This window comes from Hemiscyllium ocellatum, chromosome 42 (genome assembly GCF_020745735.1).
Source record: "Hemiscyllium ocellatum isolate sHemOce1 chromosome 42, sHemOce1.pat.X.cur, whole genome shotgun sequence".
NCBI classification, from domain to species: domain Eukaryota; kingdom Metazoa; phylum Chordata; class Chondrichthyes; order Orectolobiformes; family Hemiscylliidae; genus Hemiscyllium; species Hemiscyllium ocellatum.
In genome coordinates, this window is record NC_083442.1 from 12,934,113 (window position 1) to 13,078,291 (window position 144,179).

At 47.8% G+C, this 144,179-nt stretch overlaps 1 protein-coding gene across 1 annotated transcript; it reads right to left on the reverse strand.

Moving 5' to 3' along the window:
- Window positions 1-6,214: 6,214 nt before the first annotated feature.
- Window positions 6,215-68,292, reverse strand: gramd2aa (GRAM domain containing 2Aa). The gene is made up of 12 exons (XM_060853717.1): window positions 67,992-68,292; window positions 41,261-41,377; window positions 39,581-39,641; window positions 36,818-36,890; window positions 31,524-31,627; window positions 29,744-29,842; window positions 27,220-27,291; window positions 19,060-19,122; window positions 18,647-18,806; window positions 17,612-17,705; window positions 14,736-14,843; window positions 6,215-7,492 (listed from the first exon to the last, which is right to left on the reverse strand). Exons 1-12 carry the CDS (start codon window positions 68,024-68,026, stop codon window positions 7,489-7,491), a joined length of 990 nt encoding a protein of 329 aa, XP_060709700.1. The 5' UTR covers window positions 68,027-68,292; the 3' UTR covers window positions 6,215-7,488.
- Window positions 68,293-144,179: the final 75,887 nt, after the last annotated feature.

A 144,179-nucleotide genomic window follows, 5' to 3' on the forward strand; every position in this document is an offset into this window, starting at 1 on the left:
ACCATAACCTCTTAAAGTGCTCTACCTGGTGGGAATGGAGAATGTAGTCTGAGACCAGCCCGGCGTGGGGCAGGGAGCAGAGTGAGGCCTGGCCTGGCTGGGGACAGAGGACAGCGTGGGAAGGGAGCACAGGCTCATGATCTGACACCCAATGGGCACGGACTCTTTGTAAAAGGACTATCACTTGAGGACTTTAAAGATACTTTTCAATTCCCATTCTGGACTTATTAAGCTCTGTATTCCCATGCTAGCCTGTTTTCTTTTACTACTTCAATTCTGTAACACTACTTAAGGTACTCTGTACCTAGGTACCCTGTACCTAAGATGGTGCTGAGAGGCACTCATTCCTGTGCATGTGACATTAAAGGCTGTTCTAAATTCTATCTGTTGCCCTTGTCTTTCTATATGGTCCATTACGATTAGCTCCCCCTCTATTCATGAACTTAATCTGTAATATGATGAGTTATTTCTTGATAAAGTTGTCAGGTGAGTTAATAATTAATTCCTTTGGAATTCTCATTGATAACGTATAAGCTTAGTGACAAAGTGTGAATGGGATTTATTTAATAATTGACTGGAGCTAATAACATGTGAATTAATAATTTAGGTATGAACTTCTTACTAGAGAGCTGACAGTAATAGAAATCCTTTATTTACTATAGTACTCGTTTGCAGTAAATTAGAAATGTTTTGAGGGAAGGTTGTCCTCTCACCTCTGAATTGGAAGGTCAAGGTGTCAAGAGTTTATTTCAATCCATGTTGACACTCCCAGAGTCATACTGAGGAAATGCCGTTCTGTCAGAGATGCCATCTGCCAGGTGAGATGTTAAATCAATGCTTCCTCTCATCCCCAATGAGTATAAAAGAACGCAAGGCACAGTTCAAAGACAATTAGGGAACTTTTCCTGGTCTCCTGCCTGTTAGAAGAATCCCAGTTGTTACAAGGGACTCCAGATTGAAATCTGCCTTGATCAACACTGACTTAGTTTTCTTTTAAACCACATCCCTGAATACAGGTGACTCAGTGGTTAGCACTGCTACCTCATAGTGCCAGGGACCTGGGTTCGATTCCAGCCTCGGGCAACTGTCTGTGTGGAGTTTACACATTGTCTGCGTGGGTTTCCTCCCACAGTCTAAAGATGTGCAGGTCAGCTAAATTGCCCATTGTGTTAGGTGCATTAGTCAGAGGGAAATGGGTCAGGGTGGACTTAATGGACAGAAAGGCCTGTTTCCATACTGTAGGTGATCTAATACTCTCTCAGTATTGAGTTCATTCACAAGAATCTGCCATAGGAAAGATGTTGTTAAACTTGTAAGAATTCAGAAAAGTTTTGCCAGCATTGAGCTATAGGGAAAGGGCTGAATAGGCTGGGGCTGTTTTCCCTGGAACGTCGAGGGCTGAGGGGTGAACTTACAGAGGTTTATAAAATCATTCGGGACATGGATAGGATGAATAGGCAAGGTGCTTTCCTCCAAAATATTGAAATCCAAGATTAGAGGGCATAGGTTTAGGGTGAGAGGGAAAAGATTTATAGAACATAGAACATAGAAAAATACAGCGCAGTACAGGCCCTTCGGCCCTCGATGTTGCACCGACCGAATCCTACCTAACCTACACTAGCCCAATAACTTCCATATGCCTATCCAATGCCTGCTTAAATGACCATAAAGAGGGAGAGTTCACCACAGCTACTGGCAGGGCATTCCATGAACTCACAACCCGCTGCGTAAAGAATCTACCCCTAACATCTGTCCTATACCTACCACCCCTTAATTTAAAGCGGTGTCACCTAGTAACAGCTGACTCCAATAGCAGTAAAAGGTTCTCAGTGTCTACCCTATCTAAACCCCTAATCATCTTATACACCTCTATCAAATCTCCCCTAAACCTTCTTTTCTCCAATGAGAACAGCCCCAAGTGCCTCAGCCTTTCCTCATATGATCTTCCTACCATTCCAGGCAACATCCTGGTAAACCTCCTCTGCACTCGTTCCAATGCCTCCACATCCTTCCTATAGTATGGTGACCAAAACTGCACACAATACTCCAGATGAGGCCGCACCAGAGTCTTCTACAACTGCAACATGACCTCAGGACTCCGGAACTCAATTCCTCTACCAATAAAGCCCAGTACGCCATATGCCTTCCTCACAGCACTATTTACCTGGGTGGCAACTTTCAGAGATCTGTGTACATGGACACCAAGATCCCTCTGCTCATCCACACTACCAAGTAGCCTACCATTAGCCCAGTAATCCATCTTCTTGTTACTCCTACCAAAGTGAATGACTTCACACTTAGCTACATTGAATTCCATCTGCCACCTTTCTACAACTTATCTATATCCCGCTGTAACCTGCCACATCCTTCTTCACTGTCCACCACTCCACCGACCTTTGTGTCATCCGCAAACTTGCTCACCCAGCTTTCAAGCCCCTCCTCTAGATCATTTATAAAGATAACAAAAAGCAATGGTCCCAAAACAGATCCTTGTGGTACACCGCTAGTAACTGCACTCCAAGATGAACCTAGTACATCAACTACTACCCTCTGTCTCCTTCCAGCCAGCCAATTCCTAATCCAAACCTCTAATGCACCCTCAATGCCATACCTCCGTAGCTTTTGCATTAGCCTACCATGGGGTACCTTATCGAACGCCTTGCTAAAATCCATATACACCACATCTACTGCTTTACCCTCATCCACCTCCTTAGTCACCTTCTCAAAGAACTCAATAAGGTTTGTGAGGCACGACCTGCCCTTCACAAAACCATGCTGACTATCCTTGATCACATTATTCCTATCCAGATGTTCATAAATCTCATCCCTTACAATTCTCGCTAAGACTTTGCCCACAACAGAAGTGAGACTCACTGGCCTATAGTTACTCGGGCTGTCCCTACTCTCCTTCTTGAACAAGGGGACCACGTTTGCTATCCTCCAGTCTTCTGGTACTATTCCCGTTGACAATGACGACATAAAAATCAAGGCCAATGGCTCTGCTATCTCCTCCCTAGCTTCCCAGAGGATCCTAGGATAAATGCCATCAGACCCAGGGGACTTATCTATTTTCATCCTTTCCAGTATTCCCAAAACCTCCTCCCTACATACTTCAAGGCCATCCATTCTAATCACTTGTGACTCAATATTCACACCAGCAATAGAGTCCCGTTCCTGAGTGAATACTGACGAAAAGTATTGATTTAGTGTCTCACCAATCTCCTCCGCCTCCACGCACAACTTCCCACTACTATCCTTGATTGGACCGATACCTGCCCTAGTCATCCTTTTATTCCTGACATACCTATAGAAAGCCTTTGGGTTTTCCCTAATCCTACCAGCTAAAGACTTTTCATGTCCCCTTCTCGCTGCTCTTAGCTCTCTCTTTAGATCCTTCCTGGCTACCTTATAACTCTCAATCGCCCCAACTGAACCTTCACGCCTCATCTTTACATAGGCCGCCCTCTTCCCTTTCACAAGGGATTGCAATTCCTTATTAAACCACGGCTCCCTCACAAGACCCTTTACTCCCTGCCTGACTGGTACATACTTATCAAGGACACCCATTAGCTGTTCCTTGAACAATCTCCACATATCATTAGTGTTCTTCTCCTGAAGCCTGTTTTTCCAATCCACACATCCTAAGTCATGCCTCACCGCATCATAATTCCCCTGCCCCCAGCTATAACTCTTGCCCTGCAGTGCACACTTATCCCTCTCCATCACTAAAGTAAAAGTCACCAAGTTGTGGTCACTGTCCCCGAAGTGCTCACCTACCTCCAAGTCTAACACCTGGCCTGGTTCATTACCTAGAACCAAATCCAGTATAGCCTCACCTCTTGTTGGCCTGCCTACATATTGTGTCAGGAAACCCTCCTGCACACATTGGACAAACACCAACCCATCTAACGAACTCGAGCTATAGCTTTCCCAGTCAATATCTGGGAAGTTAAAGTCTCCCATGACAACCACCCTGCTACTTTCACTCTTCTCCTGAATCATCCTCGCAATACTATCTTCTACTTCTCTCGGATTATTGGGAGGCCTGTAGAAAACACCTAACAGGGTGACCTCACCTTTCCTATTTCTAACCTCAGCTCAAACTACCTCATATGGCAAATCTTCCTCCATCGTCCTTTCCACCGCTGTAATGCTATCCTTGACAAGCAATGCCACACCTCCCCCTCTTTTACCCCCATGTCTGACCCTACTAAAACATTTAAACCCTGGAACCTGCAACAGCCATTCCTGCCCCTGTTCTACCCACGTCTCTGTAATGGCCACAACGTCGAAGTCCCAGGTACAAACCCACGCTGCAAGTTCACCTACCTTATTTCTTATACTTCTGGCATTGAAGTATACACACTTCAGGGACTTTCAAAGGGACTTCAGGGGCAACTTTTTCACACAGAGGGTGGTACATGTATGGAATGAGCTGCCAGAGGAAATGGTGGTGGTTGGTACAATTACAGCATTTAAAAGGCATCTGGATGGGTATATGAATAGGAAGGGTATAGAGGGATATGGGACAAGTGCTGGCAAGTGGGACTAGATACCTGGTTGGCATGGACGAGTTGGATAGAAGGGTCTGTTTCTGTGCTCTGCAGCTCTGTGACTGTACATAGGTCTTTTTCTGGTTGGCAAGATGGAGGGTGCCTGAGGGTTCAGCCGCAGGGTCCCAAGTATTTATAATTAATATTAATGACTTGGAAGCAGGGCTAGAAGGTACACGAACCAAACTTGAGGCTGACACTAAAGCAAGTAGAAAAGTAAGCTGCAGTAACGAAATAAGAAATTTACAAATGTATATAGATTGTTTAGGTGAATGGGCCAAAATTTGGGAGATGAAGTTTAAAAATAGATAAATGTGAGGTTGTCTATTTTCCTAATCCTTTGACTAAAATGAATACAAATGGAGATAATAAAAGCCCATTCTAATAAGAGAGTCAAGCTCAAAAAATGGGAGATGGAGGCCTGAGCTAGGCCGAGGGAGGTATCTCTGCTTGAACCTCAGGGTAAACCAGGGCAGCACTGACCGGTGGACCCTATGTGCTGGCTTCCTCAGAAGGCCCAGTCTGGGGCCTAGCTCCATCACGGTGTAGGGATTATTCTGGGACACTTCAGACATATGGGCGGCACGGTGGCACAGCGGTTAGCACTGCTGCCTCACAGCGCCAGAGACCCGGGTTCAATTCCCGCCTCAGGCGACTGACTGTGTGAAGGTTATACATTCTCCCCATGTCTGTGTGGGTTTTCTCCGGGTGCTCCGGTTTCCTCACGCAGTCCAAAGATGTGCAGGTCAGGTGAATTGCCCGTGATGTTAGGTAAGGGGTAAATGTAGGGGTATGAGTGGGTCGCGCTTCGGTGGGTCAGTGTGGACATGTTGGACCGAAGGGTCTGCTTCCACACTGTAAGTAATCTAATCTATGGTAAACCTGCCTTTATAAGAGTTTGAGATCGAGAGGCCATGCTGGAACTACATGAAGTGATTGTTAGGCCACAGCTGGAGTATTGTGTACAGTTCTGGAATCCACATTGTAGGCGGGACGTCATAATACTGGAGAGGGTGCAGAGGTGACAGATCAGGAGGTTTTGGCTGGAGAGATTAAGTTCTGGACAGAGATTGGACTGACTGGAGTTGCTTTCCTCAGAGCAGAGGGGATTGAGAGGGAACATGATTGAGTGTATAAATGATAAGGAGCAAAGACAGGAAGAGACATTTCCCCTTCATGGATGGATCAATGACCTGGGGCATAGATTTAAGGCCAGGGGCACAAGGTTTGCAGGGGGATGTGAGGAACAGCTGTTCCCCAAGAGGCTGGTGGGTCCTCAAGGCAGAAGGCCTCATAACATCTAAAAAGTACTCCGATGTGTACTTGCAATACCAAGGCACACAAGGTCTTAGGCCACGTGCTGGAAAATGGGATTAGAATAGTTAGGTGGTTGTTTTTGACTGGCACAGATGTGATGGGCCGAAGAGCTTTTTCCTGTGATGCAGATCTGTAGCGTTCTCTGTGCAGCCCATATCAGGCAGAGGGGTTCAAACTTTCAAAGGAGATGGGAGAAGCGAGGACTGGGAGGTGAAGAAAGCCCGTTTGGGGTGTAATTTCTTACAGGGTTTACTGCGGAGCAGTTCTTCACCAACATCCCAAACCAAACCTTACCCAGGGAAAAGAAAAATACATAAATAAAGTGAAACATTGTGAAAATCACCTGAACAAATACATTATCTTTATTGCAATAATTACACAGAACCTTTTCCTGTTGAGAAATGACAAATAAAATGTGAAACATTTATGGTGATCAGATTTGGCCATCTTCCTGTTTCAAGTGTCCAGCTTCTAACTGTCTCCCCATTTACACTGTGGCTCGCAAAATATAATCATCAGAAATGTGTGTAACATAAATCTCGTCACCTTCTACTGTAAGATTGCGCAGCCGCACAGACCAGTCCACATCACCCCTCACTTCATCCCACATTCACCCTCCTCACCATCCAGTCAATGAACTTTGCCCATTATTCCCAGTGAAAGGTTATCGTGCGCAGACTCCCTGTCTCCCAGCAAGCTTTGCCTTACCCAGCCCACGCCCTGCTGCTGTGCCACTCTGCTTTCTGATGCTCCCTGGCAAACATCCCTCCGCTCAATCCATCTGGTTCTAACATTCTCTTCACGTCACGTCGCCAGCACTCACACTGTGGAGATATTTTGTATCTCTTTTTCACCGCTGTATAGTTTATATTCAATTCCCAAAGGCACATTGTTTCCTTGTTGATGCTGTCACAAAGATTTCTTCTAAAGAAAACTCGACTGGACAATATTATTCGATCAATATCTGATGTGTGACGATTATAAATAAGTTGAGGCAGTTTCTAGGCTGTGCAAACAGATGTATCAGTGACTTAAACGCAGCTTTTAAAGTGCAGACCAGGCCCTATGGAGAATGGCTGGCGTTGGTGACAGTGTCTCTCTCTGAAGAGATGGCCTTTTCCACCACCTCAGATACCTTCAGAGTCCCTGCCATTCAAAAAAGGTATTCAATCAGTGAGACTAGAATCATCTTCACATCAGTAGCTGATTTTAGCCTTCTCAATGCTGCCTTCCAATTTCCAATCGATTTCAAATCAGGACCATGTCTATGTCTCTGTCCCAGCTCGAGTACTGGGTTTCGACAATAGTATGACAGAGGTGAGCTCTGACAAATCTCAATCATTTGAAAGTAGCAAAATCCCAGACTGAAATCCCTTTGCAAAGACATTCAATCAGATAAGATCAAGCTGATTTTGTGTAGCTGCTGTGACATGTTGAAGGCTTCACATTGTTCATGAGGTTGTATCACACAGTGCCGTGGGAAAGCTGCCAGTCCAAGTCTCGGTGCGAATAGAGATGCAGGAGACGGAAGCCCCTCCCGTGCAGCCAGCCTGAGCAAGATATCCAATCCACAGCCACGCTGAGCAAACAGCTTCGCCCTGTCTCTAACCGATGTGCTTTACCTGCGACATGGTGAGATGGGAGAGTGAGTACACTCGGTGGTGGGGCAGCTGAGATTCAGAAGGTCAATTTCAGTAAATTATTGCAATGCATTAGTAAGGAAGTAATGACAGGTGAACACGGAGCAGCACGGTGGCTCAGTGGTTAGCACTGCTGCCTCATAGCACCAGGCTATTCCAGCCTCGGGTGACTGTCTGTGTGTGGAGTTTGCATGTTCTCCCTGTGTCTGCGTGGGTTTCCTCCGGGTGCTCCGGTTTCCTCTCTCAGTCCAAAGATGTGCAGGTTAGGTGGATTGGCCATGCTAAATTGCCCATAGTGTTAGGTGCATTAGTCAGAGGGAAATGGGTCTGGGTGGGTTACTCTTTGGAGGGTCGGTGTGGACTGGTTGGGCCAAAGAATCTAATCTAATCCAAACAGAGAATGGGACTAGTTACACAGAATCAAACACCCAGATTCTGAAACGTTACTGCATCAAGTGACACATTTGCCCGTGGATTATCAGCCTCAGGGGATTGGCACATACCCTGTGTCAATGCCAATGATGCCAGCATTCCCTCTCACTCTGATGGGATGAGCTGTCTTCATGATAACCATTCACTGTGGGAGCTCAAATCAGTTACTGATTTACAGAGGATGGTGATCCTGAGTGGGTGTGGCTCATTGGAATGCCATTGAAATGACTCCCCTTCGGTTCAATGGCCGTGCTTCCCCTCCATTCTGTCCCAATGGCTGGGAGAGCAAAGGGATGGTAGAGAAAGGCTTCAGGGATAAACTTAACTAACGGCGGGAAAATCAGTGGAGTCTCAGGGACACAAAATTAATTTTCACTTGGAGAACAGAAATGTGCCAATGTCATTGGGCCAGTAATCTAGAGGGCGGCACAGTGGTTAGCACTGCTGCCTCACAGCGCCAGGGACCTGGGTTCAATTCCCGCCTCGGGCGACTGACTGTGTGAAGTTTGCACATTCTCCCCGTGTCTGTGTGGGTTTCCTCCCACAGTCCAAAGATGTGCAGGTTAGGGTGAATTGGCCATGCTAAATTGCCCGTAGTGTTCAGGGATGTGTAGGTTAGGTGCATTAGTCAGGGGTAAATGTAAAGTTATCGGGTAGGGGAATGGGCCTGGCTGGGTTACGTTTTGGAGGGTTAGTGTGGACTTGTGGGGCCGAAGGCCTGTTTCCACACTGTAGGGATTCTATGAATGTCCTAGTGAAATGTCTTCTCCGGCCACCACGCAGCTGGTGGAACACAAACCTAATTAATAATTAACTTGGAATTGACGTCTAGATTCAATTTTAGTGACCATGAAACTTTAGCAACATTCCTTTCAGGGATAGAAATCTACCATCTCTACCTGATCTGGCCTAGCAGTGACTCCAGACCTACAGGAATGTGGTTGATTCTTAACTGAAATGGCCAAGCAAGCCATTTGGTGAAAGACTAATTAGGACCAGGCAAAAAGTGCTGACCCTGCCAGTGATGTCCACACCCCATGAAAGGAGAAAGAAAAAAAAGCCTAGCTTCTGAAGGGAGAGGCAGCATGTCTGCTAAAGGCCAGCTATTGGTGACTCACCTATCTGAGCAAGTCTCAAACACACCCACACACACTCACACACACACACACACAGCTGAGAAAGCTACAGTAGCTGATGCTGGCTATGTGAATTTCTACATTATGAAATAACAGACATATTCATGATTTGATCATGAATCTAGGAAGTTTGTAGATAACACAAAAATAGGTGGTGATGGTAGTGGACAGGGATGAAGATTATCTCATAGTACAACAGGACCGTGGCTTGATGGGTCAACGGGCTGAGGAGTAGCAGGTGGAGTTTAATTTAGGTAAATGTGAGGTGTTGCATTTTGGTAAGACAGGACATATATTTAATGGTACGGCCCTGGGAAGTGTTGCTGAATAAAGAGATCTGTGTATGCAAGTTCATAGTTCCTTGAAAATGGAGTCCCAAGTAGACAGTTTGGCACGCTTACCTTCATTGGTCAAAACATGCCGAGTGTAGGACATTGGTGAGGCCACTTTTAGAATACCGCATACAATTCTGGTTTCCATTTTATAAGGATATGGTTAAACTTGAGAGGGTGCAGAAAAGATTTACAAGGACATTGCCAAGGATGAAGGGTTTGAGATATAGTGAGAGGACCTGAAAAGTGAATATAGGGAGTTAGGTTGGAAGCTAAAAGGCAGGACAAGCAGAGTAGTAATCTCAGGACTGCTACCGGTGTCCCAGTCTAGTGAGGTCAGGAACAGAGAGCAAGTGCAGACGAACATGTGGCTGCAGGGCTGGTTTAGGAGGGAGGGCTTTAGATATATGGATCATTGGGGTACCTTCTGGGGAAGGTGGGACCTGTACAAGGAGGACAGGCTGCACCTGAACTGGAGGGGCACCAATATCCTGGGCAGCAGGCTTGCTAGATCTCTTCTGGAGGGTTTAAACCAGTTTGGCAGGGGAATGGGAACAGGAGCTACAGATCAGAGGATGGAGTAACTGCTGTACAGGTAGACACAGCGTGTAGAGAGTCTGTGAGGAAGGATAGACAGCTGATAGGGCAAAGTTACGGTCAGTGTGATGGGTTGAAATGGGTCTATTTTAGAGAAAGGAGTGTCAGGAATAAAGGCGATGAATTTCGAGCATGGATTAGTACTTGGAGCTACGATGTTGTGGCCATTAGGAGACAGATTTTGGAAAGGTGCAGAAGTAACAGAGTTGTCGTCATGGGTGACTTTAACTACCCTAATATTGATTAGAAACGCCTTAATTCAAATAGTTTGGATAGAGCAGATTTTGCAAGGTGTGTCCAGGAACAATATGTAGATAGGCTGACTAGAGGGGAGGCCATATTGGCCAGGTGTCAGATCTCTCACTGGGAGAGCATTTTGATGATAGTGATCACAATTCCCTGCCCTTTACTGTAGTCATGGAGAGGGATAGGGGCAGATGGCATGGGAAAGTATTTAATTGGGGGAAGGGGGGATTACAATGCTATTAGGCAGGAACTGAGGTGCCTAAATTAGGAACAGATGTTCTCCGGGAAATACACAACAGAAATTTGGAAGTTGTTTAGGGAGCACTTGCTGCGAGTGCTGAATAGGTTTATCCCACTGCGTTAAGGAAGGGATGATAGGGTGAAGGAACCTTGGGTGACAAAGGATCAGGAACATCAAGATCAGGAACATCTTCAAGAGGAAAAAGGAAGCTTACTAAAGGTTGAGGAGGTGAAGATCAGACAGGACTCCAGAGGGTTACAGGGTAGCCAGGAAAGAACTGAAGAATGGACCTAAAAGAGCTAGAAGGGGGCATGAAAAAGCTTTAGCAGGTAGGACGAAGGAAGAGTCAAGATTAGATTGGTGCTGGAAAAGCACAGCAGGTCAGGAAGCATCGGAGGAGCAGGAAAATCGACATTTCGGGCAAAAGCCCTTCATCAGGACAGGATGAGGAAGTGGAAGGGTGGGTTAATAAGTTTGTCAATGACATGAAGGTTAGTGGAGTGGTGGATAAGTGTGGAGGGCTGTAGTCGGTTGTAATGGGACACTGACAGGATGCAGAACTGAGCTGATAAGCAGCAGATAGAGTTCAACCTGGAAAAGTGTGAAGTGATTCATTTTAGAAGGTCAAACCTGATTGCAGATTTTTGCCCAAAACATCAAATGTTCCTGCTCCTCAGATGATGCCTGGCCTGCTGTGCTTTTCCAGCACCACTCTAATCTTGACTCTAATCTCCAGAATCAAACTCTACACTGACATGAGGAACAAGAGGATGGCCAGAGTGAGGGTTGGGCTGATCAGGGAGAGTGGAGGGAACTTGTGCCTGGAGTCAGTGGAGGTAGGGGAGGTCCTTAATGAATACTTTGCTTCAGTATTCACAACTGAGAGGGCCCTTGACGCTTGTGAGGACAGTGTGAAACAGGCTGATATGCTCAACCAGGTTGATGTTAAGAAGGGGATGTGCTGGAAATTTTGACAAACAGGATAGTCTCATGGGTCAGACGGGAGGTTATTACAGGACGCAAGGGAAGGGATTGCTGCGCCTTTGGCAATCCTCCTCACTGTCCACTGGAGTAGTGCCACATGATTGGAGGGTGGCAAACGTTATTGCCTTGTTCAAGAAAAGGAATAGTGATAAGCTTGGGAATTGTACACCCGTCAATCTAACATCAGTGGTGGGCAAATTATTGGACAGGATTTTGAGAGACAGGATTTATGATTACTTGGAAAAGCACAGTTTGATTAGAGATAGTCAGCATGGCTTTGTGAGGGGCAGGTTAAACCTTACTGAAGACTTCGAGGATGTGACAAAACACATTGATGAAGGATGTGGCGTAAATGGATTTTAGCAAAGCATTTGATAACAGTCCCAATGGTAGGTCATTCAGCAGGTAAGGAGGCATGGGATACAGGCAACCCTGGTTGTCTGGATACAGCACTAGCTGACCCATAGAAGACAGAGGGTGGTAGCAGATGGTAGGTATTCAGCCTGGAGCTCAGTGACCAGTGGTGTTCTGCAGTGATCTGTTCTGGGACCTCAGCTCTTTGTGATCTTTATAAATGACTTGGATGAGGAAGTGGGTTAAGATTTAAACAGGACTGGAGGGGTAAAGTTTTCAAGAAGAGGGTGGTGTGTGTATGGAATGAGCTGCTAGAGGAAGTGGTGGAGGCTGGTACAATTACACCATCTAAAAGGCATCCGGAAAGGTTCAGAGGAATGTGGGCCAAGTGCTGGCAAATGGGACCATCAGATTAGGACGTGATTCTGGTCAGCACGGACGAGTTGGACCGAAGGGTCTGTTTCCGTGCTGTACATCTCTATGGCTCTATAAATTAAAGCACGTATTGTGAAGGGATAGTGGTAACACTAGTACATGACTGACCATGGATGGGAGGAAAGGATTAGTGACAAAGGACACATAATGGTTGGACAGAAGGGGGCAGTCTGAGATTTTCACCAATTAGAATTAGGTCCGTCCTGTTTGTTGTTGTACCAGAACGGCTTGGATTATCAAGGCTGCAATTTCAAAATTTGTGCATGGAATATTGGCGTCATTGTAAAATAGGAAATATCAATAGTATCCTGGAACAATATGATTTAATACATGGAATAATTCACATTGCGCTTTTGGCAATAAACTCTCCTAAAGGGACATACAGCAGAGGCTGTGTACATTCACTGAACCTTGAAGGGAAATAGGAATACTTTGCTTTATAAATGGGAGATTGTGTTCAAAAAACAAGGAGGCTAATCTCTGGTGAAGCCTCAGCCGGAATATTCTGGAATGGTCCGAAGCACCACACTTAAAGAATGTCAAGGTCTGGGGAGGACTCAGAGGCAGTAACCCAGAATGGTTACAGGGGGATTGGACCAGTTTGAAAGGACTTTTTTCAGAGAAGGGGGAAGGAACTAATGGAAATATTCAAAATACAATGGGGTTCAATAGAGCAAGCAAGGAGAAATTCTTTTCTCTCAAATGCAGGTCAGTAACGAGGACTCAGCTGCTAAAAACTTGATAAAACAACAGAAAGGAAATGAACAGTGAGTTGCTTCGCACAGGATCTGGAATGTATTGCCTGAGTGAGTAGGGGAATTAGATTGTTCATCGATTAATGATTGTGTATTTTAATTCATTGATGGAATGAGTGCATCACTGACTGGGTCAGCATTGATTGCCCAGTTAAGAGTGAACCACATTGCTGTGGGTCGGGAGCCATATGTCGGCAGGAACAGGTAGGGATGGCAGCTCCTTCCCGAAAGGACATTTATGAACCAGATGGGTTTTTTCCTGACAATCAGAAATAGGTTCACGATCATCATAAAACACTTCATTCAATTTCCACCGTCTGCCATTTGGACCTGGGTCCCCAGCACATTCTTGAGCCTCGAGATTAACAGCAGCCAAGGAACAGGAGATTCGACGTTTCGGGCAGAAGCCCTTCTTATGCCCGAAACGTCGAATCTCCTGCTCCTTGGATGCTGCCTGACCTGCTGCTCTTTTCCAGCAACATATTTTTAGCTCTGATCTCCAGCATCTGCAGTCCTCACTTTCTCCTCTACATTAACACTCCAGCTATAACGCCAACACCTCCCCAGCAGGTTCGGATTGAAACTTCGAATGGACAGATGGAGATGAAGTTAAGGAAAAATTTGCAGGGTTTTGAAAAATCTGGGATCATGTAGGGCTTGAAAGGGCTTGCCCAGGCTGACTGATCTCCTCCTGTCTCTAGATGAGAGTGGTGCTGGAAAAGCACAGCAGGTCAGGCAGCATCCGAGGAGCAGCAAAATCGACGTTTCAGGCAAAAGCCCTTCGACAGGAGTAAAGGCAGGGAGCCTCCAGGGTAGAGAGACAAATGAGGATCTCCTCTGTCCTCCAATGATTCAAACCTCTCCGCCTCACAGACAACGTTTCACAACTCATGTTCCCACGGAGACACCATCTCAAGGCTTGAAAACTGTCATAATCCCGGTGTGAGCATTGAGGGAATGGGATGGGGTCCAAGAGAGAGTTGGGGGAGGGGTGGGGGCTGAGAGAGGGGGTGGGATCAGGGCCGAGGGAGGGGGTGTGGTGTGGGGCTGAGCGAGGGGGTATGGTGTGGGACTGAGGGAGCGGATGGGGTGTGGGGCTGAGGGACGGGGAGGATGTGGGGCTGGGGCTGAGGGATAGGTTGGGGTGTGGGGCTGAGGGAGGGGGTGGCGTGTGGGGCTGAGGGAGGGGGTGGCGTGTGGGGCTGAGGGAGGGGAGGGGTGGGGGCAGAGGGAGGAGGTGGGTGGGGAGAGCAGTGAGTAGTGAGTAAGGGGCTCCTGGTAAACCCGGTTATTGCTGTGATGGCTCAGTCAGAGCTGTGACCCACACTTCATTCAGGGCCCTGGAGCCCCAGTGTCTGCACTAAACTCTCTAGAAACATCTGCTTTCAATACCAGGCAAACAGCTTCCTTAACTAGTCTGGGCATCAATCCCACATCCCAGATAGGAATCTGAGCATCAAAGGTGGCACAGCTAGACTATGGAAACCTATGGCACCATTACCCGGTCACAGGACTCTAGTATACCAGCTCCCTGTGTCTGGCTATGGTCAGGCACTGGCCCAATGAGTGAGTAGGAAGGTAGTCACCGGGGCAATATTCAGGCAATGCCTCAAACAGTTGGCAAGTGAGAGGAGTTTAGTTTGGGATTAGGGTCAGCATGGGACTGGTCAGGCTGAAGGGTCTTGTTTCCGTGCTGTCTGAATCCGAGCTTACCTGTTCTGGGCCAGGGTTTGGGAAGCTGCGCCCAGTAGTCCCAGCTGCTGTTCCAGGGAGTAAACGCGGAATGTCATGTAAATCGACGATGCCAGTAGAATAATGACTCTAGGAAAACAGACAAGTGACACAAATTGACATATAACACAACATTCCACACACAAGTCTGAAAACTTCTTTTCCTTTATAATAAAAAGCAACCTTTCAGAGCTTTTGACCTTGCCCTCATCAGAACTACGGCCAAGTAACCAACCTTTGAAGGGATAAACCTAATTGTTCAGGTAGGATGAGAAGGTGCTGTATGGTTTGACCACGGTTAGCATGGAGATGGAAAAGGAACTGTTAACTCTCGATCTTAGTTAGCTGGAAATAAATCAGGCAGATTGATTCTGATTAGTCAGAACTGGTGATGACAGTCTCCATAACCTTTTTCCTCAATGATAAAGGTGCAATGTTTGGTTAGATTCCCGTGGACTATGTTCAACAGGGTCCTGTGTGCTAATTTCAAAATCGACAGTTTTGAAACGGTTTCTACCCTACTTTTATTAGAATACTGAGTGGACTCTCAAACTCTTACCATTCACTTGTACCTGTGTTTTTGTTTTTGCCGCTGTTTACCTATTATTTACTTATTTATGCTGTGATCTGCCTGGATTGCTCGCAAGACAAAGCTTTTCACTGACCCTCCGAACAGTAACCCACCTCCCTCTGACTAATGCACCTAACACTATGGGCAATTTACCAATTCACCTAACCTGCACATCTTTGTGAGTGTGGGAGGAAACTGGAGCACCCAGAGGAAACCCACGCAGACACGGGGAGAATGTGCAAACTCCACACAGTCAGTCGCCTGAGGCGGGAATTGAACCCAGCTCCCTGGTGCTGTGAGGCAGCAGTGCTAACCACTGAGCCACCGTGCTGCCCATAGTGAATGACGGTTTGATCAGGGTAGCCATGATCTCACAGGCCTGTGCTGCTAACTCTCTCTTCACATTAAGCCTACATGAGGAGCCCACGCGGTTAATATTGTAGGCTGTAGAAATCTCAATGTTTACTTCGACCAGTGACAGCGGCAGAATTCTCAATTCATACATCAAAGAAAGGGAACTCGTCTAATTGCTCAATTTGGATGGCAAATTTGAGCTCAGAATGAGCTTACTTCAATAGTGTAAAGACATTCATTGATGCAGTTCCAGAGTCAAATATGACAGCTCCATATCAGAAGTATACAAGGGGCAGGATGGTATGGCCATTCCATTCAGGATGTGCTCCTCAAGGTAATTAATGGAGCTGTTAGTAAGAGCCGGGCTGAGAGGGTATCCCATGGCAACACTATTTAATTGGGTGAACATGGTACCCTTGTCCTTTTACATGGTAGGGGTTGTAGGTTCTGAAGGAATAGACAATAGGTGCAGGAGTAGGCCATTCAGCCCTTCAGGCCTGCACCGCCATTCAATATGATCATAGCTGATCATTCCTAATTAGTATCCTCTTCCTGCCTTATCTCCAGAACCCTTGATTCCACTATCTTTGAGAGCTCTATCCAACTCTTTCTTAAATGAATCCAGAGACTAGACCTCCACTGCCCTCTGGGGCAGAACATTCCACACAGCCACCACTCTCTGGGTGAAGAAGTTTCTCCTCATCTAGGTCTTAAATGGTCTACCCCATATTTTTAAGCTGTGTCCTCTGGTTCGGCACTCACCCATCAGCGGAAACATGTTTCCTGCTGCCAGAGTGTCCAATCCTTTCATAATCTTATATGTCTCAATCAGATCCCCTCTCAGTCTTCTAAACTCAAGGGTATACAAGCCCAGTCGCTTCAGTCTTTCAATGTAAGGTAATCCCTCCATTCCAGAAAGCTTGTGGGCTTATGGGTAGGCTCCTTGTTGGGCCTTCCCTAAAGCACACCTAGAGTAACCTGATCTAAGAAATGATGTCCTTGCTGTAGAGAGATTGCAGCAAAGATTTCCCAGACTGATTCCTGAGACAGTAGGACTGGTGTATGTGGAGAGCTTGAATCAATTAGGATTATATTCACCGAAGTTCAGATGAATGAAGTGGGGAGGGGGTGGTATCCTGTAGAAACCTGCAAACTCAAACACGGCTATGCAGAGTAGATGGAGGCAGGAGGTTTCTGATCACAGAAGCAGGGGGAACAATCTAAGGATAAACTATTTTGGACTGAAATGAGCAGATATGTCTTCACCCAGAGAGTGGTGAGATGTGGAATTCACCACCACCAAAAGCAGATTAGGCCAAAACATGGTGTCAATTCAAGAAGGAGTTTGTTACAGCACCACAGCACTAAAGGGATCAAAGGATGTAGAGAAAATGTAGGTACAGGCTATTGAGTTGAATGATCAGCCATGTCATAATGGAGCAGGCTGGAAGGGCTGAATGGCCTCCTCCTGCTCCTATTTTCCACGCTTTTGTGTTGTTTAATGCCTGATCAAGGGGCCAGGCATCACAAAGGGTGAGGGGTAGAGGGTGGGGGTGGGGCTTTAAGCCAAAGCCCTGCCCTTCCTGTCAATCACATGCAGTGATCCCCATCGCACTATCACACCCCAGAGGCCTGCACCCCTGGCTGATCCTGGGCCTCCATTGGGCAGGTCCTCAGAATTAGCTACTGCCGGGAGGTGATGAGCTGCCGAGCTCTGATTGGCTAGCAACTGTTGTGGGTGGTTGGTGGTGGTGGGGGGGTGGGGATACTCTATGTCCTCGATCTGGGAGACCATCTAGTTGAGTGCCCGATTGCTTCGGAAAAGAGGCAATCTATGGGTCCAGCGAGAGTGGGAGGGGGGAGGTGGTGATTTTAAATACTGCCCATAACAAATGAAGGTGTCATTTACCAGGAGATACTGTCCAATACTTACATAACAATTAATATCCTGAGAATCCCATATTCCATTTTCCCAATCCCCTCGGCAACGCCCAGTTTCGATAGTTTTTCTTTCTTCACCACTCTTTCTGAAGAAATGAAAAGCAGAGAATTAAAGAGCGATTTGGATTAAGGAGAGGGAGAGTCAGGGGAAGCCCAGTTAATGCTATTGTTCAGTTTAAAAATCTCAAAGCTCCTCAATCACCGACTGCTTGTATATGATCAGTCAACCCAATTCGCCAAAACAGTCTCCATTTGTTGCTGAGTACACAGTAAAACACGACATTAACACTAACCAACTCTCAGAATGATCCTCTCCCACCTCCACTATTAATTATTCATTCTCAATTCGTGTTTATTTGTTCATCGGATGACCGTGTCACTCGGTAGCTATTGGCAACAAATCCGAGAAATGACTAGCAGAAGCCAACTGGAGGAAAGAATAATCGGTTCAGTGAAAGTTATTAAAGCTGCAGCTGGCCATGAAGTCCAACCCCAGTCCCAAAAGACAACGGGTAATGACACAGTTGGGACGGCAACCCCGTATAAAAGGGGAAAAGACTGACAGATAAGAAGGATTCAAGTTTAAAGTTGAATAAGGAAACATAAACACCCCTTACAAACCCAAAGTTAATGTTCTCAAGAACGTCTCACACTGAAATGTTGGCAATGATGCATCATAACTTCATTTTTATTCATTCACAGTATGTGGGCACCATTGGCAGTGCCAACACTTGTTCATTCCTTGAACTGAGTGGCACTCTAGGCCATTTAAGAGCTGGCCAGGTCTGGAGTCATATCTAGGCCATGCCAAGTAAGGATCACAGATTTCCTCTCCTGAGTGGCGATAATGAAGTAGATTGTTCTTTTTTTAAAGTGAGAATCGTCATGTTTAAACTTCGGAGTTTTAATTGAATTCAAATGTCAGCAGCTGCCATGGTTGGATTTGAACCCATGCCTTCCACTGGGCCTGTGGATTGTTAGACCAGTGACATTCCCCACCACACCACCATCAACATGGAGCACTAACCGTGAAAGGTCTGGCTGTGGTAACTGGAGCTCTCGGCCTCTGGTGAACTTAAGCTGCTGGTGGAGTTCCCCAGCATAGACTGATACTCAATTTCTGGCAGTGAAGATGAGGAGCCATTGGTCACTTTCCTCTTCAAATCCAAGTGAAACCTATAGTCGTCCTGTGATAGGGCAGATAAAGCAGTGTCACACGTGCAGTCACTCACAGGCTCAGGGGAGGTGCAGGCTTCGGGTTAACACACCATCGTTACTTACATACCCCACCCCTCCCCAACCCCTCTGATGGAGAAGGAAGCCATTGCTGTTGGATCAGTAGTAAATCTCTAGTTTGTTGGGATAGTCGGGGAAATGGAGGGTTAAGGCATGACGGAGGGAAGTTAGTTAAGAATGATGAACATCCAAACCACGACTTACCAAGGGTAGAGAATCACACGTGTCCGGAGACAGACCCACTATCAAACTCTTCTTACTGTCATGCTGAGGAGAGGGAATGACACAGTGAACCACGTCGCAGGAAGAGGAAAGAGCTGTCACATTAACAATCCAGGCTGTGCACCAGCTAATGCTACTTTCCAAAATGGAGTATTGAGATTTTGCAGCCTCTTTGGGCAAGAATTTAACACTTGCCAGGAATTCTCATGTTTGCCTTTCTTGAGATTTGGCTAACCCCCCCCCCCCTCACCGACGCCACTCACCTCCCCAACCAGACCGGAGATGTTAGCCGTGGTGCAGTTGGCAGCATTCTGACCTCCAGGCCTAAAGGTTCTGGGTCTCACCCTCTCACTTCCGTTGGCCCATGGTTGACACATACTCACCAGAAAGAAAGCACCACCAACAGAGCTCGATATTGTGCGATAGGTACTCTGAGAGTTATAAATGTGTTGCTGGAAAAGCACAGTAGGTCAGGCAGCATCCAAGGAACAGGGGAATCGACGTTTCGGGCATAAGCTCTTCTTCAGGAATTGCTAAAAATGTGTTGCTGGAAAAGCACAGCAGCATCCAAGGAACAGAAGGGCTTATGCCCGAAACGTCGATTCCCCTGCTCCTTGGATGTTGCTTGACCTGCTGCGCTTTTCCAGCAACACATTTTCAGCTGATCTCCAGCATCTGCAGTCCTCACTTTCTCCTACTCTGAGTTATGTACAGTTCCTACACTGTGTACATGTAACTGTGAGAGCTGTATGCAGTTCCTACACTGTGTACATGTAACTGTGAGAGCTGTGTGCAGTTCCTACACTGCGTACATGTCACTGTGAGAGCTGTGTGCAGTTCCTACACTGCGTACGTGTAACTGTGAGAGGAATGTGCAGCTCCTACACTGTGTACATGTAACTGTGAGAGCTGTGTGCAGTTCCTACACTGCGTACATGTAACTGTGAGAGGAATGTGCTGTTCCTACACTGTGTACATGTAACTGTGAGAGCTTTGTGCACTTCCTACACTGCGTACATGTCACTGTGAGAGCTGTGTGCAGTTCCTACACTGCGTACATGTAACTGTGAGAGCTGTGTGCAGTTCCTACACTGCGTACATGTAACTGAGAGCTGTGTGTGCAGTTCCTACACTGGGTACATGTAACTGTGAGAGCTGTGTGCAGTTCCTACACTGTGTACATGTAACTGTGAGAGCTGTGTGCAGTTCCTACACTGCGTACATGTAACTGTGAGAGGAATGTGCTGTTCCTACACTGTGTACATGTAACTGTGAGAGCTGTGTGCAGTTCGTACACTGGGTACATGTAACTGTGAGAGAAATGTGCTGTTCCTACACTGCGTACATGTAACTGTGAGAGGAATGTGCTGTTCCTACACTGCGTACATGTAACTGTGAGAGGAATGTGCTGTTCCTACACTGCGTACATGTAACTGTGAGAGCTGTGTGCAGTTCCTACACTGTGTACATGTAACTGTGAGAGATGTGTGCAGTTCCTACACTGTGTACATGTAACTGTGAGAGATGTGTGCAGTTCCTACACTGCGTACATGTAACTGTGAGAACCAAATGCAGTTCCTACACTATGTACATGTAACTGTGAGAGCGATGTGCAGTTCCAGAACTGTGTACACATTACTGACTGAGCTGTACGCAGTTCCAATATTGTGTGCATGTTAGTGATTGTGCCATATGTAGTTCCTATTATGTTTACCTGTAAATTTGTGCGCTATATGCAGTTGCTACTGTGTGAGCTGTATGCAGATCCTCTAATGTGCACATATTACTGTGTCAGCTTCATTCAGATACTATATTATGTACACATTACTGAGAGAGCAATGTGCAGTTTCTAAACTGTGTACATGTTACTGCGTAAGCTATGTGCAGTTCCTTTACTGTATGCACATTACCCAGAGCTGTATTCAGTTCGTATCCTGTGTACATGTAACTCAGTCAGCTAATATGCACTTCCTATACTGTGTACATGTTACTGGGTGAGCTTTATATAGTTTGTATACTGCGTACATGTTCCTCCATGAGCTATATGCACTTTCTACACTGTGTACATGTTACTGGGTGAGATCATGGTATGTGATGTTGTAACAGTTGTCAGTACAACACCAGGGGGAGCACTGCCTTAAGTCGACAGAATACCTCAGGACATACACAATTGGGAATGAATCGTTCAGCTCCGAGAAACAAATGATTTTTGAAGCAATGAAGATGAAAACTAAACTGTTGTGATTGGAACAAGTGCCAGGAGCACCTCATTAAGTGTGAGCTCCTTGATTGGGGGGTTGTTAACCTGGGCCAATCAGGGAGCCCTGGCTGACAGAGATAACCAGGAGATTCAGACAGACTCCTCAGTCGAGGGAGTGGCTCGGAGTGGGTTGGTCAGAGTCTACGTACTGTGCACGTGTAAATAAAGGGTGACTTGGTGATGGGTGCTATTACTTCAGAAACCTAGAAGATCCCTTCCATAAAAATATGTATATTTGACCAGTACATATTTACACTTTTCATGGATAATTTATTCTCAGATGTACCATGTTGCTTTCTTCTCTCAAACCTTGTTAACCTCAGAGTCAAAGTTACTGATAAACTGACAGATAGGAACATAAATTCTTCTGACAGTGTGATGCATGACAGATCACTCAGGACTCAAGAGTTGCTGAGGGAACACCTACTCTTTTCCCAACGGTGATGGTGGAAAGTCCAATACCTTTCCATTGTGTGGCTGATCAGAAACCTCTCTTGAGAGAGACCTTACTGCCTGCGTGTAACGGGAATTAGAAAGATGAACAAATGAACACTTGGCCTTTTTGACCTTATTAGAGTGGTGCTGGAAAAGCACAGCAGGTCAGGCAGCATCTGAGGAGCAAGGGAATCAAGGTTTCGGGCAGGAGCCCTTCATCAGGAATGAGGCTGGGACCTCGGGAGTGGAGAGATAAATGGGAGGGGGGTGGGGCTGGGGAGAAGGTGGTTGAGAGTTCAATATGGAGGTGGGGGCAAAGGTGATAGGTCGGAGAGGAGGGTGGAGTGGATAGGTGGGAAGGGAGAGTGGCAGGTAGGACAGGTCATGAGGTTGGAACTGGGGTAAGGTGGGGGGGAGGGGAAATGAGGAAACTGGTGAAGATCACATTGATGCCCTGGGTCCCGATTCTGAACACACTTTCCCAGGGCATCACGTCCCTGGGGTGCAACTTAAATCTGGAGCTTCTGGCTCAGAGGAAGGGACACTACCAATGCACCTTTCCTGATGATGTATACATTTACAAACATGCTTTTCAATCAGTGTTATATGAGCATTCAAAAGGATGGGATGTGCTTCAGAGGGTCAGTGTGGACACGATGGGCCAAATGGCCTCTTTTTGCACTGTATGGATTCGATAATTCTAAGTGGGTCATTCGGCTCTTGAGCTTGCTCTGGTATTCAATAAAGGTCATGGCTGATCTGTTTGGGTTTCGAATTCCATGCTCCCATCTACCCCAGATGACCCTCGATTTGCTGACTTACAAGAATCTAACTGCCTCTGCCAGAGTAATATTCAATTACCAAACCTCCCCTTCCTGAGGCAGGGAATTCCAAAGTTACCCAACCCTCAGAGAAAGGGAAAGCTCTCTCACTCCCCTCCTGACAGGGCACTCCCATTTTTAACATGATACCCCTCATTCTGGACTTGGCACAAAAAGAAACATAATTTCCAAATCAAAAAAAAAGAACTGTCGATGTTGGAAATTTGAGAAAAAAACCCCAGAAATTGCTGGAGCAACACGACAGGTCTGAGAGAAAGCAGAGTGAAAGGTTCGAGCCCAGTGACCCTTCTTCAGAATTTGGCAGTAGCTAGGAAAATGTTTTTCTCTCTCCCTGGCTCACCGTTATCCAACCCATTGCTCCCAATGGGGGTCTCCCTCACATTGTGGAGACTGGATGCCCCCCCCCACCTCGCAGAGCACTTTAGGGAGCATTTCAACTCCCCCTCCCACTCTGTCGAGAATATGCAGATCCTGGGTCTCCTCCCTCGTTGCTCCCTCATCACCCGACGTCTAGAGGAAGAACGCCTCATCTTCCCCCTCGGAACACTTCAACCCCAGAGCATTAATGAGGACTTCAACAGTTTCCTCATTTTCCCTCCCCCCTCCCTCCCCCCACCTTACCCCAGTTCCAACCTTCCAGCTCAGCACCATCCTCACCTGTCCTACCTGTCCATCTTCCTTCCCACCTATCTGCTGCACCCTCCTCTCTGACCTACTGGGATCGGGGAGTCCAGAACTAGAAGGCATAGGTTTAGGGTGAGAGGGGAAAAATATAAAAGAGACCCAAGGGGCAAGGTTTTCACGCAGAGGGTGGCACGTGTATGGACTACACTGCCAAATGAAGTGATGGAGGCTGGTACAACATTTAAGAGGCATTTGGATGGGTATATGAATAGGAAGGGTTTGGAGGGATATGGGCCAGGTGCTGGCAGGTGGGTGTAGATTGGGTTGGGATATCTGGTCGGCATGGACAGGTTGGACCGAAGGGTCTGTTTCTGTGTTCTATGACTCTATGACCTTCATCCCCACCTCAATCCACCTACTGGCTCCCTTCTCCCCAGCCCCACCCCCCCCCCCTCCCCCCCTCCCAATTATCTCTCCATCCCGGAGGCTCCCTGCCTCATTCCTGATGAAGGGCTTTTGCCCGAAATGTCGATTTTCCTGCTCCTCGGATGCTGCCTGAACTGCTGTGCTTTTCCAGCGCCACTCTCATCTATTATCCAACACTTTGTCTGCCCGGCTGCTGGTTTCTCTCTCTGGTCTCCATTTCTCTTCCTCCCCCAACCTTCAGTCTGAATACCAACTTTTCCTAGCTGCTGGACCTGAAACATTCACTCTGATTTCTCTTCACAGATGCTGCCAGACCTGCTGAGCTTCTCCAGCAAGTTCTGTTTCACAGTTTCCAAATCAACTTGGCTGAGATCCTCAAGGGTCTCATACACTCGGATCAAGTCACCCCTTGCTATTTTAAACTCCAGTCGCAGCCTGTCCAACCTTCCCTCATAAATAACTTACTCATTCCACATATCAGTCTGATAAATCTCCTGCGATCCACCTACAGCACATTTACACCCTTGAATAAGGAGACCATAACTCTATGGAGTTCTCTCCGCCTGGTGGCCTCAGGGTGGACTTCCAGCCTTGAGATGATTCCAGAGCGGTCACCTGACCTCGGCGAGAACCACAAGGAGAAGGCCAGCGCCATCTGGAGTCAAGGCCTGGCGTTGCCTGGAGCTAGGTGCCAGTGTCAACTGAGTTGGTCAGACTGTTGTTCTAAACCTTTTCTTTCTTTATCACCTCAACCTTCACAAACCTTTTTCTTTATTTATTTTTCTCATTTACTACTAGGATCTGTAATACTGGAATTTTCATTTCTTTATTTTTCTAATTCTTTTCCCCTAAGAATTTGAACTTATGGATCTGTAGCGAGGTCCCTCTGTACCTAACATACTGCAGTAAGTGGCTACTTGTAAACTTTTCACTGTCCTCATTTGAGTACATGGGAAAATAAAGCTAATTCTAATTTAAATACAGTAATTGATATCTGGTCTCACCAGTGCCTTGTTTATCTAAAGCATTACATTCATTTATAGTCAATTCCCACATAATAAAGGACAGTATCCCATGAGCCTTCCTGGTTACACACTGATGTTTTGGGTCTCCTTTTGAACCTTAGAATTTCACAATTATTGATGTTTAAGTAATACACTGATGTTTTTCATTCTTCCAGCCAAAGGGAACAACTTCATATTTCCTAGTTTAAAAAATCACACAACACCAGGTTATAGTCCAACAGGTTTATTTGGAAGCACTAGCTTTCGGAGCGACGCTCCTTCATCAGGTGGTTGTGGAGTATAAGATTGTGAGACACCACATTTATGGCAAAAGTTTACAGTGTGATGTAACTGCAATTTTTTTAAAAAAAGACCAGAATGGTTTGTTAAGTCTCTCATCTTTTAGAATGACCATGTTGGTTTCAGTTCTTCCATATGGAAATCAGGGCGGCACGGTGGCACAGTGGTTAGCACTGCTGTCTCACAGCGCCTGAGACCCGGGTTCAATTCCCGTCTCAGGCGACTGACTGTGTGGAGTTTGCACATTCTCCCCGTGTCTGCGTGGGTTTCCTCCGGGTGCTCCGGTTTCCTCCCACAATCCAAAGATGTGCGGGGTCAGATGAATTGGCCATGCTAAATTGCCCGTGGTGTTAGGTAAGGGGTAAATGTAGGGGTATGGGTGGGTTGCGCTTCGGTGGGTCGGTGTGGACTTGTTGGGCCAAAGGGCCTGTTTCCACACTGTAAGTAATCTAATCTAATCTAAAAAAACTTTTTTTTTGAAGTAACATTCTCAACTGAACTTTAACAATTGTGTCATATCTGCCTAGAGGTGTGTGTGTGTGTGTGTACTTTTGCAGACCCATACACTCACAAAGACCCTCTCTCATACGTTCACACATACACTCCCATATTCACATGCACCCTCTCACAGACTTAGATTAGATTCCCTACAGTGTGGACACAGGCCCTTTGGGCCAAACAATCCACACCGACCCACCAAAGAGAAACTGACCCAGACCCATTTCCCTCTGACTGATGCACCTAACACTACGGGCAATTTAGCATGGCCAATTCACCTGCCCTGCACATCTTTGGACTGTGGGAGGAAACCAGAGCACCCGGAGGAAACCCACGCAGACACAGGGAGAATGTACCAACTCCACACAGACAGTCACCAAGGCTGAGCCACCGTGCCACCCACTTATACCCTTTTACACTCACACACGTATATATATACACACACACACACACACACACACACACACACACACACACACACACACACACACACACACACACACACGTTTGTGGGGTGAATTTGTACTTGCAGAATTACATTTTATTTTGCTCGAAAATGACATGAATCCATGTAAGATTGTGTCAATCCCCTTTTTTAGATTAGAATCAGTCTGAACATTGTGACACAGACAGCCTCACACAGGGCACCTCACACCTTCAATTGTTAAAATTTGGAGATGCCGGTGTTGGACTGGGGTGTACACAGTTAAAAATCACCCAACCCCAGGTTATAGTCCCACAGGTTTAATTGGAAGCTCACTAGCTTTCGGAGCGACGCTCCTTCATCAGGTGATAGGCCTGAGAAGAAGCATCGCTCCGAAAGCTAGTGAGCTTCCAATTAAACCTGTGGGACTATAACCTGGTGTTGTGTGATTTCCAATTGTTAAAGTTCACTTCAGCATGTAACTTTAAAAAAGTTCTGCGATTTACGTATGAAAGAACTGAAACCAACACAGTCATTCTAAAAAATAAGAGGCTTAACAAAAGAACCCAAGTCTTTTATACACAGTTACATTCACACTGTAAACTTTTGCTATAAATTCTGTGTCTTACGGTCTTATACTCCACAAACATCTGACGAAGGAGCAGCGCCCCGAAAGCTAATGCTTCCAAATAAACCTGTTGCGACTACACCCTGGGGTTGAGATTTTTAACTTTGTACAGCCCAGTCCAACACCGTCATCTCCACATATTTCCTACGCTGCCTTCCATCTGCTATCTAGATTTAGTTGCAAACTCTTGTTGTCTTCACAACACATTTTCCAGCCTGTATGTACCCCTTGTATGTACCCCTTGTATGTACCCCCTGTATGTACCCCCTGTATGTACCCTCCGTGAATGCCTTCACTAAAGTCATTTGTGTAAATTGTTAAACGCTGAGGCCCCAGCACAGAACCCTGTAGGACTCTGACCATCACATGCTGCCCGACAAATAAAGACCCATTTATACAGACTCGTGATCTCTGCCAGTCAGAAAGCTGGCCAATCTTCTACCCGTGCCAATTTGTTACCCCTCCCCACCCCCCCACACAAACAATAAGCTTCTATTTTCCACAATAATCTTTGTTGTGTCAGGATAATGTGTGCTGAGAGACGCAGAGAGCACTGAAGGAGTTCGAATGGGAGGTTTTTTGAGTTTTGTCACCTCTTCCCCTTGTTCAGTGGCAGAACTCAGTGACCGGTCACTCTCACATTCCAAACAGGAGGGTGTGGGTGTGGGGCTGGCATGGGAAGGCTAGGAATCTGACCCTACCTGTAAGTGTGAGCAGACTTTTCTCAATTCATCATAGACATTGTCTCTGGAGATGAAGGACACAAAGATGTACTGCAGCAAAACAAAGCAGAGAACCTTGTTAAATGGAGCACAAATTGAAACAACAACTTGCATTTATTTAGCAACCCCAAGATCATCCAACACCCCCAAAAGACGCTTCACAGGACTATTACCTGACAAAACTTCACACCGGGCTACATGTGAAGATATGAGTTCAGATGACCATGTGTTTGGTCAAATGTGTAAGCTTAAAGGCGTGCCTTAAGAAAGAAAAGGGAGTTGGAGAGGTGTAGGGCTGGAACTCCACAGCTTAGACTCATTGACACTGAATTCAAGGTCATCCCTAGTGACGGAGTGACTAAAATGGGTATGGGCAGGAGACTAGAAACATAGGAGCACAGAGATCGCACAGTACTGCAGCACAGAGATCGCACAGTACTGCAGCAGCTGCAGGAGAGGACCGAGATTGGGAGGGGAGAGATTTAAAAACACAGCTGAGAGGTTTGACACTGGGGTCTTGTAGAAGCAGGTACCAATGTCAGCACTGGCTAACAGGAGGAACACGGTGTGGTGTTAGCAGAGTGTGAGAAGAGCTCAGGTTTATGGAGGATGGGACTTGGGAACTGAGCAAAACAATTCTCAAGTCTAAGAGTCGACAAAGTGATGGAGGGCGGTTCCAGTAACTAAAGAGCTGGGTAGAGGTTGGACAGAGTTACAGAGGTGGAAACAGACGGTGTTCACAATGGTGTAGACACATAGCCAGAATCCTGTCTCTAGCTCAAATATAAACACTCTCCTTCAGTCACACGATTCACCTCCTTGAATATCTCCACCACAATCTTGATACAGAAACAGGCCATCTGACCTGACAATACCAGGACAGCCCTTATCCCCAACATGTTCCTCTTCCCACTCACCCTCATCATTGGTGTACTGAGGGCAGCCAGCTGGACATTATAGAATCAGAGTTCCCTGATTGAGGCTGTTAACCTGGTCCAAATCAGGGAGCCCTAGCTGACAGATAGGAACAGCAGTGTCGTCTCATACCTGCACACACACACACCGTGGGTGCTGGGGACAGTATAAGCACTACCGCAGTTAGGCGGTAGTGTGGGGGATTTAAAAAACAACAGGAGTGTCAGGCTCTGCTCACGCAGTGCTGGCTCTGAGGAAACTGGACCATTATCAAGTATCACAGATGTGTAAATAAAGGGTGACTTGGTGACGGGATACTGGCCTCTGTGGTGTTATTGCAATCTCGACCTACTAATCCTTCCCCCTTCTGTTTATTCAGCTGCCTCCCTTCTCTCCCCTTCGTGCTCACTCGCAAATGGGTCAATTGTGGTATTCAACATCTAAAATAAACCCCATCTCATTAAATGTTCTCATCCTTGACTGTAATTATTATTTTTTCTTCCCTTTTCCCTTCTGTTTCGACTTTTCCCTTTGGGATTCTGGTTTCTCTCATATCAAGCTGATGAAAGTATTGAGCACAAATATTTCTGTTGGACTCTCACTGAGCTGTTTGCTGCTTCAGGTCCCAGGCTCCTAACTGTTGCTAAAGGTCAGCACTTCATATTTTGGCAGGACCGTAATGTGCCTGTGATTTGGTCTCGAGCAGTCAACGTGTGCTGAGCCAACTCAGCGTCTGGAAGCACAATGCTAAGACTCCATGATACCACTGCATTGAGCCCAAGTGCTGCCACTAAGTTGCAACTTTCAACAGGCACTTAAGGAGACGTCTATGGAGACAGGCTCTGCCTGTCCCTCTCCCTGACAAGGGACTTTCCTTTCAGGTTCCTGCTCTCTTTTAACCTCCTGACGCCTCCAGGAGGCTGAACTCCTCAGGGGTGCAGGCCACTAAAGCTCAAAGTTTCCTCAACAGACAATATCGCTGCAGATTTGTTGGCAAGATGGCCGACAGCTGCACTGAGTTAATGTTACTGCACTCCAGAGACAAGAGTTTACACCCCAGAATGTCAGTCAGCAGTGATTCAAATGTCATGAACGAACCTGGAATAAAATGCTAGTCTCGTTACTAATGATCAGGAAGCTACCAGACTGTCATCAAAGCCCATCTGCTTCACTCATCCCCTTCAATGAAGGGATCCTGCCATCCTTACCTGGTCTGACCTACATGTGGTCAACTCTTCACTGCCCTCTGGAATGGCTGAGCAAGCCACTGTTGTATCAAATCGCGACAAAAATAAGTAGCTTTGTCACAGACTGCAGTAGGTCAAGAAGGTACGTGACTGACAATTTATTCAGGGCAATTTAGGATGGGCATTAAACACTAGCTTTGCCAGGGTTGCCCACATCCCAAGAATCGATAGAAAGAAAGTCGCAAGGAAACTACCAGCCACTTGTACTTAGCCACTGATTTCACCCCCACCCCTCAGGTCAGCCTAGTGGAGTTTCTCTGAACTGGGGTGTGACCACCTCCTGCCCCTGTTCGTTCCAGGCAAAGGTGGAGATGTGGGTGGAGTTTGTGTGAGGGCCTCACCTTCTCATTGGACTTTGTCCTGATGACGAGGCCATTCGGGAGCAGCCCTGCTGTTCGGTGCTTCTTGACCAGCACGACGGACGTGACCGAAACTGAGACCTGAAAGGATCAAAACCAGCAACTGGTCAGAATTTCCTGTTTGTTTTACTGGGCAGCACAGTGGCACAGTGGTCAGCACTGCTGCCTCACAGCGCCAGGGACCTGGGTTCAATTCCTGCCTCAGGTAACTGACTGTGTGGAGTCTGCACGTTCTCCCTGTGTCTGCGTGGGTTTCCTCCGGGTGCTCCGGTTTCCTCCCACAGTCCAAAGATGTGCGGGTCAGGTGAATTGGCCATGCTAAATTGCCCAAGGGGTAAAGGGGTAAATGTAGGGGTATGGGTGGGTTACACTTCGGCGGGTCGGTGTGGACTTGTTGGGCCGAATGGCCTGTTTCCACACTGTAAGTAATCTAATCTAATCTGTCAGCTTTGTGGGCTGGGGGGAGGAGGTGGTTTGGGCAGGACATAAAATTTATTTTAAAAGTTTTTGCTCCCCAATATACCCCACCGACAACGTTCCCCTTGTCTGAAACAAACAGTGCTCTGTCAGTAGCTGGCCTAGTCCGCAAGGTGTCCTTATACTCATTCCAGGAGAAAGTGAGGTCTGCAGATGCTGGAGATCAGAGCTGAAAAATGTGCTGCTGGAAAAGCGCAGCAGGTGAGGCAGCATCCAAGGAGCAGGAGAATCGACGTTTCAGGCATTCCTGATGAAGGGCTCATGTCTGAAACGTCGATTCTCCTGCTCCATGGATGCTGCCTCACCTGCTGCGCTTTTCCAGCAACACATTTTTCAGCTTATGCTCATTCCAGTCTCCTTCAGGGTCCCGGTCATGTGATCAGCACTCATTTAGACAAAAATATACACTTTCAATAAGAAGAAAGTGACAAAATTAATGGTAATTTGTCCCAATTACTGAGCTGCTTACAGAGACCCTTTGATGTTTTTGGTTTTGTGATTTATTGATCAGATTTACAATTAGCAGTGCACTTCAAGACAAAGACAGGACACATCGAGAGCAAGTGGAAAAGTATTCGGGATTTGAAGGTCAATAAACAGAAGCATCGTGTACTTGGACAGTTCACGGAACCTTAACAAAGCTCTGGTTAGACCACAACCGGGGGATCGCGTCTGGTTGGAGAAATGGGATTCTGGAGAGAACACACAGCAGCATTACCAGGAAAGTTTCTGGGATTTTAGCTAAACAGTCGAGTTGGAGAAGCATGCTGTCCATGGGCACAAAGAGGTTGTACACTATTGTAATGGATTTGGATCAGGTATGTAACAAAAGCTGACGGTATAATGATTAGGAGAACACAGTTTAACAGTCTGGATGGCAGAGGTGGGGAGGGGCATAGATTTGAGGAGAACTTTGTCATGTGGTCATGGGTTGGAAGTGGAAATGATGAATTATTTTAAAATAGAACTGGACAGACAAATGAGGGAACTAAACTGACCAGAAGGAAGTGAGGTCTGCAGATGCTGGAGATCAGAGTTGGGAGTGTGCTGCTGGAAAAGCACAGCAGGTCAGGCAGCATCTGAGAAGCAGGAGAATCGACGTTTCGGGCTGGGCCAGATTCCTGATGACGGGCTGCAGCCTGAAACGTCAATTAAACTGGCTATGGGGATAGAGTGAGGAAATAAGGCTGATTACATTGTTCTGCAGAGCGCTGGCATAGTCTCAATGGTCTCCTCCTGTGCCACAATGACTATAAATGTGGAATGAGGTGAATGTCACACTCACCTTAATGTCCTTTCCAAAGAAGTTAGCGTAGAAACACAGCCAGTTGCTGGAGATGTAGAGACGGCCCTGGATCAGGATGTCTTTCTGCAGAGCACACGAGTAAACTGTACAGGAAGCCAAAAATAACGGAGAAAGAAAAATCAAATTACTTTCACATGTTTCCTGTGAATACACCGCACTGAGAGGCGAGACAGTTTGATGCTGGGCACTGAAACACTGGTCCCATTTGTCCACAGTGTGTTCAATTCTGGTCGCCCCATTACAAGGAGGATGTAGAGGCTTTGGAGAGGATGCTGCCTGGATTAGAGAGTACAGGCTATAAAGGAGAGGCCAGAAACACTTTGGGTTGTTTTCTCTGGAGTGGCAGAGGCTGAGGGGAGTCTTGATAGAGGTCTGTAAAATTATGAGATGCATAGATAGGGTTAATGGTCCAAGTCTTTCTCCCAGAGTTGAAATGTCTCATACGAGGGGGCATGCATTTAAGGTGAGAGGGAGAAAGTTCAAAAGGAGCTGTGAGGAGCAAGTGTTTCTTTGTTTGACACAGAATAGTGGGAGTCGGAATACACTGCCAGTGGTGGTGTTGGATGTAGATACGGTAGGGATGGTTAAGGGGCTTTTACATAAGCACATGAAATATGCAAGAAATGGAGGAATATGGACTGAGGGCAGGAGGAAGGAATCAATTTGATTTGGTGTCATGTTCAGCACAACATCATGGGCCAAGGGGTGTGTTCCTGCGCTGTACACTTTTATGTGTGTATAAGCCATCTCTTCCCTCCAAGTCTGTGGGTTCTCTAGAGTCCTTCATGGCGTAATGTGCACGAGGGCCCCGGTCTAATGAAAAGTCTTGTCAACTAAACAACATGCAGTTTACAAGTTATGAGAATAGGATCTACATTACTACAGAGACTTTTGAGAACGAAGCCTTAGGCCGGTCTCCTGAGAGATTCTCCTTGACTATCCCAATGTCATGATGGGTGGGGCTGATTGCACTGAGTCCCAGGTATTAACTCTGTTAGACCCATACACAGGGGCTCCATGAGGTTGTTACATGGACAGTAACGTCCTACACCAGAACTTCACATGCGAGAATTAACATCCGACCTCTCGGTAACTGTGACAGTAGATATAAAAGACACAAATGCAGAAAAAGCTGGAGAAACTTAAGTCTGGTAGCATTTGTAAAGAGAGAAACATACTTAACTGTGGGAACTCACCAGCTGCAACTTCCTGGGTTAACCCTGTGTAAGTTCTGGAATCCACAGGCTCGGAGGGATGGGATAGCACCAGAGAGGGTGCAGAGGCGATTTACCAGGGTGCTTTAACTGGAGTCGCTTTCCTTAGAGCAGAGGAAGCTGGGGGGGGGGGGGGGGGGGGGGGGGGGGGTGTATGACTGAGATGTTTAAGATTATGAGGAGCATGGACAGGGTAGACAGGAAGAAATATTTCATCTTGATGGAGGGGGCAATGACTGTGTGTGTGTGTGTGCGCGCGCGCACGTGAGTGTGTGTGTGTGTGTGTGGGGGGGAATGTGCATAGGGTGTGTGTGTGTGGCGGGGGTGTGGGTGTGTGTGTGTGCGTGTGTGTGTGTGTGTGTGTGGCGAGGGGGAAAGATGTGTGTGCGGGTGGTGTGTGGGGGTGGGTGGGTGTAGGTGCCTCAGATTTACGGTAAGGGACAGAGGTTTAGAGGACATGTGAGGGAAAAAAAACCCTTTTTACTCAGAAGGTGGTGGGAATCTAGAACTTACTGCCCATACAAACAGTGGGAGAGGCAGAAACCCTCATAGCACTGAAGTCTTATCTAGATGTACACTTGTGGTGCCAAGACACACAAGGCTAAGTAAAAAGTGAGGTCTGCAGATGCTGGAGATCAGAGCTGAAAATGTGTTGCTGGTTAAAGCACAGCGGGTTAGGCAGCATCTTCCGCCTGGGAACCCTCCAGCCACAAGGGATGAACTCGGATTTCTCCAGTTTCCTCATTTCCCCTCAGTCGATTCCCTTGTACTCAGCACCGCCCTCCTAACCTGCAATCCTCTTCCTGACCTCTCCGTCCCCACCCCACTCCGGCCTATCACCTTCACCTTGACCTCCTTCCACCTATCACATCTCCATCGCCCCTCCCCCAAGTCCCTCCTCCCTACCTTTTATCTTAGCCTGCCTGGCACCCTCTCCTCATTCCTGATGAAGGGCTCTGGCCCGAAATGTCGAATTTCCTGTTCCTTGGATGCTGCCTAACCTGCTGTGCTTACACAAGGCTAAGTGCCAGAAAGTGGGGTCAGAATATTGAGGTGGGTGTTTTTGAGCAGCCCAGCTGTGGATCCAGATGACCCTTTAATTCCATATAAATTATCACTCAATCCTAAACTTTCTTTGGCTATGATGGAGAAAGTGGGAAATGTCACTCAGCAATACATGGTGTCCTGATGTTAGTTATAATGGCACTTTGAGTGAAGGCTACGTTTGGACTCTTGTAGGGCAACGCACGCAGCCCTCCTTCTGGGAGAAAGGAGTCTCGGTTCAATTCCCACTCCCTCCGGAGGGCTGTATTAACATCTCTGTACAGATTGATGAGGAAATGATCTACAATTAGTCGCTACATGTAGTAGTGCTGTAAATGTGTTTAAACTGTCCTCTGCTTGTCACTTGATGGTCAGTCTGTGTGAAAGATGTTCTCCACGTCGTACCCAATCACGGCTGTTCTCACTACGGGCAGCAGGTTCCTCCCTGCCGATGGAAACCACATGGGACAGAAATTCCTACCGGCCCCTCCCCAGTCCGTTTACCTGCTACGCTTTTCCAACTCAGCTTTCCCTGCAGGAAACATTCGAATGGCGTTACTATTGTAAAGGCACTTGCAACTTGGTCCAACTCTACAACCTTCCGAGAACTCAGGAATCCTTCAAATCCGACCTCGACTACATCCCTACTTTCCTCCTGTTCACTTCCATCCTCTCGAGTTCCTTCTCGAATCCCTCTGCCTCGCCACTGATAATGATGCTCCTTCGATCTTCACCTGAGCCAGTAAATCGGTGAACTCTCTGCTAATAACTCCATCATGTCTTGTAACCAATTATTATCTGATAACATTCCTGTGAAATGGCTTTTAGCTTTGAATCACGGGGTGTGGACATTGCTGGCTGGGCTGGCATTTATTACCTATCCCTAGTTCCCCTCCAGCCGGTGATGTGGAGCTACCCTCTTGAACCGCTGCTGGTGGGACACCCAGGTGTCCTTAGGGAGGGAATTTTAGGATTTTGACTCAGTGACAATGGGTGGCAAGAAAGTTCCAAGTCAGGTTGGGGAGTGGCTTGGAAGGGAACAGGAGGGTGGTGGCTTCCCATGGATCTCCTACCTTATACTTTGGAGTTCACGGGTTTGGAAGCTGCTAGGGACATTTTTACTGTTATAAGAACAACACAAATGTGAACAATTGTTTGCAACCTTACTGGATGGCCCAGTAAGGAGCTCTCACCCCACTGCTTGAAGCAGAATGCATGGAATTTTGCTCTCCTGCATAGATTTTGCAAATATTCTCTGCACCCACTAGGAGTGTCCTTCAGGAAAACCTCATTTCGGGAGGTGCACACCTCCCATGCCACACCCAAAGTTAGACCATGAACCCTACAATTTCCAAGCATCCAAACATAAACAGAGCAGACTTAACGTCAAAATAACCAGTGGATTGTGACTTTCATGTCTCTCATTGAGTCAGTCAGTCAGAAGGATAAAGCTGCGATGCCAACACGGAGACATCATCACAAAAACATGCAGCTAGCTAAAGATAGCCAGACAGGACTCAGTTTATCCAAGGAGATGAGTTTTAACAAGAGGCTTAAAGTGGGCAGTGGAGAGGGAACATCCTTCATAATGTGAAAGAGAGAGGCGACTGGAATCTAAAAGTAGGCAAAAGAGTCAGACTTTGTGGGATTGATCAGGGACTTCCTTCTCCCGAAACTTCCTGTGTTTCAAGGGATTATTTACACAGCAACAGCTCTTTGTCTGGGTGTTACGTGAATGTTTTGCTGTCAACACCCCTTTGCGTGCAGTTAACCACATGTACTGTCACTGCCAGCCTCCTGGTGAGGACAAAGAAACAGAAACATTTACTTCGCATTGTCTTCACCCTTCCCCAAGGTAGCAAACAGCAAGCAACAACACTGTGTGGAGTTGGAATAATATTAGACCAGGTTATGGGAGCAGGAGTAGGCCATTTGGCCCATCAATAGGATGACGGCTGATCATCCAACTTAGTCTCCCATTCCCACTTTGTACTCATACTTTGATTCCTTTAGTTCTAAGAAATACATCCACCTCCTTCTTGAATATCTTCAATGTTTTGGCTTTAACCACTTTCAACAGCAGAGACTTCCACAGGCTCCCCACTCTCTGGGTGCAGACATTTCTTATCTCAGTCCTGAATGGCCAACCCTGTACCCTAAGGCTGGGATTCCCTGGTTCTGGAGTACCTGGTCATCGGGAACATCCAGCCTGCCTTTACCATGTCTCGTCCTGTTGGAATTGTACGGATTTCTGTGAAATCTTCCTCATTGTTCTAAATTCCAGCGAATAAACTGCTCATTGATCCAATCTCTCTTCATTTGACAGTCCAGCTAACCTGCACATCTTTGTGACTGTGGGAGGAAACCCATGCAGACACGGGGAGGATGTACAAGCTCCACACAGACAGTTGCCTGAGGCTGGAACTGAACCTGGGTCCCTGGCGCTGTGAGGCAGCAGTGCTAACCACTAAGTCGCCACTAAAGAATTCACTTACCAAACTACCAGTATGCTCTACCTTCCTAACACATGTTGTTCCCTTGAATTGGTATTCTTGTGTAGGTCCTGATAAGGGCAAGATGAAAAAATGCTTCTTTTGCAGAAATAATAGAGAAAAAGGCAGAATATGGAGTGCAAAATAGGCAGGCAGGAGGCTGGAAGAACACAGCGAGCCAGGCAGCATCAGGAGGTAGAGAAGTCAACGCTTTGGGTGTAACCCTTCTTCAGCACCAAGAATGTGGAGAGGGCAGAGATGCTGAAATCCGGTTTCAATTTTAAGTTTAAAACACAATCAATTCTTTTTCATGTGACATTGTGGATCAGTGTTTATTGCTGAACCCTAAATTCACTGGAGAAAGTTGTTATGAATTTCCAGCTTAAGAATAGAGTGGCTCTATAGGCAATTGCAGGGGTAGTTAAGAGTCAATCACATCGCTGTGGGTTGCATAGCCAGTTTTGAAAGCTTGCACGTTTGTTATTCCCTGGCCCAGTCACCGACCCGCTCTGTCCCAACTCACCTTTTCTTAACAACTCTTGCTCGGGAACTTCCTTGAAGAGTTTGTGATATTGAGAATTATTTTTCCTTATCGTCTGAAAGAAACAAAGGCTTTAAGACAGCATTCCTCACAGCATCAGAGTACTTGAAAACTATCGGGTTGGAATAGTAAACAGCACCACCAACATGTCAATAGCAAGATCTCAAAATGGCAATGTAGCTATCATCCGATAAATAGTTCAGCTCAGCCTGTTCTAAGGGACATGTATTGGCTAGAAACTCCTCACTTCTCATAAAAGGTGGGCTAACTGTGAGGCAAAGCAAGATCCCAGTTTGTTATCTCAAATGGAAGAGAGTACCTCAGACAGTACAGCACTCCCACACTCAGTCAATTGCCTTTCGTTATATCTCCAGTCTCTGGATGGAGGACATCATGTCGTACATCCATTTGACATACCACTGCTGTCCCACTGCAGTGCTGCCCTCAAAACAACATAACCAGGTTGAACAAAGCACTACGACTTAATATTTTATCCAAGAGACCATAGAGTTATCACTGTAATCTTTGGGGTTAATGAGTGGGGAGTGAACCTAGACCACTGACTGAAACACCTTGAATCTCTGTCCACAATCGATTGTGAATTCCCTCTTTACAATAATAGTCTGGCATGAAACAGGGATTCCAAAATGCCAATGTTTTCATAGAATCATAACATCACCTAATGGAGATTCTGTGACAGAATGCTTAACTCATGGAATGAGTCAGGCAGCAAGGAATGAGTAGGTGTGGGGATGGTCAGTCACAACTCTGTCAGACAGGTCTACAGGAGCTAGGAGAGTGGGAATCACAACATAGGGGTCAGGGAAGGGCAGGACAGTGATACTGTGCATTGTGTAGATGGTCAGGGGTCAGGAGGTTAACACTCGAGTGTGAGAGGGAGTGAGTAGGAGGTCTGTGGGTGGTGCTGTGCAATAGTCAGAGGTCAGAGGTTGATGATGGATTGTGAGCAGCAATAATATGGAGTCTGGAAGTTGTTGAGAGGGTCAGAGGGTCAGAGGGCAGAATTGCAGTGTGAAAGGAGCACTACACCTGTAACTCTGATACTTCCCATGTTCAGCATCTACAGAAGGCAGAGAATCTGGGTCTGTGTTACAAGCTCCTGGCCAAAAGCCAACTTTGACCTCTTTCTGGATAATGAGGATAATTAGATTACTTACAGTGTGGAAACAGGCCCTTCGGCCCAACAAATCCACACCGACCCGCCGAAGCGCAACCCACCCATACCCCTACATTTACCCCTTACCTAACACTACGGGCAATTTAGCATGGCCAATTCACCTGACCCGCACATCTTTGGACTGTAGGAGGAAACCGGAGCACCCGGAGGAAACCCACGCAGACACGGGGAGAACGTGCAAACTCCACACAGTCAGTCGCCTGAGTCGGGAATTGAACCCGGGTCTCAGGCGCTGTGAGGCAGCAGTGCTAACTGTGCCACCGTGTGCCCATAATGTTGCGGAGTAACACACATCCACTTTCACAAAGGGTTGTTCACATTCCCCAGGTATTACGTTTATTGTGAACCCTCTCCAGACCACCAGCAACAACACTGAGCTGGGACTTTACCAAATATCAACATGCGGCACTTTCTTCTGGATGTTACAGGAGGTGGCCATCAATGGTATTTCGTTGCCCAGAGTCAACATGGACTCACATATTGGCCACACAGGCAAGGATGGCAGGGTTCCTTCCCTAAAAGGGCAGTATGAACCAGATGGGTTTTTAATACAAATGGACACCATTAGACTCACCTTTTTTTATCGAATTCAAATTTCACCGCAGCAGGGTTCGGCCCAGGGTGTGAGCCCGTGTCTCTGGGTGACCATTCCAGTGTCGTCATCACCACACCTCCTGCTCCCTTTTAGTTAAGGGGAACTCAGAGCAGTGAGCACACTTTGCTAAGATCTGCTTCCATCCATCTGAGCAATGTCCTCTTTTTGGAGATTTAACTTCGCCAATCACTGAGCAACCACAGGTTTGATTCTCAGGATTTGATCAGTGCTCAGGAAGCCTAAAGTCTCAAGCTGCCAACTGTAGCTAGACGTATTCCTGGTATCCACTTTTAACTATCCCTCCCTGTTAAACAGCCCTCTTGATATCTTTATAATCACTAACCAAGGCTGGGAACCACACAGTACCCTGCTGGTGTTTTAATGGACGTTTCGGGCATGAGCCCTTCTTCAGGAATGAGGAAAGTGTGTCCAGCAGGCTAAGATAAAAGGAAGGGAGGAGGGACTTGGGGGAGGGGCGTTGGGAGGTCAAGGTGAGGGTGTGGGGCGGCACGGTGGCACAGTGGGTAGCACTGCTGCCTCACAGCGCCAGGGACCTGGGTTTAATTCCCGCCTCAGGTGACTGTCTGTGTGGAGTTTGCACGTTCTCCCCGTGTCTGTGTGGGTTTCCTCCGGGTGCTCCGGTTTCCTCCCACAGTCCAAAGATGTGCAGGTCAGATGATTTGGCCATGCTAAATTGCCCGTAGTGTTAGGTAAGGGGTAAATGTAGGGGTATGGGTGGGTTGCGCTTCGGCGGGTCGGTGTGGACTTGTAGGGCCGAAGGGCCTGTTTCCACACTGTAAGTAATCTAATCTAATCTCTAGAGTAATGGCTCACACAGTGGGCAGGAGAAAGCCAAGTGTGATTCTCAGAGACCCCAGAACAACCTTGGAGAACTGGCAACCGTGGGCTAACCTCATTCTCTGACACAGGGGGAATCGTGAACAATACTCACTGAGCCACGGTGAAATCTCTTGGAATCATCAGCGTTCAGAGAATCGTTTAACTTCAGATCCCTGTGAACAGACAAAAGTGAATGCTGGTCGGTTGTCAAAGTCCTGAACTTATGAATCACCTTCACCACAGCTCTGGAAGGTTTGATTCTCAGTGTCATGCAGGGAATCCTAGGCCATGGTTTAGTTTGTCTGAGTGAGTTCACACCAATGGAGATGTTCACCTTGGAATGCATTCAGAGCTTCATGTTTAAGTGAGAACTTTACACAAAAGATTGAGTTTCTACTTGATTTGTATATTCTCTTCAATATAAATTGAAACAAATTTACCATCATTAGACTGAACACAGTCTTTCCAAGATCCAGAGGGGAATAGCTGGTCTCAGAGTCAGAACTTTGGGAGTCTGGTTGGTTGAGCTGGACAGAGCTGAAAATGTGTTGCTGGAAAAGCACAGCAGATCAGGCAGCATCCAAGGAGTAGGAGAGTCGACGTTTCGGGCATGAGCCCTTCTTCAGGAATGAGGAAAGTGTGTCCAGCAGGCTAAGATAAAAGGAAGGGAGGAGGGACTTGGGGGAGGGGCGTTGGGAGGTCAAGGTGAGGGTGAGGGTGAGCTGGACAGAGGCAGTTCCTCAGGGAGTGCTAAACTGCCATAGACAGCGATACAACCCAGAATTCCACAGTCATTGTCCATTTAAGGAAAACTCCTTCTTTCCTATTCTTCTTGCAGAAGTGAACAACTTCACGTTTTCCGACATGGTGCCCCATCTGCCAGGTTTTAGCCCAATCCGACAATCCTTCAACATCAATGCGTAACCTCCACTTCACAACAATCTTTGTGTCATCTGTAAATTCAGCCACTCCCCTCCTCCAATTGTAAATTTATATTTAAATTAGTACATTTTGGGTTACTCAATGGGTTTATTTGTTCTTTACTGTTTCTCACGAAACAGAATATTCCACAAACAAGGAAAATAAGTAGGCCATTCAGCCCCTCGAGCTGGTCCTGCTATTCAACAGGTTAGCGGTGATCTGAGGAAGCACTGAGTGTGGCAAAGGGTAGGGGTCTTCAGGGTTCATCACCAAAAGTGGCTCAGCTGCTGCACTACTGATCCTGCAATGAGGAATTCCTGACTCCCCAGAGCCTGTCCACTACCTACAAGGACAAGTCAGGAGTGTGATGGGATAATCCCCACTTGCCTGGATGACTGCACCTCCAACCACACTTAAGAAGCTCAACACCATCCAAGACAAAGCAGCTACTTGATTGGCACCACATCCACAAGCATCCACTTCCTCCATCACCAATAAGCGATAGCACTGTGTGTACTATCCACAATATGTACTGCAGAAATTCACCAAAGGAATCTCAGACAGCTCCTCCCAAACCCACGATGACTTCCCTATAGAAGGACGAGGGCAGCAGATACATGGGAACACCAGCACCAGCAATGTCCCCTCCAACCCACTCACCACGCTGACTTGGAAATATATCACGGTTCCTTCACTATTGTTGGGTCAAAATTCAAGGTGTTCCCTCTATGAGGGCATAGTGGGTCAACCCATAGCAGGTGGACTGCAGCGGTTCAAGATGGCAGCTCACCCCCACCTTCTCAAGGGGCAACTAGGACAGGCAATAAACGCTGGCGCAGCTGTGTCCCATGATCTAATAAAAGCCAGTTACCGGTGGCGTGAGCGAGATTCAAAGCTGTCCTCTTCCATCGAGGTCTCCAGTAGATCCAGATTGGGTGAGGGGCTACGGTCAGGTTGCAAAAGCCCCATGTCAGATGGCGATTTCAACCTGGAACATCAGAAGCAAATCAGTGAATTAATGATCATTCCATCCACCAACAGCCTCACTCTGCTGGGTAAAACCAACACGATTTCAAAACCCCTATTACTTACATTGATTGAGCATCCCTAATGTAATAAAGCTCCCCGAGGTGCCACACTAACATTCAACCCCAGGCCACACATGGAGGGATCAGGTCAGATGACCAAACTTCAATGAGCTGGGTTTCAAGCACTGCCCTAGAGGAGCAAGTGAGTAATGGGTGAGAGTCGCAATGTTACTGATCCATTCATTTGGATACTCAGAGAAGGCAAGAGTTCAAATCCCACCACAGCAGCCAGTGGAAATTCTATTCAATTTCATCAATCTGGAATACAAAGCTAAATTTTAACATTAATTATTCAATTTTGAGGATGGCACGGTCACGGTGGCTCTGTGGTTAGCACTGTTGCCTCACAGCACCAGGGTCCCAGGTTCAATTAGGAGAAAGTGAGGACTACAGATGCTGGAGATCAGAGCTGAAAATGTGTTGCTGGAAAGGCACAGCAGGTCAGGCAGCATCCAAGGAGCAGGAGAATCGATGTTTCGGGCATGAGCCCTTCTTCAGGAAAGGCTTTCCTGAAGAAGGGCTCATGCCCGAAACGTCGATTCTCCTGCTCCTTGGATGCTGCCTGACCTGCTGCGCCTTTCCAGCAACACATTTTCAGCTCCCAGGTTCAATTCCAGCCTTGGGTGACTGTCTGTGTGGAGCACATTCTCCCCGTGTCTGCGTGGGTTTCCTCCCACAATCCAAAGATGTGCAGGTCAGGGTGAATTGGCCATGCTAAATTGCCCGTAGTGTAAGGTCAATTAGTCAGAGGGAAATGGGTCTGGGTGGGTTACTCTTCAGAGGGTCGGTGTGGACTAGTTGGGCCGAAGGGCCTGTTTCCACACTGTAGGGAATCTAATCAGAACAAAACTTACACACGCACGTTTTAGTAATGCTGACCATGACAATTATTATTGATTGTTGTAAAAACTCATCTGTTCACCAATGTCCTTCGAGGAGGGGGATCTGCTGTCTGACCCTGGTCTGGCCTATATGTGACTCCAGACCCACAGTAATGTGATTCTCTTCACTACCCTCTGGGATGAACAAGCAAACCATCCCTTCAAAAGGAACAACTCAGAATGCACAACAAATGCTGACTTCACACCCTGGAAAGGAATAAAGTATGCAAAGAGAAAGATTCATTTAACAATGAAATTCCAGAGGTTAGAGCAGGGGCAGCGGAATCGGTGCCTGTCAATGATGGTGCAAAGAAAAACCTGGGGATGAGGGACAGGAATCGAACTGAATTCAGTTTATTGTCACACGTACTCAAATGGGTTACAGTGAGAAGTCTACAAATCACCACTTACACTGCCATGTTAGGTATAAGGTACCTTGGTACAGGATCTTCAGTACAAGTACTTAGGGAAAAATTAGAAAAACAATGAAATAAAATGTGTAGCATTACAGATCATAGTAATAAATTAGAAAATAGACAAATAAAAATTTCAGAACAACAGTCACAAAGTCATAGAGATGTACAGCACAGAAACCGACCCGTTGGTCCAACTAGTCCATGCTAACCAGATATCCTAAATTAATCTAGTCCCATTTGCCGGTATTTGGCCCATATCCCTCCAAACCATTCTTTTTCATGTATCCATCCAGGTGCCTGTTAAATGCAGTCATTGTACCAGCCCCCACCACTTCCTCTGGCAGCTCATTCCATACACGTACCACCCTCTGTGTGAAAAACTTTCCCCTTAGGTCCCTTTTATATCTTTCCCTTCTCACCCTAAACCAATATCCTCTAGTTCTGGACTCCCTGACCCCAGGGAAAAGACTTTGTCTATTTATCCTATCCATGCCTCATGATTTTATAAACCTCTATAAGGTCACCCCTCAGCCTCTGACGCTCCAGGGAAAACAGCCTCAGCCTGTTCAGCCTCTCCCTATAGCTCAACCCCACCAACTCCTTGTAAATCTTTTCTGACCCCTTTCAAGTTTCACAACATCCTTCCCGATAGCAAATCCTTCCAACACAGTCCATGCTGTGTTCAGACTCATCAGTAAGCCATGGCCTAGTAACAAAGTCCAAATAATGTTCCACCCAATGTCAGCCTTCAATCCATCATGAAGTCACATTACAGAACATAGGAGGTCATTAATTTGATGTTGCGTGTGATATTGGTTCACAGACTGACCACATCTGCAGGCCTGGAGTTCTGAAGCATTTTTCTTGAATGCACCTAAAACAACAATCGGTTACTTCAAATGCTCAGAAACCTCTGCTGGATTTTAGCAAATGACTAAATAAGAAACAAACAGTCAGACACAACTAGCCATCTTGTTCATCACCTGACATTCCCGGCGACGAGTTCCTCAGAGCAGATCGTCGGCCTCTCCCTTCAAGGAGAACGCTATCTTTTTATTAATTCCCAGGATGAGGACATCACTGATGAGCTCCGCCAGCCCATCCCTATCCACCCTTGAACTGAGAAGCTTGCTAGGCCCTTTCAGGAGGAAGTGAAGAGTCAATATTGCTGTGGGTCGGGAGTCACATGTAGGCCAGACCAAGTAAGGATGGAGGGTTACGTTTCCTGAAGGACATTAGTGAACCAGATGGGTTTTTACAAAAAACTGATAATGGCCACCTTTGGATTAGATTTTTATTACAGATTTTTATTTAAATTTCAGTGGAATGTGAACCATTGGATATGAGCTTGGGATTCCAGGTTACTACACCAGTGTCATCACCACAACAATTGTATTTATACAGAGTCCATTCACAACCTCTGGATATCCCAATGCTCCTAACTGCCAAAGTACTTATGTTTTGAAGTGGAATTTCATAAATCCAGCAATCAATTTATGCACAGCCAGCTCTCAGAAACAGCAATGTAATGACTAGGTTGTCTCATTGATTTAAACAGACAAGAGGAATAAATATTGACAGAATACTGAGCAGCCCTATCCTTCTTCAAAAGAATGGTATTGAACTTTCTACATTATTCCAATAGACCAAGAGTGGTCCGTGCTTTAAACATTAAACTAATAAAGAGCTCAAACAATGTGGCCCTCCCTCAGCACTGACCCTCCGACAGTGCACATTCCCTCAGTACTGACCCTCTGACAGTACAACACTCCCTCAGCACTGACCCTCCGCCAGTACAACACTCCCTCAGCACTGACCCTCCGACAGTGCAGCACTCCCTCAGTATCGACCCTCCGACAGTGCAGCACTCCCTCAGTATCGACCCTCCGACAGTGCGGCACTCCCTCAGCACTGACCCTCCGACAGTACAACACTCCCTCAGTATCGACCCTCCGACAGTGCGGCACTCCCTCAGTACTGACCCTCCGACAGTGCGGCACTCCTTCAGTACTGATCCTCCGACAGTGTGCACTCCCTCAGTGCCGACCCTCCAACAGTGCGGCACTCCCTCAGTACTGACCCTCCGACAGTGCGGCACTCCCTCAGTACTGACCCTCCGACAGTGTGCACTCCCTCAGTGCCGACCCTCCAACAGTGTGGCACTCACACAGTACTGATCCTCCGACAGTGTGGCACTCCCTCAATGCCGACCCTCCAACAGTGTGGCACTCCCTCAGTACTGACCTCCCAGATCCTCCCTTAGTGCTGACCCGACAGAGTGGCATTCCCTCAGAACTCAGTTAAAATTCAGCTGATGTAATTATTGCTGCCCAACCCCATTTTATCCCTTTGAAAGTATTCTTAAATGTCTGTCTGTAAAGCATCTAGTGTCATAAATATTCATATTCAATGATTTTAAAATGTATAACATCTACCAGCTGTTTTTTACTTCCTGCAGGCAACAATAACTGGGCTCATGTTGGGTAACAGCCATTAACTGCTTCGCGGCACCCTCTCTGCTGCCCGTTCCTCACCACGGCACCCTCTCTGCTGCCCGTTCCTCACCACGGCACCCTCTCTGCTGCCCGTTCCTCACCACGGCACCCTCTCGGCTGGAGGAGATTCTTTTAAACACTGTAACTGTCAATGTCACCGGCAGAGAATACCTTTAAAGTGGGCATCGTTTGAAGAGGCTTCACAGTGGAACAAATTTGTTGTCATTTGCTGCAGAACCTGCAGCTGCTGAAACCATGAGGAACTGTTCCACCCGAAAAGTCAACCCCTTTACCTCAGCGTTGCTGTGTCCCCCTAGCCTCCTGCCTGCCTTGCTGTGTTTCTCCAGCCTCCTGCCTGGCTTGCTGTGTCCCCCTAGCCTCCTGCCTGCCTTGCTGTGTTTCTCCAGCCTCCTGCCTGGCTTGCTGTGTTTCTCCAGCCTCCTGCCTGTCACTCCTGATGCTGCCTGCCTTGCTGTGTTCTTCCAGCCTCCTGTGGGTCTGCTTTGGCTTCCAGCATCTGCAGTTTTTTTGTCTCTAACTGACTCTGTAACTGAGACATTCAGGAGAGCGTGATGTGAGAGGTAGAGGTAGAGACAGAGACAGAGACAGAGACAGAGACAGAGACAGAGACAGAGACAGAGACAGAGGACTGAATGCCTCTGCACTGGAACAATTCTTGTCATTCTCTGATCGAGCAGCAGTATATCACAAGTAACGAAGGTCTGGGGGAGGACGGTCAGATTAAAGACTCAAGCCATCGTCCTCATCCCAAATGCAGCCAGTAAGGAAACACAGACTCACATATTGACTTCAAACCCCAGTGCTGACATGTCTCTGTGCTCAGAACATACAGGGGAGAGGCCGCTAACTGCTTCTCGATCAAGGCCTCCCTTCAACTCATTCACGTGCAAACAATAAAATTACCTCAAACCCAAAAGCAGCAACATCAGGACACAGGAGTTGTCAGACTGCAGCAGGTGAACAAGAATCAGTCAAATGTGCCTCCTTCTCAGAGTGCCTGAGAGGATCCCATCATACTGCGTCCCAAGGCTTCCCACCGCCTCATGCCTGGAGTACACCAGCTCAGGTGAGGCCTGAGGGACACCCGGCCCTGAGGGACACTGGCCCCAGGGAGGCCTGAGGGACACCTGGCCCCGAGGAGGCTCACTGAGCTCAGGATCTGAACAAGGCTCCAATCATAGTCTCTGCACAAAATCAGGAATGAATAACGATTCACAACTTGGAAAGTGGGGGTGGGGGGGGGGGGGGCATCGAAATTTCCGCTGGGTCTCAGGGAGGACGGGTTTTTTAAAAAGTTTTTGTTTTGCACTGAATCAGTATTTTAAAGCATTGGTAAAAAAAAGCTTTGGCTAAAGGCTCTTCTGAAGCAATCCCCAGGGATGGAGAGGGTGAGCGTGTCCGAGCCGCAGAGCTGGGAAGCTGCCCCGCACACCCCCCCCCCCATTCCGATTCACTGACTGGGTCTAAGACCATTCCCATCGCTGTGACCGTGGTGAGGTCAGGCAGCTGGATCTCAGAATACAAGCTCCTTGACTGGAGCAGATTAACAGCCCCAATCAGGGAGCTCTGGCTGACAGGTATAAACTGGTAGGTCAGAGGTTCTGTCACTCAGTGAGGCAGTACTAGAGTCATTGGGAGGGGGGCTTGGTTAACTAGGGCGCTCAGGGTTATCGCTAAATAATGAAGCGAAACCTTTGGAAGATAAACTATTTACTTAGCAAGTGGCTGTGATCTGGAATGCACAGCCTTAAGGTGGAAGCAGATTTAATCAAAGTATTCAGAGCAAATTGGATAAAGACATTGGACTCACAGGATCAATTACAGCACAGAAGGTGGTCATTCAGCTCAATGATCCATGCCAGCTCCCTTAAAGTAATCCAGTCAGAGTTAATCCCCTGTGGGATTCCTGTATCCCTACAGGTTTCCGACCTTCCATTGCCCATCCAATTTCTATCAAAAATCATCCATAGTTTCTACTCCAAAAGGTAGATACCAAACCTGGGGTGAAAGGGATCAAAGGGCAGTGTGAGAAAAGAAGAACAGGGTGCTGTGTTGCATGATCAGCCATGATCATACTGAATGGCTCAAAGGGCCGAATGGCCTATTCTTGCTCCTATTTTCCACGTCTCTGTGCTCGCTGATGACTGCGCAATGATCAGCACCATTTGTGACTGCCCACATCCAACTGCAGCGAGATCTGGAGATTATTCAGGCTACAGCTGACAAGTAACATTCACGCCACACAAATGCCAGGCAATGACCATCTCCAATAAGAGACAGACAATCTAACCATCACCCCTTGATATTCAATGCCATTACCATCTCTGAAACACCCACCAGCAACATCCTAGGAGTTACCGTTGACCATATTCTGAACTAGACCAGCCATATAAACACAGTGGCTACTAGAGTTGATCAGAGGCTAGGAATCCGCTACAAGTAACTCATCTCCTACTGACTCCCCAGCGCTCTCCACCATCTACAAGGCATAGGTCAGGAGCGTGATGGAATACTCCCCACTTGCCTGGATGGGTGCAGCTCGAGAAGCTCGACACCATCCAGGACAAAGTATCCTGATTGATTGTTTGGCACTGCATGTCCAATCACTCCCTGCACCACCGACACTCAGTGGCAGCATCGTGTGGGCTGTCTACAAGATGCACTGTAGAAATGCACCAATTCCTCAGACAGCACCTTCCAAACCCACAGCCACGCCATCTGGAAGGACAGGGACAGCAGATACGTGGGAACAACACCGCCTTGCCAGTGCCCTGCCAAGCCACTGACCTGACTTGGAAATATCTCTCTGTTACATTATGTTCCCGGAACAGATTCCTGGAATTCCATCGCTAAGTACATTCTAGATCCCCCGACAACAGGTGGGCTGCAGCAGTTCCCCACCCCCACCATCTTCGCAAGGACAATTCCGAATCACCTAACCTGTGTCACCCACATCCTGTAACAGATTGCATTTTTTTTTAAAAAGCAGTGCATATAATAACCAGGTATTTAATTTTTTTGTCACGATGTCTGAGGGAGAGTTAAAGAGCAGGCCACTAAGGCTTCCCACATCTGCTTATGGGCAGCACCGTGACTCAGTAGTTAGCAGTGCTGCCTCACAGTGTCTGGGATCCGGGTTCAATTCCAGTCTCGGGTGACTGTCTGTCTGTGTGGAGTTTGCACATTCTCCCCATGTCAGCGTGGGTTTCCTCCCACAATCCAAAATGTGTGCAGGTTAGGGTGAATTGGCCGTGCTAAATTGCCCATAATGTTCAGGGATGTGTAGGTTAGGTGCATTAGTCAGGGGTAAATGTAGACTAATCGAGTAGGGGAAGGGGTCTGGTTGGGTTGCTGTCCCAAGGGTTGGTGGGGACTTGTTGGGCCAAAGGGCTTGTTTCCATAGTATAGGGAATCTATGATTTCTCTGAAAATGATGGGATCTGTTACACCCACCGGAGGGGGCAGAGTGATCTCCAGTCTAATGTTGCATTGGAAGATGGTATCTCGGAGCGTGCAGCATCTCCTACAGTACCACTTGAAGTGCCAGCCTTAAATTCCATGGATTTGGATCAAGAAGCAGCTGGCAATGGGGATGGAAGTACCATCTACGATAGACAAGCCCAGATTCTGGCCTATCAGTTTCGCCAGGTCATCATGACCTGATGAAGGAGGTTCCCTGCTGGGCTGTTCAGGGTCAATCTGTTACTTATCCCAACGATCCTCAATCTCTCAGAGGGACAAATTAGATTACTTACAGTGTGGAAACAGGCCCTTCGGCCTAACAAGTCCACACCGACCCTCCGAAGCGCAACCCACCCATACCCCTACATTTACCCTTTACCTAACACTACGGGCAATTTAGCTTGGCCAATTCACCTGACCCGCACATCTTTGGACTGTGGGAGGAAACCGGAGCACCCGGAGGAAACCCACGCAGACACGGGGAGAACGTGCAAACTCCACACAGTCTGTCGCCTGAGTCGGGAATTGAACCCGGGTCTCAGGTTGTGAGGCAGCAGTGCTAACCACTGTGCCACCGTGCCGCCCACAAATGGACACCTTGGACCATGAACACCACCAGGCAGCATGAGTCCGTTCCAATAGTGGGCTAGCCTTTCCTGCTGTTTATCTTTGACGTGCTCGATAAGTAAAGCATTGTCTCAGTTAGTAATTATTTCAGACGCATGCTCGTTACTGTTTGAATTGTGAAGCCTTCGTTTCTGGTGCCAGGCTACTTTGCGTTTCCATGTGTGTTATAATTAACTCAGCTCCAACTCCACCCCACCCTGCGCACCCTTCAGTCACATATCCACGTCCTAAAGCAAGCAAACAACACTTTGTCTTTCAAAGATAACATCTGAAATGGAAAGAATTGCTTATCATAATTCAACAAAATGGAGTGGGTTGGGAATGGTAACGTACACAACTGCACGGAGCCACCCAGCTGTTCTCAATGCCACGGTGGGATTGGCAAAGTGGGAAAGGATTTTCAATAAAATCTGGGCCGAGGAAGAGAGCAAGTGGGAAATGGATGGTTTCCGTAATATTGCTGATGACAGGAGAGATTCAATAGCAAAAGGGTTAGTGATACAAAGCCAAGTGGTAATGGAGCACGTACAGAAATGAAAGGTGGGGATCCAGAAGAGGTGCGAATGGTAGAATGGAGAACGTTGAGGGCTGCAGATGTTGGAGTTCAGTCGGAAAGCAGGTCAGGCAGCATCCGAGAGGCAGGAGATTTGACGTTTCGAGCATAAGGCCTTCATCGGGAATGTAGAGGTGTCTGAACGTCAAACCAGGAGGATGGAAAATGGACACCAAACCCTGTGAAGACTGAGGAACAGTGGGAGTGGAGGAATTTTTATTTTTTAGTTGAAATGAGCAGTGGAACACCCTCTGGATTTTAAACCACTGGGCATGTGCGATGAGGACAGAGCAGTGGGGATTAGTTTATTCATTTGTTTTCTTTGATTTTTCCTTGCATTTATTTTTATTGTGGTCCCTACCCAAAAGAGAGGTTAATGGGCACCGAATCAGGGGAGAGGCGTTGCTTGTTTATTTATTTATTTTTGGTTAACAAAGTCACGGCAGCGTTAGGTTCGGTTTTGAAACAGCAGAGTGGGCCTTGCCCTGCATTTTGCCTGGTGCTGTCCCTGTCCCGGGAGTAGCTGGTGGGGGCTGTGTCAGGGGGGCGTGGGGGTCTTAGTTTTCTCTGTGTAAGCCTTTCAATTTAAAAAGAAAAGAGTGGAGGTTGTGCTCTGAAATTGTTGAACTCAAAGTCTGATTGAAAGAAGTAGTACATTTTGTTGAGTTTAATTGGAGTCACTGTAGGAGGCTGGGGACAGACAGATCGTGGTGGACACCAGTGCTGAATGCAAGGGCCACGCTTACAGACTCAGCTAGCCTGCATTTGGGGTCCTGAGTATAGAGGAGCAGTGAATACAGAATCAAAAGATGCATTTCACTGCTTCACCTGGACCCAGCTTTCAGAGACCCTTATAAAGGCAAGAAGGGAGGTGACCACTGGACTAGGCTGCATCTACCTGACTGCAGGAGAAGGACAGGGTGCTGGGGCTGGTGGAGACATTGTGGGGGGAATGGGTCCCTCAGAATTCTGATAGGAGAGGGCTTGGAAAGACGTCTCTGCTGGTCACAGTCCACCGGAGGGTGACAGAAACCGTACATGGTAGCCACTGTGGTGGAACGGAGGGCAAATACTCACAGATCAGGGAGGGGTGAGTGAAAGAGTGGACACAGGACAAACACGGGGTCACAGGAGAGCTGATATAGTAGAGTGGGCACAGTGCAGAGTCTAGCAACTAGATTAAGCATCTCAAGACTGGACATCCATGAGGCACTGTGGGCCATCAACAGCAGCCGAACTGTACTCCATTAAAATCTGTAACCTCATGGCTTGGCATATTTCCCCACTCAATCATTACCATCAAACCAGGGGATCAACCCTGGTTCAATGGAGAGTGCAGGAGGACATACCAGGAGCAGTGCCAGGTATAACTAAAGATGAGGTGTCAACCTGGTGAAGCCACCAAACAGGACTAATTGCATGCCAAGTAGCATAAGCAGTAAGGTGATAGATAGAGCTAGGTAATCTCACAACCAACGGATCAGATCTCAACCATACAATCCTGCCACATTCAGCCAGGAACAGTGGTGGACAATTAATCAACTCACTGGTGGGGGGAAGCTTCACAAATATCCTCATCCTCAATGATGGAAGAGTCTTGCACATTAGATAATCCATCTTGGCCTCCTCCAATGGTCCCCAACATCACAGATACACGATATGAAGATACTGGATACTGCAAAGGCTATGGGCCCTGACAACATTCCAGCAATAACACTGAAGACTTGTGCTTCAGAACTTGCCGCTCCCCTAGCCAAGCTGTTCCAGTACAGTTACAACACTGGCATCTCCCCAACAATGTGGAAAATTGCCTGAGTCTGTCCTGTGCATAAAAAGTAGGACAAATCCAACCTGGCCAATTACTGCCCCTTCAGTTTACTCTCCATCATCAGTAAAGTCAACCTCATTACAGCCTTGGTTCAAACATGGAGACAACAGAGCTGAATTTCAGAGGCAACGTCAGAGTGACAGCCTTTGACATCAAAGCTGTATTCAACTGAGTGGAGCCTGGCAAAAATGTAATTAATGGGTATCGGGGGCAAACTCTCCATTGGTTAGAGTCATACCTGACACATAGGAAGATGGTTGTGGTTATTGGAGGCCTGTCATCTCAGCTCCAGGACATCTCTGCAGGAGTTTCTCAGGATAGTGCACCAGGCCCAAGCAGCTTCAATTGCTTCAATGACCTTCGCTCCTTCATAAGCTCGGAAGTGGGAATATTCACCAACGATTGCACCATTAACGGCTCCTCAGACACAAAGCAGCAAGACTTGGACAATGTCCAGATTAGGGTTGGCAAGTGACAAGAAGCATTTGTACCCCACAAATGCCAGCCAACGACCATCACCAATAAGAAACAATCTAACCACTGCCCCTTGACATTCAATGGTATTACGGTTGTTGGACCCCCACTATTAACATATTGGGAGTTACCATTGACTGGAAAGTCAACTGGATTAACCATGTAAATACCGTGGCTACAAGAGCTGGTCAGAGACTAGGAATCCTGCAGCGATTAACTCACTTCCAACTCCCCAAAGCCTGTCCACCATCTACAAGGCACAAGTCAGGAGTGTGATGGAACACTCCCCACTTGCCTGGATGGGGGCATCCCCTACAATACAAGAAGCTTGACACCATCCAGGACAAAGCAGCACTTGAGTGGCACCACATGCACAAACATCCAGTGATACTTGGTAGCAGCAGTGTGTACTATCTACAAGATATTCTGCAGATATTAACCAAAGTTCCTTAGACCAGTGGTTCCCAACATTTTCAAAATCAAGGCACACTTCAATGAGATAATCAAATTCACGGCAACCCTACTTTTTCCAGCTGTCCAAGGATGGTGCCAAATCTCCTTGCAAATGTAATAGCCGAAGTGTGCATCTGCATGGTTCAGGGAGCTCCTGCGCAAGCAGCCGATCCGGACCCCTGATGGGAGCAGATGCTGCCGTCACTAACAGGCACCGAGGCTCTTGAGGCACAGACACAGCCTCAGGTAAAGTGGGACTGCGTCCTGATAGTTTCAAGGTGCTCTCCTCACCTTGGTGGGATGCACTGGTTGAAGACCACTGACTCAGACAGCATCTTCCAAACCCACAACGACTTCCATCTAGAAAGACAAAAGGCTGGAGATACATGGGAACATCACCCCCTGCAAGTTCCCATCCAAGTGCCTCACCATCCTGACTTAGAACAGTACAAGCTCTCGAAATATATCACTGTTTCTTCACTGTCGCTGGGTCAACCCACAGCACATAGACTGTAGCAGGTCAAGCAGGCAGCTCATCACTACTTTCTCACAGGCAGCTGGGGATGGACAATAAACAGTGTAGCGACTGGTACATCCCATGACAAAAGGCATCGACTCTTTCACCCCACATCGACAGGAATTTCGCCCTGAGCTAGGAGTTGGTTTTCTATTCTGCACACATCCCAGAATGCATCAGGTTAATGGAGATCTCTAACAATAGCTTTGGTAGAAATATTTCTTGGATTACATTGAGCTGTCAACTCGACGTGAAATGTCACCATGTTTCTTGGGCAGATCACATTTAAAGGTTTCCCACCAAGAATGGGCCAACTCAGAAACGCTGTTTTTAAAACAGCATCACAGTCACTTTGCCATTCATTCAGAAGCAGTCCATTTTCTACTCTGATTCAGATTACTATCTGAAACACTCTCAGATGCGACCTATGTGGACTTCAGTAAGATGTTCCACAAGGTTCCCCATGGGAGACTGGTTAGCAAGGTTAGATCTCATGGAATACAGGGAGAACTAGCCATTTGGATACAGAACTGGCTCAAAGGTAGAAGACAGAGGGTGGTGGTGGAGGGTTGTTTTTCAGACTGGAGGCCTGTGACCAGTGGAGTGCCACAAGGATCAGTGCTGGGTCCACTACTTTTTGTCATTTACATAAATGATTTGGATGCGAGCATAAGAGGTACAGTTAGTAAGTTTGCAGATGACACCAAAATTGGAGGTGTAGTGGACAGTGAAGAGGATTGCCTCAGATTACAACAGGATCTTGACCAGATGGGCCAATGGGCTGAGAAGTGGCAGATGGAGTTTAATTCAAATAAATGCGAGGTGCTGCATTTTGGGAGAGCAAATCTTAGCAGGACTTATACACTTAATGGTAAGGTCCTAGGGAGTGTTGCTGAACAAAGAGACCTTGGAGTGCAGGTTCATAGCTCCTTGAAAGTGGAGTCGCAGGTAGATAGGATAGTGAAGAAGGCGTTTGGTATGCTTTCCTTTATTGGTCAGAGTATTGAGTACAGAGGGCGGCACGGTGGCACAGTGGTTAGCACTGCTGCCTCACAGCGCCAGGGACCTGGGTTCAATTCCCACCTCAGGCGACTGACTGTGTGGAGTTTGCACGTTCTCCCCGTGTCTGCGTGGGTTTCCTCCGGGTGCTCCGGTTTCCTCCCACAGTCCAAAGATGTGCGGGTCAGATGAATTGGCCATGCTAAATTGCCCATAGTGTTAGGTAAGGGGTATGGGTGGGTTGCGCTTCGGCGGGTCGGTGTGGACTTGTTGGGCCGAAGGGCCTGTTTCCACACTGTAAGTAATCTAAAAATTTCAGGAGTTGGGAGGTCATGTTGCGGCTATTCAGGACATTGGTTAGGCCACTGTTGGAATATTGCGTGCAATTCTGGTCTCCTTCCTATCGGAGGACCAAAGGATCTGTTTCCATGCTGTACATCTCTATAACTCTATGACTCTATTAGCTGATCAATTCCCATCCTGTCTCTCATTCTCAATCCTTCTTCTTAATGTATTAAACACGAGAATTTATTTTCAGCTTTGCCCTGAATCATTTCTGTTTAACCTTGCTCATTAATCTGTTATCTTCTCTTACACTTGCCTCCCCCCATACATCTTCTTTAAAACTCTATCTCATCCAACTTCAGTCATCTCTGTCACTCCTCTTTCTCTCGAATATAAGGCCAGGTGAGTGTACAGATTGGCACCGTGCCCACACCTTGGAGCCAGACACACTGGGTTCAAATCTAGATTAGATTAGATTAATTACTTACAGTGTGGAAAGAGGCCCTTCGGCCCAACAAGTCCTCATCGACCCGCCGAAGCACAACCCACCCAGACCCATTCCCCTAAATTTACCCCTTCACCTAACACTACGGGCAATTTAGCATGACCAATTCACCTAACCTGCACATTCTTGGATCGTGGGAGGAAACCGGAGCACCCGGAGGAAACCCACACAGACACGGGGAGAATGTGCAAAACTCCACACAGAGAGTCGCCTGAGGCGGGAATTGAACCCGGGTCTCTGGCGCTGTGAGGCAGCAGTGCTAACCACTGTGCCACCATGCCGCCCACGAATGGCATTTGGAGAAAGGAAGATGGTCGAATGGAGAGATATTTCAAGGCTGATCGTGATAGATCTGTGATTCACATGGGAGTCTAATGTTTGGGGCAGCGACAGGGCAGTGGAATCAAGACCTCAGTCAGTTCAATAATTGCATTAATAAGTGAAGCAGGTTCCAAACATCCTACTTCTGCACCGACTGCATCTTTGTTTTTCTCATTCATTCGTGTGATGTGGGTGTCACGGGTAAATATTGCTCAGGGACAGTCAAGAGTCAATCACATAGCCGAGAGTCTGGACTAACACGTAGTCCAGACCAGGTAAGGAACAGCAGTTTCCTTCAGGAAAGGACATTATTGAACCCGGTGGGTTTTTCTGACCACGGTTTCATGGTCCTCATTAGATTCTTTCAGATTTTTATCTGTCATGGCAACCCAGGACCACAGAACATCACCTGGGTTTCTGGGTCCTTTCCCTGCTACCACAGGAACTGTAAAACCTGTGCCCACACCTCCTCCCTCACCTCTATCCAAGGCCCTAAAGGAGCCTTCCACATCCAAAGTTTTACCTGCACATCCACTAATATCATTTATTGTATCCATTGCTCTCGATGCGGTCTCCTCTACATTGGGGAGACTGGACGCCTCCTAGCAGAGCGCTTTAGGGAACATCTCCAGGACACCCGCACCAATCAACCACACCACCCCGTGGCCCAACATTTCAACTCTCCCTCCCACTCTGCCGAGGACATGGAGGTCCTGGGCCTCCTTCACCACCGCTCCCTCACGACCAGACGCTTGGAGGAAGAACGCCTCATCTTCTGCCTCGGAACACTTCAACCCCAGGGCATCAATGTGGACATCAACAATTTCCTCATTTCCCCTTCCCCCACTTCACCCTCGTTCCAAACTTCCAGCTCAGCACTGTCCCCATGACTGATCCTACCTGCCTATCTTCTTTTCCACCTATCCACTCCACCCTCCTCTCTGACCTATCACCTTCATCCCCTCCCCCACTCACCTATTGTACTCTATGCTACTTTCTCCCCAGCCCCACCCTCCTCTAGCTTATCTCTCTGGGTTAATAGTCTAGCGACCATATCGCTATGGCATCATTTCCCCTCTTCGTTTGTTCTCCATCTGATCTCCCTAAATGCCTTAGGGGTATGTGCCAGTGATGGAAATTGGCTGCACTGGGATCTTGGCTTGCCCTCACTCTGTTTGTCAAAGATTCACTCACACCAGCATAGCTTTAGTATTGGAATATGTCAGGATGCACACGTCAGGGTGAATTCTACACCAGATTTAAAATCTCATTCATGGAGAGATGGGTGTTGCCGGCTGGGTTAGTATTTTAATCCAACGTTAACTGCTAATGGGAAGGCAGTTATCGAGAGACATTAACACAGAGCGTCCCCTCTTCCTGGCAAACTCAACACTTTAGCCACTGAGGCAGCCATCTCTCACCTTTGACACGATAAAAGCTTAAAAACAAATTGTTAGTTCCGTTGTTCAGTCTCTGCACAAGGGCCTGTGCCTGAACCTACAGAGAGCGGACCAACTCGTCCTATTTACACACATAGCTGCTGGGGAGGGAGTTCAGGATTCTCAACAGCTGATGTTCAGGGAACAGAGACTTTGCAGAAATTCTTTATTTACATAGCCCCCTTTATGACCTCAGTCAGCCTGCCCTAAAGTGCTGGACAGCCGCAAAGTAGACGCAAGACAGAGCAGGTTACAGAAGCAATTTTTTTTAAAAAATCAACTGCAATAGTACAGAGCTGTTAAAAAAAATCCATCTGCTGATTTCTAAATACAATATTTAGCCTTCAACAATGGTGTCTCTGGACACCAGGGTCTTGTGAGCTGATTGTACAGAGGGGTGGAACTGGTATCTCAGCCACAATGTTAGGAAGTGCTCAGACTTGCACAATCCAACAGCTTTGCTGAGGTGGAGAAAAGTGCCTTCTCTTCCAGGCACACCTTCCTACTTTGCAACTCATTTTCAGTGTCTTGTGAGCACAAGCCCGTTGGAAGTTTGACTGATGCTGGTGTTTGTGGTTCTTGTCACTGCTTGCCTCTTAATTCCTTCCATCCTGTTTTCCTCAGAGCTCACACCTCATGCTGGCTAAATCAACAGTCCTCAGGCAGGGAGCCCATGGTGTACCTGTGGCACAGTGTCCAATTCAGGAAGGACACGCAAGGTAACTTACTGGCACAATACCAGGACTAGGGCCTTCCATTACAGAGAGAGAGCAGGGCGGCTGTGCTGAGCTCGGGGAGATTTAATCAAGACTTTCAGAAAGGGTTTTGACAGAATGGATGGAAGAAACTAAATTCCCCAGAATTGTTTTTAACCACTGTTCTAATCCAGTCCCAGGGTTTCTTGCTCCACACTAAATTACCAGAGTGCAGTTAAATGTCAGCCACAATGGGTTTTAGGTGCTATATGCAGGTGGGAACAGGTAATGATGACAGATTTCCTTCTGCAAAGGTTTAGAGTGTATTAGAGAACCATTCATATTAGTGAAGCAGATGGGCGTTTTACAACAATCGGAAAATGTTTAAGCTTTTAACTCCGATTTTTATTGAACTGAAATGTCACCATCTGCTGCGTTGGGATTTGAACACACATCTCCAAAGCATTAGCCCAGGGCTCTGGATTACTAATTTACAACACTCCCACCTCCACCTTCATCTAGAATACAGTATTAGACAGGGTGGTGGAGGCAGGTCTAGGAGTAACTTTTTAAAAGGGAGTTCGACAAATACTCGAACCTGAAAAGAATTGCAGGAGCACAGGGCGGCATGGTGGCACAGTGATTAGCACTGCTGCCTCACAGCGCCTGAGACCTGGGTTCAATTCCCGACTCAGGCGACTGACTGTGTGGAGTTTGCACGTTCTCCCCGTGTCTGCGTGGGTTTCCTCCGGGTGCTCCGGTTTCCTCCCACAGTCCAAAGATGTGCGGGGTCAGGTGAATTAGCCATGCTAAATTGCCCATAGTGTTGGGTAAGGGGTAAATGTAGGGGTATGGGTGGGTTGCGCTTCGGCGGGTCGGTGTGGACTTGTTGGGCCGAAGGGCCTGTTTCCACACTGTAAGATAATCTAATCTAATCTAATCAAGTACAGAGCAGGAGTACAGCACTGGCTCCTTCAGAAAGCCTTCTTCAATACCGCCAGCAGGCCTGAGAGCAGCTGCATTAGGAACTCTATTTCAAAGCAGGGTCCAGGCCTCAGTGCATTGTCGGGCCTTGAGGGGGACAAATTCCACGTAACATTGAGTTAAGGTACTCAGGCATAAATGTGCACAAACCATTGAAGGACAGACAGGGAGAGAATGGTGAATGTCACACACAGGACCCTGGGCTGAATGCATAGAAGCACAGAGAATAAAAGTAGGGAAGTTAGTTTAAACCTGGGTTTAGCCTCAATTGTAGGAATGCATTCAACAGACTGAACCCTTCAGGAAGGATGTCGTGCGGAAAAAGGTTCACAGGAATAGTCCCCGATGGTGGAGGAGTCAAGAACGTGAGGATGTTATAGGATGACCACCTCTTATGTACAGTTACCATGCAGTCAGTCAGAAAAACAACAGAGCCTCACATTGATATAGAACATTACCTCAATCTCAGCACTCGCCGATAGTCTGAAGATCCATCTGGTCACAGCAAGAAAAGGAAGCTAAGTGCAAAGGAGATTAATGGTGAATCAATGAGCCTGGATTTTGATGGAGTGGGCGTGATGTTGATCAGGACCCCTGCTGTAGCTCAGTGGATTCAGGTCATTGGCATCTATCAGGCCAAGCAGACAGGGCTTGGGTTTTACAGCTCAGCATAACACTGACCCTCCGACAGCGCGGCGCTCCCTCTGCGCCGACCCTCCGACAGCGCGGCGCTCCCTCTGCACTGAAAGCCTAACAGGACCCAGGGGCAACTTCAGCTTGTTGTCCTGAGGATCACAGAGAATAGGCAGCTGAATTTGAGCACTTTGCCAATTGATTGGCAAAAGGAGACAGAAATGAGAAACTGATAGAATACATCATTATACCCCTTTAACCTGTTCCATTTTTCGATCACCTTATCACAGAACCACAGTACTGGCTTCCTTGTGCACTGTAACACTCTGTCCATCATGCCTGCACTGATTCTATTCTCTAGTGCCAATCCCCTGCTTTTTCTCCATGTTCCTGCACACCATTTCAATCCACACAATACCCTCTTGAATGCATCAATGCCGCTACATTTCCAGACCCTAACTGCTCGCTGCATGAAAAGGTTGATCTCACATCACCCTCGAGGTAAAAACAATGACTGCAGATGCTGGAAACCAGATTCTGGATCAGTGGTGCTGGAAGAGCACAGCAGTTCAGGCAGCATCCAACGAGCAGCGAAATCGACGTTTCGGGCAAAACCCCTTCCTCACATCACCCTCGCTTAGTTTGCGAATCACTAACTCGGTGTCCTTTTTTCCACTTACCCATCTTTAACGTTTCTTCTTAACCCATTTTTGCCTGTTTTTTCCATTGACCCATCTTTGGACTAGTGCTTAAAATATCTCTGCTGTTCAGGGATGTTCAAAGAGTAGAGGTGAGCTTTAAAACAGCTTAAAATCTTTCAACAGTAATTCATCTTGAGCTGGGGTGCAAAGTATTCAGTGGCTCACTCCCAGCCTTAATGTGCTCCCAGTCAATGGACAGGTTTGTAACAGGCAATGAACGTGGTCTGTATCATTTTTTTTGGTGTACATTAGTCATCTGTTCACAAAAATCGCTGTGGATGGACATTGGTTTTCCCATTGTTTCATGTCAAGACCATTCGTGAAACACATGGGAATAAACAAATCATTGATCCTGCTCGATCTAAATGATTAGATTAGATTACTTACAGTGTGGAAACAGGCCCTTCGGCCCAACAAGTCCACACCGACCCGCCGAAGCGCAACCCACCCATACCCCTACATTTACTCCTTATCTAACACTACGGGCAATTTAGCATGGCCAATTCACCTGACCCGCACATCTTTGGACTGTGGGAGGAAACCGGAGTGCCCAGAGGAAACCCACGCAGACACGGGGAGAATGTGCAAACTCCACACAGTCAGTCGCCTGAGTTGGGAATTGAACCCAGGTCTCTGGCGCTGTGAGGCAGCAGTGCTAACCACTGTGCCACCATGCCGCCCATGAATGCAAAGTCAAAAATCACACAACAGCAGGTTATTGTCCAACAGGTTCATTTGGAAGCACTAGATTTCAGAGCGCTGCTCCTTCATCAGGTGGTTGTGGAGTATGAGATCATAAAACATAAACTTTTGCTATAAATTGTATAATATGATGTAACTAAAATTATATATTGAAAAAGACCTGGATTGTTTGTTAAGTTTCTCAGCTTTTAGAATGAATCTAAATACAACTTGCTTTGTCCCCCATCTGCTGTAAGATAGTCAATTGTTTCACCTGGTTAAAAAGTCAGAGGTTTTAAGAATTTGTGACCATATAACCAGACGAAGGTAAAGGGAAAATGTTCAGAGTGGATTCAAAGAATTGTCAAAGTAGTTGCAACAGAAAGAAACTGCTGCAGAAAATGGCGCTATTGGCATCTGTACCCATTTCTGAAACAAAAGATTTGACCTGCTCCAGAGCCAAATGGTTTTCACAACAGGCTGCTAACTGGTCACAAATCTTCAACCGAGCGGGTTCATGCAGTGACTGAGCTAAGAGACCCACAAAACGTCAGGAGATAAGACAAGAACAATATCCATGAGGATTGAGTTTAGAGAGGCCTCTACTAATTAACACATTAGTTCCAGACAGAGACAGGAAAAATCACCGGGTGATACAGCAGCCAGGGAGACCATTGTACCAGACCCGCCTGACAATCACAAGCAAAGGCTGTCTTAAGAATTCCAGTATGTTCAGTCATCCAAGACCAAATAGAGTCTGCCACATGCTGTAAACTATTGCCTGATGGGATACGTTTGATGATTTGTTTATGCTTAATAAATTCTCCGAAATTGCTACAAGTTATTCTGTCGACTTCCTTCACCAAGTCCAAGAATCCAGAGATCAGTTTGATCACCCCCTGACCCATAGAATCCCTACAGTGCAGATAGAGGCCATTCAGCCCATCAACTCCACACCAACCTCCCAAGAGCATCTCACCTCCACCCTGCCCGCCCCACATCCATCCTATCCCTGTAACCCTGCATTTCCCATGGCTAACCCACCTCGCCTGCACAACACAGGTCAATTTAACACGGCTAATTCACTGAACCCACAGATCTTTGTACTGTGGGAGGAAACCAGAGCACTGAAAGGGTGCCCACACAGACGCAGGGAGAATGGCTGTGTGAAGTTACCACAGTCACCCAAGGTTGGCATCGAACCCAGTTGCTGTGAGGCAACAGTGCTAACCACTGAGTCAATGTGCCTCTATGAATCTCAAGAGACCATAATAAAGACAAATTTCCTGGATGCAACTTTGCTTGCTGAGCTGAAAGGTTCATTTTCAGACATTTTGTCACCATACTAGGTAACATTAGTGATAATTAGAGAGGAGCTGGAAAATGCCTAATGAAGGGCTCCTGATGAAACGTCGATTTTCCTGCTCCTCAGATGCTGCCTGACCTGCTGTGCTTTTCCAGCACCACTCTACTCTTGACTACAATCTCCAGCATCTGCAGTCCTCACTTTCGCCTAACATCATCAGTGAGTCTCTGGTGAAGCACTGGTGTTATGACCCACTTTCTATCTGTGTTTAGGTCTCCTTGGGTTAGTGATGCCATTTCCTGTGGTGATGTCATTTCCTGTTCTTTTTCTCAGAGGATGCTAAATGTCAATGTTTTGTTGACAGAGTTCCAGAATTGCCATGCTTCTAATTCTCGTGCGTATCTCTGTTTGGCTTGTCCTAGGATGGATGCGTTGTCCCAGTTGAAGTGGTGTCCTTCGTCATCCATGTGTAGGGATACTGGTGAGAGTGGGTCATGTCTTTTTGTGGCTAGTTGATGTTCATGTATCCTGGTGGCTAGATTTCTGCCTGTCACTGTTCTTGCAAGGATGTTCTTGTGTCACCTCACTGATGATGTTACCTAGTATGATGACGAAACGTCTGAAAACGAATCTTCCAGCTCAATGCACAAACTTACACCCAGAACCTCAACCTCCGCTACAAATCTTCTCCAAATAAGCTTCCTGGTTAACTTCTGTCATTCTGATTTGCCTGCACTGTGCCTCAATGTTACCCAATACTCCAGGACATGTTACGAGCAGAGGCTACAGGAATCAATGATAATGTTGGTGTGGGCAGTAGGAACTCTAGGGAGTGATAGGTCAAGAACAGGTTAAACCCTTTAGCTAATGTGAGTGTGGAGCACCCCCAGACAGGTCTAAATGGGCCAGAAATGGAACAAACAAACTGCACTTAAATCAAATTCTCTCAAGCTGGTTTATTGTGACATCAGTGTTACTTATTCTAAAGTTCAAATTTTTTTTAACCATTACATTTACTATGTCATTGAAAGAGTCTCTTAGTTACTCCAAAGTAGTAACTAATCCTCAATGCAGAACCCCACTCTGCCCTCTCAGTCCCTGTCCTGAAGTGTATTGATTCTGTTGTACAAAGCCAATCTCAATCCTTGGCTCTGCTATTGACAGGGGGCGGTAAGGAGAGGGTTCCGATTCAGGGCTTTTCACTGGGAAGTGCGGGAGGGGAATCCTGTGTATGGTGATGGCGTCTGATGACGTGGGGAGTTTGGCGTCTGATGACGTGCGGAGTTTGGGACTGTCTGTGGGGGTGGATGAGTGGGGTTACGGTCATGCTACTCCTTGTCCTTAAGCAACACTGAAGGGAGACTCGGCTTCTCCCCAAAAGCAGTTCACCTCTGTTCAGTACCTGTGACCAGTATTGATCACCTTATTTAAATAGGGTTGTAAATGTGTAATTCAGAGAGAACTTCTCAGGCTGCACAGGGAGCTGGTCATAGACTCAAACAGCACAAAAACAGATCCTTCGGTCCAACCAGTCCACACCAACCATGTTCCCAAACCAAACTAGTCCCATTTCCCTGCCTTTGGCCTATATCCCACAAAGCCATTTCTATTTCTGTGTTTATCCGAATGTTTGTAAATGTTGTAACTGTACCCACATCCACCACTTCCTCTGGCAGTACATTCTGCACACTAACTATTCTGTGATTAAAAAACTTGCCCTTCATGTCTTTTTTATAATCTTTCTCCTCACACTTTAAAAAGGTGTCCCTTAATTTTGAGCTTCTCCACCCCAGGGAAAAGCCCTTTGCTAATCACCTTATCTATGCCCATGTGACGCAAGGCCTGATGGGACAGACTTGGATTCGCTGGAGATTAAGCAGCTACTTTAATAAGACATAAATATTCTGAGGGACATTGGCATACTGGATAGGAAGGGAATACAGAAAATTCGAGAACTACGTGTCACAGTTTAAAAATAAGGAGTCTTTAAGACAGAGAGGAGGAGAAATATTTTCTCACATCAGGTAGAGACATCTATAAAACTCCATGCAAGGACTGCCACAAACACTACGTAGGACAAACAGGAAGAAAGTTAGCCACCAGGATACATGAACACCAGCTAGCCACAAAAAGACACGACCCCCTCTCCTTCATAGCCCTACACACGGATGAAAAAAACCACCATTTTGACTGGGACAACACATGTATCCTGGCACAGGCTAAGCAAAGACATGCCAGAGAATTCCTAGAGGCCTGGCACTCCAACCACAATGCCATAAACAAACACACAGATCTAGATGCCATCTATCAACCCCTCAGAAAACAAGCAGGAAATGACATCACCACAAAACCTCAGGAACCGCATCCAGGAGAAAGATAAAAATAGAAAGCAGGAGACAACAGCTTCGCTTCACTTGGAGGTCACCACTGATGATGTTACCTAGCCAGGTAATGAAACATCTGGATATCAAACCTACAGCTCAGTGAGCAAACCTACACCCTAAACCTCAACCTGAGCTACAAACCTTGCGTAGAGACATTGGGTCCAGTATCTAGGAAGGCACTGGATCCAGAATCCTGAATATTTTTAAAGCAGAGTCATAGAGCTGTACAGCATGGAAACAGGCCCTTCGGTCCAACTCGTCCATGCCGACCAGATATCCCAACCAAATCTAGTCCCATTTGCCAGCATTTAGCCCATATCCCTCCAAAGCCTTCCTATTCACAGATGCATTTTAAAATATTGAAATTGTACCAGCCTCCACCACTTCCTCTGGCAGCTCATTCCATACATGCACCACCTTCTGTCTGAGAAAGTTGTCCCTTAGGTCCCTTTTAAATCTTTCCCCTCTCGGCTTAAACCTATGCCCTCTAGTTCTGGACTCCCCCACCCCAGGAAAAAGATCTGGTCTATTCATCCTATCCATGCGCCTCCATAATTTTATAAACCTCTATAAGGTCACCCCTCAGCCTCTGACGCTCCAGGGAAAGCAGCCCCAGCCTGTTCAGCCTCTCCCTGTAGCTCAAATCCTCCGACCCTGGCAACATCCTTGTAGATCTTTTCTGAACTCTTTCAAGTTTCACACCCTCCTTCCAATAGCAGAGAGACCAGAATTGCACACAGTATTCCAAAAGTGGCCTTACCAATGTCCTGTACAGTCGCAACATGTGCCCCCCCGCATTCCCCCCCCAACGCCTATATTTAATACTCTGACCATTGAAGGAAAGCATTCTAAATGCCTTCTTCACTAAATCAGAGGTAGTCAGATTATTGATGGGGAAGGGGGTGAAAGGTGGGAATGTGGAGTTATCGAGTTAACTATGATCATATTGAAAAGCAGAGCAAGCTTGAGGAGCTGAGTGACCTCCTGCTGAGTGGTCGTTTCGTATAGAATCCCTACAGTGTGGAAACAGGCCCTTCAGCCCAACACTGATCCTCCAGAGACTAACCCAGCCAGACCCATTCCCCCCTACCCTACTCTATGTTTACCTCTGATCAGTTCACCTAGCCTACACATCCCTGAACACTACAGGCAATCTAGCATGGCCAATTCACCTATCATACACATCTTTGGACAGTGGGAAGAAAGCGGAACACCCAGAGAAAACCCATGCGGACACGGAGAGAATGTGCAAACTCCACACAGACCGTCACCAAAGGCTGGAATCAAACCCGGGTCCCTAGCGCTGTGAGACAACAGTGCTAACCACTGAGCCACCGTGCCACCCCTTTAGCATTCCTTGAGGCCTGGGAAACCCAGTCAGCCTGTTAATCCCGAAAAACAGGTTAAAGCAGAGCCAATCTGACTGAAATATTGCAGTTACCTCCGTGCATCGAGGAAACTAAGAGTTCTGGAATGTTAACATCTGTCCACTGACCAAAACGGAGAAACCTCACCTGGACCATCCAGTTAATACAGAGACTACTCAGGTCAGAGACTCGCAATCCTGCAGAGAGTAACTCCTTCCATCCCTGACTCCCCAAAGCCTGTCCACCACCTGCTGCACCCCATTTCAAGACTGACACTAAGACCTGAGTGAGAATGTTGGGATGGGCGGCTGAGGGCTGATTGTGAGGTGGGATGGCAGAGGCCTGGGAAGTGGCTGTGTGCAACAGAAACACAGCTTCACAGCCTGCCAGCCCAGGATCGCAGCTCGCAATCCTCACTTTGGGAAGTCCTGATCCAGGAATGGGTCTCAAATACTCCCAACTAACCCCACCACCGTGTGGTCAAACACTTCAACTCCCCCTCCCCCTCCCCCTCCCCCTCCATCAAGGTCATGCAGGTCCTAGGCCTTCTCCATAGCCACTCCCTAACTACCTGACGCCTGGAGGAAGAACGCCTCATCTTCCGTCTCGGGACCCTCCAACCCCAGAGCATCAATGTGGATTTCACCAGTTTCCTCATTTCCCCTCCCCCTCCACCTTATCCCAGCTCCAACCTTCCAGCTTAGCACCATCCTCATGACATGTCCTACCTGTCCATCTTCCTTCCACCCTCCTCTCTGACCTATCACTCTCACCCCCACCTCCATCCACCTATTGCACTCGTTGTTACCTTCTCCCCAGCCCCACCTCGTCCCATTTATCTCTCCACCCAGGAGTCTTCCAGCCTCATTCCTGATGAAGGGCTTTTGCCCGAATCATCAATTCTCCTGCTCCTCGGATGCTGCCTGACCTGCTGTGCTTTTCCAGCATCACTCTCTCGACTCTGATCTCCAGCACCTACAGACCTCACTTTTGCTCTCAAATACTGCCTTCTCCAGCACCACCCCACCCCCACACCATTCAACCTTCATTTCATATTTAAAATCTGTTCTGATCTTACTTGCATGGGTTCTAATTTATCCTGTCCCAGCCCAATTGGATTAATCTGTACAAAATTGTGATAATTAAAGTTCTTTAGCTAAAAATAAAACCTTTAAAAATAGCAATATCCCCATTCTGTCTGTCTCTGTTTGATCCATATGGCTCCTGTCTGTCTCAGAGACACACATTGGCCTCACCTGGTGAATATTCCTGGGCTAGATTCTCCCATTTGTCAGAATGTAGACATTGAAAAGCCCCTTTATTCTCCCGAGTGACATAGCAGCCGCTGAAGCTGCCTCATGTACACCATGTTTCAGCTCCATGTTTACCTTTTCGAACTGTCCACCATCACATGATGCCTATTACACAACAAGTCCTGATCGACAGAACTGTCTGTTGATTAAAATGCCTTTTGTCTATCACGGCAATGTTGAGAGGAAGGCAGAGAGATATTAAAGGGCGAATTGTTTCCACTAGACACACATCCTCCTCCACAGGCCCAGAAAACATTGCAGAAACAAACCACTGTGTGAAATGTTGTTAGATCAAAATGTTCCCTTTTGAAAGCAGTATCCAGAGGAGACACAGTTATACAGAAAACCTCTGACAGCTCGCCTCAAACAGGTCAAAAATAGACCAAACACCCCCACCACCCCCTCCCCATCCACAGGCTCTTTACTGTCTGTGTCATGTCACGTTGCTTAAAAGGGGAAAACAGTCTGGAGAAAAGTTTCAATTTGCTGATTATTTCAGTCTCAGCCTGACCCTAAAAACAGCTGTAAGTTTGAACTGGCTGTAAGAACAGCCTACCATCTAAACTCACCGAGGTAGCCATCAACACACACACACACAGATACACACACAGGCGCGCGCACACACACAGGCACAGATACACAACACAACACACACACACAGATACACACAGATACACACCACACACAGGATACAACATGCACACACAGAATACACAATGCACACACAGATACAACACACACATACACAGGATACACAATACACACACAGGCAACACACACACACAGTTGAAAATGTGTTGCTGGTTAAAGCACAGCAGGTCAGGCAGCATCCAAGGAATAGGAAATTCGATGTTTCGGGCATAAGCCCTTCATCAGGAATGAATGAAGGGCTTATGCCCGAAACGTCGAATTTCCTATTCCTTGGATGCTGCCTGACCTGCTGTGCTTTAACCAGCAACACATTTTCAACTGTGATCTCCAGCATCTGCAGACCTCATTTTTTAACACACACACACACGATACACAATACACACACAGGCACACACAGAGATACACAGATACACAACCCACACACACACAGATACAACACACATACACAGGATACACACATACACAGGATACACAACATACACAGAGATACAACAAGGGCAGGAAGTTCCCAGCTGGCACTCACCTGTGGCTGCTGTGTCTAGCTTTTAGTGCAGTCATTCCATAATCTTCGAACGCACCAAATTGTTTTTTAAAAGAAGCCAGTCAGTAGGAGTTAGAGACAGCACTATGTAGTCGGAGTTGAGGCAGGGTGTGGTTACAGAAAATATTCAGACACGTTTAAATCCGGTAGAGAGGACCTCCCACACACCAGACCTGCAAACATGATACTGTAATAGCTCAGCGCACCTTGTCAACCTAGCAACTGCTGTAGGAGGGGAGGGAGGCGAGAGGAAAAGCTCACGTTTCAAAGGGGGAAGTGGCTTAGAATTGAATGAGAAGGGGGAGGGGGTGAGAGAAAGAGGAAGAGGCAGCTTTTCGTGACGAGAGAGAGATCCCAGTGAGAAGGCTTTTTTGTTCACGGAAGGAAGGGTGGACCCGGGCCAAGAAAACAACTCGCACAAACATCCTGAGTGCAGTTAGCAACAAATTAACCCAGTCTGAAGCTGGAGTTATACTGGGGCTGGGGGGCACTGAGGCAGTTCCCTCAAGCAGAAACCTCAGGGAAGAAGGTGGGGGCTAACTCCTGAGGCTCCCTCAGAGTGAAATATTAAGTAACCCCCCACCCTAGAGCTGTGGATGCTGTAAATCAGAGACAAAACAAGAAGTTGCTGGAAAAGCTCAGCAGGTCTGGCAGCATCTGTGGAGAGAAAGCAGAGCTAACATTTAGAATCTGGATGTTTTCCCTCAGAGTGAGCCTCCTGGTGTGTTCATTGACCCCGAGATCAAACCCTGTGTGACATCTCTTCAAAACAGAGAGAAAAAAACACTTCACTGAGCGCATCTTGCAGCTGTGAAAGGCGCCATGTAAATGCAAGTCTTTCTTTCGACAGGTTCCAGTCCGTTATTTGTAAAGCTGGGTGACTGATAATTCCCACTGCCTCTTCCCTAAAGGTCTCCCAGACGGACCATCTGATTTATTTTCGTGGGTTTACATCCATTGCTGTTGCCTGGTCAACTGCACCCACCCCCTCACAGGCCGCCAGCACTGAGCTACACCTGCATTGATATAGTGCCGCGAGGGCGTCACTGAATATTGCTACAGCAAGTCGTGTTCTGTCATGAAGGGAGGTGAAAACTTTAGACTGCTAGCCAGGACCTCCTAGAGCTGACAGATCCACTCTAATTTGCCCAGTGGCAGACAGCTATGACATTTTCATCAAATTATCCTAACTTTGGAAACTTTCAGCATCACCTTCCTCTGCCAGAGACACACTGCTGTAGCATGCAACTTAATACTGGAGAACCAACTAAAGCTGCTCTAAGTACATTGTCCTTTCCTGTCACACTGACCTTACCCAACTCACCCAGGTCAGCCTCATAATCCATTTCCTTCCAGCATCATGTTGTCCCTCTTGCAGGGTGAATCACAGAGTTCGGACATTCCACTCATTACTCACCCTCTTTGGTCAGGTTCTCTGGGTGGAGAAAGTGAGGACTGCAGATGCTGGAGATCAGAGCTGAAAATGTGTTGCTGGAAAAGCTCAGCAGGTCAGGCAGCAACCAAGGAGCAGGAGAATCGACGTTTCGGGCATAAGCCCTTCTTCAGCAACACATTTTCAGCAGGTTCTCTGGGTCTCACTTTGTTCCGATTCCAGAGTTTCTGAGCCAGGATCCATGCACGGCTTTTCTGTCTGATCGCTATGGTCTGAAACTGGAAGTTTGTGGTGAGCTGGACAAAATGTCAATCCAGAAGGTTCAAGCCCAGGGAACGCCGGACCGTCTCCCATCACAGCATCTGGAGGAGTTTAAATCCAACTAATAAATCCCGCCGGCTTTAACTGAGGCATTTCAAGAGGACAATGATGATTATTTGCATAGAAACCAGCAAGGCTATGGTGAAAATGTAAGGAGCATGGTACTGTCATTTGGAGAGCTGGTGCAGACATAATGGGCTGAATGGCCTCCTCCTGTGTGACAATGATTTGGTGATAGAGCCAGGCCCAGTAATGGTGGCTGTGGTAACGATCATCGATTGGTATAAAGACCCACACCCCTTGCGGGAGCCTGTGCCCCACAACCTGAGCCGCCTCCGGAATTTTAATTTTGTCCCCTTTAAGGACGTAAAAAGCCGGGCCCTGTATCGACTGCTGCTGCACACCGTCCACCTCTTTTCCCTCATCCACCGTCTGGACACGCCTTGGCGTGCCCATTGCCACCGGGCGGTGGAGATCCCCAGTGGAGGGCTCTCTACACGGGAGTCCTCCCCCTTTCTCTCGGGGATCTGGGGTGGTGGGCGCTGCACGCAGCGGTCCCCTGCAACTGCAGATTGCGGTGGTTCACAGACTCCCAGCCCAACTGCTTGTTCTGTGGTGCTGTGGAGTCCGTGGACCATCTGTATATTGGGTGTGGACGTTTGCACTCCCTCTTTGATTTTCTGAAAAACCCCCTCCTCTGCTTTTGGTTGCACTTCAGTCCCACGCTCCTGATCTTCGGGAGCCCGGTAGGAGGAGGAAGGGCAGGTCTGAAGACCTCCTCGTGGGTCTGTTCCTGGGCCTGGCCAAACTGGCCATAAGCAGGTCCAGGCAGTGGGCCGTGGAGAGGGTCGTGAGGGCCGACTGCCTGCCCCTCTTCCGCGGTTACGTTAGAGCCCTGGTGTCCTTGGAGAAGGAGCACACGGTGTCCACCAACACCCTGGAGTTGTTCAGGGAGAGGTGGGTGCCGCAGGGAGTGGAGTGCATCATTTCCCCCTCCAACTCTATTTTGATTTAGTCCCTGCCCTCCCCTCCACTGTTTGATCACACAGCATTGCCCTTTGATGTGAAGGGCTCTGCTCGTCACTGGCCACTCAGGTGTTTCCTTTCTTCCTGGTGGTGGAAATTGAATAAAGATTCGTACACCTTGTGTCTCTCAGTGTGTCTGACACCTGCTCACACACACCAGGAGTGCTGGGGAAAAATAAGCACTACCACAGTTAGGCGGTAGTGTGGGGGTTAATTAAAAAGAAAGAAAAAAGAAAGAAAAAGACCAGGGTTGTTGATCACACAACATAAAAAAAATAAAGACCCACACCACACACCACCCCTACAATCTCGACTCTAAAATCCAGTGTCTGCAGTCCTCACTTTCCCCATAACAACCCATCTGGCTCAGTAATGGCCCTGAGGGAGGGAAATCTCCTGTCCTTACCTGCTCACGTCTGGATGTATATTTTTGAAACTAAAAAAGAGTTCACACCAAGACAAGCATCGACTGGACCTGGAGGACTATTAACTCGATGAAAGATGCTGTTTGGTTCTGCCCGAAACCTGTTGATCTTCCAGAGCAAGGAGTTAACCCTGGCTGAGTGTAGCAGACTAGCACATGCCAGGGTAAAAAATTGAGGTCTGCAGATGCTGGAGATCACAGCTGAAAATGTGTTGCTGGTTAAAGCACAGCAGGTCAGGCAGCATCCAAGGAACAGGAAATTCGACGTTTCGGGCATAAGCCCTTCATCAGCACATGCCAGGGTCCAGGACTACATGCTGAGGGGCACACTGAAGCTTGGAGCAGCTGCCTCCAAGGCACAGTGAGGCTGCAGATCCACCATCTGAGGTCTTTCTGCTGAAGATAAAGCGGCCCATTCAGTTATTGGACCCTCCTAGTGCCTCAATGCATGTAAATATATTCTTGTATGTGTAAGAGATATCTTTGGTTTGGTTGGATAGAGTCAAACTGCAACATTAGTTTGGTTCCTTGGTATGCTACTGTGCAGAACCACACTGTGTTTGTAACTATGTATATGTACAAAGATATCTTGTATGAATAAAGTATATTTTTGAAATGAAAAAGTCTGGTCTGGATGTGACGTCAGACGCACAGAGACAATGGCCGAGTGGTATTATTGCTGGACAGTTCATTTCGAGATCCCTGGAAATGGGGACCCGGATTCAAATCCTACCACAGCGGATGGATTTGAAATCAATAAAAAGAACAAAGAAAGTTTACAGCCCAGGAACAGGCCCTTCGGCCCTCCAAGCCTGAGCCGATCCAAATCTACTGTCTAAACCCGTCGGTCAATTCCTGAGCATCTGAATCCCTCTGCTCCCCACCTACTCCTGCATTTTTTAAAAATATGGAATTAAGCGTCTAATGATGATCAAGAATCTATTGTTGGGAAGAAAATTACCTGATTCAATAATCTCTTATGGAATATCCTTTATTTTCATGTACTTGAGTACAGTGGAAAGTTTACGATGTCACCAAAACATCGGGATAAGTGAATGTTATTGTGGTTGGCAATCAGTGATTTTAGTGGTGTGCTTCAGGGATTGGTGTGGGACCACAATTATTCACAATTTACATAGATGATTTGGAATTGTGTAGTGTGTCACCGATGACGCTAAGATGAGTGATAGAGCAAAGTGCGCAGAGGACTATGAAACTTCCTCAGAAGGACATAGATAGTTTAGGTGAGTGGGCAAAGGTCTGGCAGATGAGAATGCAATGTTAGTAAACGTGAAGGCATCCAGTTTGGGTGGAATAACAGTAACAAGGATCATTATTTGAATGGTATAAAATTGCAGCATGCTGCCGTGCAGAGGGACCTGGGTGTCCTTGTGCATGAACCACAGAAAGTTGGTCTGCAGGTACAACAGGTCATTAGGAAGGCAAATGGAATTGTGTCCTTCATTGCTAAAGGGGTTGAGTTTAAAAGCAGGGAGGTTATGTTGCAGCTGTATAGGGTGCTGGTGAGGCCACACCTGGAGTATTGTGTGCAGTTTTGGACTCCTCCCAAGAAAGGATGTACTGGCACTAGAGGGGGGTGGGAGGGGGGCAGAGGAGGTTCACTGTTGATTTCGGAGTTGAGGGGGTTGCCTTATGAGGAGAGGCTGAGATAATATTCATTGGAATTCAGAAGAATGAGAGGAGATCTTATAGAAACATATAAAATTATGAAGTGAATAGATAAGATAGAAGTAGAAGGATGTTTTCTCGAGGTAAAAACAATGACTGCAGATGCTGGAAACCAGATTCTGGATCAGTGGTGCTGGAAGAGCACAGCAGTTCAGGCAGCATCCAAGGAGCAGTAAAATCGACGTTTTGGGCAAAAGCCCTTCATCAGGAATAAAGGCAGTGAGCCTGAAGCGTGGTGCAGTGGGAGAGGAACTCCCTGAGATTCTTGTAGAGAGAGGAGGAAAACTTCTTCAAGGCAGGCATCCTTGCAAACTCTGGCAGGTGAGACTAGGACAAGAGGGCATAGACTCAAGATTAGGACTGAACTGAGAAGGAACTTCTTCACCCAGAGGGCTGTCAGTCTGTGGAATTCCCTGCCCAGTGAAGTAGCTGAGGCTCTCTCATTGAATGTTTTTAAAGCTAAGATAGATAGCGTTTTTGAACAGTAAAGGAATTACGGATTATGGTGAGAAGGTGGGTAAGTGGAGATGAGGTCACAAAAAGATCAGCCATGATCTTATTGAGTGGTGGAGCAGGCTCGATGGGGCCAGGCGGTCTACTCCTACTCCTAGTCCACATGTTCATATGTTCTTTTGGCGCCATTTTAGGTACAATTCTGAGGTACAAAAGATTTGTACCTGGATACTTGTACCTAAAAAAAACAATGAAATAGAGATTGATGGGTTTCCTGAGACAGAAACAGAAATTTCTGGAGAAGCTCAGTTTTCCAAGTTCTGAAGAAAGGTCACTGAACCCAGAACACGAGCTCTGCTTTCTCTCCACAGATGCTGCCAGGCCTGTTGAATTTCTCCAGCAATTTCTGTTTTCAGATTTCCAGCATCCGCAGTTCTTTGTCTTCTGATTGACGGGTTTCTGTTCAGCAATATAGAGTCGACAAATAGAATTAGAATTGGCCCCGATCAAGTTGAATACTGGCACGGGTTCAAGGGGATGAATGGCGTCCTGCTGGGATTTTTGAATGGTTACAGTTCATAAGTAGGACGGGACCCTAAAGCTGGGCGGTGAATGCTGGTGTGGATGAAGCCCCCACCTCCCCCCCCCACCTCCCCTGCCCAGGTCAGAGTCCAAGTGTGTTAGGAACAGGCAAGAGAGCTCAAGGCCATTCTACACTCCCCCTCCCCGGACAATCAGAGAGGTGGGTGAGAGGGGTGAACGGGTGAGGGTATGAGAAGCTTGCTTGGGCAGAGCCAGAGGTCGATATCCAGGACAGGAAGAATGTGAGTGGTCTGCATTATTGGGATCTCATTCCTTACCTGCAGAGGAAGGGGGTGCCAGTGGAGTTAGATTTATGGGGTGGGGGGGTGCTTGGTGAGCTGTTTCTGCCTCAGTGTACATGTGAACTGAAGGTTGTGAAGAGAAGTGAACAGAAACATTGCCCCCGCCCGCCGCCCCAAACAATATAAACTCGCTGTCTCATTAAAGCTGCACATTTCCTGGCCATCCCTTACAGTTATTGAGACCGTTACATGGATCGGAGTAAAGTGTGGAAACACAAGCCCATCATCTTCCCAGCTTCCTCACACCCATGCCGTGTCAAAAGATCAGAGAATTTTGCATCAGTCAGGCAATTTCTCAGATAATGGCACAAAGGTATGTCTAGCGACTCCAGGCCAATCAGTTCTGCTGGAGAACCATCTAGAAATGAGCATTCAGGACAAAGTGAATCATCACTTGGGGAAAATGATGGGTAATTTGGAAAGCCAACATAGACTGGTAAAGGACTGGTAACTAACCCTGCTGACGTTACATTTTTAGGTGAGACTATTATAAGATGCAGGAACACATTAGGCCATTCAGCCCATTAAGCGGCACTGCTGCCTCACAGCGCCAGAGACCCGGGTTCAATTCCCACCTCAGGCGACTGACTGTGTGGAGTTTGCACATTCTCCCCATGTCTGCGTGGGTTTCCTCCGGGTGCTCCGGTTTCCTCCCACAGTCCAAAGATGTGCAGGTTAGGTGAATTAGCCATGCTAAATTGCCCATAGTGTTAGGTAAGGGGTAAATGTAGGGGTATGGGTGGGTTGCGGGTCGGTGTGGACTTGTTGGGCCGAAGGGCCTGTTTCCACACTGTAAGTAATCTAATCTAATCAAAGCCTACTCTACTATTGAATGAGACCACGGCTCATTGATTGATAATCACGGCTCATTGATAGAGGATTGATAATCCTCAACTCCACTTTCCTGCCTTTTCCCTATAACCCTCGATTCTCTCACTGGTTAAAAATCTGTCTGTCTCAGCCTTTCTTGTACATAACGAGCCAGCCCGGACAGCCCTCTGCTGTCAGAAATTCCATAGACTCACTCCCCTCTGAGAGAAGAAATTCCTCCTCATCTCTGTCTTAGACCTCACTCTGAGATGATGTCCCCCGATCTGATACTCTCCCACAAGGGGAAGCCACCTTTCCTCGTCCAGCCGTCAAGTCTCCTAAGAATCTTTAATGTTTCAATGAGGTGACCTCTTAGTCTGTGAAACTCCAATCAGTACAGGCCCAACCTACTCAACCTCACCTCATGAGGCAGTCCCTCCAGTTGATGTGATGTAGATGAGACTTCCCAGAGGCATTTAATGCAGTGCTACACAACAGACCCGGTGAGCGAGGTTAGAGAGCCTGGGACCTAAAACAAGCCGAGTGACAGGAACCAATTAGTGATGGTTTCACAGACCACAGGGAGTCCTTCAGGAGTCTTGTTCTTTCTGATGTACATTAGGAACAATGTGTACACGACACAATTGCCACATTTCTGAACACAGAAATGGAAACTTTGTGAACTGTGAAGGTGATCGTGTAGAATTTCAAAGGGACGTGGACACTTTGGTGGAATGGTCAGGCAAGTGGAATGTCCAATTTAATCATGGAATCCCTACAGTGTGGAAACAGGCACTTCAGCCCAACAAGTCCACACCGACCCTCCAAAGAGTAACCCACCCAGACCCATTCCCCTGCCGTATTGCTCTACATTTGCCCCTGACTAATGCACGTAACCAACACATCCCCGAACACAACGGGCAATTTAGCATGGGCCAATTCACCATAACCTGCACAACTTTGGACAGTGGGAGGAAAGCGGAGCACCTGGAGGAAACCCACGCAGACACGGGGAGAACGTGCAAACTCCACTCAGACAGTCACCCGAGGCTGGAATCAAACCTGGGTCCCTGTCGCTGTGAGGCAGCAGCGCTAACCACTGAGCCACCGTGCCACCCCAGAGAGCAATGAACAAGAACAAAGAAAATTACAGCACAGGAACAGGCCCTTCGGCCCTCCAACCCTGCACCGATCCAGATCCTCTATCTAAAACTGCTGCTTATTTTCTAAGGATCTGTATTTCTCTGTGCCCTGTCCATTCATGTATCTGTCTAGATACATCTTAAATGACACTATCATGCCTGTCTCTACCACCTCTAGTGGCAACGCATTCTGGCACCACCACCCTCTGTGCAAAGAACTTTCTATGCATATCTCCCCTAAACTTTTCCCCTCTCACCTTGAACGCGTGACCCCTAGTAATTGAGTCCCCCACTCTGGTAAAAAGCTTCTTGCTATCCACCCTGTCTATACCTCTCATGATATTGTGAGCCTCAATCAGACCCCCCCCATTCAACCTCTGTCTTTCTAATGAAAATAATCCTCATCTATTCAACCTCTCTTCATAGCTAGCACCCTTTAAACCAGGCAATATCTTGGTGAACCTTCTCTGCACCCTCTCCAAAGCACCCACATCCTTTTGGTAATGTGATGACCAGATCTGTACGCAGTATTCAACGCAAATGTGGCCGAACCAAAGTCCTGTACAACTGTAACATGACCTGCCAACTCTTGTACTCAATACCCCGTCCGATGAAGGAAAGCATGCTGTATGCCTTCTAAACTGCTCTATCGACTTGTGTTGCCACCTTCAGGGAACAATGGACCTGAACGTCCAGATCTCTCTGTACATCAATTTTCCCCAGGACTTTTCCATTTACTCGGTAGTTCACTCTGGAATTGGATCTTCCAAAATGTATCACCTCACATTTGCCCGGATTGAACTCCATCGGCCATTTCTCTGCCCAACTCCCCAATCTGTCTATATTCTGCTGTACTCCCCTTCACTATCATCAGTCTTAGTGTCATCTGCAAACTTGCGAATCAGACCATCTATACCTCCCTCCAGATCATTTATGAATATCACAAACAACAATGGTCCCCAACATGGATCCCTGAGGGACACCACTGGTCACAGGTCTCCATCTTGAGAAGCTCCCTTCCACTCTCTGTCTCCTATTGCCCAGTCAGTTCTTTATCCACCTCAAAATATGGAGCAATTCATTTTGGCGAGAAGAACAAGGAGAGACGATAGAAGCAAAGGGGCACAATTCTAAAGAGGTTGTGGAAGAAGAGGGATTGGGATGCATATGGGCATAAGTCATTGACAGTGGCAGGAAATTTTAGTTTTAACTCTCTTCCAGACTTGGGCAGAGTGAAACAGGTGTGGGATGGTGAGATTAGTTAATTAAGTGACTGATTTAATCCAGTACTGTATGTGAGACGGCACACTCATCGAAATCTCAAGAGGTTAGAGTGCAGTTGGCCTGGAGTACAACTGAAACTGAAGGCAAACCTGCGGATTTGGAAAACAACTGAGATTGATCAAAAGGCAAATGGGCGATCTGCCTTTCTATTTCTAACCCTGTCAGCGGCCAAGGCAATTAAAAATACAAACTGCATGAGGGGACGGAGAGCCAATGAGAGTTCAGCTCTGTGGGCCCCCAACTGATTTCAAATAAAAATAAAGGGCAACATCACAATAAAAGAGCTAAACGATTGGTTACAAAAACAGAAGTTGCTGGAAAAGCTCAGCAGCATCTGTGCAGAGAAATCAGAGTTAATGTTTCAGGTCCACTGACTCTTCCTCAAAACTGAGGAATTTAGAGATTGTTTGGTGAGTAATTTGTTTATCTTGTCTTATAAAGCTCAGGAAATTTACTGCTAACTGTAAGGTTTAACTAATATTAGTAAATCTTATTCAGAGTAGTTAGGTGATGTGTTGAGGTTGCAGGATGTGGGAGCAACTGGATGCCAATGTAATCCAGTGCAAACAAGTCTGCAGCTAGCAACTTTAGCACAGAGTTTATGAGCTGAGGCTGAGTTTCAGATACTGTGACATATGAAGGATGCAGTAAGTACCTGGACACTTTAGTCCAGAAGGCATGCCCTGTGGCTAGGGTCCTCTGGTTAATGGTCAGGACTGAAGAGTGTTATCATGAGCGCGACAAGGTACAGAGACCTAGCTGGTGGAAGAGCCTTCATGTTTGTAATTGTCCAGTGACCCTGAGGTACTTTCAACTTGTTTGCATTAGAGTGGGGACTACAGGATAGATGAGTGAACTGACCATGGCACTGTGGTAGAGGAAGATATTCCTGGGGGCCTATGGTGGTGACGGTACAGTAAGGAGGATAGATACTGTGTTTGCAGCAAAGAGCAAGAGTCCTGAAGGCTGTGTCGTCTGCTGAGAACTCAAAACTTAAGAGGAACTTGCGTTGGGAGTGGGGAGGATCCAATCACCTTGATCCATGTAAATTCCAGTAGGACATAGAAAATAGCAGCAAGAGTAGGCCATTCAATCCTTCAAATCTGCTCTGACATGTAACATCATGACTAGTCATCCAACTCAGAATCCTGTTCCTGCTTTCTCCTCAGACCCTTTAGCTCTCAGAATTCGATGTGATGCAGTCCTGGAAACATTCAGTGTTTTGGCCTCAACTGCTTTTTGTGGCAGAGAATTCCACAGGCTCCTCATTCTCTGAATGAAGAAATTACTGTTCATCTCCTACATGGCCATAGCGTGGATCCTTAAACAGTACCCCCTGGTTCTGGACTCCCTGGCCATGGGAAACACCCTTCCTGCATTGACCCTGTTCAGTCCTGTCAGAGTGTTATAGGTTTCGATAAGATCTCCCTTCATTTTCCAGGACAAGGAGGTACGTTCTGTGTGAGTGGGACTGAGGAGTTGGACACCAAATTAAACAGCAGAACCATGAAGTGGTGATCGCTGGATTATTGCTGGAGTTGAGAGCAAATAAGCAGAGGGTAAATACGACAGGAGAAACTCATGTGTGGTTCAAAGCCTGCTGAAGGGGGAGGAGGTTCCAGGACCAGAACTGGGGAACGTACAACCCGTCCCATTTAGACAACCGAAACTTACACTCTGATGAATAGTGAATCACTGTCATCTGTATTTATGAAAATACAGTCAGGTGTGAATAATTTGCTGCTTTTTTAAATGACAGAAATATTGAAAAGAAATTGAGACAAAATTAGGATAAAGTTCAAGTTTTGTTCCCTCCATGGCTCTTGGGGTTTATGGCCTGGCTCCTGCGGTTTATGGAGGGGGCTCCTGGTGTTTATGGACTGCTTCCTGGGTTTATGGACTGCTTCCTGGGTTTATGGACTGGCTCCTGGGTTTAAGATCTTAAAGTAAGGGAACCCTTAGGAAGCAGCGATCATAATAGAGTTCAGTCTGCAGTTTAAAAGAGAGAAGGCAAAATCGAATGTAATGGTGTTACAGTTAAATAAAGGTAATTATGAGGGCATGAGAGAGGAACTGACAAAATAGACTGGAAGAAGCGCCTAGCGGGGAAGACAGTAGAATAAAAATGGCAGGAGTTTGTGGGTATAATTGAGGATGCTGTACAGAGGTTCATCCCCAAGAAAAGAAAGATTATCCGGGGAGGGATTAGACAGCCATGGCTGACAAAGGAAGTCAGGAAATGTATTAAAGAAAAAGAGAGATCCTATAAAGTGCCCAAGAGCAGTGGGAATTCAGAATATTGGGAAGGCTACAAAAACAAACAGAGGATAACAAAGAGAGAAATAAGGAAGGAGAGGATCAAATATGAAGGTAGGCTAGCCAGTAATATTAGAAATGATAATAAAAGTTTCTTTCAATACATAAGAAACAAACGACAGGCAAAAGTAGACATTGGGCCACTTCAAACTGATGCTGGAAGCCTAGTGATGGGAGATAAGGAAACACAGGAGAACTTAACAAGTACTTTGTGTCAGTCTTCACATGGAAGACATGAGTAGTATCCCAACAATTAAAGGGAGTCAGGGGGCTGAGTTGAGTATGGTTGCCATTACAAAAAAGAAAGTGCTAGAAAAGCTAAAAGGTCTTAAAATTGATAAATCTCCTGGCCCCGATGGGATACATCCTAGAGTTCTGAGAGAGGTGGCTGAGGAAATAGCAGAGGCATTGGTTGAGATCTTTCAAGAGTCACTGGAGTCAGGGAAAGTCCCGGATAATTGGAAGATCGCTGCTGTAATCCCCTTGTTCAAGAAAGGATCAAGACAAAAGATGGAAAATTAGCCTAACCTTGGTTTTTTGTAAAATTCTAAAATCCATCATTAAGGATGAGGTTTCTAAATTCTTGGAAGAGCAGAGTCTGATTAGAACAAGTGAACATGGATTTAGTAAGGGGACGTCGTGCCTGACAAACCTGTTGGAATTCTTTGAAGAGGTGACAAGTGGGTTGGACCAGGGAAACCCAGTGCATGTGGTCTATCTAGGCTTCCAAAAGGTCTTTGATAAGGTGCCACACAGGAGGCTGCTGAGCAAGGTGAGGGCCCATGGTGTTCGAGGTGAGCTACTGGTATGGTTTGAGGATTGGCTGTCTGACAGAAGGCAGAGAGTTGGGATAAAAGGTTCTTTTTTGGAATGGCAGTGACAAGCGGTGTCCCGCAGGGTTCATTGTTGGGGCCGCAGCTGTTCACTTTATATATTAATGATCTGGATGAAGGGACTGGGGGCATTCTAGCGAAGTTTGCAGATGATACGAAGTTAGGTGGACAGGCAGATAGTACTGAGGAAGTGGGGAGGCTGCAGAAGGATCTAGACAGTTTGGGAGAGTGGTCCAGGAAATGGCTGATGGAATTCAATGTGAGCAAATGCGAGGTCTTGCACTTTGGCAAAAAGAATAAAAGCATAGACTACTTTCTAAACGGTGAGAAAATTTGCAAAGCCAAAGTACAAAGGGATCTGGGAGTGCTAGTCGAGGATTCTCTAAAGTAAACATGCAGGTTGAGTCCGTGATTAAGAAAGCGAATGCAATGTTGTCACTTATCTCAAGAGGGTTGGAATATAAAAACACCGTTGTGTTACTGAGACTTAATAAAGCTCTGGTTAGGCCCCATTTGGAGTACTGTGTCCAGTTTTGGTCCCCACACCTCAGGAAGGACATACTGGCACTGGAACGTGTCCAGCGGAGATTCACACGGATGATCCCTGGAATGGTTGGTCTAACATACGAGGAACGGCTGAGGATCCTGGGATTGTATTCATTGGAGTTTAGAAGATTAAGGGAAGACTTAATAGAAACTTACAAGATAATACATGCCTGGTAAAGGGTGGACACTAGGAAATTGTTTCCGTTAGGCGAGGAGACTAGGACCCGTGGACACAGCCTTAAAATTAGAGGGGGTCAATTCAGAACAGAAATGCGGAGACATTTCTTCAGCTAGAGAGTGGTGGGCCTGTGGAATTCATAGCCGCAGAGTGCAGTGGAGGCCGGGACGCTAAATGTCTTCAAGACAGAGATTGATAGATTCTTGATGTCTCAAGGAATTAAGGGCTACGGGGAGAATGCTGGTAAGTGGAGTTGAAATGCCCATCAGCCATGATTGAATGGCGGAGTGGACTCGATGGGCCGAATGGCCTTACTTCCACTCCTATGTCTTATGGTCTTATGAACTGGCTCCTGGGGTTTATGGACAGGCTCCTGGGGTTTATGGACTGGCTCCTGGGTTTATGGAGGGGGCTCCTGGGGTTTATGGCCTGGCTCCTGGGGTTTATGGCCTGGCTCCTGGTGTTTATGGCCTGGCTCCTGGGGTTTATGGACTGGCTATGTGATGTTGCTGCTGGAACTACCCCGATGCCATCATAGCAAGGAGCGGGCCCTCCCCACAGCCTGTGCCAAAACCAAAGGCAACGCCCCTGCAGCAGTGCCATAATCAGGAGGGAGTGACCGGTTCCACAAGTCACCGATGCTGAAACCGTCACCACTTCAGTGCCGAGCGATCACATTGCCGCCATAACCACAAGGAATGTTCTGGAACAACCATGCTATAGCCACCGGTGAAACCTAACGACGATGCCTTCGATAAAGCCGTGGGCTCTCTGGCTATAAGGAATGGATATCTGGATCCATCACCCAGCCACCAGCAGCAGTAAGCCTTCGCACCCTCCTTCCTCCATCACAGCCGCAGAAAGGAGGAGAAGGTGAACTTTGATACCACGGAGAAATGAAGAAACAAATCATTCAGGTGAGTGGGAACGTACAAACACACTCTACCACAGCCACCATCTTGTCTGGAACCGCTGTTCTCGTGTGTCAGGTTACTAAGGAAGGAAAGAGACTGTTAAACCGAAACGTCGGGCCAATTCATCACATTTGGGAATAAAAACAAGTTTTCAGAGAAGATTCACAGCACATTAATTCTCTCTCTCCACAGATGTTGCCAGACCCGCTGAGTTCATAGAATCACAGAATCATCGAATCCCTACGGTATGGAAACAGGCCCCTCTGCCCAACAAGTCCACACTGACCCTCCGAAGAGTAGCCCACCCAGACCAATTCCCCTACCCTACTCCTCTACCTGTATCTCTGACTAATGCACCTGACCTACACACCCCTGAACACTATAGGCAATTTAGCGTGGCCAATCCATCTAACCTGCACATCTGTGGACTCATATCAGTTCCTCCAACTGTTTCTGTTTTCATTTCAGGTCTCCAGTGTCCACAGTGTTTTAATCAAATTTGGGAAGATGAAATAAAGCAAGACAACAGAGAAAGATATTAACGTGAGAAATTAAATTCATAAATATGATTTCTAAGCCATTACAGAGGTATGGCTACAGACTGTCAGAGATTGGGACTTTAATATTGAAGGATAAAAGACCGAAACTTGGGAAAGGTGGAGCTGTGACTATGTTAATTAATCATGGAGAGGATACAACAGAGAGGGGTGACTTCGGTTCAGGAAGTGAGGTTGTAGAAACAGTTTCGGTGGAGATGAGAAATGACAAGGAAGTCACTTGTAAGGTAGATGACCAGGGCCACTGGACAGTGACCACACCGTACAATGAGGTCAGAAACCACGAGGATTTTAATCCACGTATAACTTGGGCAAAGTTAGCTGAGAAGAGGGGTATATAGAATGTTTCTGGGATGGTATCTCAGATCAGGCTGAACAGGCTACCCTGGAGCTGGTATTGCACGATGAATTAGAATTAATTAATGATTTCACGATGATGATTTCCCGAGGTATCAGAGATACATTTGAGCAATAGGGAGAGGCTGAACAGGCTGGGGCTATTTTCCCTGGAGCGTCGGAGGCTGAGGGGTGATTACTTTAGATTAGATTACTTACAGTGTGGAAACAGGCCCTTCGGCCCAACAAGTCCACACCGACCCGCCGAAGCGCAACCCACCCATACCCCTACATATACCCCTTACCTAACATTATGGGCAATTTAGCATGGCCAATTCACCTGACCCGCACATCTTTGAACTGTGGGAGGAAACCGGAGCACCCGGAGGAAACCCACGCAGACACGGGGAGAACGTGCAAACTCCACACAGTCAGTCACCTGAGGCGGGAATTGAACCCAGGGCCTTGGCGCTGTGAGGCAGCAGTGCTAACCACTGTGCCACCGTGCCGCCCACGGTGACCTTATAGAGGTTTATAAAATCATGAGGGGCATGAGTAGGGTACATAGACAAGGGCTTTTCCCTGGGGTGGGGGAGTCCAGAACTAGAGGGCATAGGTTTAGGGTGAGAGCAGGAAAGATATAAACTTTTTCATGCAGAGGGTGGTACGTGTATGGAATGAGCTGCCAGAGGAAGTGGTGGAGGCTGGTACAATGACAACATTTAAAAGGCATCTGGATGGGTACATGAATAGGAAGGGTTTAGAGGGATATGGGCCAAATGCTGGCAAATGGGACTAGATTAATTTAGGATATCTGGTCAGCATGGATGCGTTGGACTGAAGGGTGTGTTTCCATGCTGTACATCTCTATGACTCTCTAATAATTAAATTTTAATTTCAGTCTGCCAGAGACAGGTGTGGGACCAAACCGAGTATGTCAAACTTAAATAAGGGTAATTATGTGGGCATAGCAGCCAAGATAACTAATTGGCAAATTAGGTTAAAGGATTCACCAATAGAGACTTCACATGATGCCAGACTTCCTGATTTACGGTTATTTTCGGGAATATCCCTTTTCAGTGAAGGTTAAATATCAGAAGCTGGAGCTGAGTGAGTATAATGTCATTTCTCCTGACTCCCTGGATATGAACATGAATGAGAATGTAGCTCACCTCAGCAAACTCAGAGCCCCGCAGAGGTCACCATCTGGTTCAAGCCAGTTGGGAAAACTAACCCCAAGTAGGCAAGGTGACTGAAGTCTCAGGACATCGAATCCACAGCCCTCAGTGAATTCTGTTGTGGCTTGGATACACGTTCCCCTGTGGTTTAAACACTGGGAATAAACATTCTCCCAAGTAGGCAACAGAGTCAAATCAGGCCCACACTTGCCAGTTATCGCCAGGAGGAGGTGATGGCCTAGTGGTTATGTTGTTGGACTGTTCATCCAGCCACCCAGGTGGGGACCTGGCTTTGAGATGCTACCATGACAGGTGGTGAAGTTTGAAACCAATAAAAAATATGGAATTAAGAGTCGAATGATGACCATTGTTCATTAAGAGAAGGAAACTGCCACCTTTACCTGGTCTTGCAAGGATGCCTACCTTGAAGCAGCTCTCCTCCTCCCTCCCACTTGGCACACCAGCCTCATTCCTGAAGAAGGGCTTATGCCTGAAATGTCGATTCTCCTACTCCTCAGATGCTGCCTGGCCTGCTGTGCTTTTCCAGCACCACACTTTTCAACTCTGGTCTGACCAATGTCTGACTCCAGACCCACAGCAATGGGGTTGACTCTTAACTGCCCTCTGGGCAATTAGGGATGGGCAATAAATGCTGGCCTTTGTATAATTTTTTAAAAAATGAACAAAACAGGGGCATCTCTGTGCACTAATTGTTGACAAAATTTTGGGAAACTGAGAAAAGAGTTACATTTCCATAGCACCTTCCATTGCCCCAGGAACTCTCCCAGTGTATTGGACAACCAGTGGAGTGCTTCTGAGGTGCAGTCAGCACTGTGATGAAAGAAAGCCAATTCCTGCACAACAGGTTCCCATGGACACTAAAGTTAGCAATGAGGAGGGGAGACAGTAAGGACTGCAGATACTGGAAGTCAGATTTTGAGAGAAGATTTGTAGCTCGGGTGCTCGTTGTTGTGGTTCTGTTCGCCGAGCTGGGAATTTGTGTTGCAGACGTTTCGTCCCCTGTCTAGGTGACATCCTCAGTGCCTGGGAGCCTCCTGTGAAGTGCTTCTGTGATCTTTCCTCCGGCATTTGTAGTGGTTTGAATCTGCCGCTTCCGGTTGTCAGTTCCAGCTGTCCGCTGCAGTGGCCGGTATATTGGGTCCAGGTCGATGTGCTTATTGATTGAATCTGTGGATGAGTGCCATGCCTCTAGGAATTCCCTGGCTGTTCTCTGCTTGTCTGGAAGTCAGAGTCAATAGATGCTAAGCTGAAAAAGCAGGTCAGACAGCATCCGAGGAGCAGGTCAGACAGCATCGGAGGAGCAGAGAAGACGACATTTCAGAGTGAAACGACAGAACTGAGGATGCTGGTTAATAAAATACTAACATCCAAGCCAACTCCCCATTCTCCTTCAACCTATCACTTTGCGGTCTTTAATGTTCACCTGCAAGGACAGAGCTTAAGGGCTCCCACTTACCCCACTGCCCCTACCCCCCCACTGCCATGGCTCCATGCTCCCATTCTCAAAGTGATACCATTTCCACTGACCCTGGGCAGCAACCTGAAAACTCCCAGGGAGCCACGGTGAGTCTCAGCAATTCTCAACAACTTTTGGTTCAGTCTCCAGGCTGTCTCAGTCAGTCAGTGAGTGCTGCTCCACAGCTTCCTCACCAACCTTTCTCCAGATCCAAGTGACGATGGGCTCGGACAGGCACAGTGGGCCAAATAGCATCCATCTGCTCTGTTCCATTGCATTGTTTTACTGTCCGTTCAAACCATTAGACCTGGTGTCTCTAAACCTTCAGCGTGGTGCAGCCCATTGCAATGTCTCCATCACATTGTCAGTCCTTTCTCCCTGTGTGTGTCTCAGTGCCACACTCTCTCCATCCACTGATACCAAGGAGTCATGCCAAGACAGAAACAGAGCAGACCACCCATGTTAGCTCTCTGTAAAGCATTCCAGTCAGGCCCACTTCCCCAATATATCCCGGTACACCTGTCACTTTATTCCCTTCAATTGATGAATTGGGTCAATTGGGTGATGCAGTGGCTCAGTGGTTAGCACTGCTGCCTCATAGCACCAGGGGCTTGGGTTTGATTCCTGTCTCAGGTGACTGACTGTGTGGAGTTTGGACATTCTCCCTGTGTCTGTGTGGGTTTCCTCCCACAGTCCAAAGATGTGCTGATTAGGTGGGTTGGCCATGCTAATTGCCCATGGTGTTCAGGGATATACAGGCTATGTGGGTTAGCTGAGGGGGGGTAGGGTGGAATGGTCTTCTGAGGGTTGGAGTGGACATGATGGGCTGAATGACCTGCTTCCATGATTTTCTTTTAAAATGGCTCATCATCATTAGCTTGTCTTCCACCCCTCCCCTCCCCTCCCCTCCCCTCCCCTCCCCTCCCCTCCCCTCGCCTCTGCTCAGCAAGTTTCAGGTCCTGCTGAGTTTCTCCAGCCATCTCTGTATTTGCTACCTTGGTCTTTGCTTGGGGCCAGGGTACATTGGAGCCTGTTTCCAGGGCCTGGTTGCCCCGGGAGTCAGGGACCAGGCCAGGGAAGGTATGGGGCCTGTGATTCTGGTCACTGCCCCTTGATATCCAAAAGTGCTCTTACACACAACTGAACAGGTTTTATATCCTCTCACCAAATCACCCACATTTTTTATTTTCTCGATAAACCACCAGTGGGGGATCAAACCCGGTTTCTAAGTGAATAATTCATGTGCAAAGCCCATTAAGGTCAATACAGACAATCTGCCCTGGTCTTTATTTTAAAATATCCTGATGTATTCTTACACACAACAGGAATATTTTCCCAACCACTATTAACCATCAACAGGGAGTCACCGTGTTATAGGCAATACAACCATCAAAGGTAAGGGAGAGGTCAGGGACTGACCCTGCTCTTTGCTTAAGCTCAACCTACTTTTTGTATCAACCTGTTCAGATATGTTATTACACACCTCTGGATCAGGTGAGACTTGTTTCCCAGCAGGAGGTGAGAGAACGTGTTTTCCAGCAGGACAAGGGAGATTGTGTTTCCCAGCAGGAGGTGAGAGACCATGTTTCCCAGCAGGCAGTGATTGATGTGGTTTCCCAGCAGAAGGTGGGAGACTGTATTTCCCAGCAGGAGGTGAGCAACTCTGTTTCCCAGCCAGTGGCAAGTTGCCCTGTTACCCAGCAGGAGGTGAGAGACCCTGTTTCCAAGCTGGAGATGGGAAATCATGTTTCCCAGCAGGAGGTGAGAGATTGTGTTTCCCAGCAGCATGTGGGAGACCGTGTTTCCCAGCAGGAGGTGAGAGACTGTGTTTCCCAGCAGAATGTGGGAGACCGTGTTTCCCAGCAGGAGGTGAGAGACCGTGTTTCCGAGCAGAATGAGGGAGACCGTGTTTCCCAGCAGGAGGTGAGAGACTGTGATTTCCAACAGGACGTGAGAGACCGTGTTTCCCAGCAGAATGTGGGAGACCGTGTTTCCCAGCAGGAGGTGAGAGACCGTGTTTCCCAGCAGAATGTGGGAGACCATGTATCCCAGCAGGAGGTGAGAGACCGTATTTCCCAGCAGAATGTGGGAGACTGTGTTTCCCAGCAGGAGGTGAGAGACCGTGTTTCCCAGCAGAATGAGGGAGACCGTGTTTCCCAGCAGGAGGTGAGAGATTGTGTTTCCCAGCAGCATGTGGGAGACCGTGTTTCCCAGCCGGAGGTGAGAGACTGTGTTTCCCAGCAGAATGTGGGAGACCGTGTTTCCCAGCAGGAGGTGAGAGACCGTGTTTCCGAGCAGAATGAGGGAGACCGTGTTTCCCAGCAGGAGGTGAGAGACTGTGATTTCCAACAGGAGGTGAGAGACCGTGTTTCCCAGCAGAATGTGGGAGACCGTGTTTCCCAGCAGGAGGTGAGAGACCGTGTTTCCCAGCAGAATGTGGGAGACCATGTATCCCAGCAGGATGTGAGAGACCGTATTTCCCAGCAGAATGTGGGAGACTGTGTTTCCCAGCAGGAGGTGAGAGACCGTGTTTCCCAGCAGAATGAGGGAGACCGTGTTTCCCAGCAGGAGGTGAGAGACCGAGTTTCCCAGCAGAATGTGGGAGACCGTGTTTCCCAGCAGGAGGTGAGAGACCGTGTTTCCCAGCAGAATGTGGGAGACCGTGTTTCCCAGCAGGAGGTGAGAGACTGTGTTTCTCAGCAGGAGGTGAGAGACCGTGTTTCCCAGCAGGATGTGGGAGACCATGTATCCCAGCAGGAGGTGAGAGACCGTATTTCCCAGCAGAATGTGGGATACTGTGTTTCCCAGCAGGCGGTGAGAGACTGTGTTTCCCAGCAGGAGGTGAGAGACCGTGTTTCCCAGCAGGAGGTGAGAGACCGTGTTTCCCAGCAGGATGTGGGAGACTGTGTTTCCCAGCAGAATGTGGGAGACCGTGTTTCCCAGCAGAATGTGGGAGACTGTGTTTCCCAGCAGAATGTGGGAGACTGTGTTTCCCAGCAGGAGGTGAGAGACCGTGTTTCCCAGCAGGAGGTGAGAGACCGTGTTTCCCAGCAGGATGTGGGAGACTGTGTTTCCCAGCAGGAGGTGAGAGACTGTATTTCCCAGCAGGATGTGGGAGACTGTGTTTCCCAGCAGGATGTGGGAGACTGTGTATCCCAACAGGAGACTGTTTTGTCCTTTTTGAACCGAGTGTGTATTCTTCGACATCAGCAAAGCTAAATGAAAATGGCTCAAGTCAGGGGAGGGATTGTGGTTCAGAGTGAAGCTCTCCTCAGGTTTTCAAACTGCGAGGATGATGCACAAACATGATGGCTCAGTTGTTAGCACTGGATTAGTGATGCTGGCAGAGCACAGCAGTTAGCACTGCTGCCCCACAGCACCAGGGTCCCGGGTTCGATTCCAGTCTTGGGCGACTCTCTGTGTGGAGTTTACACGTTCTCCCCGTGTCTGCGTGGGTTTCCTCGGGTGCTCCGGTTTCCTCCCACAGTCCAAAGATGTGGAGGTTAGGTGATTTGGCCATGCTAAATTGCCCGTAGTGTTAGATGCATTACTCAGAGGGAAATGGGAAGGCGTGGGTTACTCTTCGGTGGGTCAGTGTGGACTTGTGGGCCAAAGGGCCTGTTTCCACACTGTAGGGAATCTAATCTAATCTTAAAAAAAACTATGCAGCCGCACCCCGATGGTGTTTGGGCACGATTTATTCTGTGACTAACACACACCTTTCAACATTGAGGAAATCAGGCAGAATTTCAGTAAACCCTCTCCCTCCCATCCAACCAATTCAATAACACACCGTTTATTCAGCAACAGTTCCCTCGCACTTTGATAATGACATGGAACTGATTCAGTGAGCACAATGTGTTGCCACTTTCAGGGAGTCTGAGAGTTGTGTCCCGAGATCCCTCTGTATATCAATGTTACATTTAAGTGTACATGTTCCTCCAGCGTCGCACCTCCCAAAACACACCACCTCATACTTAGTGAGTCACTCCTCATCCACTGTCTTTTCAGGAAGATTTACACACCTCGGAGAGAAAAATGAATTCCTCATTTCTGTTTTAAATGGTCATTCCCTCGCTGCCGAAAGTGGAAACATCTTCTCAATGTTGACCCAGTCAGGTCCCCTCAGGATTTTACAGAGATCGGGAGCAAACCCTCGACTTGCCGATAATGCCGTGAAAGTTGAAGAGAAATAATGATAATTGTCAACTTCAAGATCTCTCATTAAGGAGCACAGCTCCCTACATCCCATTATCCGATTAAACTAACAACCATGCAACACCAGGTTGGAGTTCAACAGGTTTATTTGGAATTACAAGCTTTCAGTACACTGCTTCTTCATCAGGTAGCTAGTGCTCTGAGAGCTAGTCCTCCCAAGTAAACCTGTTGGACTCTAACCTGGGGTTGCGTGAGTTTTTTTTTAGTGTAAAAAGTGAGGTCTGCAGATGCTGGAGATCAGAGTTGAAAATATGTTGCTGGTTAAAGCACAGCAGGTTAGGCAGCATCCTAGGAACAGGAAATTCGACGTTTCGGGCTAGAGCCCTTCATCAGGAGTTTTTTTTAAACTTGGTCCACCCCAGCCCAACACTGGCACCTCCACATCATTATCCAGTTAGTCACAGAAGTACACTTTTGTATTGGTTGAATTCACAGTCTGGCAGTGCCAGATAGGTGTAAATACCACTGATGCCATAATGGTTACCATCAGTCATCTCTTGTGTATTGGCAGAATACAGTGACTCAACTGCTCCCAGCCAACATGGATGTGGAATTTTTCCTGTCAGCTCCCCTGGAGAAGGCACTGCTGTACCTGACTGGGATTAACTTAATTTGTGTCTAACAATCCCCCAATGACTGCATTTTGCAGGAGAAAATTCCCAGGAGAGGTTGCTGTACTTGTAGCCATGAGCTCTTTCTGCTGTCATCATCGAGACGTACAGACAGAGAGAAACCCGTTAGTTTGCCGTTAGCCCATCCATGCTGGTCAAACTAACTATTCTCATCCAGTTTCTGCCACTTGACCCATAGCCTTGTGTAAAAACAAGGACTGCAGATGCTGGAAACTAGATTCCGGAATAGAGTGGTACTGGAAAAGCACAGCAGTTCAGGCAGCATCCGAGGAGCAGGAAAAATCAACGTTTCGGGCAAAAGCCCTTCATCAGGAATAAAGGCAGAGAGCCTGAAGGGTGGAGAGATAAATGAGAGGAGGGTGGGGGTGGGGAGAAAGTAGCATGGAGTACAATAGGTGAGTGGGGGGTGGAGATGGAGGTGATAGGTCAGGGAGGAGGGTGGAGTGGTTAGGTGGATACCTTTCCACCTATCCACTCCACCCTCCTCTCTGACCTATCACCTCCATCCCCACCCCCATCCACCCATTGTACTCTTTGCTACCTTCCCCCACCCTCCCCCCGACCTATCACCTACATCCCCACCCCCATTCACCTATTGTACTCTATGCTACTTTCTCCCCATCCCCACCCTCCTATCATTTATCTCTCCACTATTCAGGCTCACTGCCTTTATTCCTGATGAAGGGCTTTTGCCCGAAACGTTGATTTTCCTGCTCCTCAGATGCTGCCTGACCTGCTGTGCTTTTCCAGCACCACTCTACTCCATAGTCGTGTGGGTCTTGGCATCAAGGTTGGCATGGTGGCTCAGTGGTGAACACTGCTGCCTCGGGCAACTGTCTGTGTGGAGTTTGCACATTCTCCCCGTGACTGCGTGGGTTTCCTCCGGGTGCTCTGGTTTCCTCCCACACTCCAAAGGTGTAAATTGGCACATGCTAAATTGCCCGTAGTGTTAGGTGCGTTAGTCAGGGGTGAATGTAGGGGAATGGGTCTGGGTGGGTTGCTCTTCGGTGGGTCGGTGTGGACCTGTTGGGCTGAAGGGCCTGTTTCCGCACTGTAGGGAATCTAATCACAATTGGACATCTAAATACTCCTTCAATGTCATGAGGGTTTCTGCCTCTAAAACCCTATGAGTTCCAGATTCCCATCACCCTCTGAATGAAAAAAATGTTTCTTCGGGTCCCCTCTCAATCTCTGCTCCTTACCTTATATGTTAGTATTGATTCCAAGAGAGCCCGAGTGGAAGAGCAGAAATGTACTGCTGAGGCTGTATAAGGTTGTAATAGGAGATCCTAGGACCTGAGGGAAAGGGACGACTGTTTCGAACTGAGATGAGGAGAAATCTCTTCAGCCAGAGGGTGGTGAATCTGTGGAATCCATTACCTCAGAAGGCTGTGGGGGCCAAGTCATTGAGTTTACTTAAGACAGAGAATGAGGTTCTTGATTGGTAAGGGGATCAAGGGCACAGGGAGAAGGCAGGAGGATGGATTTGAGAAACATATTAGTCATGATTGAATGGTGATGCAGACTTGATGGGCCGAATGGCCTAATTCTGCTGCTATATCTTATGTTCTAAATCAAAATTCCTGGTCATTGATCCCTCCAGCAAGGGGAGTTTCTTCCTGTTTACCCTGTTTTTACCCTATCAATCTCGTCTGCTCTGAGGACCTTAATTTGATTTGATTTATTATTGTCACATACAGTGAAAAGCATTGTTTTGCGTGCTCTCCAGACAAATCATATCTTACATAAGTACATCAGTGAAATAGAACAGAACGCATAATTAGATTAGATAATTTACAGTGTGAAAACAGGCCTTTCGGCCCAACAAGTCCACACTGACCCACCGAAGCGCAACCCACCCATACCCTACATTTACCCCTTACCTAACACTACGGGCAATTTAGCATGGCCAATTCACCTGACCCGCACATCTTTGGACCGTGGGAGGAAACCGGAGCGCCCGGAGGAAACCCACGCAGACACGGGGAGAATGTGCAACTCCACACAGTCAGTCGCCTGAGTCGGGAATTGAACCCGGGTCTCTGGCGCTGTGAGACAGCAGTGCTAACCACTGTGCCACTAATGTAGTGTTACAGCGAGAGGGGAGGCGCAGAGAAAGATCAACTCTAATTTGTGAGAGGTCCGTAATTAATTCTAATAACAGCGAGGAAGAAATTGGTCTTAAATCTGTTGGTACCTGTTTTCAAACTTCTGCATCGTCTGCTCAATGGAAAAGGGTGAAAAGAGAGGATAACCGGGGGGGAGAGGTCTTTAATGATGTTGTTTGCCCACCCAGGGTCACGAGAAGTATAAATGGAGTCAATGGTTGGAACGCTGGTATTTGTGATGGACTGGGCTCTGCCCACAACTCTAACCTCTTGTGAACTTGTGCAGAGCAGTTGCCATACCAAGCTGTGGTGCATCCAGAGAGGTGCATCCAGATGCTTTCTGTGGTACATCGATAAAATCAATTTATTGTCATTATTGAAGAGTTATTATTGACGTGCTGAATTTATTTAGCCGTCTGTGGAAGTAGAGGTGTCACTGTGTTTTCTTGACAATAGCGTCAGTGTGGGGGGACCAGGACAGATTGTTGGTGATGTTTGAGCTGAGGGGCTTGAAGCCCTTGACCACCTCCACCTCAGGCCCATTGATACAGACAGGGGCGTGTCCTACACTCCACTTCCTGAAGTTGACGGCCAGCTCCTTCGTTTTGTTGACATTGAGGCAGGGGTTACCTCATGGGATCAGCGGCCTCCATTATTGCAGCATCAGCGGGAGCAGTGAGACCGAGGACTAGGAGGCTGCTGGGAAGGTAAATTCCTCGTTTAATAACTGATCTCATGAATAGGCAAAGTGCACGCTGAGCAGGAGCAGACGTGGGACTGCCGAGTAAGTGAGGTAAAGTATTTGGGCAGTCGCTTTACCCAAAACACTACTTAGGTAGTGTCTCCCACCCATCTTCCTCCTCTAACCGGAATAAAAGGTTCTGTGTGCTGATTCAGTAAGGTTATTAGTTTATTTTACAATTGTCTCTTTGGGAATTTAGAACAGTGGGAATGGATGTTAGGGCAGTTGCATGCTCCTCCTGTTGAATGTGGGAGACAAGGTTCATCACTAGCATCCCCACTGACTTCATCTGTGGGAAGTGCAGCCAACTCCAACCCCTCAGAAACCGCATTAGGGAATTGGAGTCAGAGCTGGATGAACTTGGGATCATTTGGGAGGCAGAGAGGGTAATAAAGAGGAGTTACAGGGAAATTGTCTCACCTCAGGTACTGGACAAAAGCAGATGGGTGACAGTCAAGGGACGGAAAGGGAACAGTGGAGGGACCCCTGTGGCCATTCCCCTCAATAATAAGTACACCGTTTTGGGATCTGTTGGGGAGGATGGCCTACCTGGGGAAGCCATAGAAGCCAAGTCTGTGGCTCAGAAGGGAAGGGGGGAAGAATAGAAAAGTGGTAGTGGTAGGAGACTCAATAGCTAGAGAGGAACGAACAGGAGACTCTGTGGTCGCGAACGGGACTCCCAGAAGGTATGTTGCCTCCCAGGCGCCAGGGTCCGGGATATCTCTGATCGAGTGTACAGGATTCTGAAGGGGGAGGGTGAGCAGCTAGAAGTCATGGTGCACATTGGAACCAATGACATAGCCAGGAAAAGGAATGAGGATCTAAAACGTGATTTCAGGGAATTAGATTGGAAGCTAAAAAGCAGCACAAGCAGAACAGTAATCACAGGATTACTACCAGTGCCACGTGCTAGTGAGGCGAAGAACAGGGAGTGAGTGCACTAAACACATTGCTACAAGGCTGATGCAGGAGGGAAGGCTTCAGATACATAGATCATTGGGGTACCTTCTGGGGAAGGTGGGACCTGTACATGAAGGATGGGTTGCATTTAAACTGCAGGGGCACCAATGTCCTGGGTGGGAGATTTGCTACAGCACTTCAGGAGGGTTTAAGCTAGTTTGGTAGGGGATGGGATCCAGAGCTACAGATCAGAGGAGAGAGTAGTTGTTGAACAGGCAGAAATAGAATGCAAAGAGTCTGTCAGGAAGGACACACAGTTGACAGGGCAAAGGGATGGGTTAAAGTGTGTCTGTTTCAATGCAAGGTATATCACGAATAAGAATGATGAACTTAGAGCATGGATCTGTACAGGGCGGCACAGTGGCTCAGTGGTTAGCACTGCAGCCTGAGTGCCAGAGGCCAGGGTTCGATTCCAGCCTTGGTCTACTGTTTGTGTGGAGCTTGCACATTCTCCCCATGTCGTGGGTTTCCTCTGGGTGCTCCGGTTTCCTCCCACATTCCAAAGATGCACAGGTCAGGTGAATTGGCCATGCTAAATTGCCCATAGTGTTAAGTGCATTAGGCAGAGGGTAGTGGGTCTGGGTGGGTTACTCTTCGGAGGGTCAGTGTGGGCTTGTTGGGCTGAAGGGCCTGTTTCCACACTGTAGGGAATCTAATCTAAAATACTTGGAACTACAATTTTGTGGTCATAACAGAAATATAGATTTCACAGGGGCAGGAATGGTTGCTGGGTGTTCCAGGGTTTAGATCTTTTTTTAAAAAAATGGGACGGTGGCGGGTGAGGGGGGGGGTGTAAAAGAGATAGCAATGTGAATTAGAGAGTGCATCACAACTGCAGAAAAGGAGGTTGTTGAGGAGGTTTTGTCTACTGAGTCAGTATGGGTGGAAGTCAGTAACAGGAAAGGAGCAGTCACTTTATTGGGTGGTTTCTGTACACCTCCCCAATAGCAACAGAGAGATGGAAGAACAGATTGGACAGCAGATCTTGGAAAGGTGCAGATGTAACAGAGTTGTTGTTGTTATGGGTGAGTTCAACTTCCCCAATATTGATTGGAATCTCCTTAGTGCAGATGGTCTGGATGGAGCCAATGTTGTCAGGGGTGTCCAGGAGGGATTCCTGACTCAATATGTAGGTAGGTCGACTAGGGGAGAGGCCATATCGGATTTGGTGCTAGGGAACGAACCAGGCCAGGTGTCAGGTCTCTTGGTTGGACAGCATTCTGGTGACAGTGACCACAACTGCCTCGCCTTTACCACAGCCATGGAGAGGGATAGGAACAGACAGAATGGAAAAGTATTTAATTGGGGGAGGGGAAATTATACTGCTATTAGACAGGAGCTGTGGAGTATAAATTGGGAACAATTGTTCTACAGGAAAGTGCACAACAGAAATGTGGGGGTGTTAAAGAACACTTGTTGCGAGTATTGGATAAGTTTGTCTCACTGAGACAGGCAAGGAATGGTAAGGTAAAGAAGCTTTGGATGACAAGAGAAGAGGAGCTTCTTGTCAAGAGGAAGAAGGAAACTTACTTAAGATTGAGGAAATAAGGGTCTGGCACAACTTGAGAGGATTATAGGGTAGCTAGGAAAGAATCCAAAAATGGACTGTGGAAAGCTAGGAGGGGGCATGGTGAGAAGGATGAGGGAAAACCCAAAGGTGTTCTACACACTTGAGGAGTATAAGAATAATCAGAGAGAGGGTATGTCCAATCAGGGGTAGTAGGGGGAGCTTGAGCCTGGAGTCTGAAAAGGTAGGGGAGGCCCTAAATGGGTTTTTTTGCTTCAGTATTCACTCAAGAGAGGGACGTTGTTGATAGTGAGAAAACCGTGGACCAGGGTAATAGGCTTGACCTGATTAATATTAAGGAAATTCTGGGAAGCATCAAGATAGATAAGTCGCCAGGGCCAAACCAGGTATATCCAAGGTTACTACGGGAAATGAGGAATGACATTGCTGCACCTCTGGCGATGATTTTTCCATCCTCACTCTCCACGGGGAGTAGTATCGGCTGATTGGAGGGAGGTGAATGTTGGTCCTGTTCTAGAAAGGGAAAGGGGAAATCCCTGGGAATTACAGACCAATCAGTCTTACGTCTATGGTAAGCAAGGTACTGGAAAGGATGCTGAGGGATGGGATTTATGACTATTTGGAAAAACATAGTTTGATTAGCGATAGTCAGCATGGCTTTGGAGGGGAAAGGTCATGCCTCACAAACCTTGAGTTCTCTGAGGATGTGACGCGACAAGTTGGATGAAGGTTGAGCAGCGGATGTGGTGTATATTGGTTTCAGTAAGTCATTTGATAAACTTCCCCACGGAAGGCTCATTCAGAAACTTAGGATATATGGGATACAGGGAAATTTGGATGTCTGGATACAGAATTGGCTGGCTGAAAGAAAACAGCGAGTGACAGTGGATGGAAAGTATTTTGCCTGGAGGTTGGTGACCAATGGTGCCCTGCCGGGCTCTGCTCTTGAGCCTCTGCTCTTTGTAGATTTTATAAATGACTTGGATGAAGAAGTTAGTAAGCTTGCCAATGACATAAAGATCAGTAGTGTTGTAGATAGTGTCGAAGGTTGTTGCAGGTTATAACAAGACATTGAAAGGCTGCAGAGCAGGGCTAAGAAGTGGCAGATAGAGTTTAAACTGGATAAGTGCAAAGTGATTCACTTTGGAAGGTCGAATTTGAATGGAGAAAACAGGGTTAAAGACAGGATTCGTGGCAGCATGGATAAACAACGGGATGAAGGGGTCCACGTAAATAGATGGCTCAAAGTTGCCACTGAAGTTTGCAACAGGACGATCACATCCCTCCCTATACTGTGCCATCATATCCCTCCCTATAGTGCGCTATCCCATCCGGCCTATACTGTGCTATCATGTCCCTCCTATGGTGCGCTATCCCATCCCTCCCTATACTATGCTGTCACATCCCTCCCTATACTGTGCTATCACGTCCATCCCTATACTGTGCCATCACATCCCTCCCTATACTGTGCTATCACATCCCTCCCTATACTGTGCTATCATATCCCTCCCTATACTGTGCCATCACATCCCTCCCTATACTGTGCTATCACATCCCTCCCTATACTGTGCTATCACATCCCTCCCTATACTGTGCTATCATGTCCCTCCTATGGTGCGCTATCCCATCCCTCCCTATACTATGCTGTCACATCCCTCCCTATACTGTGCCATCACATCCCTCCCTATACTGTGCTATCATGTCCCTCCTATGGTGCGCTATCCCATCCCTCCCTATACTATGCTGTCACATCCCTCCCTATACTGTGCCATCACATCCCTCCCTATACTGTGCTATCATATCCCTCCCTATACTGTGCCATCACATCCCTCCCTATACTGTGCCATCACATCCCTCCCTATACTGTGCTGTCACGTCCCTCCCTATACTGTGCTGTCACATCCCTCCCTATACTGTGCTATCATATCTCTCCCTATACTGTGTAATGACATCACTCCCTATACTGCGCAGTCACATCCCTCCCTATACTGCGCTGTCACACCCCTCCCTATACTGCGCTGTCACACCCCTCCCTATACTGTGCTATGACATCACTCCCTATACTGTGCTATCACATCCCTCCCTATACTGTGCTATCACATCCCTCCCTATACTGTGCCATCCCATCCCTCCCTATACTATGCTGTCACATCCCTCCCTATACTGTGCTATCACGTCCATCCCTATACTGTGCTATCATATCCCTCCCTATACTGTGCTATCACATACCTCCCTATACTGTGCTATCATATCCCTCCCTATACTGTGCCATCACATCCCTCCCTATACTGTGCTATCACATCCCTCCCTATACTGTGCTATCACATCCCTCCCTATACTGTGCTATCATATCCCTCCCAATACTGTGCCATCACATCCCTCCCTATACTGTGCTATCATGTCCCTCCTATGGTGCGCTATCCCATCCCTCCCTATACTGTGCTGTCACATCCCTCCCTATACTGTGCCATCACATCCCTCCCTATACTGTGCTATCATATCCCTCCCTATACTGTGCCATCACATACCTCCTATACTGTGCCATCACATCCCTCCCTATACTGTGCTGTCACATCCCTCCCTATACTGTGCTATCATATCTCTCCCTATACTGTGTAATGACATCACTCCCTATACTGCGCAGTCACATCCCTCCCTATACTGCGCAGTCACACCCCTCCCTATACTGTGCTATGACATCACTCCCTATACTGTGCTATCACATCCCTCCCTATACTGTGCCATCACATCCCTCCCTATACTGTGCTATGACATCCCTCCCTATACTGTGCTATCATATCTCTCCCTATACTGTGTAATGACATCACTCCCTATACTGCGCAGTCACATCCCTCCCTATACTGCGCTGTCACACCCCTCCCTATACTGTGCTATGACATCACTCCCTATACTGTGCTATCACATCCCTCCCTATACTGTGCCATCACATCCCTCCCTATACTGTTCTATGACATCCCTCCCTATACTGTGCTATCACATCCCTCCCTATACTGTGCTATCACATCCCTCCCTATACTGTGCCATCACATCCCTCCCTATACTGCGCCGTCACACCCCTCCCTATACTGTGCTATGACATCACTCCCTATACTGTGCTATCACATCCCTCCCTATACTGTGCCATCACATCCCTCCCTATACTGTGCTATGACATCACTCCCTATACTGTGCTATCACATCCCTCCCTATACTGTGCCATCACATCCCTCCCTATACTGTGCTATGACATCCCTCCCTATACTGTGCTATGACATCCCTCCCTATACTGCGCTGTCACACCCCTCCCTATACTGTGCTATCACATCCCTCCCTATACTGTGCCATCACATCCCTCCCTATACTGTGCTATCACATCCCTCCCTATACTGTGCTATCACATCCCTCCCTATACTGTGCTATGACATCCCTCCCTATACTGCGCTGTCACACTCCTCCCTATACTGTGCTATCACATCCCTCCCTATACTGTGCTATCACATCCCTCCCTGTACTGTGCCATCACATCCCTCCCTATACTGTGCTATCACATCCCTCCCTATACTGTACCATCACATCCCTCCCTATACTGTGCCATCACATCCCTCCCTATACTGTGCCGTCACATCCCTCCCTATACTGTGCCGTCACATCCCTCCCTATACTGTGCTGTCACATCCCTCCCTATACTGTGCCATCACATCCCTCCCTATAGTGCGCTATCCCATCCGGCCTATACTGTGCTATCATGTCCCTCCTATGGTGCGCTATCCCATCCCTCCCTATACTATGCTGTCACATCCCCTCCTATACTGTGCTATCACGTCCATCCCTATACTGTGCTATCATATCCCTCCCTATACTGTGCTATCACATCCCTCCCTATACTGTGCCATCACATCCCTCCCTATACTGTGCCATCACGTCCCTCCCTATACTGTGCTGTCATGTCCCTCCCTATACTGTGCCATCACATCCCTCCCTATACTGTGCCATCACATCCCTCCCTATACTGTGCTATGACATCCCTCCCTATACTGCGCTGTCACACCCCTCCCTATACTGTGCTATCACATCCCTCCCTATACTGTGCCATCACATCCCTCCCTATACTGTGCTATCACATCCCTCCCTATACTGTGCTATGACATCCCTCCCTATACTGCGCTGTCACACTCCTCCCTATACTGTGCTATCACATCCCTCCCTATACTGTGCTATCACATCCCTCCTTATACTGTGCCATCACATCCCTCCCTATACTGTGCTATCACATCCCTCCCTATACTGTGCCATCACATCCCTCCCTATACTGTACCATCACATCCCTCCCTATACTGTGCCATCACATCCCTCCCTATACTGTGCCGTCACATCCCTCCCTATACTGTGCTGTCACATCCCTCCCTATACTGTGCCATCACATCCCTCCCTATAGTGCGCTATCCCATCCGGCCTATACTGTGCTATCATGTCCTTCCTATGGTGCGCTATCCCATCCCTCCCTATACTATGCTGTCACATCCCTCCCTATACTGTGCTATCACGTCCATCCCTATACTGTGCTATCATATCCCTCCCTATACTGTGCTATCACATACCTCCTACACTGTGCCATCACATCCCTCCCTATACTGTGCCATCACGTCCCTCCCTATACTGTGCTGTCACGTCCCTCCCTATACTGTGCCATCACATCCCTCCCTATACTGTGCCGTCACGTCCCTCCCTATACTGTGCTGTCACGTCCCTCCCTATACTGTGCTGTCACATCCCTCCCTATACTATGCTGTCACATCCCTCCCTATACTGTGCTATCATATCTCTCCCTATACTGTGTAATGACATCCCTCCCTATACTGTGCTATCACATCCCTCCCTATACTGTGCTATCACATCCCTCCCTATACTGTGCCATCACATCCCTCCCTATACTGTGCTATCACATCCCTCCTATAGTGCGCTATCACATCCCTCCCTATACTGTGCTATCACATCCCTCCCTATACTGTGCTATGACATCCCTCCCTATACTGTGCTATCACATCCCTCCCTATACTGTGCCATCACATCCCTCCCTATACTGTGCTATCACATCCCTCCTATAGTGCGCTATCACATCCCTCCCTATACTGTGCTATGACATCCCTCCCTATACTGTGCTATGACATCCCTCCCTATACTGTGCTATCACATCCTTCCCTATACTGTGCCATCACATCCCTCCCTATACTGTGTTATCACATCCCTCCCTATACTGTGCTATCACATCCCTCCCTATACTGTGCTATCACATCCCTCCCTATACTGTGCTATGACATCCCTCCCTATACTGCGCTGTCACACCCCTCCCTATACTGTGCTATCACATCCCTCCCTATACTGTGCCATCACATCCCTCCCTATACTGTGCCATCACATCCCTCCCTATACTGTGCTATCACATCCCTCCCTATACTGTGCCATCACATCCCTCCCTATACTGTGCCATCACATCCCTCCCAATACTGTGCTATCACATCCTTCCCTATACTGTGCCATCACATCCCTCCCTATACTGTGCCGTCACATCCCTCCCTATACTGTGCTGTCACATCCCTCCCTATACTGTGCTATCACATCCCTCCCTATACTGTGGATCCCAGACTGCACACAATATTCTCGTTCCTGCCGAAGCAATATTCTCTTCAAATCCAACATATCCTTCCTGCTCCTAAACTTAATGCCTTGACCTGGTTAACTTGGCAAGTATAACCACTTTACCCACCTGTCCTAATACATTTAGGGACCGGTGTACCTGCACACTACTGTCCCTCGGATCCTTGGTGCTACCCAGAGTCCTGCTGTTCATCATGCACTAATCCGTCCATCTGAGCAGCCCGTCTATATCCTCCTGTAATCTTAGGCTATCCTCCTCATAATTACCACTTCATTATATTTTGTATCATCTTTGAACTCCTACTTTCAAGTCTAATTCATTTATTTAAACCAGAAAGCAGTAGGGGCCCTAAAATTGATCCCCACAGGACCCCACTGGAGTTCCAGTCGGAGAATTTCCCCTCAACCACTAGCCTCTGCTTCCTCTCGCTCAAACAACTATGAATCCAATATGTCAAATTTCCTTGGATCCCAGTTTCCGGTGGAACCTTCCCAAAAGCCTTGCTGAAGTTCAAGTGGAATCCATCTGCACACCTGGTCACATCATCCAAAAATTCAATCAAGTTGGTCAGAAATACAGATTCATTCTCTCCCTCAGAATTTCTTCCAATAGTTTCCCCATTACCCAGGTTAGGCTGACTGGCCTATCGTTTCCTAGTTTATCCCATGCTCCCTTCTTGAATAATAATATCACATTGCCTGTCCTCCAGTCCTCTGGCACCTCTCTCTGTGTCCAGAGAGGGATTGAACACCTTTACAAGCATCCTTGCTCTATCCTCCCTTGCCTCAGTTAACCACCAGGGATACCACCTACAGTTAACCACCAGGGATACCCTGAATTGTGAGGTTTTAAAATTCAGCAGAAATTCACCAAAGCTTCTTCCACAGCACTTGCCAAACCCATGTCCACCACCATCAAGAAGGTCAAGGGCTGCAGCTACATGGGAACACCACCACCTACAAGTTCCCTTCCCGGCCACTCACCGTCCTGATTTGGAAATATCTTGCTGTTCCTTCACGGCCACTGGGTCAAAATCCTGGACCTCCCTCCCTAAGGGCATTAGCGGTGTCCCCTACCACACGTGGACTGCTGCGGTTTGAGAAGGCAGTTCACCACCATCTTCTCAAGGGCAGCGAGGGATGGGTAATCAACTGAGGCCCTGTCAGATGGACATGTAAAAACCCATGGCACTGTGTCGTAGAGCACGGGTTCTCCTCAACAACCTCAATAATATTTAGACCATGAGATTTAGGAGCAGAATTATGGCCATTCAGCCCATCACGTCTGTTCCACCCATTCGATCATGGCTGATATTTTTCTCAACCCCATCTCCTGCCTTCTCCCTGTAACCCCGGTTACCAATACTAATCAACAACCTGCCTATCTCAGCCTTAAATACGCTCAACGCCTTGGCTTCCACCATCTTCTGTGGCAATGAGTTTTCCAGATTAACTCGCCTCTGTCCAAAGAAATCCCTCCGCATCTCAGTTCACTCGAAGGCTGTGCCCTTGGGGGGAGGGGTCCTAGTCTCTCCTACTAGTGGAAACAGCTTTTCCACGTCCACTCTATCTAGACCTCTCGGTATCCTATAAGTTCCTATCAGATTCCCAACCGCACCCCCAAATTTCTAAACTCCAGAGTCCTCAACTATCCCTTCATCCCTGGGGTTATTGTCAACCTCATCTGGACCCCCTCCAAGGCCAATACGTCCTTCCTTAGATACGGGGCCCAAAACTGCTCACGATATTCCAAATCCGGCCTGACCAGAGCCTAACACAGCCTTAGTTATACATCCCTGCTTTGGAATTCAATCCCTCTTGTGATGAATGCTAACATTGCATTTGCATTCCTAAGTGCCAATTGAATCTGTATTTTAACCTGAAGGGAACCCTGAACTAGACTTCCCATTTAGCCATCAACCAACATTATTAAAACTCTTTGAAACTGTAATTAACTTGTTGCTGTTCATGGGAGCTTGCTATGTACGAATCGATAATGTTTCCTACATTATGACAACACTCACCGTGAAGGAGTCCGCGTCCAACTGCAGCAAGATCCACACTCGGACTGACAAGTCACAAGGAACATTCATGCCACACTAGTGTCCAGCAATGACCATCTCCAACAGGACAGGATCTAACCATCATGCCCTGACATTCAATGGCATTACCGTCACTGAATTCTCCACTATCAACATCCTGGGCATTACCATTGACCAGAAACTCAGCCGAACCAATCATATAAACACAGTGGCTACAAGATCAGGTCAGAGGCTAGGAACCATATGGCTAGTAACACACCTCCTGACTCCTCAAGGTCTATCCCCCATCTACAAGGCACAAGTCAGGAGTGTGATGGAATACCCCACACTTGCCTGGATGGGGGCAGCTCCAACAACACTCAAGAAGCTTGACACCATCAAAGACAAAGCAGCCCACTTGATTGGTATCACATCCACATTCAGTCCCTCCACCACCAACACTCAGTAGCAGCAGTGTGTACTATCTACAAGATGCACGGCAGAAACTCAAAGATCCTCAAACAGCATCTTCCAAACCCACAGTCACTTCCATCCAGAAGGACAAAGACAACAAAAAAAATGGGAACACCACCACCTCTCCCAGCCATTCACCATCCTGACTTAAAAATAGTGACATTTCTTTCAGTGTCATTGGGTCAAACTCCTGGAGTTCCCTCTGTCTGGGTATTTTTTGATCTCTGGGTCTACCTACAGCACATGGACATCAGTGGCTCAAGAAGCAGCTCACCCCCAGCTTCTCTCAAGTGACTGGGGATCGGCTGAAGGTGGGAATAAAAGGCCTGGTTGTGGGAATGTTCCATTCCTCAGGTCTTTGAATGAAGTGATTACCCTGTCACATGCAGGCACAGGATTCACCAGACTCCATGGGGGCTATATTCTGGCAGCTGAGGGCCACAGGGTGAACTTGAGAGCAGTTCTGTCCTCAGAGCTCTTCGACTCTGTTGGAAGACTTGTAAGAGAAGGAAGACATGAGAATGGACTGCACCTGAACACTGCTCCTCTTGTAAACTCCCGTATAGCTCCACCTCTCTTCCCTTTAAGGTGCCTGCATCTCAGGTCCCCTGTGAGACCATCTCTCTGTTGGCTCTGTGCCAACTTCTGCCATTCTCATGAAGTGTGTAGGGACCGACCTGGGTTTGGTGGGTTTGTTATTGAGGAAGATCCCACCAGCTCTGAGGAGGAGGATGAGAAAAGATTTTGAGAAAGGGCAACGCGTCAGCTGAGCACCTTTGGCTGACGACTCCTTCACAAATCTTCTCGATCACAAACTGTGAACAACGCGTCCACTGAAAAATACACCTCAGCCTCCAATTCGGATAAGACATTCCATAGAATGAAGCAGGCAGCTTTAACCAGACATGCACCACTTTCTCAAAGCGACGTGACCTTGCCCAGGGACATGTGAGAAATGAATAATATTTTTTTCTAAAACAGAATTATCATTGTGCTTTGGTGTTGATGTAAACAGAACATAAATTAATTGGGATTAGTTGTTGATGGTAATGCTCCCTTTGCTGTGGGTTGATTTAACACCAGGGCTCCAGTTCCCATCAGCAAGGTATTGAAATTCCACGAGTGCCCTTGGGTCTTCACACGCCAGGAGAGATGGAACAGTAATTGTGTTTATGGAAAGGGATTTTAGGCTCCAATGCCTTTTTTAGGCAGGGGTTTATGTAACAAAGCCAGATGAGGATTACCACTTCTATCTCCTCAAGGATTACTGTCTCCTTGTCTCTCACCTTCCTGGGAATAAGGAGTCAGGAAAAGGGATGAAGAACAACTAACCTCATCCGACAGCCCATTCCCATCAGACTAACCTCATCCGTCAGCCCATTCCCATCTGACTAACCGCATCCGTCAGCCCATTCCCATCCTACTAACCTCATCCATCAGCCCATTCCCATCAGACTAACCTCATCCATCAGCCCATTCCCATCCAACTAACCTCATCCATCAGCCCATTCCCATCCAACTAACCTCATCCGACAGTCCACTCCCATCAGACTAACCTCATCCATCAGCACATTCCCATCCGACTGCTGCGGGTTCCCCTCATCTTCCTTCGGCTGATGAACTTTCTAAATTGCTGCCCCTTTTCAGAAACTATTGTCCTCCCTCCCAAAACCACCAACACTGTTCCTCCTCAAAGGATGATAGATTCCCCTACAGGGCATAAAAAGGCTATTTGACCCATCAAGTCTGCACCAACCCTACAAACAGCATCCCACCTGGTCCCAGACCCCGGCCCTAGCCAAGCTACTCCCCCTAACCTGCACATCCCCGGACGCTATGGGATAATTTCTCATGGCCAATCCCCCCTAACCTGCACATCCCTGCACGCTATGGGCAATTTCCCATGGCCAATCCCCCCTAATCTGCACATCCCTGGATGCTATGGGCAATTTCCCATGGCCAATCCCCCCTAACCTGCACATCCCTGGATGCTATGGGATAATTTCTCATGGCCAATCCCCCCTAACCTGCACATCCCTGGACGCTATGGGCAATTTCCCATGGCCAATCCCCCCTAACCTGCACATCCCCGGACGCTATGGGCAATTTCCCATGGCCAATACCCCCTAACCTGCACATCCCTGGATGCTATGGGCAATTTCCCATTGCCAATACCCCCTAACCTGCACATTCCTGAATGCTATGGGATAATTTCCCATGGCCAATCCGCCCTAACCTGCACATCCCTGGATGCTATGGGCAATTTCCCATTGCCAATACCCCCTAACCTGCACATTCCTGAATGCTATGGGATAATTTCCCATGGCCAATCCGCCCTAACCTGCACATCCCTGGATGCTATGGGCAATTTCCCATGACCAATCCACCCTAACCTGCACATCCCTGGACGCTATGGGATAATTTCCCATGGCCAATCCACCCTAACCTGCACATCCCTGGACGCTATGGGATAATTTCCCATGGCCAATCCACCCTAACCTGCACATCTTTGAACTATGGGAGGAAACCCACACAGATGCAGGGAGAATGTGCAAACCTCATGCAGACAGTCACCGGAAGGTGGAATCGAACCTAGCTGCCTGGCACTAAGAAGCAGCTGCCCATAGAGAAGCCTTGGGCAGTGAATGACTCACACTCTCTAAAGTCTATAAGGCAGACATGGGTACCGCAGATGCAGGAGATTAGAGTCAATCTTGTCTGTAAAGTCTATGTCAGCCTCTCCCAAGCCCCATGAACACAGGTTTCTGCAGCTCTATGAACACAAGTCTGGCTGAGACTGGACTGTTAAATGCTTTGGGACACTCTGGGTTTGGGCGCTATAAAAATGCATGTTTTTGTCTCTCTTTGTCAGGCTTCCCCCCCCCCCACCCCCACACCGGACCCTGACTTTTGCCCGTGTTTCCTGTGAGTTGTTTTGCTGGGTAATTTGAGAGATTCTCAGACCTCTCTCTGTGAGCAAATGGGACAGGGGCTGAGTGGAAGGGTCAAATGCTACAGCAAGCAAGTCAAAGTTGATGAAGCGTGACTTACCTTAACTGTATCTTATGTGGCAAGTTCCAGTTAGACAGCTTATCGCCAGACTTAACCCGGCAGCTCCCACGACATGTCACAGATTTATAAATATGACCTGAAAATTTGCCAAAAGTTAACATGAATAATAATGAAACTGCAGTCACTCAACTGACTGGTAATTTTCCACATCAGTATTTATCTCCATCCCTTTGAACTGCTTACTTCACCAGATATTGTTTACGGGTTCGGAGAGGAAGAATTCCTTCTCAAAACGATTTGCTTCACAGTTAGTAAGGTATGTCAGGAATCCACTTTGCTGAGGTTCAGTCACAAATCATGAACATCACCATCACTCCCTGTCAAAGTGCTAAAGCTACAGGTCAGCTGAGAAGTTTAAAATGGATGTTGATTGATAACAACATTTAATGCTAAATGGCCAGCGTTGACCTGAATGAACTGAAGAATATACCCGAGGGGCTGAATGGCCTCCTCTTCTTCGTAACATATCCCAGTGAAGCTCAGGAGGGTCGCAATTTATCCAACTGGATTGTCCCCTGTTCATTCGATTCTGCGGCTATGTGGACCTCAATCTCTGCTCAAAGACCATACCGAATCATAGAATCCCTATGGGCCATTCAACCCATCAAGTCCACTCTGACCCTCCGAAGAGCATCCCATCCAGACCCCACTCCTCTGCCCTATCCCTGCAATCCTTCATTTCCCATGGCCAACCCACCTGACCTGCAGATCTTTGGACTGTGGGAGGAAACCGGAGCACCCAGAAGATATCCACGCAGACACGGGGAGAATGTGCAAACTCCACACAGTCAGTCACTCGAGGGTGGAATCGAACCTGGGTCCCTGGCGCAGTGAGGCAACAATGCTAAACAGTGACTGCATGCTCTATTCTACAGAAAAAGAAACTCAGATTCCCAACAGAGAAAGAAAACAGAAGTTGAGATACCTGCAGCAGTCTCCCTGCACTTTGTACAGTTCCAGGTTAACTCCATGTCGGATGTAAATAATCCGGAGATTCTTTCCCGCATCCCAGCCTGGGATTATCCGTACCTGTCAGAGTCCCATCCAGACACCACTCAGTCACAGAATGTGCTTAAACTGGGGCTCTGTTTATATTATTGTAGTTTATTAGTGATAGCTTAGAAATCTGTGCACAGCAGGAAAGTCAGAGAGTTGGCTAATGGCCTTGTGAAGCTTTACATTGGGTGGACATTTCTCTGACAGGGGAGACTGAGTGACCCATCAGTCATGATGTGGAGGAGCTGACGTTGGACTGGGATGGACAGAGTTAAAAATCACACAACACCAGGTTTTATCCAACAGGTTTATTTGGAACCACTAGCTCCTTTGTCAGTAACCTGATGAAGGAGCGTCGCTCCGAAAGCTAATGCTTCCAAATGAACCTGTTGGACTATAACCTGGTGTTGGGTGATTTTTAACTTTGACAAAGCAGTGAAGACCCCCTCAGTGGCCCTGTAATGTCCCATCACTCCCACAAACTGCTATGAAGTGGCTGCTGTTTCCTCTTTGTTAATCTGACAGACAATGTCACTTCCTTTAAAATGTGTTGACTATCAACAGGGCCAACTCCATCTTCCATGCAGTGCCATGGTATCAAGGATGGGATAAATTGCAGGAGGAGGTGGTGGAGGCTGGTACAATGACAACATTTAAAAGGCATCTGGATTGGGTACATGAATTGGAAGTGTTTAGAGGGATATGGGCCAAATGCTGGCAAATGGGACTAGGTTGTTTTGGGATATGTGGTCTGCATGGATGAGTTGGACTGAAGGTCTGTTTTCGTGCTGTACATCACTATGACTCTAACTGAGATTCAGACAGGCACTTGACTTCACATCTCGTCTGAAAGGTGATGCCTCTGACGGTGCAGCACTCCCTCAACACTTTAATTTCCACAGCACAATGCGTTTAGTTTATTCAGTCATGCGATATGAGCATCACTGACTGGGCCAACTGTCTGTCCCTAGTTGCCCCTTGAGAAGGTGGGGGTGAGCTGCCTTCTTGACCCGCTGCAGTCCGTGTGCTGTAGGTTGACCCACAATGCCCTTAGTGAGGGAATTCCAGGATTTTGACCCAGTGACAGTGAAGGAATGGCGATATATTTCCAAGTCAGGATGGTGTGTGGGTTGGAGGGGATCGTGCAGGGAGTATTTTTCCCATGTATCTAACCTCGCCCTCCTAAATGGAAGTGGTCATGGGTTTGGAAGGTGCTGTCTGAGGACCTTTGTTAATTTCTGCAGTGCGTCCTGGAGACAGTACACATTGCTGCTACTGAGCATTGGCGGTGGAGGGAGTGGCTGTTTGTGGATGTTTTGGCCAATCAAGTGGGCTGCTTTGTTCTGGATGGTGTTGTCCTTATTGAGTATTGTTGGGGCTGCACTCATCCAGGCAAGTGGGGAGTATTCCATCCCACTTCTGGCCTGTGTCTTGTGGACAGGCTTTGGGGAGTCAGGAAGTGAGTTACTCCCCACAGTATCCCTAGCCTCCGACCTACTCTTATAGCCACTGTGTTTATGTAATAAATCCAGCTGAGGTTCTGGTTAATGGTAACCCCCAGGATGTTGATAGTGATTGCAATAGCATTGATGTCATGGGAAGATGGTTAGATTGTCTCTTATTGAAGATGGCCACTGTCCAACATTCGTGTGGTGTACATTTTTTCTTGTAACTTGTTAATATTCATTCAGGTTACGTCTTGTCTTATAATGATCTATCATTACCTCATGGCACATCAACCTTTACAATAAACCAACCAATAAGACAGCTTGTTTCTTTAAACCCACAAAGTCTGATAGCTGTAAATCCTGAGGTTAATTAGAGACCAATTGTTGGTGGTGGAAACTTCCAGATCGAGAGACGTGTGGAAATCTCTGGCTGCAGGTCACAGAAGAAAGATCCGAGAAGGGATAGCCTTCACGTCTGTATGTCTGTCTGTGATGGTTTCTGGGGCTCAGATATCCAAACTGTTCAGTACCCAATAGGAAGGATATGGCTTCAAATCTAGCATCCTTTAGGGAAGCAAAATCTGTCATCCTTGCACCGTCTGGCCTGGATGTGACTCCAGGTCTCCAGCAACATGGTTCAATCTTCACTGCCTTCTGAAATGGTTCAACAAACCATTCAGTCCCAGAGCAATTAAGGAACAGGCAATAAATGCTGGCATTGCCTCCAACTACATCCCAAGCACACATGGTTTTAAAGCTTAGATGCCCAATTTTAACTCTACCTCTGGGTGGTACAGATGAGGCAGAGAATCAGTTGGGGATATGGCACACTGTAGATTTGACAGCAGCTCAGCTCAGAAAGCAAGAGCAGAAACGGTCCTTAAAAATTGGACTGGTTTCATTTCCTGGGACTCTTTGTGGGCTCAAAGGAACAGTCTAACCAGGAAGCTCAGCGCATCGTCTCTCCTGGACTCCCCTCTATCCCAATTCCCCTTCCCACTTCACCCAGACTAAGCCTCCCCACTTTACCCAACATCACCATGGTGTCAATAAGGGGCCGAATGGCCTGTTCCTACCAGAGTGAAACTCAGGCAGGAATGCTGCAAGATTGAGAGGAATTCGATACCTGAGGCATTTTAAGGGGCTGATCTCTTCCAAATCATAGCTTGGTTTTCACTGAGTATTACCCTCTAGTTTTCACATTGTAGTTGCCGTCAGTCTTAGCACACACCTCACTGCTGAGGCAGCTCCAGTTACCAGGCATTAATTAGGAACGCAGCTGACTCCACTCAGTGGGAATTGAAGCTGTATAAATAGAAATGTGGGATTCTGACCTTGGAGCTCTGACTGAGTTAGACAGATTTCTGACTGAAAAGACAATCACGGGTTTCACGGAGTCAGGAAAATCGAGCTAAAACCATAATCAGATTAGCCATGGTCTGAGTAGGCAGAGGGGCCTACTCTTCCTGCTCTCCTGGTCATGGTTTTTTGTAGCTGCCCAGTGCCGTGACTCTGAAAAATGCCCATCAAACCCAGCCTTCTGAGCAACCAGCCTGGGTTTGGGCAGCTTCATACAATCCCTTTTCATCATATTCTCTCCTCTGAACCCCTCCAAAGTCCTCAAGAATCAAATAATGTGAATTGTTTGGGAAACAATAAGGCCTGCTGTGCTACACAATACCTGCTGAATATATACTGGTTCATTTCTTGCTTTCACCCTCAAAGTTCTTGCTGTGTGCGTGTGCCAGTGTCTGCCTGTTTTTGTGTGTTGCATATATGTCTGTATTTATGTGTGTCTACATGTGTATCTGTCTATAAATGTGTCGGTGTATTTCTGTATTTATATGAGTGTTTATATGGGTGTCTGTGTTTGTGTGTGTTTATGTATGCATGAGCATCTGTTTGTCTGCTTTATACATCTGCATTTGTGAAACTGTTTGTGTATCTGTGTGTGTTTGTATGTGTATGTGTATGTGTACATCCAGTCTGTGTGTGCCTTTTTTCTATGTATATCTATATATATGCATTTGTGTGTGTGTTGGAATGGGTATGTGTGTAGCTGTGCCGACCCAATGTGCGTGGGCATACGCACGTACGCATGTGTATGTGTGTCTATGGCGTATGTGTGTGTACGTGAGTGAGTGTGTATGTGTCTGTGTGTGTTTATGAGTGAGTGTCTGAGCATGTGTGTGGGTGCGCTTGAATGTGTGTGAGAGTGTGCGGGTCTGTGTGTGTTTGTGTGTGTGAATGTGAGTGTAAGTGTCCGTGTGTGAGAGTGAGCATGTATGTCAGTGTGTGATTGAGAGTGTGTGTGTGGGTATGTGGCGATTAGGCAAAAATTAGGATGCATAGAATGGGGTAGCAAAATGCAAGGGATGCAGACAATGGAAATGTGGAGCTGGTTTAAGGGACAGGTATTGTGTGTCCTTGATAGTTATCCCTATCAGGCAGGGAGGAAGTGAGAAGGCAAGGGAACTGTGGTTAACTACAGAAATTGCATCTTTTGTTAAGTGGAAGAAAGAGGCTTATGTGTTGATGAGGCAAGATGGTTCAGATGAGGCGATGGAGAGTTACAGATCAGCGAGAAAGGATGTAAAGAATTAAGAAGAGCAAAGAGAGGACACAAGCAGACTTTAGCAAATAGAATAAGGGAGAAAGGAGAACCCTAAAGCTTTCTATAGGTATGTGAGGAATAAAAGGATGATTAGGTTAGAAATAGGGCCAGTCAAAGACAGAAGCGGGAAGTTGAGTGTGGACCCTGTGGAGATCGGAGAGGTGCTAAACAAACATTTCTCATCGGTTTTCACTCAGGAAAAGGAGAATATTGTAGAGAAGACTGAGACATGAGATATTAGACTAGAAAGGATCAAGGTTAGTTACGAACAGGTGTTATCAATTCTAGAAGGAGTGAAAGTAGACAAGTTCCCTGGGCTGGATGGGATTTATCTGAGAATTCTCTGGAAAGCTAGGGAGGAGATAGCGGAGCCTTTGGCTTTGATCTTTGAGTCATCATTGTCTACAAGTTTAGTACCAGAGGACTGGAGGATTGCAAATGTTGTGCCCTTGTTCAAGAAGGGCAGTAGAGATGACCCAGGTAATTATAGAGCAGTGAGCCTTACATCTGTTGTAGGAAAGGTTTTGGAAAGGATTATAAGAGATAGGATTTATAATAATCTAACAAGCCACAATTTGATATCAGATAGTCAACGTGGTTTCGTCATGGGCAGGTTGTGTCTCACAAACCTCACTGAGTTTTTGAGAAGGTGACCAGGCATGTAGATGAGGGTAGGACAGTTTATGTGGTGTACATGGACTTCAGTAAAGCCTTTGATAAGGTTCCACATGGTAGGCTGTTAGAGAAAATGCAGAGGCGTGGGATTGAGGATAATTTAGCAGTCGGGATTAGAAACTGGCTTTCTGAAAGAAGGCAGCAAGTGGTGTTTGATGGAAAATATTCAGCCTGAGTCCAGTTACTAGTGGTGTGCCACAAGGATCTGTTTTGGGACCACTGCGGTTTGTCATTTTTTATAAACGACTTAGACGCAGGAATAGGTGGATGGGTTAGTAAATTTGGAGATGACACTAAAGTCGGAGGAGTAGTGGACAGTTTGGAAGAATGTTACAGGTTGCAGGGGGATTTGGATAAACTGCAGAATTGGGCTGAGAGGTGGCAAATGGAGTTCAATGCAGCTAAATGTGAGGTGATGTACTTTGGGAAGAATAACAGGAAGGTAGAATTCTGCGTCAATGGAAAGATTCTTGGTAGTGTGGATGTGCAGAGGGATCTTGGAGTCCATGTACATAGATCCCTGAAAGATGCCACCCAGGTGGATAGTGCTGTTAAGAAGGCATATGGTGTGTTAGGTTTCACTCGTAAAGGGATTGAGTTCCGGAGCCACAATGTCATGCTGCAACTACACAAAACGCTGGTGCGGCCACACTTGGAATATTGTGTACAGTTCTTGTCGCCATATTTCGGGAAGGATGTGGAAGCATTGAAAAAGGTGCAGTGGGGGTTTACCAGGATCTTCCCTGGTCTGGAGGGAAGGTCTTATGAGGAAAGGCTGAGAGACTTGGGTCTGTTCTCATTGGAAAGAAGAAGGCTAAGAGAGTATTTGATAGAGACAGACAAGATGATCAGAGGGTAGACAGTGAAAGTCTTTTACCTAGGATGATGACATCAGCTTGTACAAGGGGGCATAGCTACAAATTGAGAGGTGATAGATTTAAGACAGATGTCAGAGGTAGGTTCTTTATTCAGAGAGTGGTAAGGGTGTGGAATGCCCTACCTGCCAATGTAGTTAATTCAGCCACATTAGGGAGATTTAAACAATCCTTAGATAAGCACATGGATGATGATGGGATAGTGTAGGGGGATAAGCTGAGAATAGTTCACAGGTCGGCTCAACATCGAGGGCCGAAGGGCCTGTTCTGTGCTGTATTGGTCTATGTTCTATGTAAGTGTGTGTGTGTGTGTGTGTGTGTGTGTGTGTGTGTGTGTGAGAGAGAGTCTGTGTGTGTATGTGTGTATATGCTGTATGTGTATGTGTGCGTGAGTGTGTGAGTATGTGTCTGTGTGTTTATGAGTGAGTGTCTGAGAGCGCTCGAATGTGTGGGTCTGTGTAAGTAAGCGTGTGTGTGTGTGTGTGTGTGTGTGCGCGCGCACGTGGGTGAACATGTGTGTAAGTATGCATGTCTGTGTGTGTGCTTGTAAATGTGAATGTGAGTGTAAGTGTGCATGTCTGTGAGTGTAAGTGTGTGTGTGTTCACGTCTGTATGGGAGTGAGAGAGTGTGCGTGTGAATATCAGTGTAAGTGCTTGGGTCTGTGAGTGTGTGAGTGTAAGTATGAGTGTGTGTGTGCATGTGTGAGTGTGTGTGTGAGAATGAGTGTAAGTGCGCATGTCTGAGTGTGCGTGTGTATGTGTGAATGTAAGTGTGTGTGTCTATGTATGTGTGTGCGTGAGAGTGAGTGTAAGTATGCGTGTCTGTGTGTGTGTGTGAGAGAGTGTGAATGTGAGTGTGTGAGTGAGTCTGTGTGTGCGCAGCCTCACCCACATGCCAGTTCCTCGAGGGTACTTAGACAGTGAATGGTCTATGTGGCGTTGGTAGGTCTCACGGTTGGGTCTCCAGTGGAATCTCCACCACCTCCACATGAGGCAGCAGGGAGGAAAGGCTTGAGGCAGGTCACTCAGAGATGCCCCGTCCAAACGTGGAGCCATTTCTGTTTGATTCCATGCCCTGACCCAAGACCAGGTCTCACTTTGGCAGAGTGAGGTCCTGATGCAGCTACAGGATGGCAATGCAGCAGAGAGCTCACTGTGACAATCTCAAAATCGGGGACCTGCAATTCCACAGATTACTGAGCAGTGGAACCATGAGATTCAGGGAGAGTTACTTCCCTTTTGATTTGTTAGAGTCTGTGCTCCGTGGATGTGATTGCTTCATCACAGCACTGAGCTCCGAGCCCATCCCAGAAACTGCACCCACTGTGGGAGGGAAAGGTTACAAACATTCCACCTCGATCTCCAGCCAGAGGGAGTTCGTGATGGAACATGCACACAACGTCTCGGAGGGGATTAATTTGATTCATCAGCGAAATCAGTTCACTCAAAAAAAAAGCAAGATGCCTCGTTTCTTTAGCCCCAAGAACAGGAGCGATGTTAACAGTGACCCATGTTTCAAATCACATCCCAGGGTTAGTCACGGAGATGAGAGTGATCTGTCACTCAGGAAGCCTTGCATTTATATGGTGCCTCTTCTAGTCTTAGCCACCTGTACCCAGCCAATGAAGTATGTATGAAGTGTACTTCCTGCTGTAATGTAGGGAATGTATCTGTCAATGTGGGTCCAGAAACAGCAAGGCAGCAGGAACCAGGGCACTGTTTCTGAGTGACATTCAGGTACATCCTAACTAGGGCACTGGCCCCACCCTTCCTCAAACCAGTGCCTGGGGGTTATCGGTATCCACCTGAATAGGCCGACGGGGTTTAAATACTGCATCGGTGACAGTGTCGCACTCCCTCAGCATCTGGAATTTATGCTCAGACTCAGGAACACACGACCTTTCAATGAGAAGACAAGAACTATAAACACAGCCGCACACCCCCCCCCCCACAGCCGCACACATGTCTCCCCCCCCCCACAGCCGCGCACGTCCCTCCCCCCACAGCCGCACACGCTCCCCCCCCACAGCCGCGCACGCGCTCCCCCCCCACAGCCGCACACCTCCCCCCCCACAGCCGCACACCTCTCTCCCCCCCCACAGCCGCACACCTCTCTCCCCCCCCACAGCCGCACACATCCCCCCCCCACAGCCGCACACCTCTCCCCCCCCACAGCCGCACACCTCTCCCCCCCCACAGCCGCACACCTCCCCCCCCCACAGCCGCACACCTCCCCCCCCCACAGCCGCACACGTCCCCCCCCCACAGCCACACACGTCCCCCACCCCCACAGCCACACACGTTCCCCCCCCCCCCACAGCCACACACATCCCCCCCACAGTAACACGCCCCACAACATCCATATTGCATGGCCATCAATATCTCTAATCATCTTTATCTTTGACATTCACTTTCTTCAGAATATTAATTCTGCCAGAGAGAGGTGGGGAGAAACGAGCCCGCGTTTCATGACTTGTACAAATTTGTCCCGTTTAGTTTGGTGGGCGGCACGGTGGCACAGTGGTTAGCACTGCTGTCTCACAGCACCTGAGACCCAGGTTCAATTCCCGACTCAGGCGACTGACTGTGTGGAGTTTGCACATTCTCCCCGTGTCTGCGTGGGTTTCCTCTGGGTGCTCCGGTTTCCTCCCACAGTCCAAAGATGTGCAGGTCAGGTGAATTGGCCATGCTAAATTGCCCGTAGTGTTAGGTAAGGGGTATATGTAGGGGTATGGGTGGGCTGCGCTTCGGCGGGTCGGTGTGGACTTGTTGGGCTGAAAGGCCTGTTTCCACACTGTAAGTAATCTAATCTAACCTAAACATATATTTGATTTGCTATTTTCCAAAGGGTGCCCTCCTTTGTGCCAGAAACATGAGTAAAATTGTATTAAGTTAAAAATCACATGATGTCAAGTAATAGTCCATCAGGTTTATTTGGAAGCTGACAAAGGAGCAGCGCTCCAAAAGCTTGTACGTCCAAATAAATCTGTTGGACTATAGCCTGGTGTTGTGTGATTTTTAACCTCATCCACTCCAGTCTAACCCCGGCTTCTCCTCATCATTAAATTCTACTGTCACAGACAGGCTGGTCACAGTGGCCATTTTAGCTGTGTGGTTCCCCAGCTTACAGGTCATGATAAAATTGGGCTTGGGTATAATATACTGAGGGATGCTCATGACAACTCTGCCTCATGAGCTGGAAGCAGTGCCACTCCAAGTCTTGAAGGTTAAGGGAGGGAGAATGGAGACAACGCAGGTGAGGTATCAACTCGAAAATCCTTCCAACGACATACGCTAATAGTAAGGAGGACAGAGGTCCCTGGTCAGCCATGGTTAATACAGACTGGTGCTCCTCAGAACTGCAGCCTTGGTCACCATGGAAACCACCTGCAGATTTGTCCCATGTGTTAGTAGCTGTGGGAAGGGAAAATAAGAAGCAGGTAAGATATTGAGTGGTGAACACAAGCCTGCTACTTAGATATCTGAGTTCCAAAACCCATCACAGACAGAGACCTGAAGGCTGTACCTCCTCAGATCTTCCTTCTGTGATCTGCGGCCAGAGATTTCCACACGTCTCACAATTGGAAACTTTCCACCACCAACGGGTCTGTAATTAACCTCAGGATTTACAGCAATCAGACTTTGTGCGTTTAAAGAAACACGCTGTCTTAATAGTTGGTCTATTGCAAAGGTTAATGCAACATCGGGTAACAACGGATCATTATAAAACAGTGCGTAACCTGGATTGACACTGACATAGGGACAATGCTCCAGGAAGCATTTGGGGAAACAGGAGACAATGGTTAACAATTGAGTCTTAAGAATGGATTTGGAAACACAGTAAGAGAATAAAGAGATGGAGAGACAGATTTTTCAGGAATGTCAGAGAATGAGACCAATGCAGCTAAATGTCAAAGCTTGGATTCAAGGAGCAGGAGGGGGAAAGACCAGGGGAACATGAAAGGACACAGAAGTACCTGAGAGTACCTGTTAAAGATAAAGTGCCTCAAACAAAGCTGCAGCTGCCAGTCACTGTTGGAAATGTCGTCCTGGCAAGCTCTTTAAAGTAACCTCCCAGGTACCTTTCACAAGGACATTAAAACCGTACTTGCAAACATCCAGCGAATGCCTCACTGAACAAAACATTGTAAAATTACAACAGGATCCTGGAGAGGACCAGATCTTGTGATTCAGTTGATTTGACCTCTCGAATACAACTCAGTGACTGAGTGCCAAGAATTGACTCGGCCAATCATGAGACCAGAGGCTATAAACCCCTCAAAGCAGTCAACACATGGTGTCAAAGGTCACATGGTGCCACAGGGTGCTGTGCTCAATGTTGGCAAAGAATGCTACATTCCTGAAATGCCAACCAATCTGCATCTATATAGCACCGTTAACAAATCAAAACATCTCCAGGGGTCCATCGATCCAGTAGCAGGAGCGGTGTGGATGTTAATGATAACGTCCCTCACTGGGTACAGTGTCAGTACCAAGTGTGTGCGCGCTCAGGGCATAGGAAGAGGCATAGTCTGCACAGTCAGTCATTCTGCAATCTTCAGCAGGTCAGCCTGATGGGGAAGACAGACTGTGGGTAACATTCCCATCATCTGATCAACCCAAACAGCCCCGTCCACCAATGTGTACTCCATACTCCACCCTCACTCCCTCACACCTCACTCCCCACCCACAGCCTCCCTCTCCTACATCCCCACTCCCTCACACCCTGACTCCCTCACAGACCCTCCTCCATACTCTCCCCCTCCCATACCTTCCCTCCCCACATCCTCACTCCCTCTCACCCTCCCTCCATTTCACCCTCCCTCACACAGTCCCTCCCCCACACCCTCCCCCCCCACATCCCCACATCCACTCTCTCACCGCTCCCTCTCCTACACTGTCTCCCACACTCTACTCCCCTACACCCTCCCTCACAAACACCTTCCTTCCCCTCACCCCATCCTCCACACCCTCCTCCTACTCTCCTACCCCCACACCCACCCTCCCTCCCATTCTTCCCCTCCTACCCCCTCTATCCCCTACATCTTCCCTCTCTTACACAATCCCTCCCTTCTCCACACTTTTTCTCTCTTACACTCTCCGCCCTAACACCTCTCTCTCAAACCACAGCCTCTACACAGATACATCCTCAGACAGAAAACATATATTCAAACAAAAAGCGCATATTGCATCTAAACAAATTCCTCAGGCAATTCCTTGATCACTGTTTATATTAATAACCTTGGTGGTTAACCATCAGTCAATATCTAACTGGTTCAATCTCCAGGATTGCCTCTACCAATCAGAGGCAAATTGCCAACCAATCAGCACTGGGCTCTCATATGTACAACTGTCGTTTTCCATTTGCCTTTGGGTATTCTTGTGAAAGGTCCTGATGAGTGCGCAAGGAAAAGCTTTGATGAAGTGTGCCTTTTCTCAACAATACTCAGTTTATGCACAACCAAATCAACATCAAACATCACAGAATCTTACAGCACAAAAGGAGGCCATTCAGCCCTTTCTGCCTAGACTGGAACACAAAGTATTATCCAGTTAATCAGCCCAATGACTGCAAACATTTTCAAAGTTTATCCAACGCCCTTTAAAAAGTTACCTCTGAATTTGATTAATTGTAACAAGATTTGAAAAGGCGTCCTTCCAGTAGATTTTAAACCGTCTTCATACTCTGAGGGGGAGAACTGAAGAGAACCCGGCTTCATTTTTGCACTTTGCTAAAATCACGGAATCACAGAAATATTATGAGAATCTAATATCTGGATTAAGGCTGTTGTCAGGAGCAACAAATCTATGCAAGCTTTTATTAACCACAAAAATGGCTTCTCAAGATAAAGTAACATAACAAAATGGCTTCAGGTTATAAGTTAATGCTGTGCTAAAATGATTGTAAGCTGCATTCCTGCTTTGCTGAGCTAGCTGAATTAAAAGATAAAGCAGACAATGTAGTCTTCATAATATTAATCATAAGACATTAACTTCCCACCCTGACTAACCCTGAACCATGAGTATGAGACGACTATGTGCGTAAGACAATACTGTTTCCCAGGAAATATCATTGGATTAACCTGCTGTCCATTATGTCATCTTATTACATTCATTGGTTTTCGTTTGTAATTAAGGTTGTACAGTCTCTTAAGAAACATATAAAAATTGTTTATTGTTCAAATTCAATTCAAGGAATACAGAAGCTTTTAACTTCCGTGTTGCTGGACAAATCTGCACCTGGCTGATACGATTAAACTGTGAACCCTTGCTGAAGCAGACCATAATCCTCGTGATTCTTTTGACCAATCGTGGAACCGTGAGGCCCCTCCCAGGGGTCTAGATCTTCAATTACACTGCAGAAGGGGGCTGGCCATTCAACCCACTGTCCCTGTTCTGGTTCTATTCTCTAGTTCTCAATCTCCTGCCTTTTCCTCATGTCCCTGCAAACCATTTCTATCCAAAAGCACATCCAACACCCTCTTGAACATCTCACTGGAATCTGCCTCTCCTACATCTCTAGACCATTCAGTCCACATCCTAACTACTCCATGGGTGAAAAGGGTTTTTCTCACATGGCTCTTGCTTCATTTGTTCATCACTTTAAATAGGTGTTCTCTCAATGTTGTTTCTTTTACAAATGGGAGCAGCTTCTCTCCATCAACTCTCCTCTCCTCAGGATTTGGAAAAACTCATGGTGGTTAGTTACAAAAACTCGGGGCTCCAAATGTTCAACAAAATAACGTAAGTTTAATCACATAAATGAAAAAAAAGCGACAAAACTATAGGGACAAGACAGATGTTAACATAAACAGCAAAATAAACTTTCACCCTATTTCCCAGCAATAACCTCTATAAGACCTCAAATTCCAGAGAATAAATGCTCTTCCTCTTATGTAACTGGCTCTCTTCATTTCTCCCCCTCAGAATATGAAGACAGTTTAAAGGCTACTTTCTAAGTCTGCTGGAAGGACACTTTATTTTAGATTAGATTACTTCCAGTGTGGAAACAGGCCCTTCGGCCCATCAAGTCCACACTGACCCTCCAAAGAGCAACCCACCCAACCCTTCCCCTTCATTTACCCCTTCACCTAACACTACGGGCACTTTAGCATGGCCAATTCACCTGACCTGCACATCTTTGGATTGTGGGAGGAAACTGGAGCACCTGGAGGAAACCCACGCACACACGGGGAGAACGTGCAAACTCCACACACACAGTCGCCCGAGGCGGGAATTGAACCCAGGTGTCTGGCGCTGTGAGGCAGCACCACTGTGCCACCATGCTGCCCATCAATCCTGATAGCTGAACCATTCTATATCCTCTGACAGCCTGAAGGCTTCACCATTTCTGCTGGGGACGGCTGGTTCCCCGAAACTAAAACCTTGTTCCCTCTGCTCTGAATTCTAAACAGAACTCGTGGCCTTGGTCTGTTTATCCTTACCTGTCATAAACTCAACAATTTCAACACTTCATCCATTAACACCATGTAGCTGCAGTCTGGAAACTGGCCATTCAGACGGTCCAGTCCACATTTTTGTGGAAATGACGTATTTAGCTCATTATTCTGAATGACTTCCTGACCCTTTTGTTTGGAAAAATTATGGTTCAAAAATGACTAAAGTCCATCTTCCCCATTTTAAAATCAAGATCCCTGATGAGAAAGCACTCCAGCCCACCTCACCACCATCTTTCCCAAGTCCTCCATTGTTATCCAACATCCAGTAGACCAATGCACCACGTAATTATTGTGAGACAAAAGCCTTTATCTTTCATCCCCATCATAAACTCCATGCCCTTTTTCCACATTTCATTCCTCTCTCTGCGGTTGAGCCAATCTGTTCACCATCAGCGTGGGATGCTGCTGGTCACTGAGGGGAGTTCAGGACCAACATCAGGATTGGGGCTGCTGTATCATTGAGTATATTCAAGGCTAACAGAGATTTCCTGGCTTTATGACTCAGGGGAGATGAGGAGTGGGCAGGAAAACAGAGTTGAAACCCAAGAGCAAATTACACACAGTGAAAGTGAAAGCATGGAATATATTAGAGCACTTGCAAAACTACTTATGCAGAGTGTAAGTGTTGATGGGTCCAAAAGTTTGTATGAGATATAGATGTCAATATCCAGACTTTGTGAAGATATGGCCTTTGGGAGGTTCAGACCTTACTTTTGGATGTTGGTGTGTTGGAACTATGTATGGTGTTCTCATCCTGCTTATCATTCTGTTGCCCTTCAACACATTCATGACCCGAGCATATTCTTGTGAGGGTTTTGAACACAGCTGAAGTTTGTACAGTTCCCTGAGCTGGCTTCTGTTTCTCTTCGAGGAGAAAGGGAGGACTGCAGATGCTGGAGATCAGAAGAAGGGCTCGTGCCCGAAACGTCGATTCTCCTGCTCTTTGGATGCTGCCTGACCTGCTGCGCTTTTCCAGCAACACATTTTCAGTTCTGTTTCTCTTCCCCAATGTTGTTCCATTTGGTGTTGCAACTTCCTGGGATCGAGGTTCTTGACTCACTCCGGATACCTCTGCGGGAATGACGTACCACTCTGACCTTGTGCACAATCTAGGCGGATCACCACCTCCCTGCTGGTGCTTTTAAAAAATCCTCCTTCCCTTCTGTGTTTTTTTTTTGAGCAGCTGTCCCTGCATTTCTGAGCAAGCCGAGCGCTCAGCATTCAGCTGGTTGTCCCACCTTGCCTTCCATACGTGATCTTTACTGGTCACACAAAGACTATACCCTAAACCTGGTATTCCCAGCTCAGTACCGCCTATACCACGGGTGGGTGATAAATACTGTCCGATCAGTGGCATCCACACCCCACATGTCAATTCCAAAACGACGGATATTGAAGTAATTTTACTGGAAGGTGTTGTACTTGAGTCATTTGTCAGTGGTTTGTACTGAACCATTAGCAATTACCAATGATTTGGTATTAGTTTCTGCAGTGAATTACTTCCCAGAGCGGTGTCCCAGACAGCAGAGCACCTTCTTTGAAATAAGTGGGTTAACTTCTGAATCCAAATGAAATCCGTTTGTCCATTGATGTTTCCAGCACTTTGAGATGCAGCAATTTCCCGGGTTAAGGCTGCCATTCCATATCTGCTGACAGCATGTCAAGCTTGTGCTGACGGCCTCTCCTTTTCCTAAAGCACTCTCTCGGCATCGGGGCTATGTTGGGAAGATTCGGTATCAATGATGCTTGACGTTTAAGAAAGTCAAGCCCGTGTGCAGGTGCTGCGTGTCTTGGAGAGGGACCTGTCACCTACCTGGCTCCGAATGGATCCCAGAATCGTGGGAGTGGTAGAGTCAGAATCATTGACGACCTTTAAGCAGCAATTGGATAGGTACATGGATGGGTGCTTAATCTAGGATAGATGTTCGGCACAACATCGTGGGCCGAAGGGCCTGTTCTGTGCTGTATTGTTCTATGTTCTATGTTCTATGAATTGTCTAGCAAGAGAAGTTGGTCTGACTGACCATGGTCCGGATTTGTTTTTTCCCTGTTGAAGGTGAGACCTTCGTCATGAGCTGCTGCTGCTGTCACTGAGAGTCGGCTTTGGTCGTGCTGGTCTTCGGTGATCTCTGGAACTAGAATGTCATTGGCATCACCCACATCCTCAGGCTGCTGGAGGAGAGTCTGAAAGAGAGAGAAGCAAGCTCTTCCAAACGGTGTTCCGAAAGACAAGGTTTGCAGAGTCCCCTTTGTCAAATGGACCAACCCAAATCTGTGTTTGGTGAATTGAATTGAATTGAATTTACTGTCACGTGTACCGGGGCACAGTGAAAAGCTTTGTTTTGTGAGCAATCCAGGCAGATCACAGAGTTAAACAACATAGATAAATAAATAATAGCTAAACAGCAGCAAAAACAAAAACACACATACAGGTGAATGGTAAGAGTCTGTGACTCCATTCAGTATTCTAACAACAGTACGGTACAAACTGTTTCAAAACCGACTGGATGCGTGTGTTCAGGCTTCTGTACCTTCTCCCCGAAGTTAGAGGTTGTAGAAAAGCACTGCCAGGGTGGGATGGATCTTTGAGAATGCTGGCGGCCTTTCCTTACATCGGGCCTGGGAGATGGATTCTATAGATGGGAGGTTGGCCTTTATAATTGTCCAGGCCGAGTTCACCACTCTCTGTAACGTCTCCGATCTTGAATGGTACAGCTGCCATACCAGGGAGTGATACATCCAGACAGAATGCTCTCGAGGGATGTAGCTCCTGTGAACTTGCTCTGTACTTGCCCGAATGTTGGAACTTGGGGTGACTATTACTTTAAAGCTCAGACATTTTGAGTCAAAACATATCCTGATGGTAGCAACTTGCTTCAGTAATCTGTTGATGCCATGAACTTTCTATAGTGATTGGAACAAGGTGGATATTGTAAATCTGAGCTCCCTGATTGGACCAGATTAACAGCCTCAATCAGGGAGCCCTGGCTGACAGATAGAAACAGCAGTGTTGATCACACAGCACTGCCCTTTGATGTGAAGGGCACTGCTTGTCACTGGACCACTCGGGTGTTTTCCTGTCTTGAGCGCTGGATCAGTGTGAGTGTGTGCACGTATGCAAGGACTCTGCTCCTTGAAGGTGTCAGGGGGGAAGGGGACTGTCCCTGGACTAGCTGCCCCACATTGAGAGAGCTGAAGGAAGGAAAGAAGATGAAGAACGCAGAAGAAGGAGAAGGTGGAAGGAGGTGAGAGCTTTGAGTCCTGGGCCTACTTTTGGTGCTGCAGCCTGGGCCTCGCCCAGGTCAAGGGAGTGTTGCTGCTGACCTGGGGCCCACTCCCACTGCTGATCTTTGGGACCCGCCCAGGACTCGCTTTGGGAGCCCTCTCAGGACCTCCACCACTGCAGCTGCTGTTAGAGGCCCACCTCCACTGCTGGTGCCTGGGACTCAATTTTGGGGCTGCCTGGGACTTGCCTTGGGGACCCTCCCCAACAGGTCTGCCCCCACCGCTGTGACCAAGGGCTTGCCTCGGACTTGCCTGAGGCCTGCCTCCACCACCGCTGCCTGGGACTCGCCTTGGACCCCTCCCCACAACCTCTACCACTGCTGCGACCTGAGGCCCACCTCCACCGCTGCTGCCTGGGACTTGCCTGGGGGACCCTCCCCAACAGATCTGCCCTGACTACCGCGACCGAGGGCCTGCCTGGGACTTGCCTGAGGCCTGCCTCCACTGCTGCTGCTGCCTGGGGACCAGGCCCATGGAAGACAGCAAAACATGGCGAGCCCAAAGTTCGCGGAGCCCAGCCACACATACGCCGGGTTAGCCGCTGCCTTAGGCTCGGCTGGCCCAACCACGACCACGACCCCCTTCAGGCACCTGACTAATCGCCTGGGGGTAAAGGCCTATCCCCATCCCAACATGACCATGAGGCCTGCAGTAAGGCCATGGCTGGTGTGGTCGGCCCACTGGCCATCGTCGCTGCGGCCCGCATGTACGGGAAGGCCGTCTTCTTCCTGAGGACCGAGCAGGCGGTCCACCTGGCCGTGGAGAGAGGGCTCACTGTGGGCGGGACACATTGCCCATCGACCCTTTGGAGGTCGCGCCCTTCATTGCCAGTGAGCTCCTTCACCCCCACCTCACCACCTTGGGGGAGATCCGGTCAGGTGTCCAACTGCTCCTGCTCGGTCTTAAGGACCCCGCCCTCCGTCACATATACTCCTTCCGACGCCAGGTGTTTATTTGCCTGGCCCGGGAGGAGGTCACGGAGGGCTCATTCACCGTCCTCCACGAGGGCGCGGCATACTGCACCTTCTGGACGGTGGACGGCGTGCGGTGCCACCTGTGCCGTGAGGTGGGACATATTAGGAAGAACTGCCCCACCCAGAAGGCTGCCCAACCCACACCCACGGCTGGGGGTGGTGCCGCCGCACCCACTCCCCCTTCCCTGAAGTCAACACCACAAGCCCCGGCACCGGGGGCTAAGCCGGAGGCTCCCAATACCTCAGCCTCTGGCAGGGAGGGGGGTGAGCGTCCGACCGGACGGAAGGCCCCCAGGGAGACGCAACGCGTCAAGCCCACCCACGGGGAGACCACCCTATCCCCATCCCCTTCCCCTTCACCTAGCCCACGACCCGCCCCACCCCGGCACGACAATGCCCCTGCGGCCGTGCCAGCGTCGCCCCGGCGCGGGAACCCTGACCCCCGAATCCCCAAACACGTACCTGATGCTGGCACCACTGACCCCAGCCCCACCCCCCACCCCCGTTACAGAAACTCCTGGGGCTTCAAAACCTGCCCCTGGCACCACAACACCTGGCCCGGGGGCCCGGGAGCCCGAGCCCCACCACATCCAGCCACCCCCTGGCACTAATCTGGGAGGAACCACCGCTGCCCTGCCTCCTGCAGCAACTGTGTCTCTGGGCCCCGGAGAGGGAACTGGGCTCCTGCCCGCCATCACCTGATAAACCAGGGGCGGGGCAGGAAGTGACACGCCTGACCCTCCCCACCCTGGCCACGCCCCCGTCTTCCCCCAGCCAATCGTATTCCGCAAAAGGCTCGGGGGGAAACACCTGGGGCCCCATGACCACCAAGGCGGGCAGGGAGGGGAAGGCCCATAAATTCCCCCCTGTCTCTCTGGGGAAGAGGTGCCAGCCCTTGGAGGGGGGAGAAATCCCATCAGCGTGCCGGCGGCGCTTTCCCTCTCCAGGGGATGAGCCGACGGTGTCTCCTCACTGTCCTGCACCACGGCCCGACCTGCCCAAACCCCCAGGGGCTACACCCAGGCCTTCCACCGCCATAACTCCTCCAGCCCCTGGGGAGGATTTTAATAACAACACGGGCCATGGTGCAGACGACAGTCTTGTATTCTCTGCTGGGTCATCGAGTGGTGGAGGGGAGGAAGGTGTTATCCTCGCTCCTCCCTCCCAGGCTGTTTTTTCGGGGCCTTGGGCCTGGGGGAGGGGCCGGGTGTCCCGGTGTCGGGAGAGGAGCGGGGCCCCGAGCCTCTGCCGCCCGGCGACCCGAACTCGGGGCGTTCTGGGAAGGGGTGCGCCGAGGAAGGTACTGCCGGTGACCCTGGGGGTGGGGTCACTGGAGGTTTGAGGCCAGTTGGCGGTGCCGGACCAGCCCCCATCCTCTCGGTGGGGGAGGGGTCGGTGACCAAGGGCGATCTCCCGGAGGAGGGTTCTGGATCGGTGGCGGACACTGGGGATAATGCGGAGTCCGTCTCCAGTGACATTTTTGAGACCCAGGTGCCCCCCACCGATCTCCCCCTCATCCCCCTCAAGGAACTCCGGGAATTTGTCGAGGAAACTCGGAGTCGCCGGGATAGAGCCCAACTGGCACTTGACCGCTGGAGCTCCTTCGAAAGAGTCTACTGGTCGGCCCACGCTGCGCGCCAGGCACCCGGGTTTGACGTCAATGAGCGAAAGCGAGTCAGGAACTTCCTGGGAGCACTCCTGGTGAGGGCGAGGGACTTCTGTGCCCCTCTCTCATCCTCCCAGTAAATGTGTGTATAGTTTTTGTTAACTGTGTGTACTAGTGGTGGTTGCACTGGTGGTGGTTGCACTATGCTTCCGACATGGAGACCACTATAGCCAGCCTCAACATCAACGGCAGCAGGGAGTCACAGCGTAGATGCAAGAAACCCACACTACCCCGGGAGACGAAGCCACCTGGCTCCTGGAGTGGCGAGGGGGGGTCTACATGAGTCACCTCACCCGCAGATCTGGCGGGGTGGCTATCTTGTTGGCCCCGCATTTTCAGCCGGAGATCTTGGGGGTCAGGGAGCCAGTGCCAGGCCGTTTGCTTCACCTGACGGTTCGGCTGGGGGGCGCGGTGCTTCACTTGGTGAACGTCTACGCTCCCCTGGCCGGGCCGAGGCAAGCGAGCTTCTTCGAAGAAGTGTCCGCTCATCTTGCTTCCATCGACGAGAACCAGTGCGTCGTCCTCGGGGGAGATTTTAACTGCGTCCTCGAGGACAGGGACCACGGCGGTGCCCGCACGAGTTCGGTGTCGGGGAGGAGGTTGGGGGACTTGGTCAAGTCCTTGGACCTGGTGGACGTCTGGCGGAATCTCCATCCTGACTCCATCGCCTTCACCTTCGTGAGGCCTGGGGTCGGAGCGTCCAGAATCGACCGCCTGTACGTTTCGCGGGCGTACGCCTCCTGTTTTCCGAAGGCCTCCACGCGGCAGGTGTCGTGCACGGACCATCACCTGGTGTGGGCGGAACTCCTTCCGTTCGGCGCCAGGTTGGGCTCCGCGTACTGGCACTTTAACAACCTGCTGCTGGAGGACGAGCGGTTCCGGGACTCGTTTCGTCGTTTCTGGGCCGGCTGGAGAAGGAAGCAGGGAAGCTTCCCCTCCCTGAGGCTATGGTGGGACGTGGGCAAGGCTCACGTCCGCGTCTTCTGTCAGGAGTACGCGAGGGGGTCAACAAAGAGGCGGAAATCCAGGATCGGGGAGTTGGAGAGGGAGATGCTTGACCTGGAGTCACGCCTCGAAGAGAAGAAGGCCGCGCTCCGGGACCTGCAGCTCGTCGGGGCTCGGGGCGCGTACGTGAGGTCGCGGCTCCAGCTCCTCCAGGACCTGGACCGCGGCTCCCCCTTCTTCTACTCGCTGGAAAAAAGGCGTGGCACCCGTCAGCAGCTCCTTGTGCTGCTGGCCGACGACGGGTCCCTCGTCTCGGATCCGGAGGGTATCAGGGCCCACGTCCGATCCTATTACACGGCTCTGTTCTCTCCGGATCCGTCCAGCGAGGACGCTCGCAGAGTTCTGTGGGAGGACCTGCCGCAGCTCAGCCCGGAGGACGCCGGAAGGCTCGACGCTCCCGTCACCTTAGAGGAGCTGACCGGCGCCCTCGACCGGCTCTCGAGGGGCAAATCCCCGGGGCTGGACGGGCTGACTGTGGAGTTCTTCAGGGTGTTCTGGGACGTCCTGGGGAGCGACTACGCACAGGTCCTGGGGGAGTGTCTAAATGCCGGAGAGCTGCCCCTTTCTTGGCGCAGGGCTGGTCTGAAGACCTCCTCGTGGGTCTGTTCCTGGGCCTGGCCAAACTGGCCATAAACAGGTCCAGGCAGCAGGCCGTGGAGGGGGTCGTTAGGGCCGACTGCCTGCCCCTTTTCCGTGGTTACGTTAGAGCCCGGGTGACCTTGGAGAGGGAGCACGCAGTGTCCACCAACACCCTGGAGTTGTTCAGGGAGAGGTGGGCGCCGCAGGGAGTGGAGTGCATCATTTCCCCCTCCAACTCTATTTTGATTTAGTCCCTGCCCTCCCCTTCACTGTTTGATCACACAGCGTTGCCCTTTGATATGAAGGGCTCTGCTTGTCACAGGCCACTCGGGTGTTTTCCTATCTTCCTGGTGGTTGAAAGTGACTAAAGATTTGTGCACTTTGTGTCTCTCACTGTGTCTCACACCTGCACACACACAACATGGGTACTGGGGAAAAATAAGCACTACCGCAGTTAGGTGGTAGTGTGGGGGTAAATTTAAAAAATATATAAATGGGAGTGTCAGGAGTTCTGTTCACTCTGGGAAAAATAAATGAAAACACAAGAAAAATAGAAACAGCAGTGTTGATCACACAGCATTGCCCTTTGATGTGAAGGGCACTGCTTTGTCACTGGACCACTCGGCTGTTTTCCCTTGCTTGAGCTGGATCAGTGCGAGTGTGTGCAAGGACTCTCCTCCTCGAAGGTGTCAGAGGGGAAGGGGACTATCCCTGGACTAGCTGCCCCACATTTCGAGGGAGAGAGGAAGGAAGACAGAAGAAGGAGGAGGTGGAAGGAGGTGAGAGTTGGAGTCCCGGGCCTAGTTTTGGAGCTGCAGCCTGGGCCTCTCCCAGGTCAAGTCAGTGTTTCAGCTGACCTGGGGCCCACTCCCACTGCTGGTCTCTGGGAGCCTGCCCGGGCCTGCCTCCACCACTGCTGCCTAGGACTTGCCTGGGAGTCCCTCCCTGTGAGATTTAGATTTGCTTTATTATGCAACAAGAAGCTATTAAGATGTGCATAGTACCCTAGACATTTAATATACAACCAAACTAAATATGTGGTATGTCTTGCTACTTTATTTTATATATACTGGCTGTTTTATTTTAAGGAAATGTTAACGTTTGGGCTAATTTACGTAAAGATTGATCTTCTAACGATCAGTATTGCAATGTAAGCAGTTAGTAAGAAAAACAAGCTAGCTGGGGGCAAGGGGTCAGCTTTGAAAAATAACGAAACCTTGAGCGAGACAATACTTCTGCTAATATGGTGCTAAAACAACCAGATAAGAGTACAAGGTGCGAGACAGTTGCTAAGTTCAAGGGCTGAAAATATCATTAGACAGGGAAGTGGGTTATGCGGCTGGAGTTCGAGACAATGAGGACATGATCATATGCTTTCTCTGTAAGAAATGAGATCATTGTAAAGCAATGACCCTCGTGACCTCTAGGGGCCATAGGGGAGGCTCTAAATTGCTATATAAGAAAGATCACTGTAATGCTTGGGTACGCTCTTCTTTTGGAAGGCGTCCAATTCTGCAGAATTTGTTAATAAAATCTTTGTTCTCTTGAATTTGTCCAGAGCGATTATTTAGAAGTGAATTTTCATTTCTAACAACTTGGGGGCTCGTCCGGCTCCACACTCCGGCTGCGGTGGGCTCGAGGAAGGACATCGGAGACGGTGCACCCTACCGAGTTCGGTAGTCCCCGATTCCTTACTCGCCGTCCCGCTTCGCGGCTTGAGCGAGTGGTATCCGGGAGGCTCAGGAGAACAAAGAGGGAGGAGACTGGCCAGTCATAAAGGGAAAAACGGGCAGGGGATCGAGTAATTTTGGTGCACTGAAGCCAGGTAGGCACAGATTTCTTCTGTTGTGTTCGGACAGGTTTGGTCTCTGATTGATGCGCGAAACTCAAGGACACCTTGTCTTGTCAGGTGTTGTTTACGTACCGGAGTCTCTGCGCTCAATCAGTTACCAGGGTTTGGTCTCTGACTGATGCGAAACTCAAGGACACCTTGTCTTGTTTGGTGTTGTTTACGTACCGGAGACTCTGCGTTCAGTCAGTTACCAAGGGTTGATTACCTGTTGCCGCTACCCGGTCGATCATAAGGAAATCCGGTGAGTGTGGGATATTCTTGTTTCTCGCACGGGTGGTTTATTTGCTTGTACTTATCTTCGGTATGGGAAACGGGGGCACAAGAGTGCCTGAACCGTTGCCTGATGAAGAATACAAGGGGGTGCCGGATGATAGCCCGTTAGGACGAATGTTACGTAACTGCGGTCATGGAAAAAGAAAGGGGAAGTCTAGACGAAAAATGGTTAAATTTTGCGAAAAATGGCCACAACAACCGATTCAGGAGGGTTCAGTTTGGTGGCCCAAATTTGGATCGGACGAGGATTGGGTTTGTCAAATTTTAAATGATCATTTAAAGAATAAATATAATCCAAGACTAAAACAGAGAGAAACAGAGAGAGAGAGAGAGAGAGAGAGACATGAGGAGAAAAGGGGATAAAGAAGTAGTGAGACTGTCCCCGCACGGGAGGTCCCGGTTGGGGAACGGACCACAGGATTTGTTGTAGCCTCATTAAACTCAAATGATATAAGACAACTGAAGCTTTTTTTTTACCAGCAGTTTGCAGTAAGACCGACAGAGAGAGAGAGAGAGAGAGAACTGCTTGTAAAACATTTAACTCTCTGTGATTCGGGTTGAATGCACATTTGTTTGTTGGCGATTGAATGAGGAAGTTTTATTCACTGGAACTTGAGTTCCAGGATTGTTTTAAATGTGATTTTTATGAAAACTTAACATGATTTATTTTCACTATGCGAAGGACAGTTGTAGTTAGGACTTCCATAGTTATTATCTGAGACCTTGGATTTGGCTAAGACAGTTATGATTATTTTATGACCTAAAGTATTGTAATTGAGAAATAGTTAGGAGTACACAAGAAAACTAATTTTGGATCTAAATTAGGATACTAAATTTGGGTAATTACAGTGGGTTTTAAAATTTGGGAACTGTATGTATTTTATATTTTAAATATTAAATACTAAATAAATGGATATATATATATGTTTACAGTTTAGGAACAGGCTTTAAGGTTAGTCAAGCATGAATTATTAAATTGGTGTTTGAGGATATGAGAAGTTTGGAACATTACAATATTTCTTAAAAAGTGCCGATAGGGGACAAGGAAATTGGGTTTGTGTGTGACCCCCTCACCAGTGGGGAGGTCGGAACATTTAAAAGGAAATGACGGTCCTGGATGAGAATCCGATAGGATTGTCAGAACAAATTAATTAATGTTTGAGGCCCAGTCTGTATATGTGGGCTGAGATAATGTCTATTTTTGAATATACTATTTACTGGGGGAGAAAGGAGACTTATATGGGGATACTGGATAGGGAAAGTGTTAATTGAGATTTTTTTTAAAAACTAGTAACAGCGCCGGTATTAAGCTTGCCGGACAATTTGGCATGGGAGGGGGATGGTTAGGGGTGAGGACAAATATCCCCTTCAGAACCCTAACTGGGACAACCATAATATAGAAAAGTGAAATAATATACTAGACATGCAAAATTTGATAATCCGAGGGATACAAACTTGCATCCCCAAACAGCGAAAGTTAGCCAAGGTTTTCGACCTGAGGCAGGGAAAGGACGAGTCTCCCTGTCCATTCTTACACAGATTAAGGGAGTCGGTTAGGAAATGTTCGGGTATAGACCCAGATGGGGAAATAGGATGACGGATGGTAAAGGTTCACTTCGTGACAAAGGCATGGCCTGATATCCAGAAGAAGTTACAGAAGATAGAGGACGGGAGCGGTAGAAATGAGTCGGAGTTGTTACAGGAGGTTCAGAAGGTATTTGTATAGAGAGGCATAATGGCGGAGGAACGGAAGGCTAAGATACTGGGAGCAGTAGTATGGGAGGACTGTATGAAAGACAAAAGGAGTTGGATAAATACGGTGTTTATCTAAACCTGAATATTTATGTCTGTGTGGGCCGCCCCCCTCTGTAGGAATTTTGTGTTGGTGAAGATTTATGTGTGTCTTTGTGTGTGCAAATTTGATTGTAAAAAAATAGTCTCTGTGGATGTGAGAATTTGTGTTTGTGTATGGATTTTTTTTATAAAAAAAGGGCTTCTCAGCTAACAAGCAGTTTAACACTTTGTGGTCTGGCTTGAATTCATCTGTTTGTTAGTGCATGAATGTTTGAGTGTTTGTCACCTAGAGCGTGAGTCATGAGATATGTGGCTTCGCTGTTTCTCGTTTACTCCACCAGGGATTCCTGACTCAGACCCCTCCACTCGATATCCACCTCCACAAAGTGGAACCGGGAGACTGGGTTTCGATAAAATCCTGGAAACCGGAGAAACTCCAATCACTCTGGGAAGGACCGTTTCAGGTGTTACTCACCACCGAAGTTGCCATACGAACAAAAGAAAAAGGGTGGACTCACGCCGCCAGACTAGAAGGCCCGGTGTCGCCGCCCAAAGAGGACTCTTGGTCGTGTGAGGCCGGTGATGGACCGTTGGTGGTGAAGTTAAAGAAACATCAAAAATGAACTCTCTTGGGACTCTTTTGCTACATACTGTATTATTATTTGCCTTCCTTTTAGTGGGGAAATTGACTGGTAACTGTGATAAATGCCGCTCTAGGGTTCGGGTGTGGGACACTGAGTTAGAGTTACGCGGATCCTTTGTATCCCACTCCTCTTATGCTAATAATACTCGCTGTTATGATATGTACCCACAACAAAAGTGCTGGGAAAAAGGGAAAACTATACTATCAAGTAAAAAAACAGGGGATATCTCGGTCTGTCTAGGGCTAGGGCCTATCATTGCCCCTTTATGAATTACGAATGGTTGTGTATGTCAACAGACAGTTTACAGGGACATGCTGAATTACTGGAAACAGACAAAAGTAGAACTAAAAGGGAATGTGCCAAATGCGGCGCCATAGTTCAACTGGGAGATCCTAATTTCTTCTCCCTTTGCCATGATGAGGAATCACGGGAGGAATGTTGGGAGGATGGGAAATTGTATTATCAAATGTTAAATAAGGGATATAATGGATGGCCTAAGGGGAGGGTCCATGAATGTATTTGGGAAGAACACGAATGGGTCTGCATTAAAAAAAAGACAGCTGGGATATGGCTAACAGGCCGTGCGACAAATGCCGCCAAATTGTGAAATGGGGAGACCATGTCTTTCCGGGGCCTTTTGTGTTTCACACTAAAATAAGTGGTGCCTGTTACAACCGGGAGAAAATGATACCATGTTGGGAGGATGGGGAACATTACTACCAGGTATTCAGCCTGGGATATTACACGAGTGGAAATATAGACTGTCCACTTATGGAATAATGGCTCTGTATCAGTTTTACTGGCTCGGCAGCGGACCACTTTGACCGGGTTAAGGAAATATATCCCGGGTTAGAGAAATCTATTCCAAATTACGATGCCAGAATAGCCGCCTTAGCCAAGGTTTCCTCCCTCTATGAGGACATTGAGAAACGGCTTACTCTTCCTGATGTTGTGAAAAATCTCTTTATTGACTTCACGTCTCAAATTGCCAAAATTTTAAATGTGACGAGCTGTTGGGTTTGTGGGGGTCCGCATATGACCGAGCAGTGGCCATGGACGGGGGAGAGTTTGGATGTTCAGGAAATCCTCGAATACAATTGGACTTACTCCAAGAACAGAATTTATCAAGTCTGGAAATTGCAGAATACCCCGGCGGGCCACTTCTGCGTTGGGAAACAAGGGTCCCGCCCAGTTGGTGACAGCCCCTGTCAGCGGGTCTTGAATCTCACCACAGACACTTGGTGGCCCCGACCCTTGGGTTGGTTTCTCACCAAACAACCCCTTGGGTTGTCTATCACCCAACATGGGGATCTCACCTGCAGGCGGTTGCATCCCACCTCTGATTCCTGGAATTGCAGTGGTTCTGGCCCTTATGCGGGAATGCCGGGAATTAGGGAGGCCTGGGACGGTGTTGCCAGGGACAGTGGAGGGGGTCCTATATCCAGGTTGCCCGAGAAATGGGGTGGCTTATGCTTCCTCGGTATAGTCAGACCGGAGTTCTTTCTCCTCTCACGTGATCAAGGGGCTGACCTGGGGGTTAAGTTGTTCGACTCCCTGCAACGGAGGTCCGGAAAGCTAGCACGGAAGCGTAGGAGTGCTAGTCAGTGGAATGTCCACCAGTACGGAGACATCCACTTGGCCAAGTGGGGCGCAGATTGGCCACCGTCCCGTATCATTGAGTATTATGGGCCGGCAAGTTGGGCTCAGGATGGCTCTTGGGGTTACAGAACTCCAATTTATATGCTTAATCGCATCATTCGCTTGCAGGCGGTGATGGAAATAATCACCAAAAAAAAACCGCCTTCGCATTGGAATTACTGGCTAGACAGCAGTCTCAAATGAGGGCTGCAATATATCAGAATCGTCTTGCTTTAGACTACCTGCTTGCCTCTGAAGGGGGTGTCTGCGGGAAGTTTAACACGACAAATTGTTGTCTGGAGATAGACGATAACTACGAGGCTGTCCTAAAAATCACCCGGGACATCTGTAAAATAGCCCATGTACCTGTCCAGACGTGGCGAGCCATAGGGGACGCTAGTTGGTGGAACACGCTTTTTGGGGGTGGCTGGTGGCGCATGGCATTAATGATGATGGTGGGTGTCGGGGCCCTGTTCCTCGTTATTCCCTGTCTGGTCCCCTGTGCTAGAGTGTTGATCCAACGCCACATCGCCCAGATGCAAGCCATTGCCATACCCCAACATGGTACTCATGAACTTAAAGTTTTACTATTGAAAAGACAGAAGGACCTCCCTGAGCCATAGTTCAGCCTATTCTGTTACGCATGCACATCTTAAAAAGAAAAAGGGTGGAGTTGTGAGATTTAGATTTGCTTTATTATGCAACAAGAAGCTATTAAGATGTGCATGGTACCCTAGACATTTAATATACAACCAAACTAAATATGTGGTATGTCTTGCTACTTTATTTTATATATACTGGCTGTTTTATTTTAAGGAAATGTTAACGTTTGGGCTAATTCACGTAAAGATTGATCTTCTAACGATCAGTATTGCAATGTAAGCAGTTAGTAAGAAAAACAAGCTAGCTGGGGGCAAGGGGTCAGCTTTGAAAAATAACGAAACCTTGAGCGAGACAATACTTCTGCTAATATGGTGCTAAAACAACCAGATAAGAGTACAAGGTGCGAGACGGTTGCTAAGTTCAAGGGCTGAAAATATCATTAGACAGGGAAGTGGGTTATGCGACTGGAGTTCGAGACAATGAGGACATGATCATATGCTTTCTCTGTAAGAAATGAGATCATTGTAAAGCAATGACCCTCGTGACCTCTAGGGGCCATAGGGGAGGCTCTAAATTGCTATATAAGAAAGATCACTGTAATGCTTGGGTACGCTCTTCTTTTGGAAGGCGTCCAATTCTGCAGAATTTGTTAATAAAATCTTTGTTCTCTTGAATTTGTCCAGAGCGATTATTTAGAAGTGAATTTTCATTTCTAACACTCCCCAACAGGTCTGCTTCCACCGCTGGGACTGAAGGCCTGCATGGGACTCGCTAGAGGTCTGCCTCAACTGCTGCTGTCGCCTGAGGCCTGCCTCCACCACCGCTGCCTGGGACTCGCCTGAGGCCCCTTCCCACAACCTCCACGACTGCTGCGACCTGAGGCCCACCTCTACTGCTGCTGCCCAGGGCTCAATTTTGGTGCTGCCTGGGACTTGCCTTGGGGACCCTCCCCACCAGGTCTGCCCCCCACCGCCGCAACCAAGGGCCTAACTGGGACTCGCCCGAGGACTGCCTCCACTGCTGCTGTTGCCTGAGGCCGGTTTCCACCGTCGCTGCCTGGGACTCGCCTCGGGTGACTAGCCTTGGGTACATCCCCAGGACTTCGGCCACTGCTACTGCCAGGGGCCCACCTCCACCAGCAGAGTATGGCGAGCCCGAAGGTCGCAGGGCCCAGCCGGACCTACGCCGGGGTAGCCGCTGCCTTACGCCCAGCTGTCCCAACCCCTGCCGCAACCGCAACCCCCTTCAGGCACCTGACTAAATGCCTGGGGGTAAAGGCCTATCCCCACCCCAACATGACCATCGAGGCCTGCAGTAAGGCCATGGCTAGAGTGGTCGGCCCACTGGCCATCGTCGCTGCGGCCCGCATGTACGGGAAGGCCGTTTTCTACAGAACCGCACGCCCTACCGAACCACTGGGCCTACAGAACCGCATGGTCTACCGAACCACGGTCTGTAGAAATTTAAAAAGGCAACATAGCGCCGCTTTCTCAAGGACGGTGAGGGAGAAGGAACAAATGCGCGCTAACTCAGGAGAATAATTTCAAACCAGAACAACGTTCCTTTGTGCAATGATTTGGGATTCTGTTTCTGATGCTATTTTTGGTTTAATTTCCCGGGTCTAACCAACTCTCTGTGTAGTAGAAATCTCCCTGAGGCTTCCCATTCTGATGTAAATACCATTCAGGTCCAGACACATTGGGAGATCTCAGTGAAACCCTTCACAGCTTTGTAGCATGTGATTATATCCCTTCAGAACCGTCTCAGTCTCTCCAGAGATTTACAGCCAGTTCCTATTTTCCGGCCCTCAATGGAAGGCAGCGGTGATCTCAGTCTCCAGTCTCGGTGTAAAGTCCCACAAGAATCGAATGTGGAGGATGAGCAAACTCTCCTGGGCCACCTCCAGTTCTAGTTTTGAGCACGGATGCTCCATAAATAGGAGAGTGAGTGGGAGTTTATTCCACTCTCACTCCCTCACACCTTTCTCCCTCGTGCATGACGTGATCCATTTCTCAATTAAGCGTTGGGTTCAGTATCTCCCTCCAGCCCTGCTTCCACCACCCACCCCCCCCCCCCGCCAAACCAAACACAGAACCACATCCTCCATCCATTTCAAACTCCCACAAAGACTCTCGGCTACGTTCCTCAGATCAGCTCCGCAGACGTCCCGATTGTGTCTTGTCCCTTTTGCCAAGTTCACACTGAGTGTCAGTGAAAAGACTGTGATATAAATACGGGACAAACGTCAGGGGCAGGGGCAGGGGGGGAGCGGTGAAGCTGATCAGAGCCAGGCGGGTGCTGCACAAACTGCTTCATAAAGGCCTGATAGTCAATTCATAAACTGAAAGATAAAGTCTGAAATATTTACACGTTTTATCCAGTGTTCAGTGCCAGAAATGGAAGAAAACTCTACAGGACAAGTACATGTCAATATAAATCATATCAATGAGTAAGACATGATACAACTTGTGTGTGTCTCTTGTGGTAGAAATAATATCATAGCAAGTGCTCCAGGGAAATGGGTTCAATTCCCGCCCCTTGGTGGAATTTAGTGAATACATCTGGGAACCAAAACTAGTCTCAGCGAGGGTGACCATGACAACAATCAGCAATTGTTAGTGAATCCAAGCTGTTCACTAATGTCCCGCCGTCCTTATCCGGCCTGACTTACACGTGACTCCAGACCCACAGCAGCATGGTCAGCTCTTCAATGACTTCTGCCAAGTGGCTGAGCAATCACTGTCACACCAAATTGTTTAAAACGAAAAGCAAACGGGCCCCTCCATCAAGCTGACAATCGAGAAGGTCGCCCTGACCGATACTTGGGGCCCAAACTGAAAGAGCAAGATTTACTCCGACAGAGGAACCAAGGTACAGCCTGACAGGTGCCTATCGTACACACCATGTCCAAGGCGCCATCACTGCCCCTGGGTATGTCCTACCTCACTGGCAGGTGGGAAACAGTCAGGAGGGAGTTGCCCTGGGAGTCTTCAACATTGACTTTGTACCTTGGGGCAGCACGGTGGCTCAGTGGTTAGCACTCGTGTCTCACAGCACCAGGGATATAAGTTCGATTCCTGGTTCAAGTGACTGTCTGTGTGGAGTTTGCACATTCTCCCCGTGTCTGCGTGGGTTTCCTCCGGGTGCTCCAGTTTCCTCCCAAAGTCCAAAGATGTACAGGTCAGGTGAATTGGCCATGCTAAATTGCCCGTAGTGTTAGGTGAAGGGATAAATGTAGGGGAGTGGGTCTGGGTGGGTTGCTCTTCGGAGGGGCAGTTTCCACACTGTAGAGAATCTAACCTAGTGATTAGGGTGATGAACAAATGGCCTTATGGGAAAATTAAACCCAGTGACATTATCAATGGAAATGAGTAACTGGGGGACATGCTAAATAATTGTTTTGTGTCAGTATTTACTATAAATCAGCATCTTGGATGTGAGTCATAATCCAAAACTGCCATCTCACCATCCTAATCCCATTTGTCAGCACTCAGTCCATAGCCTTCTGTGTCTTAGTATTGCAGGTACATAGTGAATTCTCTTTCAAAGTGATGAGGGTTTCTGCATTGACTACCCTTTCGGGCACATACCCACCAGTCTCTGGGGGAGAAACAGGCTCTCCCCACCCCCGTCTCCTGCTCATTGATTCCTCCGTCAGAGGGATACACCCCTTCCTGTAACTACGCCTCCTCCAGGCTCCTCTCGAGAAGTTGATCAGAGAGAGGGTTTCAGTAAAACGATTACACGAGACTGAAGGAGACACAAGTGGCAGCCCTGGGCAGGGGATGGCTAACCTCCCTGACTGGGTTTTATTACGGGGTGATGCTGGAATGTCAACGGCAGGCACTTTGACAGGTTTCCAGGAGGAATTGGATCAAGTGTCCAACGAGAGAGAGTTTCCAGGTCAGGACTCTGAAGCAAGTTCTCGACTTGGCTAGGAGCTCAGCTGACTTACAGGAGAGAGGGGGAAAGGTAATGGGTAGAGAATGTCCGGTGTCTCACACAGGGAGCTGCGCTGGGACCTTAATCATTTTACTCCTCACGGACTTTCTGCACAGCCACAATGGGCCAATGTCTCACACAGTCTGACTGAATACCTCCGTAATTCATAGGTACACCAGCCTCAGAAATGTAGTTACATCAGGTAAGGACTAATCTTTGTGTTTTCCAGTTTATTTCCTCACCAGCCTCTCTCCCTCGTTCTAGAATGTTCTAACACCGCACTATTTAGGCCCAGTGATGTGCAGCTTCATGACATCATCACTCGGTTGCTCCGGTGTCCAGACGCCCTAATACTCATGGTCCAATGCCTCATGGGAAAATTCACATGACCTCTGCCCCCAGCAGTGTTCCTCCTCCTCCTGCTCCTGTCCATGCGGGTGAACATTGGGCAGATACTTGACAGTGTTGTGGTTGGCTGACTGTGGGATCCACCACGGGGGGTGGGGGGTGGGGGGAGCAGTTTCAGGGAAGGAAGGACAGAGGGACAGAACTGGCAGATGTTGTTCAGGTCACCTCACCCAGCATGACTCTTTCAAAGAATTCTCAACATGTTGTCTTGTAAATGCTCCTTTTCAACAATTAAGCTGCTCGTTGAAAGCTCAGGGCAGATTCTGGGCCGTGGCGGTTTCTGTCCTGACAACTTTCTGTCAAATACACTCTCCTAAACTTCATCTTCCTCTGAAGACATCGGATTGTAATCGACCAGATATTGACACGTGTGTGTATGTGTGTGTGTGTGTGTGTGTGTGTGTGTGACTGAGTGTGTGTGTCAGTGAGTGTGACTGAGTGTGTGAGTGTGACTGAGTGTATGTGTGTATGTGACTGAATGTGTGTGACTGAATGTGTGTGTGACTGTGACTGAGTGACTGTGTGTGAGATTGTGACTGTGTGTGAGAGAGATTGTGACTGTGTGTGTGACTGTGTGTGTGATTGTGACTGTTTGTGTGATTGTGACTGTGTGTGTATGACTCTGTGTGTGTGTGTGTGTGTGTGACTGTGTGTGTGACTGTGTGTGTAAGTGTGTGTGAGAGATTGTGACTGTGTGTGTGAGAGATTGTGACTGTGTGTGTGAGAGATTGTGAGTGTGACTGTGTGAGTGTGACTGTGTGAGTGTGACTGAGTGTGTGTGAGTATGATTGTGTGAGTGTGACTGAGTGTGTGTGAGTGTGTGTGTGTGTGAGTGAGTGTGTGAGTGAGTGTGAGTTTGTGCTTGTGAGTGAGTGTGTGTGTGTGTGTAAGTGAGTGTGAGAGATTGTGACTGTGTGTGTGAGAGAGATTGTGACTGTGTGTGAGTGTGACTGAGTGTGTGTGTGTGTGTATGAGTGAGTGTGAGTTTGTGCTTGTGAGTGTGTGTGTGATTGTGACTGAGTGAGTGTGTAAGTGAGTGTGAGATTGTGACTGTGTGTGTGATTGTGACTGTGTGTGTGATTGTGACTGTGTGTGTGACTGTGTGTGAGAGTGAGTGTGTGAGATTGAGTGAGTGTGTGAGTTTGTGTGTGTGAATGTGAGAGTGTGAATGTGAGAGTGTGAATGTGTGTGTATGTGAGAGTGTGAATGTGTGTGTGAGTGAGACTGAGTGTGTGAGTGAGTGTGTGTGTGAGAATGAGAGTGAGTGTGTGTGTGTGTGAGAGAGTGAGTGTGTGAGACTGAGTGTGTGAGTGAGTTTGTGTGTGTGAGTGTGAGTTTGTGCGTGTGTGAGTGTGTACGTGAGAGTGTGAATGTGTGTGTGAGTGAGACTGAGTGTGTGAGTGAGTGTGTGTGTGTGAGAATGAGAGTGAGAGTGTGAGAATGAGAGTGAGAGTGTGTGTGAGTGTGAGAGTGAATGTGTGTGTGAGACCGTGTGAGTGTGAGTGTGTGTTTGAGAGAATGTGTGTGAGAGTGTGTGTGTGTGTCTGTGTGAGAGAGACTGAGTATGTGTGTGTGTGTGTGTGTGACTGTGAGTTTGTGTGAGAGTGTGTCCATGTGAGTGTGTGTTTGTGTGTCCCTGTGAGTGTGAGTTTGTGTGTGTGTGAGAGTGAGTGTGTGTGTGTGTGTGTGTGTGTGAGGCTGTGCGAGAGAGAGAGAGCGTGTGAGTTTGTGTGTGAGTGTGAGTTTGTGTGTGAGTGTGAGTGTGTGTGAGTTTGTGTGTCAGTGTGTGCTTGTGTGTGTGTGTGAGTGAGAGTGTGAAACGGGGATGACCGTAATTCCTGATGGGGTCCTGAGAGTGGGCTGTTTAACCCTGTGGAGGTGGTGACCGCATGTTTCTGACTGAACAGGAACCTCTTCTGCTCCTGCCCATTGATACGGTCAGTCTGAAGGACACTGCCCAGTGTTACGGTCAGTCTGAAGGACACTGCCCGGTGATACGGTCAGTCTGAGGGACCCTGCCCGGTGATACGGTCAGTCTGAGGGACCCTGTCCGGTGATACGGTCAGTCTGAAGGACACTGCCCAGTGTTACGGTCAGTCTGAAGGACACTGCCCGGTGATACGGTCAGTCTGAGGGACCCTGCCCGGTGATACGGTCAGTCTGAGGGACCCTGTCCGGTGATACGGTCAGTCTGAAGGACACTGCCCGGTGATACGGTCAGTCTGAGGACACTGCCCGGTGATACGGTCAGTCTGAAGGACACTGTCCGGTGTTACGGTCAGTCTGAGGGACCCTGCCCGGTGATACGGTCAGTCTGAGGGACCCTGCCCGGTGTTATGGTCAGTCTGAGGGTCCCTGCCCGGTGATACGGTCAGTCTGAGGGACCCTGCCCGGTGATACGGTCAGTCTGAGGGACATTGCCCAGTGATACGGTCAATCTCAGAGTTACACCAGAGGGTCGGTGTGGACTTGTTGGGCCAAATGGCCTGTTTCCATCCTGTAGGGAGTCTAATCTATGGTACCAATGATGGAGAAAGATGGATCCATACAGACCCCCAGTGATTTTAAAGTCAATATTAATCCAACACAGTATCTTTAATCAATGACCTTTTTGTTGGAGCAGTTGGAGTCAGATCCTCCGGCCTGGCCAAGGTTAATTTTACCCTCTCCAGGTGAATGTAGATCCTGAGTCACAGAAATACTTCACGATGGTAACACATGAAAGATTATTCAAATACAAGAGACTTCAGTTATTACTCTGCACCATGGATCAGATTTGCAGTGAGTTGGAAAGATGTTCCTTGTTTGATATTTTAGTTACAGGGAGAAATGGACGACAGCATTTCCACAGCTGAGATACTAATTCGCAGAGACATGAGGATTATGGTCTAATAGCGAGGAAAGACAGAAGGGATTTTTTAAAAACATTCTATTGAAGAATGAGGTCATACCATCAACGCTAAGGGACAACAGAAAGTCACCATCAAAAGGAAAAGCTGTGACTGAGGCAGCCAGGCCTTGGAAAATCATCAAAATGAGACATCGTGACCCAAAGGAATCATCAAGCACAATGTTATTGATGTTCTCCACGTTCTCAAATGTTCTCCATGTTCTTGAGTAATCTCCATGTTCTCGAGTGTTCTTGACATTCTTGATGTTCTCTAGTGTTCTCCATGTTCACGAGTGTTCTCCATGTTCTTGAGTGTTCTCCATGTTCTCGTGTGTTCTCCGCGTACTCGAGTGTTCTCCGTGTTCTCAAGTGTTCTTGACATTCTTGACGTTCTCGAGTGTTCTCCATGTTCTCGAGTGTTCTCCGTGTTCTCAAGTGTTCTCGAGTGTTCTTGACATTCTTGATGTTCTCGAGTGTTCTCCATGTTCTCAAATGTTCTCCGTGCTCTCAAGTGTTCTCGAGTGTTCGTGACATTCTTGACGTTCTCGAGTGTTCTCCATGTTCTCGAGTGATAAATTTGTTCAGATTTGGCATGAAGAAGAACAGTATTGACATTCCTGGTAACTTGTTGGACTTTTCTCAAAAGTGCTCTGAAAGGTGGAAGAGAACACACAGAGGAACGCAGCCGCGAGGAATTGGTTCAAGTGGATGAGGCACTTTCTGAGCGGGAAATGTAAAGGTCTACACCAGCTGAAGAAGGACTCCATTGCACCAGAAAAGCTTCTTCCTGGACTGTCGGCGAATGTTGGCCGATGTGCCGAACACTGAAGTCTCTTGCCTTATGAATTAGTGATGGAGCAAAGATACTTTGGTGACCTGTGAACCAGATACAGTGAAGAACAGCAGAAGCTGTTGTTTAGAAAAGCTTATAGACCAAGGAGAAATATGACCAGGATATCACTGATACCTGACTTGATGGAGCTAAATTGGAATGATGACAAGGATGAAGATGATGATTAAATTGTACATTTGTCTTAGTTTAATTATTTACTCCATAACTGAAAGCATTTAAACCATTCCAAGTGTTCCAACTTTTTTAACTTTGTACGTTGGTGTGTATAAGGGCTAAGGTGAAAAGTCACTTGAATTTTAAACTGTACAGGTCTTTGGTTTTACAACACTCACACTACAGCGAGTGGTTTCAGCCCACCACACTTGCAGGTAACATGTCCTAGAATGAAGTCAAAAAGCTACTGTGTGACCAATCAGAATGAAGAAGGTATGGTTATAGCAGCAGGTTAAGGACCAGTACAATGTTGACCTCTTGTGTCTATAAGAGGCACCTCCACATCACATATACTCTGCCTGTATTCCTGAT

Bases quoted from the DNA above. Each gene is read 5' to 3' on its own strand.
- gramd2aa (XM_060853717.1), bottom strand. From the start codon at position 68,026: ATGACTGCACTAAAAGCTAGACACAGCAGCCACAG. The intron at 19,123-27,219 runs GTAGGGTCAGAT...CCCTCTCCTCAG, and splicing joins AAGTCTGCTCACACTTACAG to CATGACAGTAAGAAGAGTTT. The intron at 17,706-18,646 runs GTTAGTGCTCCA...TCATTTCTTCAG, and splicing joins CCACAGCCAGACCTTTCACG to AAAGAGTGGTGAAGAAAGAA.